Source organism: Salvelinus sp. IW2-2015, linkage group LG17 (genome assembly GCF_002910315.2).
Source record: "Salvelinus sp. IW2-2015 linkage group LG17, ASM291031v2, whole genome shotgun sequence".
Taxonomy (NCBI): Eukaryota; Metazoa; Chordata; class Actinopteri; order Salmoniformes; family Salmonidae; genus Salvelinus; species Salvelinus sp. IW2-2015.
This window is the reverse complement of record NC_036857.1, coordinates 19,682,760-19,826,938: the sequence shown is the minus strand read 5'-3', so window position 1 is coordinate 19,826,938 and position 144,179 is coordinate 19,682,760. Positions and strand designations below refer to the sequence as shown.

Below are 144,179 nucleotides of genomic sequence, written 5' to 3'. Positions count from 1 at the left end.
TCGAAAACATAATGTTAACTTTCACTGCTATGCGGATGACACACAGCTGTACATTTCAATGAAACATGGTGAAGCCCCAAAATTGCCCTCGCTAGAAGCCTGTGTTTCAGACATAAGGAAGTGGATGGCTGCAAACTTTCTACTTTTAAACTCGGACAAAACAGAGATGCTTGTTTCTAGGTCCCAGAAAACAAAGAGATCTTCTGTTAAATCTGACAATTAATCTTGATGGTTGTAAAGTCGTCTCAAATAAAACTGTGAAGGACCTCGGCGTTACTCTTGACCCTGATCTCTCTTTTGACGAACATATCAAGACTGTTTCAAGGACAGCTTTTTTCCATCTACGTAACATTGCAAAAATCTGAAATTTTCTGTCCAAAAATGATGCAGAAAAATAATCCATGCATTTGTTACTTCTAGGTTTGACTACTGCAATGCTCTACTTTCGGCTACCCGGATAAAGCACTAAATAAACTTCAGTTAGTGCTAAATACGGCTGCTAGAATCCTGACTAGAACCAAGAAATTTGATCATATTACTCCAGTGCTAGCTTCCCTACACTGGCTTCCTGTTAAGGCAAGGGCTGATTTCAAGGTTTTACTGTTAACCTATAAAGCGTTACATGGGCTTGCTCCTACCTATCTTTCCGAGTTGGTCCTGCCGTACATACCTATACGTACGCTACGGTCACAAGACGCAGGCCTCCTAATTGTCCCTAGAATTTCTAAGCAAACAGCGGGAGGCAGGGCTTTCTCCTATAGATCTCAATTTTTATGGAACGGTCTGCCTACCCATGTGAGAGAGCGCAGACTCGGTTCTCAACCTTTAAGTCTTTACTGAAGACTTATCTCTTCAGTAGGTCATATGATTGAGTGTAGTCTGGCCCAGGGTGTGAAGGTGAACGGAAAGGCTCTGGAGCAACGAACCGCCCTTGCTGTCTCTGCCTGGCCGGTTCCCCTCTCTCCACTGGGATTCTCTGCCTCTAACCCTATTACAGGGGCTGAGTCACTGGCTTACTGGTGCTTCTTTCATGCCGTCCCTGGGAGGGGTGCGTCACTTGAGTGGGTTGAGTTACTGACGTGATCTTCCTGTCTGGGTTGGCGCCCCCCTTGGTTTGTGCTGTGGTGGAGATCTTTTGGGCTATACTCGGCTTGTCTCAGGATTGTAAGTTGGTGGTTGAAGATATCCCTCTAGTGGTGTGGGGCTGTGCTTGTGGCAAAGTGGGTGGGGTTATATCCTTCCTGTTTGGCCCTGTCGGGGTTCTTCTGATGGGGCCACAGTGTCTCCTGACCCCTCCTGTCTCAGCCTCCAGTATTTATGCTGCAGTAGTTTATGTGTCGGGGGCCTAGGGTCAGTTGGTTATACCTGGAGTACTTCTCCTATCTTATCCAGTGTCCTGTGTGAATTTAAGTATGCTCTCTCTAATTCTCTCGTTCTCTCTTTCTTTCTCTCTCTCGGAGAACCTGAGCCCTAGGACCATACGTCACGGCAAACTGGGCATGATGACTCCTTGCTGTCCCCAGTCCGCCTGGCCTTGCTGCTATTCCAGTTTCAGCTGTTCTGCCTGCGGTTATGGAACCCCTACCTGTCCCAGACCTGCTGTTTTCAACTCTTAATGATCGGCTATGAAAAGCTAACTGATATTTATTCCTGATTATTATTTGACCATGCTTGTCATTTATGAACATTTTGAAAATCTTGGCTCTCTCTAATTCTTCTCTTCTTTCTCTCTCTCGGAGGACCTGAGCCCTAGGACCATACGTCACGGCAAACCGGGCATGATGACTCCTTGCGGTCCCCAGTCCACCTGGCCTTGCTGCTATTCCAGTTTCAACTGTTCTGCCTGCGGTTATGGAACCGCCACCTGTCCCAGACCTGCTATTTCAACTCTTAATGATCGGCTATGAAAAGCCAACTGAAAATTATTCATGATTATTATTTGACCATGCTTGTCACTTATGAATATTTTGAACATCTTGGCATAGTTCTGTTATAATCTCCACCGGCACAGCCTGGTTCCTCTCTAGGTTTCTTCCTAGGTTTTGGCCTTTCTAGGGAGTTTTTCCTAGCCACCGTGTTCTACACCTGCATTGCTTGCTGTTTGGGGTTTTAGGCTGGGTTTCTGTACAGCACTTCGAGATATTAGCTGATATACGAAGGGCTATATAAAATAAACTTGATTTGATTTGATTTGAAGAACCACTGCTCCAAAACCGCCATAAAAAGCCAGACTACGGTTTGCAACTGCACATGGGGACAAAGATCGTACTTTTTGGAGAAATGTCCTCTGGTCTGATGAAACAACCATAATGACCATCGTTATGTTTGGAGGAAAAAGGGGAGGCTTGCAAGAACACCATCCCAACCGTGAAGCACGGGGGTGCAGCATCATGTTGTGGGGGTGCTTTGCTGCAGGAGGGACTGGTGCACTTCACAAAATAGATGGCATCATGAGGAAGGAAAATGATGTGGATATATTAAGCAACATCTCAAGACATCAGTCAGGGAAGTTAAAGCTTGGTCGCAAATGGGTCTTCCAAATGGACAATGACCCCAAGCATACTTCCAAAGTTGTGGCAAAATGGCTTAAGGACAACAAAGTCAGGGTTTTGGAGTGGCCATCACAAAGCCCTGACCTCAATTCTATAGGAAATTTGTGGGCAGAACTGTGGTCTCGGCTGATTTCTTTTGATTTTCCCATGATGTCAAGCAAAGAGGCATTGAGTTTGAAAGTAGGCCTTGAAATACATCCACAGGTAGACCTCCAATTGACTCAAATGATGTCAATTAGCCTATCAGAAGCTTCTAAAGCCATGACATCATTTTCTGGAATTTTCTAAGCTGTTTAAAGGCACAGTCAACTTAGTGTATGTAAACTTCTGACCCATTGGAGTTGTGATACAGTGAATAATAAGTGAAATAATCTGTCTGTAAACAATTGTTGGAAACATTATTTGAGTCATGCACAAAGTAGATGTCCTAACCGACTTTCAAAATGATAGTTTGTTAACAAGACATTTGTGGAGTGGTTGAAAAACAAGTTTTAATGACTCCAACCTAAGTGTGTAAACTTCCAACTTCAACTGTATATATATATATGTGTATATACAGTACCAGTCAAAAGTTTGAGCACACCTACTCATTCAAGGGTTTTTCTTAATTTTTTACTATTTTCTACAATGTAGAATAATAGGGAAGACATCAAAATGATTAAATAACACTTGTTATTAACCAAAATGTAGTAACCAAAAAAGTGTTAAACATATATTTTATATTTGAGCGCACTTCTCTTCAAAGTAGCCGCCTTTTCCCTTGATGACGTGGTCCCGTGTGGCTCAGTTGGTAGAGCATGGCGCTTGCAACGCCAGGGTTGTGGGTTCATTCCCCACGGGGGGACCAGGATGAATATGTATGAACTTTCCAATTTGTAAGTCGCTCTGGATAAGAGCGTCTGCTAAATGACTAAAATGTAATGATGATAGCTTTCTACACTCTTGGCATTCTCTCAACCAGCTTCATGAGGTAGTCACCTGGAATGCATTTAAAATTAACAGTTGTGCCTTGTTAAAAGTTCATTTGTGGAATTTCTTTCCTTCTTAATGTGTTTGAGCCAATCAGTTGTGTTGTGACGGGTGGTATACAGAAGATAGCCCTATTTGGTAAAAGACCAAGTCCATATTATGGCAAGAACAGCTGAAATAAGGAAAGAGAAACGACAGTCCATCATTACTTTAAGACATGAAGGTCAGTCAGTACAGAACATTTCAAGAACTTTGAAAGTTTCTTCAAATGCTGTCGCCAAAACCATCAAGCGCTATAATGACACTGGCTCTCATGAGGACCGCCACAGGAAAGGAAGATTGAGATGCATCCAGGGTACCGGTACCGAGTCAATGTTTGGGGGTACAGGTAAGTCGAGTTATTTCGTACTTGTAGGTAGGGGGAAAGTGACTATGCATAGATAATAAACAGCGAGTAGCAGCAGTGTAAAAACAAAGGGGTGGGGGGGCGTGTAAATAGTCCGGGTGGCCATTTAATTAATTGTTCAGCAGTCTTATGGCTTGGGGGTAGAAGCTGTTAAGGAGCCTTTTAGTCCTAGACTTGGCGCTCCTGTTCCGCTTGCCGTTCGGTAGCAGAGAGAACAGTCTATGACTTGAGTGACTGGAGTCTTTGACAATTAGTCTGACAAACACGCTCTAGCTCTGCCACCTTTCACAGCAGATGATGAAGTGAGACATCGGCAGATGAGCCATTTTTACTAATCTGCTGGAGAACCAGTTCGGATTTAAGTATAACTTCTGTATGACTGAAGCTTTTAGGTGAGAGGTTCAATGCTAACCCCCTAGAGTCGACTGACGCACCGGTGCGTCAATCTAAGTAACATCATAAAGGTACCCCCTGTATATAGCCTCGTTATAGTTCCATGAGAGTTCCTCTGTCCAGTGTCTGTGTTCTTTTGCCCATCTTAGTCTTTTCTTTTTATTTGCCAGTCTGAGATATTGCTTTTTCTTTGCAACTCTGCCTAGAAGGCCAGCATCCCGGAGTCGCCTCTTCACTGTTGACGTTGAGACTGGTGTTTTGCGGGTACTATTTAATGAAGCTGCCAGTTGAGGACTTGTGAGGCATCTGTTTCTCAAACTAGACACTCTAACGTTCTTGTCCTCTTGCTCAGTTGTGCACRGGGGRCTCCCACTCRTCTTTCTATTCTGGTTAGAGCCAGTTTGRGCTGTTCTGTGAAGGGAGTAGTACACAGCGTTGTACAAGATCTTCAGTTTCTTGGCAATTTCTCGCATGGAATAGCCTTCATTTCTCAGAACAAGAATAGACTGACGAGTTTCAGAAGAAAGTTATTTTTTTCTGGCCATTTTGAGCCTGTAATCGAACCCACAAGTGCTGATGCTCCACATACTCAACTAGTCTAAAGAAGGCCAGTTTTATTGCTTCTTTAATCAGAACAACAGTTTTCAGCTGTGCTAACATAATTGCAAAGGGATTTTTATAATGATCAATTAGCCTTTTAAACTTGGATTAGCTAACACAACGTGCCATTGGAACACAGGAGTGATGGTTGCTGATAATGGGCCTCTGTACGTGTATGTAGATATTCCATAAGAAATCTGCTGTTTCTAACTACAATAGTCATTTACAAATTTGTCTACTTTGTATTTCTGATCAATTTGATGTTATTTTAATGGACAATAAATTAGCTTTTCTTTCAAAAACAAGGACATTTCCAAGTGACCCCAAACTTTTAATTAGTGCATTTGAAAAGTATTCAGACCGCTTGACGTTTTCCACATTTTGTTATGTTACAGCCTTATTCTAAAATTGATGAAATAAAAAAATGTAATCGTCAATCTACACACAATAACCCATAATGACAAAGCGAAAACAGTTTAGACCCTTTGCTATGAAACTCAAAATTGGGTTCAGGTGCATCCTTTTTCCATTGACCATCCTTGAGATGTTTCTTCAACTTGATTGGAGTCCACCTGTGGTAAATTCAATTGATTGGACATGATTTGGATAGGCATACGCCTGTCTATATAAGGTCCCACAGTTGTCAGAGCCAAAACCAAGCCATGAGGTCGAAAGAATTGTCCGTAGAGCGCCGAGACAGGATTGTGTCGAGTAACAGATCTGGGGAAGGGTAGCAAAACATTTCTGCAGCGTTGAAGGTCCCCAAGAACACAGTGGCCTCCATCATTCTTAAATTGAAGAAGTTTGGGACCACCAAGACTCTTCCTAGAGCTGGCCGCCCGGCCAAACTGAGCAATCGGGGGAGAAGAGCCTTGGTCAGGGAAGTGACCAAGAATCCGATGATCACTCTGACAGAGCTCCAGAGTTCCTCTGTGGAGATGGGAGAACCTTCCAGAAAGACAACCATCTCTGCAACACTCCACAAATCAGGCCTTTATGGTAGACTGGCCAAACGGAAGCCACTCAATAGTAAAAGGCACATGACAGCCCGCTTGGAGTTAGCCAAAAGGCACCTAAGGACTCAGACCATGAAAAACAAGATTCTCTGATCTGATGAAACCAAGATTGAACTCTTTGACCTGATGGACAAGAGTCACGTCTGGTGTATACCGATCACCACCCCTACGGTGAAACATGGTGGTGGCATCATCATGCTTTGGGGACTGGGAGACTAGTCAGGATCAAGGCAAAGATGAACGGAGCAAAGTACAGAGAGACCCTTATTGAAAATCTGCTACAGAGCACTCAGGATCTGACTGGGGAGGAGGTTCACCTTCCAACAGAACAACGACCCTAAGCACATAGCCAAGACAACACAGGAGTGGCTTTTGGACACATCTCAGAATGTCCTTGAGAGAGCCTGGACTTGAACCCGATCGAACATCTCTGGAGAGACCTGAAAATAACTGTGCTGCGACCCTCCCCATCCAATCTGACAGAGCTTGAGAGGATCTGCAGAGAAGAATAGGAGAAACTCCCAAARACAGGTGTGCCACGCTTGTAGCACCATACCCAAGAAGAACTGAGTAAAGGGTCTGAATACTTATGTAATGCGATATTTCCGTTTATTTTTTATTTTTTTTGCAAAAATGGTTTAAAAAAGTGTTTTTTTCTTAATCATTATGAGGTATTGTGTGTAGATTGATGAGTGGAAAAAAACTATTTAATCCATTTTAGAGTAAGGCTGTAACGTAACTAAATGTGGAAAAAGTAAAGGGGTAAATACTTTCCAAATGCACTGTATAATATGGGGAATTGGAAATGACGCATAAAATTACATTGATAGAACCCACAATCTTTCTGTAACATTAAATCTACCCCCTAAAAAAATACAAATAAAGTTTTCCTCTTGGATTTTGCCTGTGCTTAGCTCTTTTCTGTTTTTTTTTAATCCCCCCCCCCCAAAAAAACCTCCCTAGTCCATGCCAATGACAAGTATACCCATAACATGATGCAGCCACCACCATGTTTGAAAATATGAGGAGTGGTACTCAGTTATGTGTTGTGTTGGATTTCCCCCAAATGTAACATTTTGTATTCAGGGTCTAAAGTTAATTTCTTTGCATGTTTTGGAAAATGTTTCTTCTGTACAGGCCTCCTTCTTTTCACTCTGTCATTTATGTTAGCATTGTAGCATAACTACAATGTTGTTAATCCATCCTCAGTTATCTCCTATCACAGCCATTAACATTAAACTCTGTTACTTTTTTTAAATCACCATGGCCTCATGGTGAAATCCCTGAGCGGTTTCCAGTTTCACTGAGCGGTTTCCCTTTAATTGAGTAAGGAAGGGAGCCTGTATCTTTGTAGTGACTGGGTGTATTGATACACCATCCAAAGTGTAATTAATAACTGCACCATGCTAAAAGGAATATTCAATGTCTCCTTCCCCCCCTTCTTTTCAAACCATTGGAAAACCTCCCTGGTCTTTGTTGTTGAATCTGTGCTTGAAATTCACTACTTGACTGAGTGATAATTGTATGAGGTAGTCATTTAAAAATGATGTTGAACAATATTATCCATGCAACATATTATGTGACTTTTTATTAAGCAGTTTTACTCCTACAATTGTTTAGGCACTGGTATACTTTAAATCAGTMACATAAAATCTAAATTTAAACCATTTTAAAATCAGACTGTAACACAACAAAATGTGAAAATCAGGAGGTGTGAATTATTTCTGAAGGCACTGTACACATCATTGGGTAAAACTAGAGATCTACCAGACCGACCACGACTGCGTTTACAGTTTCATACTCTCATTCTCAAAGATTGAAACGTGAATACCGATATGTGTAGGCTACGTTTGACTACTCTATCTACCGTGGTGCGTAGTTTACGCAGTTTATAATGGCGTCTGTGCAAGAGAAAAATGAAAAATGAAGCGGAGAAGAAGTCTGTTGTAGAAATTGATAGCCTTTCACACGGGTTCCCACAGTGGGCTGTGACCGTCTTTCTGAGTTTCTGGTTCACTTTTTTTTTACCCCAACATGATGAAGATCAAATCGAATCAAACGCGGATATATGACGGGGATGGCTACAAGAAACGCGCCGCCTGTCTGTGCTTCAGGAACGAGAGTGAGAAGGAGGTAAATCCGAGGCTAGGAGTGTGGAGGTTGAACGGGCCTTTTGGAGTACAGGTTGCCAGCCGGTAGTCTGTAGTCTGGTGGGGTAGCTATTTCGAATGTAGAGAATAGGCTACTTGTCAGCTAAAGCATATGCTTGTTTGGTGGCAACATCGCCTGCGGTTAACATGTTATTGGATTTGTTTTTAAGTACAATTTTACAACTTACATTAACCTTAACTGTAGATGCCTAAGCTGAATATATTAAAGTTGAATAACTTTATTTTCCCAGAGTTGCCAAATTAGTTTATTATGCAATGCAGGGTCTGTTAGCTCTGGGCCATTGCAGTACTTTCAAAAGTATTCATACCCCTTGACTTTTTCCACATTTTGTTACATTACAGCGTTAATCTAAAATGGGTTAAATTGTCGTCGTCGTCCCCCCCCCCCCTCATCGATCTACACACAATACCCCATAATGACAAAGCAAAAACAAATGTATTAGAAATAAAAAACAAATATCACAATTACATAAGTATTCAGTCCTTTTTGGAAGCACCTTTGGAAGTGATTACAGCTTCAAGTCTTCTTGGGTATGACGCAACAAGCGTGGCACRCCAGTCTGAGGTCCTGAGTGCTCTGAAGCAGGTTTCTATCAAGGATCTCTCTCTACTTTGCTCTGTTCATATTTCCCTCGATCCTGACTAGTCTCCCAGTCCCTGCCGCTGAAAAACATCCCCACAGCATGATGCTGCCACCACCATGCTTCACCGTAGGGATGGTGCAAGTTTTCCTCCAGGCGTGACACTTGGCATTCAGGCCAAAGACCTCGATCTTGGTTTCATCAGACCAGAGAATCTTGTTTCTCATGGTCTGAGAGTCCTTTAGGTGCCTTTTGGCAAACTCCAAGCGGGCAGTCATGTGCCTTTTACTGAGGAGTGGCTTCTGTCTGGCCACTTAACCATGAAGGCCTGAGTGGTGGAGTGCTGCAGAGATGGTTGTCCTTCTGGAAGGTTCTCCCATCTCCACAGAGAAACTCTGGAGCTCTGTCAGAATGACCATTGGGTTCTTGGTCACCTCCCTGACCAAGGCCCTTCTCCCCTGATTGCCAGCTCTGGGAAAAGTTTTGGTGGTTCCAAACTTCTTCCATTTAAGAATTATGAAGGCCACTGTGTTCTTGGGGAKCTTCAACGCTGCAGAATTTTTTGGGGACCCTTCCCCAGATCTGTGCCTTGACACCATCTTATCTCGGAGCTCTACGGACTATTCCTTTGACCTCACGGCTTTGGTTTTTGCTTTGACATGCACTGTCAACTGTGGGACCTTATATAGACAGTTGTGTGCCTTTCCAAATCATGTCCAATTAACTAAATTTACCACAGGTGGACTCCAATCAAGTGCTGTGCTCAAATTTTGAGTGTCATATCAAAGGGTCTGAATACTTATGTAAATAAGTTGATGTTTTTAAAAAGAATTATACATTTACTAAATGTTTTCGCTTTGTCATGATGGGGTATTGTGTGTAGATTGATGAGGAAAATGTTTTATTTCATCAATTTTAGACTGAGGCTGTAACGTAACAAAATGTGGAAAAAGTCAAGGTGTCTGAAAACTTTCTGAATGGACTATATATATATATATATATATATATATATATATATATCCAGTACCAGTCTAAAGTTTTGACACACCGACTGATTCCACGGTTTTCATTGATGATTTTTTTACTATTTTTTACATTGTAGAATAATAGACATCAAAACTATTAAATAAAACATATATTTTAGATTCTTCAAAGTAGCCACCCTTTGCCTTGATGACAACTTTGCACACTCTTGGCATTCTCTCAACCAGCTTCACCTGGAATGTTTTTCCAACAGTCTTGAAGGGCTTCCCTTGTTGGCTGCTTGTTGGCTGCTTTTCCTTCACTCTGCGGTCCAACTCATCCCAAACCATCTCAATTGGGTTGAGGTCGGGTGATTGTGAAGGCCAGGTCATCTGATGCAGCACTCCATCACTCTCCTTTTTGCTCAAATAGACCTTACACAGCCTGGAGGTGTGTTTTGGGTCATTGTTCTGTTGGAAATCAAATGATAGTCCCACTAAGCCCAAACCAGATGGGATGGCGTATTGCTGCAGAATGCTGCGGTAGCCATGATGGTTAAGTGTGCCTTGAATTCTAAATAAATCACTGACAGTATCACCAGCAAAGCACCCCACACATCACACCTCCTCCTCCATGCTTCACGGTGGGAACCACACATGCGGAGATCAACCGTTCACCTACTCTGCGTCTCACAAAGACACAACGGTTGGAACCAAAAATCTAAAATTTGGACTCATCAGACTAAAGGACAGATTTCCATTGCTTGTGTTTCTTGGCCCAAGCAAGTCTCTTCTTATTATTGGTGTCCTTTAGTAGTGGTTTCTTTGCAGCAATTTGACCATGAAGGCCTGATTCACACAGTCTCCTCTGAATAGTTGATGTTGAGATGTGTCTGTTACTTGAACTCTGTGAAGAATTTATTTGGGCTGCAATTTCTGATCCTGGTAACTATAATGAACTTATCCTCTGCAGCAGAGGTAACTTTGGGTCTTCCTTTCCTGTGGCGGTCCTGTTGAGAACCAGTGTCATCATAGCGCTTGATGGTGCACTTGAAGAAACTTTCAAAGTTCTTGAAATGTTCTGTACTGACTAACCTTCATTTCTTAAAGTAATGATGGACTGTCATTTCTCTTTGCTTATTTGAGCTGTTCTTGCCATAATATGGACTTGGACTTTTACCAAATAGGGCTATCTTCTGTATACCACCCGTACCTTGTCACAACACAACTGATTGGCTCAAACGCATTAAGAAGGAAAGAAATTCCACAAATGAACTTTTAACAAGGCACAACTGTTAATTTTAAATGCATTCCAGGTGACTACCTCATGAAGCTGGTTGAGAGAATGCCAAGAGCGTGCAAAGCTGTCATCAAGGCAAAAGGTGGTTACTTTGAAGAATCTAAAATGTAAAATATATATGATTGATATGTTTAACACTTTTTTGGTTACTACATGATTCCATATGTGTTATTTCATAGTTTTATTCTACAATATAGAAAATAGTAAAAACAAAGAAAAAACCCTTGAATGAGTAGGTGTGTTCAAACTTTTGACTGGTACTGTATATATATATATATATATATTTCCTCCTAATATTGTACAGTCTGTGTGTCGCTTCATTGGCCTGGGCTATTGCTTGTTTGAATTCAAGACCAGATTGATCTCAGTTTGTCAGTGTCGGAGTAGCCACTCATTTCGGTCATTTGTGTGGGATTAAAAAAAGATTGAGCTAATGTCTTCTATCATGTAAAATACGTAGAATTGCATGAAATGCATTTTTAAAAGGTAATTTTTTTCTATTAAAAAAGCATAGCCCTAGGGCTTATGATTTCTTAATCTGGCACTGCCTGCAGGTGTTGTTGGTTAGTAGTAGCCGGACTCAAGACAAGTGGATTGTCCCTGGTGGAGGAATGGAGCCGGAGGAAGAGCCCAACGTGGCTGCTGTTCGAGAGGTGTGTGAAGAGGTAGGCTGAATTTCTTGTCAGCTTCATTTGTGCATTCAGTTTTTATTATGCAAGGAGCTCATTGAAAGTATCATTTCACTTCTGCACAGTTGCCCTTTGAAATGGTTTGTAAAGGGTAAAGGCCTGTAATTACGTGTTTATTAATTAATAATCGGATTTCCCGAAAAATACTCGATGTCCCTGAGCATAATTTTGTTAATAGAAAGGTTACTCTCATGCTAAATTGTTGCCTAAAGTTCTTTAGAGGGTATATACGGTATTTGAACTGAAGCTAACCTTTTCTGTTGAACAAATGGGATAATGCCATCTTTAAACATTTACATTTTAGTAATTTAGACACTGTTAGAGACTCTTATACAGAGCAAATTACAGCTAGTACATTCATCTTAAGATAGCTAGGTGGGACAACCAAATATCTCAGTAAATACATTTTCCAGAAATAAACTAGCTATCAGCAAAGGCAGTGCTAGTGGGGTGGGGGAAGTCAAGTGTGAGTGTTAGTTCACGAAAGGCAATTATTTTATTATTTAGTTTTTTGGGGGGCGAGGGGGGTTGCTGTGGGATTATTTAAGATACTCTTTAAAGAGGTAGGGTTCAGGTAGGGTTTCAGATCTTCTAGTCTTTTAAGTCTATTGGTTTTCCATTAACTGTATTCAGCCTCATTTGTGAGTTCCTTGTGATCAATGTTGAGCTCATTTGTTAGTGAAACACAATCTGATGTATTGTTGTCTTGGCCAAATGTTCTTGCAGGGTTTTGTTGATGTACTGATTTTACACTAGTTGACTTAGCAGCCCTTATTTCAGCTCTGAAAAATCTAAATGTTCCTCTATGTAAGCTATTCACTGAATGGGTTGAGGAGCCTCTTGATTGAGAGTTCATGTTTATAAATAGAGTAAAACTGTAACCTGAAGAAGAAAGTACTGCAATGACACCATGTTAATAGGAGCTGATCCCTCCCTCCCTCTCCTCCATGACGTTACCTCCGCTCTGGGACTGAAAATGGCAGCAATTCTCAGAACCCCCAGGTCTCATCGGGTGAAAACATTGTAGTGTCCTGCTTTTACTAAGAATCGCTATTCAAGGTTTAATCTGCTGTTTCACTTCTACTGAACATGTTGTCTTTCCAGGCTGGTGTCAAGGGGACATTGGGGCGACTACTAGGAATTTTCGAGGTGAGCTGAAACAGTTTGTGTTTTTCCATGTCTTTGTGTTGCTTGTCTTTAAACTTGTGGTGGGAGGGACTGCTAGTTTATTTCCACTGTTTGCCTCCTAACCTTGAGCACTAACAATTTTTCTTGATTTCCTCTTTCTCAGAACACAGACAGGAAGCACAGAACATATGTCTATGTCCTAATGGTTACAGAGATGTTAGAAGACTGGGAGGACTCTGTGAATATTGGTACATTTTTACACGTTTTTTGTGGTGTTTGTGAAAGCTGTGATGACTGGAAATCTATTTTGTTATGTGTGATCAAATTGATTAATCGGCAACAGATTGACCAGCTGATTATAATAGATGCTACAACTGCTGCTACTACTACTACTACTACTACTACTACTACTACTACTACTACTACTACTACTACTACTACTACTACTATTGTAGATCCTTCATAGGCATTTCATTCCTGAGTTAATCTAGACTTAACCTGTTTTTGTAGCCCCCTTTCTAACTCCGCTCGTTGTCCCTCTGTTGACAGGTAGAAAAAGGGAATGGTTTAAGACAGATGATGCCAGCAGAGTGCTGCAGTGCCACAAGCCTGTGCAGGCCTCGTACTTTGAGGCCCTACAACAGGGCTGCCTGAGCAGCAACATGCCGCCCCTGGTGGCCACAATAGGGGGAGGAGACCACTCCCCTACCTACAACATCAACCATAACTCTAGATCGAGTATAAGATAGCTAAAACACAGAAACTCCTGGAGAATTCTCCACAACTTTTACCCGCTTCCTTTTCTTACTTAATCGTGCTCCTCCTCCTACTACTACTTATTTTTTCAACTTCAAAACATCAACAGAAATGTTTGCCTTGACAGCCTTTTTTGTGGTGCCAGAGTGGAGGTACAGACTTGAAGTGTTGGGTGAAGAAGATATAATACTTTGTAATTTGAATGTTTTTTTTCTTGATTTTTATTAATAATTGCATGAGGTATTCCCAAACTCTTCCTCCTTTTCCTCTGTCCCTCATTCCTCTCTGTCATAAATGTGAGGTTTGTTGAATGCAACTCTCTGCTGTGGTGATGTAAAGTATTGGTATGCTATGTGTTTACCATTTAGTTGCCACACCCCTTTATATGGCAGTCATAAGAATGACATAACCTCTCACCATGTACCGTGACAGATTGTTAGTCTAAGAGTTATACAGTATGACAGGCTTTTTCAGTATGACATTTTCTGTAGTTTGTTTTCTTTTCATATCTTTTCTAATCATCTAAAAATGCATTTATTTGGTTAATGGTTAGATGGGCTTGTTGGAAAGTTTCCTGTTTTGTATGTGTGGTAAAGGTACATGGGTGTGTCTTGTGTGATGTAATCTGTAGGAATGGAATTATCTGGTACAAAACGGGCTCCATTGTGATGATAGCACAAGCTTTGGTGATTGGAGAGAGAAGTTTTGATAAGGGGGCTGACATAAAAAAACACTCCCATAGTAGCTTTGGCTTTTGTTATCACACTAGGGCACATCTAACCCAAACATTGAAATGTAAATAATCTGCACGTCTTGTTGTCTGTCTAGACTATAAAGATAATATATTGATTGGTTTTATAATTAAATGACCAGAAAAACAGAATTATGCATGTTATCTGATCCTCAGGGGAAAGGAACAAGAACCCAAACTAGTTTTTGGTGCAGGAGACGTGCTCTTGCAGAGTTTTTGAATCATGTTGTGCATCAGGAGGTGGGTAGTAATGTAATTAGGTGTTGTTTATTGTGCTTGAATAGTAAGGCTAATTTAAAATGGCACTTGGAAGATTATGCCACTGCTGGATAACGTGTGTGTCATACTCTGGACCCCACTAAAATTGATGTCTTCATGGTTTTCACTTGATAATTCTATATCCATTTACTTTGTTGTTAATATTAATATTTATTTTCTAATGGTATGATGGTGATTGATTGCATATGACGGACGTTTTTCAGTCTGTACTAATCTCTCGGTGTGTGTATTGATGTAAGGTGAGGGCTGTTGATTGATTGGTGTGTGTGTGTGATGCAGGAAGAGATGTTGCACAACAGGAGATGCAATACCAAGGTAAATCACCTGCACGTTTTGGTGAGGGCAAATTTACGCTCATGTGAATCCATCAATTCTAAATTGTATTCTAACAAATGTTTACACTGATATAATTCTGCAGTTTCCCTTAAATGAACACTGGACTTTTGTTTTTATGTTAGCTATATTTGTTTTGTTAGGTTTTTGTTGTTTCTTGAAAGGCACTTTTAAATAGGTCTTAATTAATTATTTGTCTACTTTAGGTATGTTCATCATTGGTTGTTCAAATTGATCATTTAAATCAATCAAATGCCATTGATCTGATGAATGGATGGATGCTGATAAGTCTCAGAACCATAGTGATTCTGGCCCAGTCAAGACTAGTGAACAAGAATAACTGGGATTGGTAGATAGGCTATAGAACATTAACATYTGTCAATGCAGAGACCAACTCTCCACTACTGGCCCTGGAGTTTGGTACTGTTGTTTGCTTGTCTCCCTGGCCCACGGAAATTGATGTGTAGATTCTACTTCACGCTGTACTTTGCCCTGATGGGCTAGTAGGTATGTGCCAATTTCGATAATGATGTTTTATAAAATCTTTTTTCAGGACCCCAACCCTCCCAAGAAGAAACTATGTAAGTGGTCATGTAACTGACTGGCTCTGGCAGAAGATTTCTCAACTGAGCATAATTTAGGGCACAAAGAATGAGAATATTCTATTCTTGCTGAGCTGGATCGTGCCAAACGTACCCATTGACCCAACTGATCTGGCACAAAGAGCTGTTAAATTAGTTCTCAGCCTTAATCATCTCCTCTGGCAATGTTTTTAAGTTTTACACAACAGCCTAGTCCTAACCTTGAAATGGCCCTAGACCCATGGTATATTGGGCCCTCAGTTGGCTAGCTTTGCTTAGTTAGATGGATGCATTGCATTTCCTTTTTAGCTGTTTATGCAACATTTATGTACTAGTAACTGCCTGGTGAGGTTTTTAGATTTTCCTTTCCTCTTTTTTTACATGGATCCTGAACATAGGGAATATGTGGTGTTTTTTTACTTGTAAAAATAGAAAAGGTCAGGCCTACTCATGGTAGACCTAAGATAGTCATACGATATTGCACCAGGACGTAATGACTATAGACACTCGCAGTTGAATGCATTCAGTTGTACAACTGACTAGGTATCCCCCTTACTTTCTTATAAGTACATGCATGGCTTTATTTCTCACTATATGGCCAGTAGGGATTGGCAATTTCAGTATGCCCCATGTTGTTTGTCTGTGAATCCTGGGGTGTGTTCAGTTCGCTTTAACGTTTGCACTGAATGACGTTTCCCCCAAAACGTTGTGCACAGTTCAACAGCCTTTGAGGTGCGTTTGGTGGGTGTGACCATCTGAAATCGTAAAGCTCGTGATGCACACCATATGATAATGTCCCGCTGGGCCACCATAAGTGTTTTTCAACTGGTCATTCAGTACAGAAGTTTCCATTGAATTCAATATTGCGCAAAGTTCTATCATACTGAACCCAACCGTGTCATGAGCTTTTGTGATGGCGCCATCTAGTGGTTATGGGTCATCTAACTAGGTGATGGCAGTTCTGGGTAAAATGTTCCTGTTCTTGATGACTTCAGTTTACTGGTAAGTTTAATGGTCTTAACAGCATATAAAGCAAATCCAATGATGAAATATGTATCTTTCGTGATGACTGATGTAAACTGAAAAATGGTCAAATCCAAATCATTACATGCAATGGTCCATTCGGGGGCAACTCAAATACACATATCACTGATTTCTTCTTCAATGGGGAATTACAGAACAAAATGTGAAGACTGAAGATTGTAAAACAATTCTGCCAATTAATAAAACACCCAGTGTTCCCTTTTCTTTGGGTTTCTTTGTATTTTCTTGTTGACTCCAGTTGGAGAAATGTGTTCCAACTCCTCTAGATTAAAAATAAAAGTTGTCTCATTACCACCTACAATTTCAAGTGTATCACAGGAGGCCACTAAGGGGAGGACGACTCATAACAATGGCTGGAACAGAACGAATGGAATGGCATCAAACRCCTGGATACCATTCCATTACCACAAGCCCATCTTCCCCAATTAAGGTGCCACCAACCTCCTGTGAAGTGTATATATCTTATGATCACCATCCAATGCAATTCGAAATTCATGACACACTGAGATTACAGCAATCCCCTTTTATTATACTGTACAAGAACAGAGTCAGTGCTTTACTCCTGTGGTGGTTGCTGTCCTCTGCCACGTCCAAATCCGCCTCTCTGCAACACACAATACCAGTTGGTAAGTTTTCAATCCTTGAAGATCTCAATTGACAATTGGGCATTAGGCTACAATAAGGCATGGCACCCACTATTGATTTTAAATACTTTACTTACGAATTGGAACTCAGTAGCTGCACCAGCGCCTGCTTCAGCCTTCTTGTCTGCGCCAGCTAAAAGGACAGAAAGTATGATCATCAGACAAGTAGAGATTCAGGTAATTTACATAAAGTTTACCATTTGCTGCAATGCCCTATCAGCCACAATGGCAAAGCAAATATTAGCATCGGCTCAGTGTTTCCATATTGGTGCATCATTATCGAACGTAATAAACAGGTGACTTGAGTACTCACGTGGTGCAGCAGAACGTCTGTAGTTGTCTCGGTCTCCTCCTTCACGGTTAAACCTAGCTGGCCGCTCAACTCTCTCACCCTCCATACCTGAAACAGAAGGATATGTTTTACACCACTCCTCTGATCTGCACACTACTATAACACCTGCAACATTCACCACTATTCATCCATGAAGGGTATATTTCTATCTGAACTTTGAACCCTCCTGAACAGGCCCCAGGTGACACAGACATGGTCAAGATATACCTTTAGGCCTGGGCCGGGCGGTCTCCGGGCGCATCTGACGACGCAGAGTGGCGGGAACAATCTCTGGGGGCAGATGCAGGAAGTCCCTCAGGTACTGGATGCCCTCATTGGTCAGGTACCAGTAGAAGTGGCGCCAGGCAAACTGCTCCTTCACGTACCCAGTTGACTTCAGAGACTGCAGAGGGAGGGTCACAGTCAAGTTGAGGACAAGGGCAACAGTTGAGGACATATTCTGCTAGGGTAAAGGGGGATACCTAGTAGAGGTCGACCGATTATGATTTTTCAACGCCGATAACGATTATTGGAGGACCCAAAAAAGCCAATACCGATTAATCGGACGATTTTTTAAATGTATTTGTAATAATGACAATTTCAACAATACTGAATGAACACTCATTTTAACTTAATATAATACATCAATAAAATCTATTTAGCCTCAAATAAATTATGAAACATGTTCAATTTGGTTTAAATAATGCAAAAACAAAGTGTTGGAGAAGAAAGTAAAAGTGCAATATGTGCCATGTAAGAAAGCTAACGTTTAAGTTCCTTGCTCAGAACATGAGAACATATGAAAGCTGGTGGTTCCTTTTAACACGAGTCTTCAATATTCCCAGGTAAGACGTTTTAGGTTGTAGTTATTATAGGAATTATAGGACTATTTCTCTCTATACCATTTGTATTTCATATACCTTTGACTATTGGATGTTCTTATAGGCACTTTAGTATTGCCAGTGTAACAGTATAGCTTCCATCCCTCTCCTCGCCGCTACCTGGGCTCGAACCAGGAACACATCGACAACAGCCACCCTCGAAGCAGCGTTACCCATGCAGAGCAAGGGGAACAACTACTACAAGTCTCAGAGCGAGTGACGTTTGAAACGCTATTAGCGCGCACCCCGCTAACTAGCTAGCCATTTCACATCGGTTACACCAGCCTAATCTCGGGAGTTGATAGGCTTGAATTCATAAACAGCAGAGCTGCTGGCAAAACGCACAAAAGTGCTGTTTGAATGAATGCTTACGAGCCTGCTGGTGCCCACCATCGCTCAGTCAGACTGCTCTATCAAATCATAGACTTAATCATAACATAATAACACACAGAAATACGAGCCTTAGGTCATTAATATGATTGAATCCGGAAACTATCATCTCGAAAACAAAACATTTATTCTTTCAGTGAAATACGGAACCGTTCCGTATTTTATCTAACGGGTGGCATCCACCAGTCTAAATATTCCTGTTACATTGCACAACCTTCAATGTTATGTCATAATTACGTAAAATTCTGGCAAATTAGTTCGCAATGAGCTAGGCGGGCCAAACTGTTGCATATACCCTGACTCTGCGTGCAATGAACGCAAGAGAAGTGACACAATTTCACCTGGTTAATATTGCCTGCTAACCTGGATTTCTTTTAGCTAAATATGCAGGTTTAAAAATATATACTTCTGTGTATTGATTTTAAGAAAGGCATTGATGTTTATGGTTAGGTACACGTTGGAGCAACAACAGTCCTTTTTCGCAAATGCGCACTACATCGATTATATGCAACGCAGGACACGCTAGATAAACTAGTAATATCATCAACCATGTGTAGTTATAACTAGTGATTATGATTGATTGATTGATTGTTTTTTATAAGATAAGTTTAATGCTAGCTAGCAACTTACCATGGCTTCTTACTGCATTCGCGTAACAGGCGGGCTCCTCGTGAGGCAGGTGGTTAGAGCGTTGGACTAGTTAACCGTAAGGTTGCAAGATTGAATCCCTGAGCTGACAAGGTAAAAATCTGTCATTCTGCCCCTGAACAAGGCAGTTAACCCACCGTTCCTAGGCCGTCATTGAAAATAAGAATGTGTTCTTAACTGACTTGCCTAGTTAATCGGCGTCCAAAATTACCGATTTCCAATTGTTATGAAAACTTGAAATCGGCCCTAATTAATCGGCCATTCCGATTAATCGGTCGACCTCTAATACCTAGTCAGTTGTACAACTCAATACGTTCAAATGAAATGTGCCTAACGCATTTAACCGGACCCCTCTGAATCAGAGAGGTGCGGGGGGCTGCCTTAGTCGACATCTACGTCTTCGGTCCCCGGGGAACAGTGGGTTAATTGCCTTGCTCAGGGGCAGAGACGACAGATTTTTACCTTGTCAGCTCGGTTACTGGCCAAACGCTCTAACCACTAGGCTACCTGCCGCCCCAGTTTATTGCGTGTCAAAGACAAATTTCCCCTTGGGGACAATAAAGTGTATCCCATCTTAGTCTCTATTTTCATTCTCCATCATGTAACACTATATGAGGCACCAGAAGAAAGTACAAAATCTAACCTGCATTGCCTTCATTACGTGAAGGTTGGGCACATTCCTATCGGCCAGCTCCGGGTGCTTAGCCAGATGCACATCCTTTTTGGCCACCATCACCCCCTCCTTGAAGAGTAGCTCGTAGATGGCTATACGATTCTTCTTGGGCATCAGCATCTGGAGGGGCGGAGAAGAACATGTCTGTCACCTGTTGAACATGCTAAGCTCATGTCAACATGTATCAGCTGTGCCGTTGAGACCTCCATGAAGTGTAATAAGATAATGGTCATACGGCAGCGAATGCTGCGGTCACGTGCTAGTCGAAACTCTGTAATTACCCCATTGGTTCCTGCATGAACATTCCCCCAAAAAAGGAGTCCTCCTTGCTAGCTATCAAATCACATTTTATTCGTCACATACACCTATTTAGTAAATGTTATTGCGGTCTAGTGAAATGTTTGTGTTCCTAGCTCTAAAAGTGCAGTAGTATCTAACAATTCACAACAATACACACAAATATGCAAGTAAAAGAATGGAATTAAGAAATATAGAAATATTAGGAAGAGCAATGTCGGAGTAGCATTGACTAGAATACAGAATATACATATGAAATGAATAAAACAGTATGTAGACATTATTAAAGTGACCAGTGTTCAATTATTAAAGTGACCTGTGATTCCATTTCTATTTACATAGGGCAGCAGCCTCTAAGGTGCAGGGTTGAGTAACCGCTCTTTATGGTGCATCTGTAAAAGTTTGTGAGGGTCTTAGGGGCCAAGCCAAACTTCTTCAGCCTCTTGAGGTTGAAGAGGTGCTGTTGTGCCTCCACTGTCTGTGTGGGTGGACCATTTCAGTTTGTCAGTGATGTGTAGGCCAAGGAACTTGAAGCTTTTCACCTTCTCCACTGCGGTCCCGTCGATGTGGATGGGGGCGTGCTCCCTCTGCTGTCTCTTGAAGTCCACAATCAGCTCCTTAGTTTTGTTGACGTTGAGGGAAAGATTATTTTCCTGGCACCACTCTGCCAGGGCCCTCACCTCCTCCCTGTAGGCTCATCATTGTTGGTAATCAGGCCCACTACTCGTCTGCAAACTTGATGATTGAGTTGGAGACGTACGTGGCCATGCAGTCATGGGTGAACAGAGAGTATAGGATGGGGCTGAACTCGCACCCTTGTGGGGCACCTGTGTTGAGGATCAGCGCAGTGGAGGTGATGTTTCCTACCTTCACCACCTGGGGGCGGCCCGTCAGGAAGTCCAAGACTCAGTTGCACAGGACAGGGTTCAGACCCAGGGCCCTGAGTTTAGTGATGAGCTTGGAGGGTACTATAGTGTTGAAGGCTGAGCTGTAGTCAATGAACAGCATTCTCACATAGGTATTCCTCTTGTCCAGATGGGATAGGGAAGTGTGCAGTGCGATTGCATCGTCTGTGGATCTATTGGGGCAGTATGCAAATTAAAGTGGGTCTAGGGTGACAGGTAAGGTGGAGGTGATATGATCCTTAACTTGCCTCTCAAAGCACTTCATGATGACAGAAGTGACTGCTATGGGGTGATAGTAATTTAGTTCAGTTACCTTTGCTTTATTGAGTACAGGAACAATGGTGGACATCTTGAAGCTGGTGAGAACAGCAGACTGGGACAGGGAGCAATTGAATGTGTCCGTAAACACTCCAGCCAGCTTGTCTGCACATGTTCTGAGGACGCGGCTAGGGATGCCGTCTGGGCCGGCAGTCCTGTGAGGGTTAACATGCTTAAAATGTCTTACTCACGTCGGCCACAGACAACGAGAGCCCACAGTCCTCGGGAGCAGGCCGTGTCGGTGGCACTGTGTTATCCTCAAAGCAGGAGAAGGTGTTTAGCTTGTCCGGGAGCAAGATGTCAGTGTCTGTGACGTGACTGATTTTCCCTTTGTAATCCGTGATTGTCTGGAGTCCCTGCCACATACGTCTCGTGTCTGAGCCGTTGAATTGCAACTCCACTTCGTCTCTGTACTGACGTTTTGCCTGTTTGATCGACTTACGGAGGGCATAACTGCAGTTTGTATTCAACCATATTACCAGTCAACTTGCCGTGGTTAAATGCAGTGGTTCGCGCTTTCAGTTTTGATCGGGAGAAACACCAGTAGACAGTGTTCTTCTCTCCCACCTGCCCTCACCGTCATTAACAGAACTGAGGAAAACAGTGCCCGACAAGCGGGGGCGAAAGACACTGTCTACCTGTCACCCCCAGGGCGACACTCTGTGCTAGCTTGCTAGTTAGCACACGGTGTTGCCCTCGCCTCCCGCCTGCTGTGTACCGGAGAAAACCTGTGCTCGACAGGTGGGGGCAAAGCACACTGTCTACCGGTCATCCACGCCTCCCGCTAGCAAAGAAGACGGAAGGCTAGGGCGATACCACAGATAAAACAATGAGCCAGATATTTCACCAGATGTATAAATGTGAAGCATTTCCACTCACTTCCAAATATGGTGATGAGAGGAAGCCCAGGGGCTGGCATTGGGAGAAGATTGAGCGAGATGGATTTTGGATAACATTCTGAAAATATTCTTATAAATGAAACATTTGATCTCCAAACAATTACAATTTTCCAAAACTTGAATCTGTAACAAACAGAGTGGACTGCATTTTGTAGACTTTACCCTTTGCATTGTTTAGAATAACACAGAACCCAAACCGGCTGTGCGCGTGCGCCATCGTGCATAAAATTATTTTTGTCCCCCCACACCAAACGCGATCACGACATGCAGGTTAAAATATCAAAACAAACTCTGAACCAATTACATAAATTTGGGGACAGGTCAAAAAGCATTTAACATTTATGGCAATTTAGCTAGCTAGCTTGCACTTGCTAGCGAAGTTGTCCTATTTAGCTAGCTTGCTGTTGCTAGCTAATTTGTCCTGGTATATAAACATTGAGTTGTTACTTTACTTGAAATGCACAAGGTCCTCTACTCCGACAATTAATCCACACATAAAACGGTCAACCGAATCGTTTCTAGTCATCTCTCCTCCTAGGCTTTTTCTTCTCAACTTTATATTGAGATTGGCAACTTTCATAAATTAGGTGCATTAGGTGATCTTGTTCGTCTTTCAGTCACCCACGTGGGTATAACCAATGAGGAGATGGCACGTGGGTACCTGCTTCTATAAACCAATGAGGAGATGGGAGAGGCAGGACTTGCAGCGCGATCTGCTTCACAAATAGAACTTACTTCTATTTTAGCGCTTGGCAACGCAGACGATCTCAACTCCTTGCTTGTTCTTCCCACTATGATTAATTTGCTCCCATTGGAAACAACAGGCTCGGTTAGTTATTCAAATCTTTGGGCGACACCGTGTGCTACCTAGCATGCTAGTTATCTACCACAGTGTCACACCCTCCTCCAGCGTACCAGAGTCCTCCCTAGGTCTAGCTGGCTAAGCTAGCACAGTGTCCTTCACTCCCGCCTGCCCTCGCAGTCCTTAACAGAACTGTGTGAAAACAGTGCCCGACAGGCGGGAGCAAATTACCTTGTCTACCGGTGTACGGCTAGCTAACTACCTTTGTCACCCCTTCTTCTATGGGGTTTATCTGTGGCTGTCAAACAACCGTTATTGTGCATTGTCACCTACTGGAGCACATCAAGCTGAATATTGAATATAACTGTGATTTCTGTAGAATGGAGGAGACCATTTTGCATTTGTTTTTTGCCTGTATTTATAGTAGAATGTTTTGGATTGACATACATAATTTTGTTACAAAAAAATAGGACCGGTTGTACTATTTAATGGTTATGATATGATTTATTTCAGAAATTCTGACATAGATAAAGATGTAGTATATTTAATTCAACTGCTAATAATACTAGGTAAATTTCAAATTCACAAATGCAAATGGTCTAATTCAAAACCTAACTTTTTTCACTTTATAAATGAGTTTCAACAATATGGCACCACTTTAACTCAAATGAAAAACAAAAAGGCAATTAAAACTTGTTGTATTATTAATGAATATGATTTGTTTGTTTAGGATTCCTGGCAATGTAAATCTTTTGTTGTATGCTTGTTTGCATGTGACTATTCCTCTTTTGTTTGTTGATATATATATATTTTTTATGTATTAAAGTGAGCAAAAACAAAACAAACAAAAAACTACTGGAGCACCCCTGCCTCCCCCCTGTCCTAAGATAAAAACTGACCAACAGAAGTATAAAGAGGGGTTCCTGCAAACTGGTCGCATTTATACACCTGCTGCGTTCAACTAGTTAACAAGTCGAACATTTCCAAGTTTCCTAGTTCCGACCAGCACCTGAATGCGGCATACTGCAGCTGACCTGACCCACTGCCTGCATCAAAATAATATAACATGTCTGATTCTGGGTGTGTATCCGGAAATTCAAGACGTGTAACTAACTTGACTTCGTGAGCTAGCGCTAACTAGTTGGCAGCAAACATTTCTAGCTTGGGACAACTAGCTAGCATCCAATAGACCACACAGAAGATACGAACCATATGGTAGAAAGGTTGAGGACTTGTCAGTGCGTCATGGCAATTTGGCATAGTTAGCTAGCTAATTAGTGGCTACAGCTAGCTGCTTGTTACTCGCTTTGCTAACGTTCTCAACTGGTTAGTTAGCAAATGTTAACCCATTAGTTACTTCCTGGGTCCCTCGATAAATGTTTAAAGGAATAAACCGGGATATACTAGAACGCTATAATTAGCTAGTTATAAAGCCACCACAGTAATGCTAAATCGTGTTATTGTATCAGTGGAAAACACAGGGCAAGCTAGCTGCCGCCACATAGTTATTAGTCGTGTAGCTAACATTAGCTACAAACAGACGTTTAGGGCCAAAAAACAACATTCAAGCATAAATAGACGTTAGACTATTTAAAGAAGCACAATTCAAACACGACTTTAATTTATGACAACGCAATTTCGTACGATGTTTGAGATAATACAGAATAATCAAAGTAGGCCGCTTTTCTACCTTGATTCTCGTTTTGAGACCGGAGCCGGAGAGACCGACGCATGCGTATTGATGTGGTATCCAGCGCAGCGGTGAGAAATTAAAACGTCCCTGATTATTCAACATGAATATGTTTTTGTGCGGGTGTGCGTATACCATTTGGTTTGAGTGTTATGATTTTCTATATTTTTACATGTATTTTTCAGGGTACATGGTTTCCTATATTTTTGGTGACGTCACATCATCAGCATCATCAGCAGCAGTCATGATGATTAGTCTACAGTTCATAGGTTAATTATGTAATGTACTTTAAGATATTTGCGAAAAGTAGTAATGTTCTGAGTGGATGTAAATACCTGCCTGTTTCAGCTTTTGTCAAGGCTATGGTTGGATTTATCGAATCTGTATGCATCAAACTGTATGCACAGCGCCTCAAGCTTTATTGCGCAAAACGGTATGCAGCATCATCTGGATATTTATGCAACATTCACCTTCTGCTACCATTTCTGTCAAGCCATCTACACACAGTTTGACACATACCTTTTGATAAATCCAACACATGCACCACCCAGAACGCACTGCAACTGCCTCTGCAACGCAATGATGCAAGGCAAAACAGCTTTCAATTGGAAATTAATGTACTTCTGGTGTACCAAAATGCAAATTCACTTGGTGTGATCGAGGCATGGGTGGCTTGACAGAAATGATAGCAGAAGGTGATTGTTGAAATTTTGTGCACACAGAACCACATGATGGAACAGCACACTCTGGTAAGACGAGGGGGGACGGTCTTGTGTATATTTGTAAACAACAGCTGGTGCACGAAATCTAAGGAAGTTTCTAGATTTTGCTCGCCTGAAGTAGAGTATCTCATGATAAGCTGTAGACCACACTATTTGCCAAGAGAGTTTACATTGTGGCTGTTTATTTACCACCACAGACGGCTGCTGGCACTAAACCCGAACTCAGCTGTATAAGGAAATAATCAAACAGGAAAACGCCCACCCAGAGGCAGCACTCCTAGTGGCCGGGGACTTTAATGCAGGAATACTCAAATCAGTCTTACCTACTTTCTATCAGCATGTTAAATGTGCAACCAGGGGGGGAAAAACTAGACCACCTTTACACCACACACAGAGACACATACAAAGCTCTCTCTCGCCCCCCATTTGGCAAATCTGACCATAATTCCTGCRTACCAGCTAAAACTAAAGCAGGAAGAACCAGTGATTCAGTCTGGAAGACTGGAATATGTTCCTGGATTCTTCCAATGGCATTGAGGAGTACACCACATCAGTCACTGGCTTCATCAATAAGTGCAAAGACAACGTCATCCCCACTGACTGTACGTACATATCCCAACCAGAAACCATGGATTACAGGCAACATCCGCACTGAGCTAATGGGTAGAGCTGCTGCATTCAAAGAGCGGGACTCTAACCCGGACACTTATAAGAAATCCCGCTACCCCCTCAGACAAACCATCAATCAGGCAAAGCGCCAGTACAGGACTAAGATTGAATCGTACTACACGGCTCTGGCGCTCATCAGATGAGGCAGGGCCTGCAAACTATTACAGACTACAAAGGGAAGCACAGCTGCGAGCTTCCCAGTGACACGAGCCTACCAGACGAGTTAAATCCCTTCTATGCTCGCTTCGAGGCAAGCAACACTGAGGCATGCATGAGAGCATCAGCTGTTCTGGACAACTGTGTGATCACGCTCTCCGTAGCCGACACGAGTAAGACCTTTAAACAGGTCAACATTCACAAGGCCGCTGGGCCAGACGGATTACCAGGACGGCTCCGGGCATGTGCCGACCAACTGGCAGGTGACTTCACTGACATTTTCAACATGTCCCTGATTGAGTTTGTAATACCAACATGTTTCAAGCAGACCACCATAGTGTTCTTGGGCACAGGGACTAAGGTAACCTGGCTAAATGACTACAGACCCGTAGCACTCAAGTCCGTAGCCATGATCTGCTTTGAAAGGCTGGTCATGGCTCACATTAACACCATTATCCCAGAAACCCTAGACCCACTCCAATTTGCATACCGCTCAAACAGATCCACAGATGATGCAATCTCTATTGTACTCCACACTGCCCTTTCCCACATGGACAAAAGGAACACCTACGTTAGAATGCTATTCATTGACTACAGCTCAGTGTTCAACACCATAGTGTCCTCAAAGCTCATCACTAAGCTAAGGATCCTGGGACTAAACACCTCCCTCTGCAACTGGATCCTGGACTTCCTGACGGGCCTCCCCCAGGTGGTAAGGGTAGGTAGCAACACATCTGCCACGCTGATCCTCAACACTGGAGCCCCTCAGGGGTGCGTGCTCAGTCCCCTCCTGTACTCCCTGTTCACCCACGACTGCATGGCCAGGCACAACTCCAACACCATCATTAAGTTTGCAGATGACACAACAGTAGTAGGCCTGATCACTGACAATGACGAGACAGCCTATAGGGAGGATGTCAGAGACCTGGCCAGGTGGTGCCAGAATAACAACCTATCCCTGAACGTAATCAAGACAAAGGAGATGATTGTGGACTACAGGAAAAAGAGGACCGAGCACACCCCCATTCTCATCGACGGTGCTGTAGTGGAGCAGGTTGAGAGCTTCAAATTCCTTAGTGTCCACATCACTAACAAACCAGAATGGTCCAAGCACAGCAAGACAGTCGTGAAGAGGGCACAGCAAAGCCTATTCGCCCCTCAGGAAACTAAAAAGCTTTGGCATGGGTCCTCAGATCCTCAAAAGGTTCTACAGCTGCAACATCAAGAGCGTCCTGACTGGTTGTATCACTGCCTGGTATGGCAATTGCTCGGCCCCTGACCGCAAGGCACTACAGAGGGTAGACTCCAGCCACCCCTGTCATAGACTATTATTTCTACTACCGTATGGCAAGCGGTACCGGAGTGCCAAGTCTAGAAGCAAAAGGCTTCTCAGCAGCATTTACCCCCAACCCATAAGACTCCTGAACAGCTAATCCAATGGCTACCTGGACTATGCATTGTGTGTCCTCACGCCCCCCAACCCAACCCCTCTATTACGCTGCTGCTACTCTCTGTTTATCATCTATGCATAGTCACTTTAACTAATCCTACATGTACATATTTCCTCAAATAGCCCGACTAACCGGTGCACCACTCTGTACAGGTACCACCTGTATATAGCCTCCCTACTGTTTTTTACTGTTTTTTTTTTGTATTTCTTGACTTATCTATTGTTTACCTAATACCTATTTTTTACTTAAAAACTGCACTTTTGGTTAAGAGGTTGTAAGTAAGCATTTCACTGTAAGGTCTACTACACCTGTTGTATTCGGCGCACGTGACAAATAAACTTTGATTTGATGCTGCATACTATTTTGCGCAAAAACACTATCGGTGTAATTGAGGCGTTAGTCAATTCTTTGAGAGAAAAACAGTCATTTTGAGTGTCATTTAATTTCAAAGCTAAAGTGGATGTTTACACTTAAAACTAGCACAATTGCATCTAGTTGTGCTATGTCCATTGAGACATTTAAGTCATATTCAAGGCGTATTCAAAACATTTGCAATTACCAATATGTAGACAATCTTGACTGCACCCATGGGCAATATGCCTAGCAGCACTCTCTATTCATAACACACCATAGCCTACAATGTGTCTATATCGAAGTAAATGTAGAACGACCAAACTGTTTCCAATCCGTCCTATTATTTTCATGACAGTACTCTGATGGTGGACAATATTGAAGTATTTAAGGAGGCAAACGACTTTGTTGGACCATCCCCCAATGTGCAAGGGTGCTTTGCAGATCCCCCTTGCTGCGTGCATCGTGATCTCGCAGATGCAGAGCCTCTTGCAAAAGGAGGGTCGCCTTCTGTCATTGCAAAAAGAGAACTGATAAAAATTCGGAAATATTTGGATAACACGCGAACACCCTGGTAAGTCAACCGTACAAGTTTGTCCGTTGTGGATGTTACATAGTGTCGATGATTAGATAACGCTGTGTAGCCTACGGATGAAGGAATCTTTTTCGCATGGTTCCCATCGTTTACCTGACCAACGTCAGATTGCAATCCAGCGTTTAAATTTATAAAAAAAATTATCTCTTAACGACATATTCTTCATTATTATGAAACGCATATACGAATGAATTGTTATTAAATGGTCAAGACCTTGATCTAGCCTAGTATGTTGTTGTTTTGTATGTTGTAGAGGGTATAATACTGCTGTTTTATGTTTTCACTTGTCATCTGGAAAATGTGGTTTGCTTTATGTCGTATTTGGCAATTGTCTTATTGCTTTAGGCTACGTGAATTATATATTTTTATTCCACCATGCAGATGTTTTCCTCTTTGATCACATAATGATAATAAATTAGCCGTTTACAGGCTATATGCTCCTGTTTTCCTTGTCAAATTGAAGCATTATGGCTAAGCCTTTTCTTATGGGTAATTGTAACAATGAAATTTAACCTGTGTATGAATATATCGAATAAAATTAATTTAGCCTGCAGTACTTTCTTCTATTGGCCGCAGATGCTACCATCACACGTCCTTTTTGGTGGTCAAGGTTGTGAGATTTCCATTTATGCTCCCTCCTAGCACTAACAGTGAGATAAACAAGACCATGGAGGTAGCCTGGACGAATAAACAAGTTCGCAATGATGCTTCTGAATACTATTTCATAAAGCAGTCGACCAACGACGAATAGTAGTCTATGTTTATTGTTTAGTAGGCTATCAGGTCTCCCATGTGCAACATTTGTACAATGTAATGCGAGAAAATCACGAGGCAGATTAGGGTATGGAATACTAATGAGGGCATTCCGGTCTGACGTTATGTAATAGCCTGTCATATCACAGTGAGGAGCCATCGCTACTGTATTTGAAAGCCTTATTGTTTTACTTGGTGGAATCTCTGCCGCTCCTTTCTCACGAATCAACAATATTATTGGCATTAATGGAATTTTATTTCCTATCAAGTGTCTATGTATACAAAAGTATGTGGACACCCCTTCAAATGAGTGGATTCAGCTATTTCAGCCACACCCGTTGCTGACAGGTGTATAAAATCGAGCACACAGCCATGCAATATCCATAGACAAGCATTGGCAGTAGAATGGCCTTACTGAAGAGCTCAGTGACTTCCAACAAGTCAGTTCATCAAATTTCTGCCCTGGTAGAGCTGCCCAGGTCACCTGTAAATGCTGTTATTCTGAAGTGGAAATGTCAAGGAGCAATAACGGCTCAGCCACGAAGTGGTAGGCCACACAAGCTAACAGAACTGGACCGCTGAGTGCTGAAGCGAGTAACGTGTAAAAATTGTCTGTCCTCGGTTGCAACACTCACTACTGAGTTCCAAACTGCTGCTGGAACCAACATCAGCACAAGAACTGTTTGTCGGGAGCTTCATGAAATGGGTTTCCATGGCCGAGCAGCCGCACACAAGCCTAAGATTACCATGCGTAATACCAAGCGTCAGCTGGAATGATGTAAAGCTCGCTGCCATTGGACGCTGGAGCAGTGGTGAATCACGCTTCACCATCTGGCAGTCCAACGGACGAATCTGGGTTTGGGGGATGCCAGGAGAACGCTACCTGCCACTATACATAGTGCCAACTGTAAAGTTTGGTGGAGGAGGATTAATGGTCTGCGGCTGTTTTTCATGGTTCGGTCTAGGCGCCTTAGTTCCAGTGAAGGGAAATCTTAACGCTACCGCATACAATGACATTCTAGACGATTCTGTGCTTCCAACTTTGTGGCAACAGTTTGGGGAAGGCCCTTTCCTATTTCAGCATGACAATGCCCCATGCACAAAGCGAGGTCCATACAGAAATGGTTTATCGAGATTGGTGTGGAAGAACTTGACTGCCCTGCACAGAGCCCTGACCTCAACCTCATCGAACACCTTTGGGATGAATCGGAAACGCCGACTGCGAACCAGGCCTAAACGCCCAACATCAGTGCCCATCCTCACTAATGCTCTTGTGGCTGAATGGAAGCAAGTCCCCGCAGCAATGTTCTAACATCTAGTGGAAAGCCTTCCCAGAAGAGTGTAGGCTGTTATAGCAGCAAAGCGGGGACCAAKTCTATATTAATGCTATAAGAATATTTTGAAGATAAATACACAACTCAGAGGACGAGAGGACTAGGATTAATGATCAGTAGGAGTTGGTTTTCAGTTAGGATCTGTGGGATGTCAGTCATGAACTCAGAGCTACATGTGTTACGTGGGCCACGTTTTCATTGGTCTGTACATTGAGTCTGGAGTGGGATACTTGTTTTTTGGCCATTGGCCAAGTTGTCCTGCAAGGACTTCTGATTGGTCAACCCCAGACTAGGGTGGGGGGTTACAAGTGGCATCCTGTCCTTTGTTCTGTGGAGGAAAACTGAAGGACAGGGAAGACTGAATGTCTACTTTTCAGCATAGCACCTATGATTTGTCCTGCTCAAATAAATCMATTTCCTCCCCCTGATTTGCTTTGCGGTCTGTGTTATTGAAGAATAACCTCAGTTGCTAACAATGCCCATGATTGATGTTCAACGAGCAGGTGTCCACATACAGGTGTCCACATACTTTTGGTCATGTAGTGTCTGTCTAAGTGCAGTCAAAACACAAGATAGACCGGTAGAATGCACATGTATAAACATTTATGCAGTTTGGGGATGTTTATATCATTAGTGATTCTTCTGCACCATTACTTATGTCTGATGAAACAACCGTGGGATGTGATGTTAAATCCTTTTTCACAGTGCAAGGTCTTGTAGGAGGTAGCCTACAACTGAGAACMGGGCAATGAATAAGGGGATGTCAGGCCCTTCAGGGTGTCAACAAGGTCTACGAGGGGATCAACTGCCTCAGCATAGTTTATTGAACCAGAGGAAGGGAAGGTAGACCATACGGCCGTTTGTTCTGTCCGCCTTCACTTGGGTGGAGCTGTCCATGGTGCTATGTTGAGCTCTGCCGTCAGTGGGTTGAACCACACCCTCTGCACGTCTGTCAGCAAAGGTGCCACTGAGTGATTTGGCTGCAGAGGAGGGAGAGGATGGAGACGATGTAGTAAGGGGCATAATCCAATTGTAGTGCGGCGTAAGGAGCTGTAAGGGTTTGCTTTTTATTAGCGGACTCCGTGCACTTTCCTACCTTGGAGTTGAGTCTTTCAACAGGAACCGTTCAATATCAGATGACTAAAAATAATCTTTCTTGTTGACTCAAACTGAGTTTATACTTGGATTACTCTTCTCTTTATTAAGGTAGTCTAGCGGTTAGAGTGATGGGCCAAATCAAATGTATTTGTCACATACACATGGTTAGCAGGTGTTAATGCAAGTGTAGTGAAATGCTTGTGCTTCTAGTTCCGACCATGCAGTAATCTCTAACAGGTAATAGAACCGAACAATTTCACAACAACTACCTTATACACACAAGTGTAAAGGAATGAATATGTACATAAAAATATATAAATGAGTGATGGCCGAACGGCATAGGCAAGATGCAGTAGATGGTATAGAGTACAGTATACACATATGAGATGAGTAATGTAGGGTATGAAAACATTATATGAAGTGGCATTGTTTAAAGTGGCTAGTGATGCATTACATCAAGATGGCAAGCTGCAGTAGATGGTATAGCGTACAGTATATATATATATGAGACGAGTAATTTAGGGTATGAGAACATTATATAAGTGGCATTGTTTAAAGTGGCTAGTGATACATTTAATTACATCAAGATGCAGTAGATGGTATAGCGTACAGTATATACATATGAGATGAGTAAGTTAAGTAAACATATAATATAAAGTGGCTAGTGATAAATTGATTACATCAATTTTTCCATTATTAAAGTGCCTGCAGTTGAGTCAGTATGTTTATCAGCAGCCACTCAATGTTAGTGATGGCTGTTTAGCAGTCTGATGGCCTTGAGATAGAAGCTGTTTTTCAGTCTCTTGGTCCCCGCTTTGATGCACCTGTACTGACCTCGCCTTCTGGATGATAGCGGGGTGAACAGGCAGTGGCTCGGGTGGTTGTTGTCCTTGATGATCTTTTTGGCCTTCCTGTGACATCGGGTGGTGTAGGTGTCCTGGAGGGCAGGTAGTTTGCAACCGGTGATGCGTTGTGCAGACCTCACTACCCTCTGGAGAGCCTTCCGGTTATGGGCYGATCAGTTGCCGTACCAGGCGGCGATACAGCCCGACAGGATGCTCTCGATTGTGCATCTGTAAAAGTTTTTGGTGACAAGCCAAATTTCTTCAGCCTCCTGAGGTTGAAGAGGCGCTGCTGCGCCTTCTTCACCACACTATCTGTGTGGGTGGACCATTTCAGTTTGTCCGTGATGTGTACGCCGAGGAACTTAAAACTGCTGGTTCGAATACCCAAGATAACAAGGTGAAAAATCTCTCTGTGCTCTTGAGCATGGCACTTCACCTTCATTTGCTCCAGGGGCGCTGTATTACTATGGCTGAACCTGTAAAACAACACATTTCACTGCACCTATCTGGTGTATGTGAAGAAAAAATAAATAGATCTTTACTGACTCTTTTTCTACTCTGGCTTTTTATTTAATTTATTTAACTAGGCAAGTCAGTTAAGAACAAATTCTTATTTTCAATGACAGCCTACCACGGCCAAACCCGGAAGACTGCCAATTGTGCGCCGCCCTATGGGACTCCCAATCATGGCCGGTTGTGATACAGACTGGAATCAAACCAGGGTCTGTAGTGACACCTCTAGCACTGAGATGCAGTGCCTTAGACCGCTGCGCCACTCGGGAGCCCAAAGGAGGAGGCCCTTGCCGTGCTAAAACACGCACTTACAAGTGCCCACATAATCTCTTCGAGGAAAAGCTATTCTAAAGCTGGTGCCAACATTCAAAGAGGGCGTGCTGTGCATCCACGTCTCTTAACACAAACTGTTTCCTGTCTTCACCCATTTGTTTGTTCTCCCGCACAATGTCATTCTGTCACTGATCTTGGATTAGTTCTCAGTGTCATGTCCATGGGTCAGGATCTGCTCAAACTCCACACTCCAACCCAAGCACTCCGTTCTGACACCATCTTTCTCTCCTGGCCCTCCCACCCCTGTCCTCTACTAGGACAGTAGAGCTCCTGCCCATCTTCCGAAAACCTCTGAAACCCTACCTCTTTAAAGAGTATCTTAAATATTCCCACAGCACTTTGTTTCCGAGAACCTGTTGCAATGGATTTGTTTTGCTGCAATGACATAACTGAGATCAGAGAAGTGTGTGGTGGGCAATTAGTTAGAATTATAATATCTGCATATAATATAGGCCCTACTAACCTTTGCCTGTTTTCCCTAGCTCACATTGTTATCCACAGTAGCCTGTGTATGTGTGGGTTTTAATCACAAACACATTTGTGTTTTTTTTTGTAGGTCTAATAACATGCTTCACTTGTCTTTGCTCCTGAGAGGTTGTGGAAGCTGCTGCTGCTGCTTACAGCCTAAGAGTTAGTAATTAGCATTGCATTATGATTTGCGGTCATGCAACCAACGGCTCTGTCACATCACTGTGGTTATCATACAGAGAGTAATGGAATGCACTCTAATTCTGCCGCCAGTGAATGGTCTGTCAGAGGGAAGGCAGTGGGAGGAGATGGCAAGCTTGATCACAACAGAGGAAGCTAACCACAATGGAATAGGGCACTCGAGGTCGTTTTTAATCCTCCTCCTCTTCAGTGTTCATCTGTTTTTTAATACATGCTGAAACATAACTGAGGATTAACAGATGGAGCTATGCGAAACATGAAAGAAGACGTGTCATTTGGAATTTGATATCAGATTTACAAAATTGCTGTAGAAGACAACCACTAACTATGGTCAGTGCTACATTTTGGCAACTGTATTATCAAACACCCAGCAACACCTAAGGATCATGAAATGTTGTGTTGGGTCGGTTAACCCATAAAATAAAAATACAGTTTTTGGAGGGGGGTATTTTTAAAATATCCAACTACAGGAGCCTGCTTTCAATGTTCAAAATACACCAGAAAGAATAATGTCGCCACAAGCAAATACAGGTAACTGCCAAAATAAAGGAAACACCAACATAGTGTCTTAAAAGGGTGTTTGGTCACCACAAGCTGCCAGAATCGCTTCAATGCGCCTTGGCACAGATTCTACAAGTGGAGCTAAACCATGCCAGGAAAATGCACCCCATAACATCTTATTTGTATCCCTCATTTACTCAAGTGTTTCCTTTATTTTGGTAGTTACCGGTTGCCTACAGTCGGGAAGGCCGCAATTTGAGAAGGGTGCAATTGCGGTTCGCAATTCGGGGCGTTCCTGCATGTGGGGATTCCTGCATCTGCAGGAACCCCTCATTATACTTCTATTGGTAAATGTTTAAGTTAGGACACTGTGCCGCAAACTATCTACCTAGCTAGTACACAGTGTCGCCCTAGCCTCCCGTCTACTGTGCTAGTGGGAGGCGGGGACAACCGGTAGACGGTGTCCTTCGACCCTGCCTGTTGGGCACGGTTGTCTTTGGTACACATCAGGCGGGAGGCTGGGGCGACACCGTGTGCTAGCTGGCTAACTCGCGAGCTAGCAGACAGTGATGCTAACTAGCTAGTTAGCAAGCACACGGTGTCGACCTAGCCTCCCATCTGCTGCGCTAGAGGCAGGCGGGCACTAGGCTTGGGCGGTATACTGTATATACCGTATACCAGGGTATTTGGAAATAGCCACAGGATGGTTTTTCAATACAATTGAAACTATTTATTTGAAGTTTTTCAATACATTTTAATATTTTTAACTACTTTTTAAGTAAATACCTGCAGTGAACTTGTGCAATAAGTTAGGAGATAAAGCAGACCGCATTCTTCATTTCACCTGCTACATTATGAAACTTACCGTAGTTCCCCAGAATAGTTGAGCCAGTCGTGTTTGTTTGTAAATAGCACAACGGGAAAGCGAGTCCAGCTGTGTATTGACAGGGATGGTGTTTTATATTGAAAGTCAAAAGTGTTTTTTTTGTTTCAAAAGAGTGATCAGGGAAGTGCAACCATAGTTTTCCTTCACAGAAAATACATTCGTGCAACACATTCGTCAGAAAATAGCTTAATTTTCATCAGATGACAACAGACGTGCAATGCTATTTGGCTGGCAGCCTCACAAGTAAATGAGCTTACAATGAAAAAGAAAGGTATTTTTTTGCAAAAATTATGCATGGCCATCATATTTCTAATGTTTATCATAGAAAGAATGTAGCCAGCTACATTTTCTAATGTTTTAAAGTTAATCTAGCGTTTTGCCAGAGAAAAGTTGGCTAGCTACACCCGAGAAAGTACTGGAGAAAAGTAGCTACACATCAGTCAGAGCACCGAATGCCCATTCATTAATTCTCATCTGAGTGGGGAAGTGCAAATGAAGCATGAATATGTCTGATGCCTAGCAGAAATTACATTAAGAAGCATTTTACATCTGCGTTTACACTTTTTCCTGTGTGAAAAATGCAGAATTCTGCATTAACACAACCCCTACATTTAATTTGCTAGTTAATCTAAGTAAGCGGCTGAATTAATAAAGTGAAGGGACATCATATTCTGTTAGCTTTCTGTCGTGTTTGAGAAGTCAAAGCCATTTGGATGAGTTATTTGTACAGCTGCCACTATCTTGATTTCCTTGCATTTTTTCCCCCCTCTTCTGTCTTGGCCCGTCTTCTCCTCTTCTCCACCGGTCCAATGTCCGTTGCTCATGTTTTTTGCCCCAAGCAAGTCTCTTCTTCTTATTGGTGTCCTTTAGTAGTGGTTTCTTTGCAGCAATTTGACCATGAAGGAAGGCCTGATTCACGCAGTCTCCTCTGAACAGTTGATGTTGAGATGTGTCTGTTACTTGAACTCTGTGGCATTTATTTAGGCTGCAATCTGAAGTGCAGTTAACTCTAATGAATTTATCCTCTGCAGCAGAGGTAACTCTGGGTCTTCCTTTCCTGTGGCGGTCCTCATGAGAGCCAGTTTCATCATAGCGCTTGATGGTTTTTGCGACTGCACTTGGAGAAACGTTCAAAGTTCTTGAAATTTTCCGGATCGACTGACCTTCATGACCTCTTTGCTTATTTGAGCTGTTCTTGCCGTAATATGGACTTGGTCTTTTACTAATTAGGGCTATCTTCCTTATACCACCCCTACCTTGTCACAACACAACTGATTGGCTCAAACACATTAAGAAGGAAATAAATGATGTAATTTCACTTTTAATAAGGCATAGGTGACTACCTCATGAAGCTGGTTGAGAGAATGCCAAGCTGTCATCGAGGCAAAGGGTGTGTCGTGTCGTGACATGACTACCATTAATGTGATGACTGTTATTTTATAAAATCAATTAACTATGATTAAATTAATCATGTAACAATTAACTCATTAGTAACTTGGGGCACCACGGGAAAAGTTTGTTTAATGAGTTACCTTTTCCCGAATGAACTCAAGAATATATCGTTATCATATCAGCCATCAATGAAAAATTCTCTCATATCAGTCTCATTCTGAACGTCGTTGACCTCGTAAATCTGCACGAACCCTAGCCTAAAAGTGGTGATTCAGCAATACACAAATTGTCTTGATCATTTATTTACTAACTAACTAAACAATCACACAGAAATACATAAACACACAGACGTTATAGGTTATTGATTACTAACATAATGCAATGAAAAGTCCCTAGTGGACTAACCCGATATGACGGCTTGTTACACAATGAAAGGGTTGGGAAAAGAAAGAGCGGGAGAGACAGAGAGTGGGCTTATTGTACATACATGTGGAAAATACGCTCATCGTAAAAATGATATTTAGCACCCTAACAACCGCTCATTCGCATTTAGAAATGCAACACATATTTACGCTTGCATGTCTTTGTCGTCTCCTTGTTGAAATCACCCGGTGGTGATCCAAACAATAATCATGTCATGTAATTTGTTGTTTTGTGATGTCATTAACTTCTCTAGGGTAGGGGGCAGCATTGGGAATTTTGGAAGAAAAGCGTGCCCAAATTAAACTGTCTGCTACTCAGCCATAAAAGCTAGAATATGCATATAATTAGACTGTCTTAGACTGTCTAATCACCCGGTCTATGAGGAGTAGTTCGACAGAAGTCTCTGGTTTGTCCACCAGAGGTCACAATGTCCTTTGTAGTTGTAGTAGGCTTCTTTGTCTCTGCGTGTTTGTTAGACTGGATCCTTCAGGTYTTCCACACGCGTTGGCCTTTGGGGAAATGTTATTCTTTTCTCGTCTTCGGTCGAGTTTCCTAGACTATTTTACATATACAGCTGCAGACTGTGAATGTGTCTTTATCTTCTTCACTCGTCGAGTTTCAGAGGGTCTTACCATTTTCTGGTGTTGTAGTTTTAAACCATTTGTCCGCCATGTAGCCACCGCTCCACGCTGTCTGGTCTGTAGAGATTGCAACCATTTCAACGTGTGGATTGTCCTCACTTTCTCTGGTCTAATGTACATTTTGTTACGAGTCCTTTTTAAGCACTCTGGTCAAAGAGGGTATTCCATCACACCAGAATAATGTCTGTGCTCACGTAGGCGTGGTTACTGACTAGATAAAACTTTATTTGAAATACAATTTCTCATTTAGAAGGCTAAAATCACATTGCTATCTTTTCACAAATAGTTTTATATTTAATCATATAAGTTTTACAACATTTAGATGTAAATCCGATAACTAGGACGTGCACATTTGCAGAGTTACAGTTATCTTGTTATACCATCCTTAACCTCAACTAGCGTCCCACCTCATCAACAGCCAGTGAAACTGCAGGGCGCCAAATTCAAAACAACAGAAATCCCATAATTAAAATTCTTAAAACATAAAAGTATTTTACACCATTTTAAAGATACACGTGTTTTAAATCCAGCCACAGTGTCCGATTTCAAAGGCTTTACGACGAAAGCACACCAAACGATTATGTTAGGTCAGAGCCAAGTCACAGAAAAACACAGCCATTTTTCCAGCCAAAGAGAGGAGTCACAAAAAGCAGAAATAGAGATAAAATGAATCACTAACCTTTGATGTTCTTCATCAGATGACACTCATAGGACTTCATGTTACACAATACATGTATGTTTTGTTCGGTAAAGTTCATATTTATATCCAAAACCTGAGTTTACATTGGCGCGTTATGTTCAGTAGTTCCAAAACATCCTGTGATTTTGCAGAGAGCCACATCAATTTACAGAAATACTCATAACAAACATTGCTAAAAGATACAACTGTTATGCATGGAATTTTAGATCCACTTCTCCTTAATGCAACCGCTATGTCAGATTTTCAAAAAAACTTTACGGAAAAAGCACACCATGCAATAATCTGAGTACAGTGCTCAGAGACCAAAACAACCCAAACAGATATCCGCCATGTTGTGTAGTCAACAGAAGTCAGAAATAGCATTATAAATATTCACTTACCTTTGATGATCTTCATCAGAATGCACTCCCCAAAATGTTTGTTTTGTTCGATAATGTCCATAATTTATGTCCAAATACCTCCTTTTTGTTCGCACGTTTAGCCCAGTAATCAAAATTCATGAGGCGCGATCACTAGGTGCAGACAAAGTCAAAAAGTTCCGTTACAGTCCGTAGAAACATGTCAAACGATGTATAGAATCAATCTTTAGGATGTTTTTAATATAAATCTTCAATAATGTTCCAACCGGAGAATTCCTTTGTCTGTAGAATTGCAATGGAACGCAAGCTAACTATCACGTGAACGCGCGTGGTCAGCTCATGCCTCTCTGGCAGACCTCTGACTCAATCCCCTCTCATTCGCCCCACTTCACAGTTGAAGCCTCAAACAAGGTTCTAAAGACTGTTGACATTTAGTGGAAGCCTTAGGAAGTGCAATATGACCCCATAGACACTGTGTATTCAATAGGCAATGAGTTGAAAAACTACAAACCTCAGATTTCCCACTTCCCGGTTGGATTTCTTTTCTCTGGTTTTTGCCTGCCATATGAGTTCTGTTYTACTCACAGACCTCATTCAAACAGTTTTAGAAACTTCAGAGTGTTTTCTATCCAAATCTACTAATTATATGCATATTCTYGCTTTTATGGCTGAGTAGCAGACAGTTTAATTTGGGCACGCTTTTCATCCAAAATTCCCAATGCTGCCCCCTACCCTAGAGAAGTTAATGACATCACAAAACAACAAATTACATTACATGATATGATTATTGTTTGGATCCCCACCAACCATTCCAGATGTTTGGATTCCAAAACAAATGTTCCAATGTCCAATCTTTTGATGTTAAAGTCTCTCTACACACAAAGGATTTTTAACTCAATACTGCAGAGCAGAAGGGAGAGTTTCTACCAGGTATTTACGATCCGGTTGTTAAGTGATAAATCTCTTGTGGGAGAGAGGAGGAGAGGGGGAGTCTGGCTATCTGTCAGCCCTGTACCGAGCTGATCTGGCACCTATGATTCTCAATCAAGAAAGAGAGACATGGCAGGTGGTTACTTTGAAGAATCTCAAATAAACAAATCTAAATATATTTCCTAACACCTTTTTATGTCTTCACTATTATTCTACAATGTAGAAAATTGTAAAATAAAGAACAACACTTCAATGAGTAGGTGTGTTCAAACTTTTGACTGGTACTGTATATACAGCCCTGGAAAAAATGTAAGAGACCACTGCAAAATTATCAGTTTCTCTGGTTTTACTATTTATAGGTAAGTGTTTGGGTAAAATTAACATTTTTGTTTTATTCTATAAACTACTGACAACATTTCTCCCAAATTCTAAGTAAAAATATTGTCATTTAGAGCATTTATTTGCAGAAAATGACAACTGGTCAAAATAACAAGAAAGATGCAGTGTTGTCAGACCTCGAATAATGTTACAAAAAAAATAAGACACTGTGGCTTGTAGGCCTCTCCAGGTCCTGCACCCACTGTGAAATTTGGTGTAGGATTGGTGATGATCTGGGGGTGATTATGCAAGGCTGGAATTGGGATGATTTGTCTTTGTGAAGGACGCATGAATCAAGCCACTTACAAAGTTGTACAGGAAAATAACTTGCTTCCTTCTACTCTGACAATGTTCCCCAAGGATTGGTTTGTCCAGCAGGACAATGCTCCATGCCACACAGCCAGGTCAATTGTTGGGGTAGGTTCCTTGTTCCTTGTCAATCATTGGTTTATTGATGAAATCAGCTATCAGAAAATATCTTCAAGTAATCAATCAAACKTTTATTAATATATTTGCAGACAGAAGTTGACAACGGAAACATAGCACGCATGTTTCAGAGTAAGTTCTGCAAAATAAAAAAGGTTAAAGTTGCTTTAATATGTGTGCAGTCAACCCCTAGTGATGTATCTGCCTACGTCAACACCTTCTACTCATGAGACCAAGCCCATGCATATACAGTTATACAAACTTGCAGGAGTGAACAGTGGTCCAGTGTTTTCTAAGGTCTGAGAGAGTAATTTTCCATTCCCGTGTGGTTTACAGTATTATGTCTGACTTGTCTCTTATCTCTTTACTCCCCTGCAAGGTTCTGTGTCTATGTATCTCTTTTAGCCTTGAGGCGCTTTCTCACAGACACCCTGTTTTGACTGCAATAGCTCACACATCTCTCAGACCGTTTCTTATAAGAGGCAGAGACTAGAAAAGAACCGTGGAACAGTATTAAACCTTATAATGCATATATTGCTAATCTGTGGTCTAGGACTCTATAAATGTAGTGGGGGCGGGGAGGGTCTTATAGCCCTCCCCCTTCTATTAATACAGCATAATCAATTATTAAAATACATCAATCATTTGGTGCAGCCCCTATCCTGACCCCAAGGTGAACCCCATCACAATCAAGGTGTTGATGGAGGACCACCAGATGAAGACCCTGTCATGGCCAGCCCAATCTCCAGACCTGAACCCCATTGAAAACCTCTGGAATGTGATCAAGAGGAAGATGGATGGTCACAGCCATCAAACAAAGCCGAGCTGCTTGAATTTTTGTGCCAGGAATAGCATAAAGTCACCCAACATCAATGTGAAAGACTGGTGGAGAGCATGTCAAGACGCATGAAAGCTGTGATTGAAAATCAGGGTTATTCCACCAAATAGATTTCTGAACTCTTCCTAAGTTAAAACATTAGTATTGTGTTGTTTAAACATTTTTTTGCATTATCCGAGGTCTGACAGCACTGCATCTTTTTTGTTATTTTGACCAGTTGTCATTTTCTACAAATAAATGCTCTAAATGACAATATCTTTATTTGGAATTTGGGACAAATGTTGTCAGTAGTTTACAGAATAAAACGAAAAGGTTAATTTTACCCAAACGTATACCTATAAATAGTAAAACCAGAGAAACCGATCATTTTGCACTGGTCTCTTCATTTTTACCAGAGCTGTATATGTGAATAACTACTTTACTAAGATTTACACATGTGGGAGTAAATATTAATAAATGGTGAGCAAACTGTTTATAAAGGCCTTATAAATGTTTTATGTACCCTTAAAAATAGTGTTACCACCCATCCTTTGTGCTGTGTCTGGTGGTCTGCTTTTTTGTCAAGGTGCCACACTGCCATTTTATCTTCCCTCATGTTGAATTATCGTCAGGTCAGGTTTATTCAAATAAGACTGCAGAAAATAGAGGGCGTCTGCAACCCGTCTCCCTGAACCTGTCTCTCTGTGTAGGTGACCTCCTGTAGAGGACAGCAGCACTCTCCAGGGTTTATGGAAACCTGATTTCCCATCCAGTGGAGAAGGTGAGTCTTCAACCTTGTCCTCTTTGTCTCTTAGCCTTTTGTATGATTTAGTATATGTAGTATATATTTAGTATGATTGTCTGTATACTTGGGGTTGCAATAGACCTGCAGTGGTCATCAGGCTTCTCAAAGGAACCACATGTTTGTTGGCTGTAGTTTGGTCTCTGAAGCATTGTTCTAATGGCCGTCTCGGTCATAAATCTTTAACTAGGTAAACGCTCCCGCTGGACTAATTAAAAGCAGCACATCAATAATATTTCATGAGGTGGTCATTCCGTTACAGGCCCGGGCTCACTGGGGGGTTTCTGTAAGATGGCACTACACTCAGATTAACAGGCCATTCTATTTCCTGTCCATTCTGTTCCATCCAATGTAACCTGTGACATACAGTAAATACTTACCTATGTCCACATACCCTAGACCTCCTCTGACCAGGCCTTGGTGTCCTCTCGTCTTTAACCTTTGAACTATACATTTGGTTTCACCTGGGTGTCTTGTTTGAGTGGAGCGTCTATGGATTGCAGTTGAAGAATTATGAATTTACAAGCTCTTTCATCATCTCCCCTAAAATGGCACAAACACTGTCAAACAATAATTCAGGAATAATTACTATGTTCCTTGTTTGATCACCTCCTCTGTGTGGTCTGTAAGACAACAACTTCCTTAGGCTGTGTTTGGTTAGCCCAGTTCTGTGGGTCTGCTCTAGTCCAGGTACCCACAGCTGTCTGGGCTGGGGAAGAGAGGGAGGGATGGAGCTGCTTAGAAGGAGAGTTCGAGCAACCACATTCCAAGACATTCATGTGTACTGATCTGTGTTGGTGGAAAATAGGGAGTGTGTGTGTGTGTATTGCGATTCAGCACACGTGCAAATGTGCAATCCAACAGTGTAAAAAAATGCAAGAAGGAAAATAGTAGTCAAATTGTCCATTAGAGTCAAAATGCACACACTGCATAGTCTGATGAACCTTCTTCAATCAAGACCTTTATAGTGACGACTGATCTGCCTGTGGCCATAAGACCTGTTTACATATAGAAGCATAAGATGCTTATGGACTGGACAGTGCTCCTGTCATTGTATCTCAACTGTCAGGCATGGTCAGTCATTTCATGTTAGTGCTGCTAATATACTGCCTTGATTTACTTGAGGTTATGATTGGAGTATGTTTTGTTATACAACCAAACCCGTAGTAGACCCAGGCATGGTACAATTTGCTCTGTACCTATGCATCTGCTAAACTCTCTCTGAGACAACATAAACATTGTAGTAAGCCAGTTATGAAGTTGTTGTGTAAGTGTTACATGGACTAAGCTGTAAATGAATGTCAGTAGGTAGACATGGTGTTAGATAGCATGTAGATTAATGTCAATCATCATTAGTGCTGCTGCCATTTTATTTTTACCTTGTCTATGATAGAATAACATACATTCTGTATATAGGATTATTGTGAGAGTATCAAGGCATCTAATGTCTCTACTTGGTTGTCACAACATCAATTTGCACCTCATAGCAGCGAACCATCCATCATGTGAGCTCTTCCACAAACACTTCTACATTCTGTCTCTATCCTCTTTTTACAGCATTCAGGTTATTAAGATGGATTTAGGCCAGGGGATCTCACACACACACACACACACACGCTCTGGCAGTATTTACCGTGCCTTTGAAGAATCAGTGTTCTGGGGAGCGTCAGGCAGCTAAATGGAGGGAAGGAAGAGAAAGGCTGGTGTTTGAAGAGCTCCGCTCCCAGATTCAGTATCGCCTTCCTTCTTCCCCTGCTCCTTCCATCTCTGTGCCTCGGCTCTGGAAAAACTGGACCAGGGTGGAGTGACATGAGAGCCCTGTCTACATTCACCATCTCTCTCCATCAGATGGAAGTGGTGGAGCGGACAGCCATTGCTGCTGCCTGTACAGTGCATGCTCTTCCCTTCCCCTTTAACACCCTTTACAATATGTCAGTCTTCCTCCTCCCCCTATCTCTTTCTCCTCCTCTGCTCTCCATCATTCTCTCCCCTCCTCCCATGGTTTTCTCTCTTTACCACACTCACTGTCACCAGGAGGCTTGTGGCAGAAGGCTTGTGGGTTACATAACCACTGCAGCAGCACTCTGGACACTGTTAAATCAGGACTAGGAGTTGCGTGTTCTGAGTGGGGGTTGTGTGTGTGAGGGATGTGTGAGAGAGAGAGAGTTGTTTGATGTACTGTATTTGGGGAATGCATGTCATTGTTATAGGTTAGCTACGTAAACATATCAGGCATTCAGCGGTTCTTCAAAGGCACAATAAATACTGCCAGAGAGTGTGTACGTGAGTGTGTGTGTACTGCTACTGTATGTGTGTCCCCTGCAATTAGTGCCTTTTATTTCTTGAATAAAGCAAACATCTTTGCCTACTGTGATATTTCAGCCGTGTAAAGCCTGGGGATCTACACAATATCCCTCTCTCTCTCTCTCTCTCTCTCTCTCTCTGAATTGAGAAAGGGGCTTTATTGGCAAACGTATGTAAACGTATGTTTACAGCAACATGATGAAAACCATGCTGTACCATTTAACTCTGCTTCAAATTTTCATCAACGTTTTTTCTCTCCTTGAAGCTCTGTAATCAAAATGATTGCTAATGCAGTGTGTGCAGTGAGGAATTTCAAGACCGAGATAAATGTGTAATATGCAGTGTGTGCGCAGGCAATTCATAAATACAAATGCTGAGGCACTTGATAAAACTACTGCTATTCAAACCTTGCATTAAGCTCTATCAATATCTCTATTTATTTATTTTATGTTATTTAAACTTTATTTAACTTGGCAAGTCAGCTAAGAACACATTCTTATTTACAATGACGGCCTACCAAAAGGAAAAAGGCCTCCTGCGGGGACGGGGCCTGGGATTAAAAATATAGGACAAAACACACATCACGACAAGAGAGACAACACTACATAAAGACAGACCTAAAACAACAACATGTCATGTGTTGCTGCCATGCTAACACAGCATGGTAGCAGCATAACATGGCTGCAGCACAACATGGTGGCAGCACAAAACAGGGTACAAACAGCACAAAGGGCAAGAAGGTAGACYACAATACATCACGCAAAGCAGCCACAACTTGTCAGTAAGAGTGTCCATAATTGAGTCTTTGAATGAAGAAATTAAGATTAAACTGTCCAGTTTGAGTGTTTGTTGCAGCTCATTCCAGTCTCTAGCTGCAGCGAACTGAAAAGACGAGCGACCCAGCAATGTGTGTGCTTTGGGGACCTTTAACAGAATGTGACAATTAATTAAACTATGTTCAATGTAACCTTGACTTTGAGCTCTTCATGTTGTAAATATGACATTGATCTGTGTTACAGCTCCAATATATATACTTACTGTGAGCTATTTTAAGTTAAAGTATCTGCATCTCAAAATCAAATTGTATTAGTCACATGCGCTGAATACAACAGTGAAATGCTTACTTACAAGCCCCTAACCAACAATGCAGTTTAAAAAACCCCGGATAAGAATAAGAAATAAAGTAACAAGTAGTTAAAGAGCAGCAGTAAAATAACAATAGCGAGACTATATACAGGAGGGTACTGGTACAGAGTCAATGTGCGGGGGCACCGGTAAGTTGAGGTAATATGTACATGTAGGTAGCGTTATTAAAGTGACTATGCATACATGATAACAACAGAGAGTAGCAGCGGTGTAAAGGGGGTCAATGAAAATAGTCTGGGTAGCCATTTGGTTAGGTGTTCAGGAGTCTTATGGCTTGGGGGTAGAAGCTGTTTAGAAGCCTCTTGGACCTAGACTTGGCGCTCTGGTACCACTTGCCGTGCGGTAGCAGAGAGAACAGTCTGACTAGGGTGGCTGGAGTCTTTGACAATTTTTAGGGCCTTCCTCTGACACTGCCTGGTATAGAGGTACTGGATGGCAGGAAGCTTGGCCGCAGTGATGTGCTGGGCCGTACGCACTACCCTCTGTAGTGCCTTGCGGTCGGAGGCCGAGCAGTTGCCATACCAGGCAGTGATGCAACCAGTCAGGATGCTCTCGATGGTGGAGCTGTAGAATCTTTTAAGGATCTGAGGACCCATGCCAAATCTTTTCAGTCTCCTGAGGGGGAATAGGTTTTGTCGTGCCCTCTTCACAAGTTAGTTTGTTGGTGATGTGGACACCAAGGAACTTGAAGCTTTCAACCTGCTCCACTGCAGCCCCGTCGATAAGAATGGGGGCGTGCTTGGTCCTCTTTTTCCTGTAGTCCACAATCATCTCCTTTGTCTCAAAGCTGCTTATTTCGATACATAACCTTATAGGGAGGTTTTGGCTTTGCTGTATGGCTAGTCTACTTGGCATGACTTGTAGCATGTAGACCTTTCCTGTGGCTATTGTACTCTTGCTATAGCTGTGTTTGTTCTCAGTACCATGCTCAGGGTTGTGTTCARCCTTTGTTGATAATGTGTATTGACTGTTGATGATTTGACAGGAGTAATGAAGTGTGTGGTGTGAAGGTGGGGAATGTATCATGTCCCACTGAGAAAATAGATTGATTATGCTTTATCCACGAGAGAGAGAGTTATTTTGGTAGAGGGACAAATCTGTCTGTGTCCCTGGAGTCTTAACAAGATCACAGAGGCCAGTACTGACCTAGCTCAACATGGCTAAGCCTGTCCCATGTAACCGGTCAGTGTCTCTGGCCTGCTAGAGCAATGACATCAGCTGTTCCTGCTGAACTCTAATGCAATGTTGGGTTGTATTCATTATGGCACACACTGTAGCAAAATGCTTTAAAGCACTTGTTCAACTTAAAATGAGAACAAGCGGTACGTATTGTCCAGTTATTCCCCCGGGGAAATCCTAGCACCCTTTGTTACGTTTTCTTTTGTTTGGTGCCTAATGAATACAATCCTGGGCTGGACTGGGAGGAAGGCATGGGAGGGAGCTGGATGTTGTGTCCCTCCACCCAGAAGCCCTGGCCCTGTAGCAAGCCCTAGGGCTATGCTAACTATCGTAGGCCACCTCTGAATCAGAGGCCTGAGTCACTGAAATGGAATCCGTACAAATGGTGATTCATTTGTCTTCCTGTGTGAGTGTATGTGCCTCTCGTGATGACAGAGAGCAGTTGAATAAGCAGGATGTATTACGCCTGTGTGCCTGAAGGCCAGGTCTGAGCAGACATTCAGTGGAATGTGAATGCAGTCGTGCTACTGTATTTGTACTGAATCTCTCTGGCTGAGCTCAGTATTATCATCCTGATGGTGTATAGCGCTGTCCCTCCCACATCCATTTGTTCATCATACTGGTTTCCCTCCTGCTCACACGAGGAGGAATGCCTCCCACGCACACATGCTGCAGTGTATTCAGATACTGCTCAATTCTCCTCAGATTCTGCCTTCGTGTAGATTTGCTTCCAGTCAATGATCCAGTCCTCATTTGAAAGAGCTTCCAAAGAGCAGCCTGTAGACCTTATCTCTCACTGCTACGGTGCCTTCATTCCCTCTCTCTCTCTCTGAAAGGACATTTGATATAGTGCAGCAGTATTTCAGTCTCTTTCATCACAATATGCAGCGGGTGTGTAGTGGGGGTGGGGCAGGATGCATTGTCATCCTCATGTGACCTTTGACTCCCCTCACATTGCTCCAAGGGAAACACTAGCCAATGACTATAACTGTACATGATTGAGACACAGATGCCCAATTTCTGTCCGGTTTCATCCAGAATCATTTCAAGGAACATCTTCTGTTGTCTGGGTATAGCAGCACAGGTTTTGGGGAGAGAAAGTTTATAGGAACATCATCTGTTGTCTGGGTATAGCAGCACAGGTTTTGGGGAGAGAAAGTTTATAGGAACATCATCTGTTGTCTGGGTATAGCAGTACAGTTTTTGGGGAGAGAAGGTTATAGGAACATCGTCTGGGTATAGCAGTACAGGTTTGGGGGAGAGAAAGGTTATAGGAACATCATCTGTTGTCTGGGTATAGCAGTACAGGTTTGGGGGAGAGAAAGGTTATAGGAACCTTTTTACTTTGCTGCAGACTCCCTATCTGGGTGGTCACGTCAGCTCTGATCATTCCACGGCCCAGCAAACAGAACAGAACAGAGCAGAGCACAGGGTCCATGGCAGGACACGTTATGCTGATAAATACAACAAGCCCCCTCTATCTCGCTCACTCTCTTTATCACATTCACACTCTGCCTCTTCAAACACCTGTTTTTCTCTCTCACTCACTCACTCACTCACTCACTCACTCACTCACTCACTCACTCACTCACTCACTCATCACTCACTCACTCACTCACTCACTTGCACTGCTAAAAGCCTGATGTGTTTACGGAGCTAGCCTGTTCATTTTCACCAGAGTGCAGGTGCTCTGCGGTTATGGACATGAGGAGGCCCTATAGGAGTTGATTGCGGAGTGGCCTGATGACACTCATCCACCTAACCACCCCTCATGTTCTCGCCTGATTAATCTGTGTAATGGCCAGCTTCCCACCCTCATCTCATCTCCACTGACTCCTCCAACCTTCTGTCACGTGACAGGCTTATTGATGGTCTTGGCTGTCATGGTGTCCCGTGATGATGCAAGCACCGTGCACACAGCTCTGTAGCGCTGTCTTTCTCCTGGCAACATTCAACAGCCTGTTTATTCCACCCTACTGCTGTCACGGCATCGCCCGCCCTGGAGATGAATCACATCTCTCTCATGATCTATTTAGCTACCACTCTGACCCATTGGCGCTCTCTATTCCGCTCACCAACTGTCTTGCTCACAACAGCTTCCTGCACTCTCTGCACCTGCTCCATCCACCCTGTCACTTGGGACAGGCTTAGCCATATTGAGCCTAGTCAGTATTGGGCTCTATGATCTTGTTAAGACTCCAGGGACACAGGAAAATTTGTCCCTGTTAAAAGACCTCGGTTTCTCTCTCTCAGAAGCCTTTCTCTCTCTCTCTCCCTTTCCCTCTGTCTCAGAAGCCTCTCTACCCCTCCCTCTCTCTCTCTCTCTCTCTCTCTCTCTCTCTCTCTCTCTCTCTCTCAGAAGCCTCACCCTTTCTCTCTCTCTCTCTCGCTCTCAGAAGCCTCACTCTCCCCCTCCCTATCTTTATTTCTCTAATTTCTTCTCTCTCCCCTTGAGAAGCCTTTGTCTCTCTTTCCTTCCCTCTCCTTGTGTCTTCCCTCCCAGCATCTCAATATAAGGTCCTCTCAGAGTGTTTTTTTTGTATAGCAGCCGCCATGACAGGTAGAGTGTATCAAGAACCCAACATGTTCTAGAAAGTACATGGGAGATAGTTGCTATTGGATGCCAGACAACCACGATTATGGAATTCATATTGTTTGGATAAGAGTGAGTTATAGATGAYCTCAGGCGTATTTGAGTAAGCTACCTACCTGGTTTGGTAATCAGCTTCCTTTCTAATCAGTGGCAGAAAGGGGGATGGTAGGGTGTAAGAGAATAAAGTTAGACCCTGACTCTGAAATCTGATTACTGTAATAGGTTTACATGCGTGTTGTGGTTGTCACTCAAGGCTTTAGAAGAGCCACGAACAGCCCTATTACGATGGTGTATCCTTTATATATTACCCCAAAAATATAAACGATATTTCATGCTGAAACCCTCAAATGAAACAAGTTGATGGTATATATTTAGGATAATGTTTTACAGCTTTGTCATTCCATTTTTTAAATTAGAAATTATTATTTAATTATTTAATTATTTAATATATTTTACATGTGATAATGCCACACAGAGGGCCAGAGATAATTACAAACACCAGTCAAAATCTGAAGTAACAAATAAAATCTATTTTATTGGTCACAGACACATATTTAGCAGATATTATTGTGGGTGTAGGGAAATGCTACTTGATTTCTTATGATAAATTACATAAAATCCTTGAAAGATACCAAAATGCTGGTAGTTTACTGGTAAACTTATAAAGTTTCCAGTAATATACCCTCCCGTTGCAACCCTAGACTTGTGTGTGGCTTTTTTGCATGTACACACCATCCCACACACAGAACACCCTACCTCTCTCACACACAAATGTATGATGCCTGGCACGTTTATCTAGCTAGTCTATCAATACATAATAACACCCTGCTTGGCAGTGTAATCTCAGACTTCTTCTCTCTTTCTATCTTTGCAATGCATGTATATTCTATTGCTCCTCCTATCTTCTCCTGTTCTCTTCTTTACCCTCCCCTTCTAAGCCATTCAACTGGAACGTTGCAGGATTATCTTTCCACCATTGAGAAACACTGGCTTGTTCACACTGGGTCTGGCCAAGACGGCCCAAAACAAAGAAATTCAACAGAGGCCTCTGTTCTCTCTGTTGATGTTTGCATCAACAGAAGCCAGATCTGGACTACAAAATAATACTTGAATAATACTTGAAGAGGGAGTAGCCCGCGCATGGTTCCCACAAGGGCTTGTGGATATACTTTTCTGTTTGATAGTGTCCTTCAATCTGTTTTCATGGGTGCAATTAGGGTAAGCGAAAACAATGAATATTGTTGCTAATTTGTGAGCCATAATGGCTTTGCCTTTTGCCGTAGTTTATTTCCTTGTTGCTGTACTGTTAGACAGATGGCAGAATGTTTATTGTACAGTGCAATATCCTGCAAGCTTTGTCTTCAAGAGAAGTCTTTGATTAATTTATTGCCCAAGGCTTGGATCAAAACTTGAATATAACATTTGGCTGTAAGTCTCTTATTCAAGTCATTTGAATTGCCTTCAGTTTGTTAAATGGTCTGTCCTCTTGCATTTAAGTGTAGTTACTGAGGGAGACTGTGTTCTGGTAGTTTTTTTAAATGGACACCTAGTGTACGCCTAGTGGACGTGGTTTGATATAGACTTATGGTTTGAAAGATTTGGGAGGGTTTCTCTGAGATACTGATGGTAAATTACTGACATCAGCTTACGGAATCAGTTCAGGTACAATACGTGAAATGAACCTTCTGAGTCTTGCTCTAAAAAAGAAGTAGAATGGGTATCTGTTTGGATTGGCACAATTGCCGACCTTGAAGCCACACGTAACACGAAAATGATGTGCAATATATTGAAGCCTTGATATAGATATTTTTATGTTTAGATATGACACCTGTCATACTGAACACCAATTAATGACTCAATTCATTATTCTCTCTTCCTCTCTTTTTCTCGTCTCCTTCTCACCATCAATTGTGAAGGAAGGCAACTTACTGGCGGAATTTACCCAAATAACTAAGCAGCATGTCTCCCGAACCCCCTCACACTTCCCCTCATGTGATTACTTTTTTTTGTGGCACTCTACAACCCTGAGTACCAGAGGAGGATGTYTTGTAAATTGTAAATAAGAATGTGTTCTTAACTAACTTGCATAGTTAAATAAAGGTTAAATAAAAAATATATATAATAATTCTCATTCTGTAGTGTAGCCTAGTGACCATCTGGACCTTTGTGTCCACATTATGCTTTAGTATCAACAAACATTGTGCCCAATCTATCAATGTCCCCTTGACACTATAATAGTTTGAGTGGTTACAATGCATAAAAAGACTGTGACCTTCCATGTAGCTTGTCTCACCAGAGAATTTTGAAATAGTATGAGTTCTGTTTTCCCTTGTTATTTCACATCCATGGTAGTGCTGCGGAAGGTCAGCTTTTCAATGTCACAAGTGTGTGTACATGTAAATATCGTAATGTTGACCATCTAAGATAAAAACTTGACACTAAAGCAAAGGTTTTATATAGTTCTTTCAAAGAGTATACAGTTACAGTTGAAGTGGGAAGTTTACATACACCTCAGCCAAATACATTTAAACTCAGTTTTTCACAATTCCTGACATTTAATCCTAGTAAAAATCCCCTGTTAGGATCACCACTTTATTTTAAGAATGTGAAATGTCAGAATAATAGTAGAGAGAATMATTTATTTCAGCTTTTATTTCTTTCATCACATTCCCAGTGGGTCAGAAGTTCACATACAATTAATATTTGGTAGCATTGCCTTTAAATTGTTTATCTTGGGTCAAACGTTTCGGGTAGCCTTCCACAAGCTACCCACAATAAGTTGGGTGAATTTTGGCCCATTCTTCCTGACAGAGCTGGTGTAACTGAGTCAGGTTTGTAGGCCTCCTTGCTCGCACATGCTATTTCAGTTCTGCCCACAAATTTTCTATGGGATTGAGGTCAGGGCTTTGTGATGGCCACTCCAATACCTTGACTTTGTTGTCCTTAAGCTGTTTTGTCACAATTTTGGAAGTATGGTTTCATTGTCCATTTGGAAGACCCATTTGCAACCAAGCTTTAACTTCCTGGCTGATGTCTTGAGATTTTGCTTCAATATATCCTCATAATTTTCCTGCCTCATCATGCCATCTATTTTGTGAAGTGCACCAGTCCCTCCTGCAGAAAAGCACCCCCACAACATGATGCTGCCACCCCCGTGCTTCACGGTTGGGATGGTGTTCTTCGGCTTGCAAGCATCCCCTTTTTCCTCCAAACATAACGATAGTTGTTATGGCCAAAAAGTTCAATTTTTGTTTCATCAGACCAGAGGACATTTTTCCAAAAAGTACGATCTTTGTCCCCATGTACAGTTGCAATCCGTAGTCTGACTTTTTTTAATGGCAGTTTTGGAGCAGTGGCTTCTTCCTTGCTGAGCGGCCTTTCAGATGATGTCAATATAGGACTCGTTCTACCTTGGGTATATAGATACTTTTGTAACTGTTTCCTCCAGCATCTTCACAAGGTCCTTTGCTGTTGTTCTGGGATTGATTTGCACTTTTTGCACCAAAGTACGTTCATCTCTAGGAGACAGAACGCGTCTCCTTCCTGAGCGGTATGACGGCTGCGTGGTCCCATGGTGTTTATACTTGRGTACTATTGTTTGTACAGATGAACGTGGRACCTTCAGGCATTTGGAAATTGCTCCCAWGGATGAACCAYACTTGTGGAGGTCTACAATMTTTTTTCTGAGGTCTTGGCTGATTTCTTTWGATTTTCCCATGATGTCAAGCAAAGAGGCACTATGTTTGAAGGTAGGCCTTGAAATACATCCACAGGTACACCTCTAATTGACTCAAATMATGTCAATTAGGCTATCAGAAGCTTCTAAAGCCATGACATAATTTTCTGGAATTTTCCAAGCCGTTTAAAGGCACAGTCAACTTAGTGTATGTAAACTTCTGACCCTCTGGAATTGTGATACAGTAAATTATAAGTGAAATAATCTGTCTGTAAACAATTGTTGGAAAAATTACTTGTTATGCACAAAGCAGATGTCCTAACCGACTTGCCAAAACTATAGTTTGTTATCAAGAAATTTGTGGAGTGGTTGAAAAACAAGTTTTAATGATTACAACCTAAGTATATGTAAACTTCCGACTTCAACTGTATGTTTAGTTGTGGTTTGTGTTCGTCGAATATAATTTCTTGTATGGATGCCTGTAAAATGGAGCATGTTTTACACAACATTTCACATTCACCCAAATGAATGAATGTTTAAAACATATTAGAAACTGGGTGGTTCGAGCCCTGAATGCCGTTTGGCTGACCACGGGTATTACAAAACGTTTATTTTTACTGCTATAATTCCATTGGTAACCAGTTTATAATAGCAATAAGGCACCTCGGGTGTTTGATATATGGCCAATATACCATACCATGGCTAAGGGCTGATGCGTTGCGTCGTGCGTAAAAAGACAGCCCTTAGCCGTGGTATATTGGCCATATATCACACCTCCTCAGGCCTTATTGCTTAAATCTATCTTTATTCACATTTAGAAACTGCTTCACTATAGTATAATAACCATATTATAGTGGTGTGTAGTGTAGAGCCATATGGATTTCTTCATGAGCTCAGCTTTTCAAATCTAATCACATTTTATTGGTCACATACACATGGTTAGCAGATGTTAATGCAAGTGTAGTGAAATGCTTGTGCTTCTAGTTCCGACAGTGCAGTAATATCTAACAAGTAATCTTAAGAATTTCCCAACATCTACATAATACACACAAATCTAAAGGGGATGATTGAGAATATGTACATATAAATATATGAAGGAGCGATGGTCGAGCGGCATAGGCAAGATGCAATAGATGGTATAAAATATAGTATATACATATGATATGAGTAATGTAAGATATGTAAACATTATTTAAAGTGACATTGTTTAAAGTGACTAGTGATCAATTTATTAAAGTGGCCAGTGATTGGGTCTCAATGTAGGCAGCAGCCTCTCTGAGTTAGTGATTGCTGTTTAGCAGTCTGATGGCCTTGAGATAGAAGCTGTTTTTCAGTTACCTCGGTGCCAGCTTTGATGCACCTGTWCTGACCTCGCCTTCTGGATGGTAGGGGTGTGAACAGATAGTGGCTCAGGTGGTTGTTGTCCTTGATGATCTTTTTGGCCTTCCTGTTACATCGGGTGCTGTAGGTGTCCTGGAGGGCAGGTAGTTTGCCCCCGGTGATGCGTTGTGCAGACCGCACCACCCTCTGGAGAGCCTTACGGTTGTGGGCGGAGCAGTTGCCGTACCAGGCTGTGATACAGCCCGACAGGATGCTCTCGATTGTGCATCTGTTTTGGGTTTTGGGTGACAAGTTTTGGGTGACAAGCCAAATTTCTTCAGCCTCCTGTTGCGCCTTCCTGTTGCGTCTTCTTCACCACCATGTCTGAGTGGGTGGACCATTTCAATTTGTCTGTGATGTGTACGACGAGGAACTTTAAAACTTTCCACCTTCTCCACTACTGTTCCATCGATGTGGATGGGGCGTGCTCCCTCTGCTGTTTCCTGAAGTCCACGGTCATCTCCTTTGTTTTGTTGACGTTGAGTGAGAGGTTGTTTTCCTGACACCACACTCCGAGGTTCCTCACCTCCTCCGTAGGCTGTCTCATCGTTGTTGGTAATCAAGCCCACTACTGTTGTGTCGTCTGCAAACTTGATGATTGAGTTGGAGGCGTGCATGGCCACGCAGTCGTGGGTGAACAGGGAGTACAGGAGGGGGCTGAGCACGCACCCTTGTGGGGCCCAAGTGTTGAGGATCAGCGGAGTGGAGGGGATGTTTCCTACCTTCACCACATGTGGGTGGCCCGTCAGGAAGTCCAGGACCCAATTGCACAGGGCGGGGTTGAGACCCAGGGCCTCCAGCTTGATGATGAGCTTGGTACTATGGTGTTGAATGCTGAGCTGTAGTCAATGAACAGCATTCTTACATAGGTATCCCTCTTGTCCAGATGGGATAAGGCAGTGTGCAGTGTGATGGCGATTGCATAGTATGTGGACCTGTTGGGGCGGTATGCAAACTGAAGTGGGTCTAGGGTGGCAGTTAAGGTGGAGGTGATATGATCCTTGACTAGTCCCTCAAAGCACTTCATGATGACATAAGTGAGTGCTACGGGGCGGCAGTCATTTAGTTCAGTTATCTTTGCCTTCTTGGGTACAGGAACAATGGTGGCCATCTTGAAGCATGTGGGGACAGCAGACTGGGATAGGGAGCGATTGAACATGTCTGTAAACACACCAACCAGCTGGTCTGCGCATGCTCTGAGGACGCGGCTAGGGATGCCGTCTGGGTCAGCAGCCTTGTGAGGTTTAACACGTTTAAATGTTTTTCTCACGTCGGCCACGGAGAAGGAGAGGGGGGCTTAGCCGGCTCTGGAGGATCCAGGGATCCATAGGCTAATTGGAGGGCCAGACTGACAGACCGGTAGACGGACCTATGATCTCACTGAAATGAGAATCACACCAATAATAATGGGTGGGTCATAGCTTGTGAGTGATGTTATCTAGAGAACTGGACCAACAGGTTGAAGTGTGGAATTTCATCTCTTACTTTCTCATCGGCCTATTGACATCTTGAAAAATAAGTACTGTGAGTGTTATAGTACAAACAGTGAAGTAGATTCTCACTCTCGTCTTGGCTCCGCTGGCTGAAATATTGTCTGTAGCATATCAAACAGATTTAATGCCTTTGCTGAGTCATGACATCTGATTATTATGCCTGATATAGATCTTATTGCCCAAAAGAATTACAGGGCAATGACTCTGACAGTACACAGAGAGACCCTGAGCTCTTTCTTCACCCACAGGTCTCTGTGTATACACCTGCTCTTCAGCACAGCTGTAACCTTTACTCTGGCAAGGAAATTGTCATTTCTGGAGGCGGAGGGCAAACCGTGTGTCCTCTTTCTCTCTGCATGAGGAGTTCTCTTTTCACAGAGAATATGAAAAGAGCTGGCAATATTATTTCATCGTCGAACAACAGTATTTTAAGGTATCTCTCATAGTAAATCTGTCAGTGTGATCCGCAGTGACTGTAAATATTGTGTTTGACAAACTGCACTGCATTACTGTGCGGCTGATTCAGCCATTGCTGTACTGTAACTGCAGTATAGCTGCTCTGCCTGTGCTCCTGCTAATGTCACGATTCATCACACAGGGTACAAAATGTTCCCTGGTTCAGATTGAGATGAGTAGCCCATCATCGAGGCTTCGAGGTTATATACTGCAGAAATGTGTTCAAAGTAAACACACTGTAGAAACACTGTACCTCTCTATTGCATACTTTTTCAAGTAGCAAGCACAGCCACACAAACCACACAAATTCAGTCTTAATGCCAACTGCTCATGATTATTGTGGCGTTGTGACAGATTAAGACTGAAAAGTTTTAGCTGTTATCTATCATGTGCATATAAATTGGCCTCTGAGTTCCACCAGTCCCATCTTTCAGGTGTAAAGGTCACTAATTTGTCAGGTTGGCTCAAACTGATCACAGCACTCACCTTATGCTGGGGCGGCAGGTAGCCTAGTGGTTAGAGCGTTGGTCTTGTAACCCAACACTCACCTTATGCTGGGCGGCAGGTAGCCTAGTGGTTAGAGCGTTGGTCTTGTAACCCAACACTCACCTTATGCTGGGGCGGCAGGTAGCCTAGCTGCTTAGAGCGTTGGTCTTGTAACCCAACACTCACCTTATGCTGGGGCGGCAGGTAGCCTAGTGGTTAGAGCGTTGGTCTTGTAACCCAAAGGTTACAAAATGTTCCCTGAGACCCGTGGGTGAAGAAAGAGCTCAGGGTCTCTCTGTGTACTGTCAGAGTCATTGCCCTGTTGGTTGCAAGATTGAATCCCTGAGCTGACAAGGTAAAGATCTGTTGTTCTGCCCCTGAACAAGGCAGTTAACCCACTGTTCCTAGGCCGTCATTGAAAATAAGAATTTGTTCTTAACTGACTTGCCTAGTTAAATAAAGATAACAAAATGCTGCTCCCTCTGAAGATTTACTCAACATGGTCGAGTATGGGTATGCAACATGGGTTGCACATTTTGTGGAATATTCAGAGGGGGAAACTTTCAGGGGGAATTAACTGGAATATATGAGAATTAACGGAAATATATGCACATTAATATTAATACCATTTAAATGTAGATGTTTTTTGCATTGGATATATTTACCATATCATATGGAGACAGAAACATAAACCTTATCATACCTTATCATAAGTAGACATCATTGCAAATGATTAAATCCTTCCAATAGAAAWAAAAAAAARAATTTAGTTACAAATTGAACTTTAATTAATTGAGTTGACTCTTCACATGGGATGATTTCACTGAACAACAAAAGGGAATATTGAATGATCCCCATTGCATCTCCCAAAAATGTTTTCAACATACATCTGTAAAATGATAGTCTAGAAACTAAAGCTTTGGTTCTCTTCCTCTCAGACTTCCATGTCTTTTCCCTGGACCTCCTCAATGTCCACCTCTTGAATATCAGACTCTGAGGCCTCATCTTCACTGTCACTTTCCAACCTTGTTGAGGATGGCTCGTTGTCAGGTTCAAAAAGCCTCAAATTTGCCCGGATGGCCACCAATTTTTCAACACTTGTATTGGTCAGCCTGTTGCGTGCTTTGGTGTGTGGGTTCCCAAACAAGGACCAGTTGCGCTCTGAGGCGGCTGATGTTGGTGGGATTTGGAGGATGATGGAGGCAACAGGGGAAAGAGTCTCAGATCCACAAAGTCCCTTCCACCAGGTGGCTCATGAGATATGTTGGCACGACTGCCATATTGCATCTCCATCCCAAAGCCCTTGCTTGGAAGTGTACATCGCCAGACTGCCAAGAACCTTGCCCTCATCCAGGCCAAGGTAGCAAGACATGGTAGTGATGACACCATAGGCCTTGTTGATCTCTGCACCAGACAGCATGCTCTTGCCAGCATACTTGGGGTCCAAAATGTACGCTGCAGCATGTATGGGCTTCAGGCAGAAGTCTTCACGCTTTTTGATGTATTTCAGAACTGCAGTTTCCTCTGKTTGGAYCAACAGTGAAGTGGGCAGGGCAGTACGGATTTCTTCTCTTACATCTGCAAGCAGAGTCTGAACATCAGTCAGGATGGCATTGTCTCCCTCAATCCGTGCAATGGCTACTGCTATAGGTTTCAGGAGTTTCAGGCTGCTTACCACTCTCTCACAAAATACATCATCCAGGAGGATCCTCTTGATGGGGCTGTCCATATCTGCAGACTGTGATATAGCCATTTCTTGGAGAGACGCCTTCCCTTCCAGGAGACTGTCAAACATGATGACAACACCACCCCAACGGGTGTTGCTGGGCAGCTTCAATGTGATGCTCTTATTCTTCTTACTTTGCTTGGTGAGGTGGATTGCTGCTWTAACTTGATGACCCTTCAAATACCTAACCATTTCCTTGGCTCTCTTGTAGAATGTTTCCATTGTTTTCAGTGCCATGATGTTCATGAGGAACAGATTCAATGCATGAGCAGCACAGCCAATGGGTGTGATGTGAGGGTAGGACTCCTCCACTTTAGACCAAGCAGCTTTCATGTTCGCAGCATTGTCTGTAACCAGTGCAAATACCTTCTGTGGTCCAAGGCCATTGATGACTGCCTTCGGCTCATCTGCAATGTAGAGACCGGTGTGTCTGTTGTCCCTTGTCTCTGTGCTCTTGTAGAATACTGGTTGAGGGGTGGAGATGATGTAGTTAATTATTCCTTGCCCACGAACATTCGACCACCCATCAGAGATGATTGCAATGCACTCTGCTGTCTCTATGATTTGCTTGACCTTCACTTGAACTCTGTTGAACCCTGCATCCAGCAAATTAGTAGATAAAGCATGTCTGGTTGGGGGGGGGGGGTATGCTGAATGAAGAACATTCAGAAATCTCTTTCATTACACATTGCTTGTGAGCATCAGAGGTGAACCAGTTGCGTACACAGCTTGAGTAAGACATTCATCAGCGTTTCTCTGACTACGTTCTTCCATCGAGTCAAAAAAACTTCTGATTCCGGGAGGATCATGAGCTGTTGCTATCGATAAGGTGTCTGATTCATCATTTTCACCTCGAATAGAAGTAGAGGGACTTTTGTCGGGGTTGCTTGTTGTGAGCGCTGAGGGAACTTTATGCACTTGGCCAGATGATTCCGCATTTTTGTTACATTCTTCACAATATGATTTGGCACAGTATTTGCAAATGTACATAGATTTTCCTTCTACATTAGCTGCAGTGAAATGTCTCCACACATCAGAGAGTGCACGTGACATTTTCCTGTAAAGATGAGTAAAAAATAAAAAAATACAATGCCATGTACAGGTAAATAGTTAAGCAGTTAGATTAAACAACTCCTTTGTAAGATACATGTTTTAAAATGAAACATGTATGGAAACAGGTGAATTAACAATCCTCAGTTAGCAGGCTCAAGCAAGCTAAAATCCACATGGTAGCAAAAACTAACTAGCAGAAATTGTTAACAAGATAGAAATGATTTGAAGACACTTTGAGGTAGGCTACTATTTACTTGTTAACAAAACATKATGTATGTCGTATAAAATATATTCACCCCACCCAGTATTGTAATCAAAACTTACCAGAAAGCATGTAGTCCTTGGCTCAGACAGTGTAGTAGTGTGGGCTAAATAGCATCTCATTAGTGTGCAAGATCTTGAGAATCAGCTGTACATGTGATGGAAGAATGCACTGTGCATGCGAAGGGTTGCAATTCCATTGAATTGGGGATAGTTTAACCACAATACCTAGAATTGCCTTATGTGTATCCCACAAAAAAAGGTTCACTTTTATAAGCTAACTTTTTTGATGAATTTAAGCAAAATTCCCCAAATTCCTGGCCTTAATTTCCCATGGAAAATTTTCGATTTTCYACCCTTTGCACCCCTAATGGTCAGAGTGTTAGTTAGTTCACCAGGTGATTCCAGTACCAGTCAAATGTTTGGACACACCTACTCATTCAAGAGTTTTTCTTTATTTTTAATATTTTCTACATTGTAGAATAATAGTGAACACATAAAAACGATGAAATAACACATGGAATCATGTAGTAACCAAAAAAGGATAAAACAAATCAAAAAATATTTTACATTTTAGATTCTTCAAAGTAGCCACGCTTTGCCTTGATGATTGCCTTTGACAGCTTTGCACACTCTTGGCATTCTCTCAACCAGCTTCACCTGGAATGCTTTTCCAACAGTCTTGAAGGAGTTCCCACATATGCTGAGCACTTGTTGGCTGCTTTTCCTTCACTCTGCGTACCAACTCATCCCAAACCATCTCAATTGGGTTGAGGTCAGGTGATTGTGGAGGCCAGGTCATCTGATGCAGCACTCCATCACTCTCCTTCTAGGTCAAATAGGCCTTACACAGCCTCGAGGTGTGTTGGGTCATTGTCCTTTGGAAAAACAAATGATGGTCCCACTAAGCGCAAACAAGATGGGATGGCGTATCGAATGCTGTGGTAGTCATGCTAGTTAAGTGGGCCTTGAATTCTAAATAAATCACTGACAGTGTCACCAGCAAAGCACCATCACACCATCCCCTCCGTGCTTCACTGTGGGAACCACACATGCGGAGATCATCCGTTCACCTACTCTGCATCTCACAAAGACACGGCGGTTGGATCCAAAAATCTCACAGTTGGACTCATCAGACCAAAGGACAGATTTCCACCGGTCTAATGTCCATTGCTCGTGTTTCTTGGCCCAAGCAAGTCTTTTCTTCTTATTGGTGTCCTTTAGTAGTGGTTTCTTTGCAGCAATTCGACCATGAAGGCCTGATTCACACAGTCTCCTCTGAACAGTTGATGTTGAGATGTGTCTGTTTCTTGAACTCTGTGAAGCATTTATTTGGGCTGCAATTTCTGAGGCTGGTTACTCTAATGAACTTATCCTCTGCAGCAGGGGTAACTCTGGGTCTTCCTTTCCTGTGGCTGTCCTCATGAGAGCCAGTTTCATCATAGTGCTTGATGGTTTTTGAAACTGCACTTAAAGAAACTTTCTTCAAATGTTCCGTATTGACTGACCTTCATGTCTTAAAGTAATGATTGACTGTCGTTTCTCTTAGCTTATTTGAGCTGTTCTTGTCATAATATGGACTTGGTCTTTTACTAAATATGTCTATCTTCTGTATACCAACCCTACCTTGTCACAACACAACTGATTGGCTCAAACACATTAAGAAGGAAAGAAATTCCACAAATTAACGTTTAACAAGGCACACCTGTTAATTGAAATGCATTCCAGGTGACTACCTCATTTTTATTTTATTTTAAATGTGACCTTTATTTAACACTTTTTTTGGTTACTACATGACTCCATATGTGTTATTTCATAGTTTTGATGTCTTCACTGTTATTCTACAATGTAGAAAGTAGTAAAAATAAAGAAAAACTCTTGAATGAGTAGGTGTGTCCAAACTTTTGACTGGTACTGTATGCTAGATGGAGAAGTCAGCATAAGGCCAAACAGACATAGGTTATCACCTTTACTCCTATAAATGCCTTACTAACTTAGTAGGTTCGTTCCACGAAATGAGTCACTTTTGCCTCCCTTTGATATTTTAAGTAGAGATGTGGCACCAATATCGGTCTTTAAAAGCATGTTTTATTGAATGAAGTGCCATTTAATATAGAACACATACAAAATTCAATAAAGTGCCCAAATCCAGCATTTTGACATGTCCCTCTGTGCACTCTGTATTAGAGGTCGACAGATTAATCGGAATGGCCGATTAATCGGGGCCGATTTCAAGTTTTCATAACAATCGGATATCGGTATTTTCGGGCACCGTTATGCCGAATTCTTTTTTTAAATTTTTTTTTCCACCTTTATTTAATCTTTATTTAACTAGGCAAGTCAGTTAAGAACACATTATTATTTTCAATGACGGCCTCGTTTCAGGGGCAGAAAGACAGATTTTTAACCTTGTCAGCTCGGGGGAACCAATCTTGCAACCTTACAGTTAACAAGTCTCTAACACTGATTACATTGCACTCCACGAGGAGCCTGCCTGTTAGCGAATGCATTAAGCTAAGGTAAGTTGCTAGCTAGCATTAAACTTATCTTATAAAAAACAATCAATCAATGACTGTCATTGCTCCAATGTGTACTTAACCATAAACATCAATGCCTTTCTTAAAATCAATACACAAGTATATATTTTTAAACCTGCATATTTAGCTAAAAGAAATCCAGGTTAGCAGGCAATATTAACCAGGTGAAATTGTGTCATTTGTCTTGCGTTCATTGCACGCAGAGTCAGGGTATATGCAACAGTTTGGGCCGCCTGGCTCTTTGCGAACTAATTTGCCAGAATTTTACGTAATTATGACATAACATTGAAGGTTGTGCAATGTAACAGGAATATTTAGACTCATGGATGCCACCCGTTAGATAAAATACGGAACGGAATAAACATTTTGTTTTCGAGGTGATAGTTTCCGGATTAGTCAAAGGTATATGGTTTAGAGAGAAATAGTCGACGTGTTATAATTCCTGTAATAACTTGCGGCTGAACTTGAAAGGTGTTCCTTCGTTATTTTACTGTTCATGTCTTCCATAGAGAATGTCTTGATCTACTTCAAATAAAGTCTGTTTCGTGCAGGCTTAAACCGCCTCGACGTTTTGATACCCGTGTAAATCTCACTAGGATAAGGTAACGTTTGTCAACATATTTTCATAAATCCACTCTACAAAAAAAATGATCTTCGCTTGTATTTAGCCAATATTGATCAGAGTTACCTTGTCCTATGGATATCTACACAGTTATAAAATTGGCAAGGTGGTGTAAGCCTACACGAAACACAGACCTTATTTTAAGTGAATCTAAAAATATCCTATGGAATAAATGAAGGAACCGCTTTTCAGATTTTGCTAGAAGGTGTCATGGGAATTATGACTCGCACTTTGGTCGTCAATTCTTACCATGCCCATTATTAAAATAGGATTTCCTGCATATAGAAATGACAGTTTTTGTTTTCAACATTCATCACAGGTAACTTAAACCCTATTTTTATTCAAACAGTTGAGAGTATTTGTCTCCTAAGCAGACTCTTCAGTATCATTGTCACTTCAGAGTTGTGTGTATTTATGTATTATATTAAGTTAAAATAAAAGTGTTCATTGTTCATTCAATATTGTTGCAATTGTCATTATTACAAAAATGTGTGTGTGTGTGTGTATGATATACATATATATATATAACATTTTTTTAAATATATATATATATAAATCGGCCGATTTAATCGGTATCGGCTTTTTTTGTCCTCCAATAATCGGTATCGGCGTTGAAAAATCATAATCGGTCGACCTCTACTCTGTATCCACATTTCCACCATCATTGCAAAGTCCTAGTTTTGTGTTTAATTAATGTGATTAGTGATTAATTTTAAGAAAATAAAAACACCTGTCCCTCATTTTAAGGTCAACCCTGTTACGTGAACTCTCATTTTAATATGGTGAAACTATTGCTTTGTAAATATCTAATAGCTAAATCATAGTGTAAAATCAGATGAGCTGGTTCTAATCCTTATAGCCATTGTCTGGTGTTTTGTGGTGGAAAACTGAAGTGTGTCGAGCATATCACGTCAACCCTGTTATCCACGGATAGACAGGCGAGAAATGTTTTAACAATAAACTGTTCTTTTGTGAAGCTTGCATTCAATTGCCCCTCACTTTTGCACACAACAAGATGCCATTCCCCCTGTCACAAGGGGATTTATGGCTGATTTAAGATTAAATCACCAACCCTGTTGTGGTCAACCCTGTTCGGCACTAAATAGGCACTTGCTATAGTAATTTTTTTATTTAACAGTCAGAATGGGAAAACGTGCTCGTCATAACAGAATGTTAAAACTAGGTGAAAAAAAAAAAAAAAAATCAACCAAGTTACACTACCCAAAAGGGACACATTTGTGGAATGACCTAGTAAGTGTCTTACTATTTTTTAATGTTTGAGGAAACATGTTCTGTTCTTAATCAAGTGGAGGGTCTGTTGTTGGGCTGGTACACATACTCTCGATTCTGGCTTAATTCCTTTCCTACCTTGTTTGGGAACCATTTAACAATGTTTAATGTAGTGTATCCCTCCATGTGCTTGCTGTTTTGAGCTGGGTCGTTGTTGTGGAGACTTCCAGGCCTGAAGGAGATGCCACTAATGAACAGTTCATTGAGACAGTAAAGGAGAGCAAACTGAATTAGGTTTCAATTAGAGCTCAATACAAGAATAAACGCTAACCAGTCTGTGCTATTTTATTCTTCGTTGGGAAGAATCGACCAGCCGTCAAAGGAATAGATACAAATCGCCTCAAATCTTGGAGGAAAGCCAGGAAGCACTATATGTTTTAGAGAGGAAGGGTTTACAAATGAATTGGCAGTTTAATCACATTGTTAGAAGGCACCGACAGTTATATAACCTTAGATGTTTATGTGAAATAAATTAAACCAGGACTGCAATATGTTTATTTTGGTCTCTTTTCTGATCTCTGGGCTGTGTAACTTCATGTAGACTTTTTAGAGAAAGATATAGTGTGTGGGTGTGAGTGGTGTGCGTTCCTACCAGTCTGTCTGTGTGGGTCTATGTGTGTGTGCATGTGTGTTAGTACAGTATGCAGGTGTGTCTGTGTGCAGTGAGTATGTGTGTAATGTAGCACTCTTCCAGAAGGAACAGGTCATGGGACAGGGACAGTTTATGCTGAGCTACTGTACGGTACGATACAGGGTCAGAACTCCATGATTACAGTGATGCTGTGCTCCCTGTGGTGTGCTGTGGTTTCTGGGACACGCGTGTGGAAGATGGCCTTTCTGTTCCTCGGGGCCACAGAGCAGTGTGCATGGGGATAGAAGACCTATTTTAACTTCATTATTAGAACTGTCTCAGAGCCTCCAAAGGAAGCCTTTCATCAGTYCTGCTCACTGATTGGCTATGGAAAACATATGGTTTCTGAATACCATAGAGAGCCCAAGTATTGTATTTCATAGCACATCATAAATTATGAATGTTGTAGGATGTTCTACTGTATTGTATTTTCTACATGTATATGTATTGCAATCTCACTCTCTCCTCTTTCTCTCTCTCTCTCTTTCTCTTCCAGTGTGTGAGGGACCCAGCTCTGCTGCTGACACATTTAGAGTTTAGCCTGCTTTGCCACAACCAGGAAAATGTCGGGGTCCTACGATGAATCTGCTGCTACTGCTGACGACGCTATGGACAGCTTTTGGGAGGTACTTCAGAAACACCATCCATACAGGTCATCTGGGCTATGAAGGAAAACCTATAGACCTTTATCAGCCAAGTCACACACAACGCTCCCTCTTTAGGAGACATGAGTCATAGGATCACTGGCCACCATCATCCTCTCTGGTGAAAAAGCTATTGACAACATGATAATATAGGTCATGTAATTTCATTTCCATGAGGATCAATAGGAATATGGTTGGTTAATCCAATACGTTGATGTTGTTGCACAGAAAATATCCAATTAGTGCTATGGAATTCACTATAGAGCACTATAGAGTCCCTTTTGTGTCATCGTAGGAGGAGGGTCACAGAGACCGACCGACAGAGCCTCTCAGTTAGAAGCAGCACTGAGGCAGCCATTCAGCCCACATGCACCTGCCCTAAAATCTATATACGGCCAAGAAAGCTCTGGCCACAGCATACTGAATAGCATAAGGACTCTTGTAGGGCTAGATGTTTGGTTTAAAATGAAAAACACGTCTGACAGCAAAAATACAAAACTGTATATTATCTAAATACTGTAAAGTCTTCTTAAAGGGACTTTGTTTTTGACACAGACACTGTACCCCACACCAGTCCCACCCAGCCTAGGGCCCATCCTCTCTGAGTGGACTGAGTGGTCTTTGTCTGTGGGCTGCATTCCTGTCTCTGCCTCGTCCTGTCAGTGTCCTATCTCTGATAATCTGTCTGCCTGCATTAGAGCACAGTAAAGGATTATAGCAGTCAGTACACGAGCACACACACACAGACGTGTGTGTGCGCGCACACAGAGGGGCACACACACATAAATGCGTGGGTCATTACAGTGCCTTCGGGAAAGACTTTTGACTTTTCCCACATTTTGTTAGGTTCCAGCCTTATTCTAAAATTGATTAAATTGTTTTTTTTGTCCTTTATTAATAGCTACATACAATACCCAATAATGACAAAGCAAAAACTGTTTTTATACATTTTTGCACAAAAAAAATGAAATATCACATTTACATAAGTATTCAGACCGTTTACTCAGTACTTTGTTGAAGCATCTTTGGCAGCGATTACAGCCTCGAGTCTTCTTGGGTATGACGCTACAAACTTGGCACACCTGTATTTGGGGAGTTTCTTCCATTCTTCTCTGCAGATCCTCTCAAGCTCTGTCAGGTTGGATGGGGAGAGTTTCTGTACAGTTACTTTCAGGTCTCTTCAGAGATGTTCAATCGAGTTCAAGTCCGGGCTCTGGCTGGGCCACACAAGGACATTCAGAGTCTTATCTCGAAGCCACTCCTGCATTGTCTTGGCTGTGTGCTTAGGGTTGTTGTCCTGTTGAAAGTGAACCTTTGCCCCAGTCTGAGATCCTAAGTGCTCTGTAGCAGGTTTTCAAGGATCTCTCTGTACTTTGCTCCGTTCATCTTTGCCTCGATCCTGACTAGTCTCCCAGTCCCTGCCGCTGAGTAACATCCCCACAGCATGATGCTGCCACCACCATGCTTCACTGTAGGGATGGTGCCAGGTTTCCTCCAGATTTGACACTTGGCATTCAGGCCAAAGAGTTCATTCTTGGTTTCATCAGACCAGAGAATCTTGTTTCTCATGGACTGCGAGTCCTTTAGGTGACTTTTGGCAAACTCCAAGTGGGCTGTCATGTGCCTTTTACTGAGGAGTGTCTTCCGTCTGGCCAGTCTACCATAAAGGCCTGATTGGTGGAGTGCTGCAGAGATGGTTGTCTTTCTGGAAGATTCTCCCATCTCCACAGAGGAACTCTAGAGCTCTGTCAAAGTGACCATTGGGTTCTTGGTCACCTCCCTGACCAAGGCCCTTCTCCCCTGATTGCTCAGTTTGGCCAGGCAGCCAGCTCTAGGAAGAGTCTTGGTGGTTCCAAACTTCTTCCATTTAAGAATGATGGAGGCCACTGTGTTATTGGGGACCTTCAACCCTGCAGAAATGTTTTGGTACACTTCCCCGGATCTGTGCCTCGACACAATCCTGTCTCGGAGCTCTACGGACAATTCCTTCAACGTCATGGCTTGGTTTTGCTTTGACATGCACTGTCAACTGTATGACGTTTATAAAGACAGGTGTGTGCTTTTCCTTAATCACGTCCAATCAATTGAATTTACCACAGGTGGACTCCAATCAATTTGTGGAAACATCTCAAGGATGATCAATGGAAACAGGATGCACCTGAGCTAAATATTGAGTCTCATAGCAAAGGGTCTGAATACTTGTGTAAATAAGGTACTTCTGTTTTTTATTTTTAATCCATTTGCAAACATTTKWAAAAAAKCTGTTTTTGCTTTGTCATTATGGGGTATTGTGTGTATTGAGGACATTTACAGTAGCTTGCGAAAGTATTTACCCCCTTGGCATTTTTCCTATTTTGTTGCCTTACAACCTGGAATTATAATAGATTTTTTTGGGGGGGGTTGTATCATTTGATTTACACAACATGCCTACCACTTTGAAGATGCTAAATATTTATTATTGTGAAACAAACAAGAAAAAAACWGAAAAACAGAAAACTTGAGCGTGCATAACCCCCCCAAAGTCAATACTTTGTAGAGACACCTTTTTGCAGCAATTACAGCTGCAAGTCTCTTGGGTTTGTCTCTATAAGCTTGGCACATCTAGCCACAGGGATTTTCGCCCATTCTTCGAGGCAACCTGCTCCAGCTCCTTCAAGTTGGATGGGTTCCACTGGTGTACAGCAATCTTTAAGTCATACCACATTCTCAATTGGATTGAGGTCTGGGCTTTGACTAGGCCATTCCAAGACATTTAAATGTTTCCCCTTATGTCACACCCTGGCCATAGAGAGGCTTTTATTCTCTATTTTGGTTAGGCCAGGGTGTGACTAGGGTGGGCATTCTAGTTTCTTTATTTCTATGTTTTCTATTTCTTTGTTTTTGGCCGAGTGTGGTTCCCAATCAGAGGCAGCTGTCTATCGTTGTCTCTGATTGGGAATCATACTTAGGCAGCCTTTTCCCACCTGTGTTTGTGGGTAGTTATTTTCTGTTTAGTCTCTGTTACCTGACAGAACTGTTCGCTTTTGTTTTGTTACTTTGTTCGAGTGTTTTTTGATAAATAAATAATCATTAACACTTTTCACGCTGCGCTTTGGTCCACTCCTTCTGACGACAGGCGTTACACCTTAAACCAATCGAGTGTTGCATTAGCAGTATGCTTAGGGTCATTGTCTTGCAGGAAAGGTGAACCTCTGTCCCAGTCTCAAATCTCTGGAAATCTGAAACAGGTTTTCCTCAAGAATTTCCCTGTATTTAGTGCCATCCATCATTCCTTCAATTCTGACCAATTTCTCTGTCCCTGCCGATGAAAAACATCCCCACAGCATGATGCTGCCACCACCATGCTTCACTGTGGGGATGGTYTTCTCGGGGTGATGAGAGGTGTTGGGTTTGCGCCAGAAACAGCGTTTTCCTTGATGGCCAAAAAGCTCAATTTTAGTCTCATCTGACCAGAGTACCTTCTTCCATATGTTTGGGGAGTCTCCCACATGCCTTTTGGCAAACTCCAAACATGTTTGCTTATTTTTTTTCTTTAAGAAATGGCTTTTTTTCTGGCCACTCTTCCGTATAGCTCAGCTCTGTGGAGTGTACAGCTTAAAGTGGTCCTATGGACAGATACTCCAATCTCCTCTGTGGAGCTTTGCAGCTCCTTCAGGGTTATCTTTGGTATCTTTGTTGCTTCTCTGATTAATGCCCTCCTTGCCTGGTCCGTGAGTTTTGGTGGGCGGCCCTCTCTTGGCAGATTTGTTGCGGTGCCATATTCTTTCCATTTTTTAATAATGGATTTAATGGTGCTCCGGTGGATGTTCAAAGTTTCTGATATTTTTTTATAACCCAAACCTGATCTGTACTTCTCCACAACTTTGTCCCTGACCTGTTTGGAGAGCTCCTTGCTTCATGGTGCCGCTTGCTTTGTGGTTTTGCAGACTCTGGGGCCTTTCAGAACAGTTGTGTGTGTATATATAATGAGATCATGTGACGGATCATGTGACACTTAGATTGCACACAGGTAACTGATTATGTGACTTCTGAAGGTAATTGGTTGCACCAGATCTTATTTAGGGGCTTCATAGCAAAGGGGGTGAATACATATGCACGCACCACTTTTCCATTTATTTATTTTTTATTTCACTTCACCGATTTGGACTATTTTGTGTATGTCCATTACTTGAAATCCAAATAAAAATCAATTTAAATTACAGGTTGTAATGCAACAAAATAGGAAAAACGCCAAGGGGGATGAATACTTTTGCAAGGCACTGTATTATATTTTATTCATTTTAGAATAAGCCTGTAACTTAACAAAATGTGGAAAAAGTCACAGCAATGGCCACACACACAAAGCCGCTGCCATTGCATAACTACACATGCACAGGCATGAGCCGCCCCCCCCCAACCCCCCACCTCCCTCTGTCATGCACCAGGAGCTTATGTCCCCTGCAGGCACTGCAATGCCTATGTTAAGGTGGCATCTCTTAAGGTGGTATGAGAATGATGAAAGTGAGTACAGGTGATTCTTTATTGTTACTCCAGGGTATTAGTAGATAATTTATCATTTCTGTCACTACCCCAGAGTTAAACGATTTATTTGATCAATTTTATCTCCATTTCTTATTTGACTCTCGAGAGAGAAAATTATTTTACAGTTTATGTTTTTTAGTTATTTCCACCTAAAGATAWCTTAGTGCTCTTAGAGATTTGGCATATTGAGTATTGCACTTGACTGCATCCTCATCCTCAATCATTGATATGTAGGGAAGCCTTGTTTTGCTCTTGTACCTCATTAGTCTACCCTCTGACCATTCTCAGGTAGGGAACTACAAGCGCGCCGTTAAGCGGATTGACGACGGCCACCGGCTCTGCAATGACCTCATGGGCTGCCTTCAGGAACGTGCCAAGATTGAGAAGGCCTATGGTGACCAGCTGACCGCCTGGTCCAAGAGATGGAGACAGCTGATCGAGAAAGGCCAGTATTGGGATTGTCTGTTTGGCGTCTGTTTTGAGGTCTTCATCCCATGTTAAATTCCTTTGATTTAACTCACTGCTCAGCTCCACTTGTCCCGATTTGTATTGTGAGTGTTTTCTGTAAGATGAGGAGGCTTAACTTATGCAAACTGGAATGGCTCATAAGAGCAGGAGCGTGAGACAGCTTGATGTACAAGTAGCGTGAGACTGCTTTATGTACAAGTACACCCCCTGGAAAGGACGCTAGTCTATCGCAGGGCCTTACCCCCAATCATCTCCTTAATACTAAAGGCCAAACAGAGACGCATTGGATCCCATTTCTTCAGTCTTTGGTATGACTCGGTTGGGGATCAAACTTCCAACCTTTCAACCTCAGGTCGGACACTCTGACCACAAGGCCGCTGAGTTGGTCACGTTCACATTTTCAATCATTTTTTCTGCCACCTACGGTGGGGAGAACAAGTATTTGATACACTGCCGATTTTGCAGGTTTTCCTACTTACAAAGCATGTAGAGGTCTGTAATTTCTATCATAGGTACACTTCAACTGTGAGAGACGGAATCTAAAATCCTGAAAATCACATTTGTATGATTTTTAAGTAATTCATTTGCATTTTATTGCATGACATAATTATTTGATACATCAGAAAAGCAGGACTTAATATTTGGTACAGAAACCMTTGTTTGCAATTACAGAGATCATACGTTTCCTGTAGTTCTTGACCAGGTTTGCACACACTGCAGCAGGGATTTTGGCCCACTCCTCCATACACACCTTCTCCAGATCCTTCAGGTTTCGGGGCTGTCGCTGGCAAATACGGACTTTCAGCTCCCTCCAAAGATTTTCTATTGGGTTCAGGTCTGGAGACTGGCTAGGCCACTCCAGGACTTGAGATGCTTCTTACGGAGCCACTCCTTAGTTGCCCTGGCTGTGTGTTTCGGGTCGTTGTCAGGCTGGAAGACCCAGCCACAACCCATCTTCAATGCTCTTACTGAGGGAAGGAGGTTGTTGGCCAAGATCTCGCGATACATGGCCCCATCCATCCCCCTCAATACGGTGCAGTCGTCCTGTCCCCTTTGCAGAAAAGCATCCCCAAGAATGATTTTCCACCTCCATGCTCACGGTTGGGATGGTGTTCTTGGGGTTGTACTCATCCTTCTTCTTCCTCCAAACACGGCGAGTGGAGTTTAGACCAAAAAGCTCTATTTTGTCTCATCAGACCACATGACCTTCTCCCATTCCTCCTCTGGATCATCCAGATGGTCATTGGCAAACTTCAGACGGGCCTGGACATGCGCTGGCTTGAGCAGGGGGACTTGCGTGCGCTGCAGGATTTTAATCCATGACGGCGTAGTGTGTTACTAATGGTTTTCTTTGAGACTTGTGGTCCCAGCTCTCTTCAGGTCATTGACCAGGTCCTGCCGTGTAGTTCTGGGCTGATCCCTCACCTTCCTCATGATCATTGATGCCCCACAGGTGAGATCTTGCATGGAGCCCCAGACCGAGGGTGATTGACCATCATCTTGACTTCTTCCATTTTCGAATAATGGCGCCAACAGTTGTTGCCTTCCTCACACCAAGCTGCTTGCCTATTGTCCTGTAGCCCATCCCGAGCCTTGTGCAGGTCTAAATTTTATCCCTGATGTCCTTACACAGCTCTCTGGTCTTGGCCATTGTGGAGAGGTTGGAGTCTGTTTGATTGAGTGTGTGGACAGGTGTCTTTTATACAGGTAACGAGTTCAAACAGGTGCAGTTAATACAGGTAATGAGTGGAGAACAGGAGGGCTTCTTAAAGAAAAACTAACAGTCTGTGAGAGACAGAATTCTTACTGGTTGGTAGGTGATCCAAATACTTATGTCATGCAATAAAATGCAAATTAATTACTTAAAAATCATACAATGTGATTTTCTGGATTTTTTGTTTTAGATTCCGTCTCTCCACAGTTGAAGTTTACTCTATGATAAAATAAAATTACAGACCTCTACATGCTTTGTAAAGTAGGAAAACCTGCAAAATCGGCAGTGTATCAAATACTTGGTTCTCGCCCACTGTATATGTTTTGATTGAATGTCCCCCTGTGATATTCTCTAACCCCAGGACCCCAGTATGGCACCGTGGAGAGGGCGTGGCTGGGTGTGATGACCGAGGCTGAGAAGGTGAGTGAGCTGCACCAGGAGGTGAAGAACGGCCTGCTCAACGAAGACCTGGAGAAGGTCAAGAACTGGCAGAAGGAGGCCTACCACAAGCAGATGATCGGAGGCTTCAAGGAGGCCAAAGAGGCCAAAGAGGCCGACGAGGGCTTCAAGAAGGCCCAGAAACCATGGGCCAAGAAGCTCAAAGAGGTAAGTGGACAGGAAGTTTTAGGGAAGGGGATCTGTTGTATCCTCCTTGCAACATCATGTGTTCTTACATGGCTAACATGAATATGAGTTACTTTTAGAGTGATTGGGAAAACCACTTTATTATTAAATACAAAGTGTACAATACAGTGAATGTATGAATGTGGGTAGCTATTTGACGCACTTTGGCTGTCTTCATGACTGACCTCTGTGACTACAACTGGTTGATTAGTCTATTTGGTTGTGCATCAGTCTGTCTGGCTGCAAAGGTACTGCATGGGAGTAGGATGGGTGACGCACACATTACACAGCTGTCATTGGACTGGGACTCGCTGGAGTCAAATCAAATCAAATTTTATTTGTCACATGCGCCGAATACAACAGGTGTAGACCTTACKGTGAAATGCTTACTTACAAGCCCTTAACCAACAATGCAGTTTTAAGAAAATACCATAAAAAATAAGTAAGAGATAAGAATAACATATAATTAAAGAGCAGCAGTAAATAACAATAGCGGGGCTATATACAAGGGGTACCGGTCCAGAGTCAATGTGCGGGGGAACATTGAGGTTATTGAGGTGTCGAGGTAATTGAGGTAATATGTACATGTAGGTAGAGTTATTAAAGTGACTATGCATAGATAAATAACAGTATCAGCAGCGTAGAAGGGGCATGGGGGAGGGGGTAATACAAATAGTCTGGGTAGCCATTTGGTTAGCTGTTCAGGAGTCTTATGGTTTGGGGGTAGAAGCTGTTTAGAAGCCTCTTGGACCGAGACTTGGCGCTCCGGTACCGCTTGCCGTGCGGTAGCAGAGAGAACAGTCTATGACTAGGGTGGCTGAGTCTTTGACAATTTTTAGGGCCTTCCTCTGACACCGCCTGGTATAGAGGTCCTGGATGGCTGGAAGCTTGGCCCCGGTGATGTACTGGGCCGTACGCACTACCCTCTGTAGTGCCTTGCGGTCGGAGGCTGAGCAGTTGCCATACCAGGCAGTGATGCAACCAGTCAGGATCTCTCGATGTGGAGCTGTAGAATCTTTAAGGATTCTGAGGACCCATGCCAAATCTTTTCAGTCTCCTGAAGGTGAATAGTTTTTGTCGTGCCCTCTTCACGACTGTCTTGGTGTGCTTGGACCATGTTAGTTTGTTGGTGAGTGACGCCAAGAAACTTGAAGCTTTCAACCTGCTCCACTACAGCCCCGTCGATGAGAAGGGGGGCTGCTCGTCCTCCTTTCCTGTAGTCCACAATCCATCTCCTTTGTCTTGATCACGTTAGGGAGTGGTTGTTGTCCTTGCACCACATGGCCACTCCTGACCTCCTCCCTATAGGCTGTCTCACGTGTTCGGTGATCAGGCCTACCACTGTTGTGTCATCAGCAAACTTAATGATGGTGTTGGAGTCGTGCCTGGCAGTGCAGTCATAAAGTGAACAGGGAGTACAGGGAGGTACTGAGCTCGCACCCCCTGAGGGGCCCTGTGTTGAGGATCAGCGTGGCGGATTGTGTTGCGTTACCTACCCTTACACCTGGGGCGCGGCCCGTCATGGAAGTCCAGGATCCAGTTTGAAAGGGAGGTGTTTAGTCCCAGTCCTTAGCTTAGTGATGAGCTATTGAGGGCACTATGGTGTTGAACGCTGAACTGTAGTCAATGAATAGCATTCTCACATAGGTGGTCCTTTTGTCCAGGTGTGAAAGGGAGGGGTGAGTGCAATAGAGATTGCAAATCTGTGGATCTGTTTTGCAGCGTATGCAAATTGGAGTGGTCTAGGGTTTCTGGGATAATCGGTGTTATGTGAGCCATTACCAGCCTTTCTAAGCATGGCTACAGACGTGAGTGCTATGGGTCGGTAGTCATTTTAGAAGGTTACCAAAATCAAATCAAAATCAAATGTTATTGGTCACATACACATGGTTAGCAGATGTTAATGCGAGTGTAGCGAAATGCTTGTGCTTCTAGTTCCGACAGTGCAGTCAATATCTAACAAGTAATCAAACCATTTCCACAACTACAACCTAATACACACAAATCTAAAGAGGTGAATGAGAATATGTATGAGCGATGGCCGAGTGGCATAGGCAAGGTGCAATAGATGGTACAAAAAATGTACAGTGGGGAGCAACAAGTATTTGATACACTGACGATTTTGCAGGTTTTCCTACTTACAAAGCATGTAGAGGTCTGTAATTTTTATCATAGTACACTTCAACTGTGAGAGACGGAATCTAAAACAAAATTCCAGAAAATCACATTGTATGATTTTTAAGTAATTAATTTGCATTTTATTGCATGACATAAGGATTTGATACATCAGAAAAGCAGAACTAATATTTGGTACAGAAACCTTGTGTTGCAATACAGAATCATACTTTCCTGTAGTTTCTTGACCAGGTTTGCACACCACTGCAGCAGGGATTTTGGCCCACTGCTCCATACAGAACCTTCTCCAGATCCTTCAGGTTTCGGGCTGTCGCTAGGCAATACGGACTTTCAGCTCCCTTCAAAGATTTTCTATTGGGTTCAGTCTGGAGACTGGCTAGGCCACTCCAGGACCTTGAGATGCTTCTTACGGAGCCTCCTTAGTTGCCCTGGCTTGTGTGTTTCGGTCCTTTGTCATGCTGGAAGACCCAGCCACAACCCATCTTCAATGCTCTTACTGAGGGAAGGAGGTTGTTGGACAAGATCTCGCGATACATGGCCCCATCCATCCTCCCCTCAATACGGTGCAGTCGTCCTGTCCCCTTTGCAAAAAGCATCCCAAAGAATGATGTTTCCACCTCCATGCTTCACGGTTGGGATGGTGTTCTTGGGTTGTACTCATCCTTCTTCTTTCCTCCAAACACGGCGAGTGGAGTTAGACCAAAAAGCTCTATTTTTGTCTCATCAGACCACATGACCTTCTCCCATTCCTCCCTGGATCATCCAGATGGTCATTGGCAAACTTCAGACGGGCCTGGACATGCGCTGCGTTGAGCAGGGGGACCTTGCGTGCGCTGCAGGATTTTAATCCATGACGGCGTAGTGTACTAAGGTTTTCTTTGAGACTGTGGTCCCAGCTCTCTCAGGTCATTGACCAGGTCCTGCCGTGTAGTTCTGGGCTGATCCCTCACCTTCCTCATGATCATTGATGCCCCACGAGGTGAGATCTTGCATGGACCCCAGACCGAGGGTGATTGACCGTCATCTTGAACTTCTTCCATTTTCTAATAAATGCGCCAACAGTTGTTGCCTCTCACCAAGCTGCTTGCCTATTGTCCTGTAGCCCATCCCAGCCTTGTGCAGGTCTACAATTTTATCCCTTATGTCCTTACACAGCTTTCTGGTCTTGGCCATTGTGAGAGGTTGGAGTCTGTTTGATTGAGTGTGTGGACAGGTGTCTTTTATACAGGTAACGAGTTCAAACAGGTGCAGTTAATACAGGTAATGAGTGGAGAACAGGAGAGCTTCTTAAAGAAAAACTAACTAGGTCTGTGAGAGCCGGAATTCTTACTGGTTGGTAGGTGATCAAATACTTATGTCATGCAATAAAATGCAAATTAATTACTTAAAAATCATACAATGTGATTTTCTGGAATTTTGTTTTAGATTCTGTCTCTCACAGTTGAAGTGTACCTATGATAACAATTACAGACCTCTACATGCTTTGTAAATAGGAAAACCTGCAAAATCGGCAGTGTATCAAATACTTGTTCTCCCCACTGTATATACATACATATGATATGAGTAATGTAAGATATGTAAACATTATTAAAGTGCCTTTATTTAAAGTGGCATTGTTTAAAGTGACTAGTGATCCATTTATTAAAGTGGCCAGTGATTGCGTCTCAATGTAGGCAGCAGCCTCTCTGAGTTAGTGATTGCTGTTTAGCAGTCTGATGGCCTTGAGATAGAAGCTGTTTTTCAGTGTCTCGGTCCCAGCTTTGATGCACCTGTACTGACCTCGCCTTTTGGATGGTAGCGGTGTGAACAGGCAGTGGCTTGGGTGGTTGTTGTCCATGATGATCTTTTTGGGCTTCCTGTGACATCGAGTGTTGTAGGTGTCATGGAGGGCAGGTAGTTTGTCCCCAGTGATGCGTTGTGCAGACCACACCACCCTCTGGAGAGCCTTGCGGTTGAGGGGGGTGCAGTTGCCGTACCAGCCCGACACGATGCTCTCGATTGTGCATCTGTAAAAGTTTATCAGGGATTTGGGTGAAGAGGCAAATTTCTTCAGCCTCCTGTTGCGCCTTCTTCACCACACTGTCTGTGTGGGTGGACCATTTCAGTTTGTCTGTGATGTGTACGCCGAGGGACTCAACTTTCCACCTTCACCACTGCTGTCCCTTCGATGTGGATAGAGAGATGCTCCCTCTTTCCTGAAGTCCACGATCATCTCCTTATTTTGTTGACGTTGAGTGAGAGGTTGTTTTCCTGACACCACACTCCGAGTGCCCTCACCTCCTCCCTGTGCCCAAGTGTTCTTGGGCACAGGAACTATGGTGGTCTGCTTGAAACATGTTGGTATTACAGACTTAGACAGGGAGAGGTTGAAAATGTCAGTGAAGACACTTGCCAGTTGGTCAGCGCATGCTCAGAGTACACGTCCTGGTAATCCGTCTGGCCCTGCGGCCTTGTGAATGTTGACATGTTTATAGGTCTTACTCACATCGGCTACGGAGAGCGTGATCACACAGTCGTCCGGAACAGCTGATGCTCTCATGCATGTTTCAGTGTTACTTGCCTCGAAGTGAGCATAGAAGTTATTTAGCTTGTATGGTAGGCTCGTGTCACTGGGCAGCTCTCGGCTGTGCTTCCCTTTTGTAGTCTGTTATAGTTTGCAAGCCCTGCCACATCCGACGAGTGTCGGAGCCGGTGTAGTACGATTCGATCTTAGTCCTGTATTGACGCTTTGCCTGTTTGATGGTTCGTTGGAGGGCAAAGCGGGATTTCTTATAAGCTTCCGGGTTAGCCTCCTGCTCCTTTACCCTTTAGCTCAGTGTGAATGTTGCCTGTAATCCATGGCTTCTGGTTGGGGTATGTACGTACAGTCACTGTGGGAACGACATCCTCGACGCATTTATTGATAAAGCCAGTGACTGATGTGGTGTACTCCTCAATGTCATCAGAAGATTCCCGGAACATATTCCAGTCTGTGCTAGCCTGAGTAGTGTTTAGGCCATCTTTAAAACATTTGTCATTTGAGCTACATCTGAGTCAGCACACAAGTTGCTRTGCCATATAGCTAGGTACTATAGCTACAGGTGTTTATGTGTTAGTTCTGTTTTGTGTAGTATAATGAGTCTTGCTGCGTCACTCATCCAAGCTGACCATCAGAGAAGAACATTGCCCTTTCAACAATAACTAAATTAAGTCACCTGCATGCTTAGATTTATTAGTATTTAACAATTTATCTATAGAGATACTAAGATTGTATACGTGCTTCCACAGATGGAGACTGCTAAGAAAACGTACCACATGGCGTGTAAGGAGGAGAAACTGGCTGCCACCCGAGAGGCAGATGGGAAGACACAGGCCTCCGTCACAACTGATCAACAGAAGAAACTCCACGAGAAAACAGACAAGTGCAAACATGACATGCAGAAGGTGAGACAGAGGTCCGACAAATGGAAAAAATGACATGACAACCTTTTTTGTACAAATGTATGTAAATGTAAAACTTCGAGCAAAATTTACGCCATAGAATTTGACGTTCTGCATATCAAACATGTCGTGACTTGATTTTAACATTAATCTGAAGACTGTTATTTATCTAATTAACTGACTATGTTTAATTGTTAACCAATTAAATTAATAATGTAACAATTAACTCATTAGGATCTGGGACACCACGAGAGCGGTTCTTTAAAGATTTACCATCTCCCAAATTAAACTCTAAAAGGTTTTTACCTATCATATCATCATTCTGAACAGTCYTAACCTCCTGGCATCTGCAAAAACATGAGCCTTACTTATGATTCAGTACTATATAAATTGGTTTAATTATTTATTTACTAGCTAATTAAATGGGAACACAGGATAAACACTGGTTATTGACTGGGGACTTAATACGTTGAAAACAGGTCCCTAGCYGAATGATAACAACATGGCTGCTTGTTAAAGAAGAGATGGAGAGGGTGAGAGAGAGGCACAGAGACACTTAACATTGGTACGTTCAGAAACAACTTTCACCTACAGTAACCATATACTTTGCACATGAACCGCCGCCCGCTTTGAGTAAGAAATCATGAATGTATTTACGTGAAATGCCTGGGTCCGCCGGGGTTCTCTCGGTGAACAGGACAGCCTTGGAAAGGGGGGTTGGCCTTTTCGCAACACTCTTGTAAGGCTCTGATTGTCGGAAATGGTTTGAACAAGTCTTCTACTGTTGTCCTTCTCTGTAGTTGTTCGGTATCCGGTGACTTGTCGTGTAGTGCTGAACAGAACTACAGAGTTGATTTTCCTTCCATTACCTTTTGAAGATGCTTCTTTGAAGATAGGCTAGCCGTATCGATGGTTCCCCAGTAGGGTGATGAGAGTAGAGTAATGCGATAGTTTGAGCAGAGTAACAGGATGGTCCTACTTAAATTCGCTTTCGAAGATGCTTTATTTAGGTCAGCTCATCAGCCGTACCAGTGATTGTCCGGGAGGGGAGTTTATCTTCTCCACCTCATGTTGAGATTCAAAGTTCAAACCATTTTAAACGTGCAGCTGCCGCATCACACTTTTTCTGGTCTAATGTGTTCTTAACACATCATTTATACCTTTTGCTCGAAAGGGGTAGTTCGGGTAGGCTGACACACTCTCTGACCTTACTTCGGGGCGGTGACTACTCGCAGTGCAAKGTTATGGAAAACAATTATCTCTTATAGCTCTTCACATCACTTCCCTCTCTTAACTAAAACACTTTCATCATTTTTCCTATTACATGCACAACACATAGTATGGGAACTTGGGTGGGTATACTTTCCAAGTTACAGTATTTCCTTTATAATATTTTTAATGACATCACAAAATAACAAACAAAATGACATTAGGGTTCTATAGATCGCCTCTGACCATTCCCCACATTCTACATTATAAATATTTTTCCAGTATTCGCTTTTCAACGTATTCGAGTGTCAGCGGTAAAAAGGTCTGTTGAGACAAAGCACATTCCTTTAGTGAATTTGAAGAGCGCAAGCCTGGATCTTCTCCCTTGATTTACAACAGGACGTGAGTTGTTCATCCCCATTAGTTATTTCCTTCCCCCTCTACAGGTGAAAGGGGATCTGATTGAAGTTATTCATTGCAAACCTGATGTGACCTATTTGGATTCTCGTGGACAGTCAGGACAAACATTTACATTGACATTTTAGTCATTTAGCAAACGGTCTTATCCAGAGCGACTTACAGTTGGTGCATTTACCTTAAGATAGCTAGGTGAGACAACCACAACCAAATAGATGACAATTCCATTTTGTCTAGTGTCATTACAACTGTTTTAAAATACAGTTGAAGTCAGAAGTTTACATACACTTAGGTTGGAGTCATTAAAACCCGTTTTTCAACCACTCCACAAATTTCTTGTTAACAAACTAGTTTTGGCAAGTCTGTTAGGACATCTACTTTGTGCATGGCACAAGTAAATTTTCCAACAATTGTTTACAGACAGATTATTTCACTTATAATTCACTGTATCAAAATTCCAGTGGGTCAGAAGTTTACATACACTAAGTTGACTGTGCCTTTAAACAGCTTGGAAAATTCCAGAAAATGATGTCATGGCTTTAGAAGCTTCTGATAGGCTAATTGACATCATTTGAGTCAATTGGAGGTGTACCTGTCGATGTATTTCAAGGCCTACCTTCAAACCCAGTGCCTCTTTGCTTGACATCATGGGAAAATCAAAAGAAATCAGCCAAGAACCTCCGAAAAGTAAAATTGTAGACCTCCACAAGTCGGTTCATCCTTGGGAGCAATTTTCAAATGCCTGAAGGTACCACGTTCATCTGTACAAACAATAGTATGCAAGTATAACACCATGGGACCACGCAGCCGTCATACGCTCAGGAAGGAGACGCGTTCTGTCTCCTAGAGATGAACGTACTTTGGTGCAAAAATGGCAAATCAATCCCAGAACAACAGCAAAGGACCTTGTGAAGATGCTGGAGGAAACGGACAAAAGTATCTAATTCCACAGTAAAACGAGTCCTATATCGACATAACCTGAAAGGCCGCTCAGCAAGGAAGAAGCCACTGCTCCAAACCGCCATAAAAAAGCCAGACTACGGTTTGCAACTGCACATGGGAACAAAGATCGTACTTTTTGGAGAAATGTCCTTTGGTGTGATGAAACAAAATTAGAACTGTTTGGCCATAATGACCATCGTTATGTTGGAGGAAAAAGGGGGATGCTTGCAAGCCGAAGAATACCATCCCAACCGTGAAGCACGGGGGTGGCAGCATCATGTTGTGGGCTGCTTTGCTGCAGGAGGGACTGGTGCACTTCACAAAATAGATGGCATCATGAGGGAGGACAATTATGTGGATATATTGAAGCAACATCTCAAGACATCAGTCAGAAGTTAAAGCTTGGTCGCAAATGGATCTTCCAAATGGACAATGACGCCAAGCATACTTCCAAAGTTGTGGCAAAATGGCTTAAGAACAACAAAGTCAAGGTATTGGAGTGGCCATCACAAAGCCCTGACCTCAATCCTATAGAACATTTGTGGCAGAACTGAAAAAGCGTGTGCGAGCAAGGAGACCTACAACCTGACGTAGTTACCCAGCTCTGTCAGGAGGAATGGGCCAAAATTCACCCAACTTATTGTGGGAAGCTTGTGGAAGGCTACCCGAAACGTTTGACCTAAGTTAAACAATTCCAAGGCAATGCTACCAAATACTAATTGAGTGTATGTAAACTTCTGGCCCACTGGGAATGTGATAAAAGCTGAAATAAATCATTCTCTCAACTATTATTCTGACATTTCACATTCTTAAAATAAAGTGGTGATCCTAACTGACCTAAAACAGGGAATTTTTACTTTTTAAATGTCAGGAATTGTGAAAAACTGAGTTTAAATGTATTTGGCAAAGGTGTATGTAACCTTCCGACTTCAACTGTATATATATAGTGGTATTAACACTGTGGTGAGTGCGTGTGCTATTGCAGTATACTAAGTACATCATATCTCAAACAGACTGATCATTGTTATTAGTTTATGTTTCTGTTAGTGGCTCAAGTGAAATAAAGCTGTGAAAAACAGAATCAATGCAGGACTATTTAAGACGACTCGGTGAGATTACAGTGGTGATCACACAGGACGTAATCCAGCAGGGTGGATCTCCGACTCTATTCACGGAGCCCTGGTGATGACAAGAGCAGATTACTCTGGGACAGGGAGAGTAAGATGCTTACAGTATACACACACACACAGTGTATGGATGCAGGTTGCTTGGTATTCAACCCAGAGTGCAAAATGTCTAGTTGTAATGACGTCATAATGACATCATTATCTGTCAGAGCTGATTCTGTCCTTATCATCCCCTAGGCTAAGGAGAAGTTTGAGAAGTCTCTGTCGGAGTTGAGTGCGGTCACTCCCCCATACCAGGAGAGCATGGAGCAAGTGTTTGACCAGTGCCAGCAGCATGAGGTCAAGAGACTCACCTTCCTTAAAGAGATCCTGCTGGACATTAAACGCCACCTCAATCTCACTGAGAACCAAAGGTCAGTGACTGGTGTTATCCTCTATCGTCCCATACATACTGCAGCCCATCCTCTATTACATAACCTACATCAACCTATCCTCCCACATGGCCTTTGAATGAAAGGATTATTGAGGAAAACATTTCAGTTGGTACAGGATCAGACCTGTGTTTAAATACTATTTAGGGTATTGCAATACTTTTAAAGACATTTTGATGTAATTTTTTTCTTGGAAAATAAAAGTTGTTGAATATTGGAATGTATTTGGAAATACACTTGGGAAAGTATTGGCGCGTATTTGGAAATACTCAGACACAGAAAAGTGTATTTTCAAATGCAGATATTTAATTACTCAATGCATTCGAACCCAGGTCTGTTTAGTCGTAGGGGTATTTGAAATAATGTATTTGGAAATACAAGAAGTACATCTTCTTGGCTATTTATAGAAAGTTATTTGAAATTACTTTAAAATACTTCAAATAGAAGTATCTGATTTGGCCACATTATTTGAAAATACTCAAATACACAGAAAAGAAGTATTTAAATGACAAATACTTAAATACTCATGTGTTTTAACCCAGGCTTGTACAGATTTTGTACATACAGTGCATTCGGAAAGTATTCAGACCCCCTGCCTTTTTTCCACATTTTGTTACGTTACAGCCTTATTCTAAAATTGATTAAATGAATGTTTTACTCATCAATCTACGCACAATACCCCATAATGACAAAGCAAAAACAGGTTTTTGGACATTTTTGCAAAAAATACCTTATATACATTAGTATTCTGACCCTTTGCTATGAGACCCGAAATTGAGCTCAGGTGCATCCTGTTTGCATTGATCATCCTTGATATATTTCTTCAACTTGATTGGAGTCCACCTGRGGTAAATTCTACAACATTGAAGGACCACAAGAACACAGTGGCCTCCATCATTCTTAAATGGAAGGAGTTTGGAACCACCAAGACTCTTACTAGCGCTGGCCGCGCGGCCAAACTGAGCAGTCTGAAGAGAAGGGCCTTGGTCAGGGCGGTGACCAAGAACCCAATTGTCACTCTGACAGAGCTCCAGAAGGATAAACATCTCTGCAGCACTCCACCAATCAGGCCTTTATGGTAGACTGGCCAGACGGAAGCCACTCCTCAGTAGAATGCACATGATAGCCCGCTTGGAGTTTGCCAAAAGTCACCTAAAGACTCTCAGACCATGAGAAACAAGATTCTCTGGTCTGATGAAACCAAGATTGAACTCTTTGGCCTGGAGGAAACCTAGGACCATCCCTACATTGAAGCATGATGGTGGCAGCATCATGCTGTGGGGATGTTTTTCAGTGGAAGGGACTAGGAGACTAGTCAGGATCAAGGGAAAGATGAATGGAGCAAAGTACAGAGAGGTCCTTGATGAAAACCTGCTCCAGAGCGCTCAGGACTTCAGACTGGAGCGAAGGTTCACCTTCCAACAGGACAACGACCCTAAGCACACAGCCAAGACAACGCAGGAGTGGCTTCGGGACAAGTTTCTGAATGTCCAGAGCCCAGACATGAACCCGATCGAACATCTCTGGAGAGACCTGAAAATAGCTGTGCAGCGACYCTCCTCTACAACCTGACAGAGCTTGAGAGGATCTGCAGAAAAGAATGGGAGAAACTCCCCAAATACAGGTGTGCCAGGTTTGTACCGTCATACCCAAGAAGACTTGAGGCTGTAGTCGCTGCCAAAGGTGCTTCAACAAAGTATTGAAGAAAGTGTCTGAATACTTGTGTAAATGAGATATTTCAGTTTTTGCTTTGTCATTATGGGATATTGTCTATAGATGGATGAGGYAAAAAAACATTTCATCCATTTTAGAATAAGGCTGTAACGTAACAAAATGTGGAAAACGTCAAGGGTGTCTGAATACTTTCCAAATGCACTGTATAATGAAATTGGTTTCATCTACACAACAGCAAATATTCCTTGAAAAACAATTCTACATTAGTGTTGCTAATACAGTCAAAACACCTTAATTACAGCATGGATCTCTTTAAGTGCTTATCTGCATTATTTTTAGTTATTAGTTGAGTCTATGGATTATTTTAAACATCACATTCAGAGGAAATCTACTCCCAATGTGCCTGATTTATGTTGTCGCWTTCATTACAGTTAGTTTCAAATAGATAAATCTCAACACATTTCAGTCTTTCGGTCACAACTCCAATTACGCCGATGATGCAGTTAATTACATTTCAGACAAATTGCATCATGTCAGAGTGAATGGTTGTCATATTCTTGGCTGTGAATCAAATTGCATATGATACAAAGCCAGGTTCCATGGTGATTGGAATAAGGTGTTCATTCAAGCTGTTTCCTGGGTGTTTGGTCTTGGTTTATGATTAGTATGGATGATGAGTGTAGGCTTTTATAGTGTGGTATGGAGTACTAAGTGCACTGGCCTTTCGGACCACAGTATTGGTGATAACCTATAAATCAACCATAGACAGGGTTATGGTAAGCTAACAACTACAAACCCAGGCCTCAGCTTCCACTAACACACTCATGCAAATACAGACAGCTTGTCTCAGTGACAGCAGTAAAAGCAGAAACATCACTTGTAACTTGTATGTGTTTGGAAGAATTTGAATCGTCCATTATAGCATCTTACGCCTACGTTTTTTTTGCAATATCACCCATGAAATGTCAACATCTGTAGGGCTTGACTGTCAGTTATTCTGTGTTTTTGTCTCCACCTTTTGGTGCAATAATGCCATCTGTCGGGACTCCACCTCATATCTCACTACTCCAATTTGAATGCAAATGTGTTGTCTGTATTCTGTGTAGCCTCACCTCATGCTATGAATGGGCCTGAATTACCTTGTCTTTGAACCATTCCACTCTGTTGTTCTGAGTGCTGGCGCTTCATAAACAACTAGAAACCCTCCAGGAAAACAGCACCATCAGCGCTGGACAGTTTGCACTGGCAGCCCTACTGTATTATTGTCCCTTAAACAGGCCCCCTCTCTCTCTGCGTGTTACAATGTGCTCTCTGTCCTCTCCCCAGCTATGGCACAGTATACAGAGAACTGGAGCGCACCATCCTGGCTGCCAACACACAGGAGGACCTGCAGTGGTTCAGCAACCACCATGGCCCTGGCATGCATATGAACTGGCCCATGTTTGAGGTACTGTGCGGTACTCTGCATTACTTCAACATAGTTGTCTGTTCAGGAGTATTTACAACAACATGTAGGCTAACAAAGGTTCAGGTATTCATAGACATTTCACCCCAGATACAAGTATGCATTTTTAATAACACCGTTCAGTACAGTTGCTTTCAGTTGGAAGATTGTTGATTTACTGACTGATTTAAAAGGAAAAGTTAAATGCCATTGGCCAGATCTGAGTCTCTGCTTCAGTATAGACGTATTTATCATCTGCTCTGCCTTCCAGGACTATAACCCAGATGCCGCTGCTGTTGTTAAGAGGGAGAAGGTGCAGAAGCCGGCTGGGGCCCCACCGACCCCCAGCACTGACCATGTCGCACCGCCTGGAGACCGCGGCAGGTGAGAGGATCACTCCACTGGTGAAACTTCCACTGACAAAAACACACACAAAATGACATGCTAGGGTTAATCAATATCTCCCATGATGCCATACCATTTGTTTTTCTATCTTCCTTCAATTGATCAGCATCAGCGCTGATCATGTGGCACTGCCTGGTGACCGTGGCAGGTGAGAGGACCAAAACACTGATCAAACACTACACACACCATCTACTGCCACACCGGGACCTACCCTAGTCAAACCATTTAAATGTCATCAAACACGCGGGATCTAACATGCCTTTTTTTACAGTCTCCATTTAATTAACTGGATATATATTGATTATATAGATGTCTTTCATTTACTCTGTTAATTACTGTTGCTCTAGTCTACAGTAGTCATGTTTGTATTATCTATGAAATTCTCCCGACCAAACCCATTTATCTTCCTAACCCTTCTGTTGCAGTGTGAGCAGCTATGAAAAGAACCAGGCCTACTCCACTGATTGGTCGGATGATGAGGCGCCTGCAGCTCATTCAGGCGGTGAGATTAATGGGGGTGGGAATGAAAACTCCTTTGAGGAAGACTCTAGCAGCGCCGGAAAAGGGGGTGCTGGGACCGGAACTGCGTCTGGGGTCCGGGTGCGTGCTCTGTATGATTATGACGGACAGGAACAAGATGAGCTCACCTTCAAAGCTGGTAAGCAACGACAACACTTCACCATCTTTGATGTCTCTTGATTTGGCTACAGTGTATTTCCAGTTTAACCCTATTCTTGGCCCTAAGATTTGAGTGCAACAGTCCAGTTTACCTCAACTTTCAGTGCCAGATGGCTTATTATGGCCAAGCTGACTTGATAGGGGGGTGGAGATGAGGTCACGGGAAATGACCTGCTATCTCTGTGCATTCCATTCCAAAGTCACTTTATTCCCAGAGGAAGATTGTAGTGGTTAGTCAATAATGGCCACATTCTACTTCCTCCAATTACAGGCACCTGCTAGTCATTAGCAATCGTCTTCTGACTGTCCCTATATTAGAGGGTGTTAGTAGGGCCTTCCTAACAACATGATGCACATCCTGCCTGATCTTTGCTAATAGTGATGTGATAAAGGAAACAACAAAGATGTCCAAATGTACTATTGACCATAATGTTGTTCAGTCATGGAAAGAGCATAGAATGCAAGTTGATTTAAGGAGATGTTCTTCACAGGTGATGAACTGACCAAGACTGAGGATGAAGATGACCAAGGCTGGTGTCGAGGTCGCCTGGATACAGGCCGAGAGGGACTGTACCCGGCCAATTACGTCGAGGAGATTTAATGACCCCAGAGAAGGAGGATATGCCATTGGAGGCAGCTCGGACTGTCCCATCCAATGGCACTGCACAGAGCCAGAGACTTACGAACAACACATCCCTTGCCCAACAGATGCGCCAAGCAGTCTTGACTAAATATAATCTTAGTAACGTAAGAAAAGACAATATATAAATATTATATTTATCCAGTATCTGAGGTGGGGAGGACTTAAACACTAAAACAGGAGCAGCATTTATTCCAGTCTACACAWACTCAAACATAACATTGAGCCAATGCAGGGACACATTTTGCATATATGTGCTGTGTTTGATATAAAGATCATGCAGCTGATGTAAAATAAATTTGCACTACATTCTCCTATAACAGTGTGACAATAATGTAACCAATTATACCTACCTACCCGTTTAACCAGAACAAGCTACTCAGCCTGCATTGTGTGTATATGGCGCCATTTTGTGTCGCATTTTCAATGCTATGTGTTCAGTCCTCATGTTTACATTGGAAATGCTGTGTATTGTTAAAGTACCACAAAATGTATCATAGATTTTATTATTTTATTTTTTGTGATTTGGTCTAATCCCCTTTACCAGTGTGTGCATTGCTACACTATGTGTTTATCTCTGTTTCTCTGTTGGTTTCCTATAGCAGAATGTGCTATGCAACAGGCTTTCCCTAAACCTCCAAGCTATATTAAGGCTACAAGATGCAACAAATCCGCTGATATGAAAACCAATGCAGAGGATCAGAGTTCACCATTAGACACAGAAACAGCATTGGAATAGCACCACAAACTTGTGTCTGACTTCATAACTCCAATTTGTAAGTCGCTCTGGATAAGAGCATCTGCTAAATGACTTAAATGTAAATGTAAATAACTGGAAGTGGAGTTGGTGTATATACCTTTTTCTCTCTTCCCATCACCACCCTTGAATCATAACATCTCATTTCAATTCATTGCAGGGTATTATCTACAATACCTGTTAATTTCAATTAATTGCGGGGTATATCTACAATACCTGTGAGGGGAATTCTGTATTTTTGGGGTCAGTGGGCATGATATTATCACCAGCTTGCTTTTATTTGATCTGTCAGTGTTAACTAGAAAGATTTGATTGTTCAGGTGACGTAATCAGGCATATTAACTGTAAATGTAGTTGTTTTCAGGATATAAAATGAAAAAATGGACATGAATGTCGTTGTAGGGGCTTGGAAGGAGACATGCTGTTTTTAACTAGACATGTTGTATTCCACTGTCATWGAGAACCCTACAAGGCAAAAAGCACTTATGAAGCACTTATGAACCCATTCTCCTAGGGGCCCAATTCTGACTTAAGAAGTGTACGCCCTTTCCTAGCACTTCTCAGTAGTTGGTATTCAGACTTACCTTATGAAGGTGCGTAACATTCTTTGCAGGCGTGGTTCCCTTGTGCGGGCTGAATACATGTAATTAAACCGCTAATAAACCCTCCCACTTGCTGGCCAACAGATTTTCTCTGGGATTTTTCATTCAATAGGGTTTTCAGTACATTTATCTTAAACCATCCCTTTAAATACGGTGTACCTATAATTAGAACTTTGACGACAGACTAGAATACATCTAGAGAACGGGTTCCCGAATATAGGGATCAATGAAAGAAAGCCATCTGCATATTATGCATATTCATCTCCGTTTCAGCACCAGCTGGTAGATTTAAAAATTCTCTGATCTTGTAGATTATGTAGGCAAATTTTAAGGGTTAGGAAAGTATGTATGAATCATAAAAAAACATGTTTGGAAAGCCTTTACGCATTAAATATATTGATGAATAAAGAATACAGTGGTTTGAATTATCCTGAAAGTTATCATATTCAAATTCAATCCATGAATTAGTGGAAGGTGTATGATGGTTGAACAATAATCTAGTCTAATTCTCACTAGTCATGGAACTGTTGGACAATGGTCCAGTCTTTGTGAACCGTGTGCCAGGCTCCAGGTTAAACCTGCTACGTGTGGTCTGAGTTCCAGAATGATTCAAATAGGCTACATGTCCCAAATTATTGCACAACGTTAGCCTAATATGATCCACTAATGCTAGCAACCCTCAGGAACAACTACACAGAGGTGACAGAGGAAAGAAAGGTCAACAGAATGGAATGGAAGGATGCTAAATGTAAGCTACAATTAATTTACTGACACTAAAGTGACTGTTTTATAAATGTGTGTGGGTATTACTGACGGTGGCACCCGATATTGGCTAATATTTAACATGATTCAAATTGTTGTTTAAAAAAAATAAAAAAGCCTTTTTAATAATTTTAACATTCAAATGCACAAACATCATCAACTAGCCAGGTTCAGCCCTACAGAAGCCTATATCTTGGGTCTCCAAATTTCATCCACGCAAATTATGAGGGCACACAATTAAAATTCTAAATAATGGCAAAGTTATTTATGGCCTATTTCACTGTGGAAAAGAGGCCGCAATACATGTCATGTTGATATGAATTTCAGTTTGCTTCCATATGACTGGTTTCACATTTGTCTCCTGGGATCCTTAAGGAAAAATCATCTAAAACAATTGCTATGTGTATTTATAATCCCCTTCTCCAAACGGATTACTCATTTACCTAGCTCTTATCAATAGCTCTTATCAATTTAAACATTGCAGTGCATGGATAATGCTGTTATTTCTATCTAAAAAAAAATGGATGCTTTTTCCAATTGGAACTGGCAGATTCGCTACAGTGTCAAGGTAGTGGAATTATTAGGGAATTAGGTCATGGTCAGAATACGGCGTATCTGTAGTAGACACACCTCCGTCACGCCTTCGTTTCTTAGATCTCTACACCGAACGAATAGCAGGTGAATAGCATGCTATTCTCATGCTTAAATTCAAGGTCAGTACAAGCATAGAGATAAAAGTTCATAAAAAGGGAACGTGGTTCCATTTACGCGCACTTAACTCGGGTCGGAATCGGCCCCCTACTGAGCCAAAGAATGACCGAAATCTGAAATGCATAAAACTCTTTCCTCATGCAAGAACTCACATATCACATAACCCTGTCATGCAACTAACTGCTACCTGTTATCTCAGTATTTATTTGATCATTCAATAGTTGATCCACACGGGGGAAGACAAGAGCACACCACAGTGACTACAGTATATCAGAAAGAATTTCTTTGACAGAAGTAATTAACTCTACTTTAGATTGCTCCTGGTAGTATACTTCACATGCTCACACCTAACTCAGCCCCTGCTTTAAATACACATACTGTATATACAGTAAATCCTACAGTACTTGCTGACAAATCTAGCTTATCAGATGTTGTCCGATGCAAATATTTTTGCCAATGGTGGGCTATCTAAATCAGACATGCAATAATGTTGTGAGAGCAGAAAGCTTTGCACAGAACAGGGGTCATGGACATGAGGTTAAACCTCAAGTTTTATGTCATAGAACATTATTATATTGGCAAGATGTGTTTAGGTTATGGCTTCAGAGGAGATTTCACCAGGTCTTGGTATCACTGTTGAGAGAACACATCACCAGCTCACAAGTTATGTATCTTAGTGTAAACTGCTCAGCAAAAATAACTAATATCATCAAATTATCTTATAGCCTTTACACACACACACACACCTCGGGTAGATATTTTTTGGGAAACAAAAATCTTTATCATCCAGCGTGTATGAGTTGTGTAATTGTAAATAAAAAAAATGCAAGTGATCAAATACTAAGACAAAATGTAGTGTCATACATGCAAATGTGTTACAACAAAATAACAGCAATGGAAAGCATATAAAGTAATAGGTACCATATCGTATGAATTGCATCGCAATGGAACTGTCAATGTACCATATAAGAGCGTGATGTTACCCCACGCTGTCAGATTTGTATATGATGATGTAATTTAAGGATTATATTCTATTGTAACTGTACAACTGTGTTGAGTTGGAAATGAAACCTAACTACATTGAGGCAGTAAAAACGGTGTATATGTAAATGCTTTTTTATGTTGATTTTTCTCTTCCTTATGCACAGAAGGGGGACACGGCTCATGTCGTGAAACTCCTGTATTAGTGTGTATGTTTCTAGTTAGTGATGTAATTTGATCTCCTAACTGGTGTAGTGCCTGTTCATCTTAATGTAACACAAGGTTCATTTAAATATGCATAAAGATGATTATGATAATAAGGATGATATTCTGAATCAAAGTTGTTGTGATGGTGTCAATATTACGATATTGGTTTGAAAGGGGAAAACAAGTTTGTTGAGAATACAAACAAAATGTTTTGTGTCCTGTGTGTGTTTTTTGAATGGATTTTGACTGTGCATATTGGGTTATGATATGCTATGATTGTAGTCTTAGGGTGCTTGATGAAAAAGGCTGCTTTGTTTTAAACACATTCAGTATTTAAACACATTCTTACACATTGTCATTATAAATATTCAATATTATATTCCAACATTTGTATGTATCCAGTCACTAGATCTCTGACACAGGTGTTCGACTCTACATACAGTTCCTAGCACTTGAAATGTGGCAGTGGTATTGAAGTGCTTATATTACAGTAGTTCACTGTATTCACTAATTCCTATTAGACTGTATTCTTCCGCCAGGGAATGGGCACCGGAGTCAAATCATTTCAATTCAATGAGATCTGTGATATTACAAATCTACATCAGGATCATAATTGGCCCTACTGTATGGGGTAAACAGCTGTGACTGTGACCTATGAAGTGGCCTTAACATTGGACTGCTACTAGAGATCAGCAGTGAACATATTTAATCCATTCTATAGGACATTATATATTCACCATAGCTTAGTCCACTGTAGTTTCCAAAGCAAGCTTCAGAGAACTAATTATGTCAAATGTAACATTTGTAAGTGCTATGGGTTGTAAGGAGGGACATGTTGAAATGTAAATGGCACTAAAAAGAGCAACCATTACAAATTAAGAAATAAATAGTAGCTGATGCACTGGTGATTAATGTGAGTTCATAATCAGAGAAAAAGTATACAAACATATGGAATTGACATTTGTGAAAATGAAATATTGGACAATTAATATTAAAATTGTTTCAACAATATTGGAAATGTAAAACATTACATATCTAATGCAATGTGACAATAAATTCCCATATGCAATCAGGTTACACATAAGAATATTGAAATTAGGCAGGAGTGCACAATGCAGGAGGCAGTCTATACAGTGCATTGTTAATGCTGGAGCTAAAACAGCAGTTAGAGGCTTCTTTTCAGTTAGTTGTCACCAGTCATCACCACTTGTGTTCTCCTCTTCTGGCTGGCTGCTCAACAGCTTCATACAGGGTGGACAAACTGATAGACCAGTCTCTGGGACACATCAGGCTTGCGGATGATGCCCTTCTTGTAGTACTGTCGGATAGAGCGACTCAGCTTGTCGTAGTTCATAGCTGGACGGTTCTTTCTGAGGCCCCATAACCTGGCTACATGAGCCGAGTTTTCGATTTTGAAGATACCTGATGATTAAAGGAAAAATAAAATGCAAGAGATGGAACATTTCACTTTTTTCAGCAACCAATGGACAGTAAGCCCCAAATGTTGAATAACCCAAGTCAGTTCACATGGCCAAATGTTCTCACCCTTACAGTGTACATTTGAGCTTTAAAGCCCCCATCCAGTCTTTTTATTTGAGCTTTTAAATCATCACTATATTTCTAATAAATTACTGTGTGTGTCTATTTCATAAAAATAACCTTTTGCCATTGAAATGCTCAGTCTGATCCCGTGGGCGTGTTTATAGGAATTTAAATATATTTGCATACACCGCCCTGATTGGCGCATCGGACCGTCTTGAATCTAGAGCCTACCCCGCGTACCCTTTCAAAGTAGGAGGAATCATATGCAAAATAAAAGATGACTGGTCATTGGTCAGAATAATCAGATCAGATTGTGATGTCATGATCTGGGCCAAAAACTCTATCCCACCTGAACAGGCTGAAATTCCAGGCTAAAATGTACACCATACACCTGTCTGCACTCCCCCCTTTTTCCCTGCCCACTAACCTTTCTCCTTGTTGAGCCAGCGGATGCAGCGTCCATAGTTGTGTGGCTTGAGGAGCAGCTGTCTAAGGAACTGCCACAGGTGGATGGGCTGGCTTGAGCAGGATGAGTCAGCCTCTGGACACGTCTCCTCAGCACCATGTAACTTGGTATCTCCTGGTGTGCAACACTCCTTCATGCACGCAGCTGTGACAAAAACAACATTGAACAGGATTACGCATTTGTTATCTCAACATAAGACTAAGAAAATATCTGAAAACTACAGTACAATCTATTTAGTGAATGAGCCAAGTACTCCTTTGGCTTGTGGCTATAAAACATTAAATTATTTTCTATGGAATTACGCACACCATAAATAAAATATATGCCATATTATAATATAAGTGTATAAGTGTACATTAAGAACACCTGCTCTTTCCATGTCATAGACTGACCAGTTGAATCCAGGTGAAAGCTATGTCACTTGTTAAGTACACTTCAATCAGTGTAGATAAAGGGGAGGAGACAGGTTAAATAAGTATTTTAAGCCTTGATACAATTGAGACATGGATTGTGTATGTGTGCAACTCAGAGGGTGAATGGGCAAGACAAAAGATTTAAGTGTCTTTGAATGGGGTATGGTAGTAGGTGCCAGGTGCACCAGTTTGAGTGTGTCAAGAACTGCAATGCTGCTGAGTTTTTCACACTCAACAGTTTCCCATGTGTATCAGGAATGGCCCACCACCCAAAGGACATCCAGCCAACTTGACACAAGTGTGGGAAGCATTGGAGTCAACATGGGCCAGCATCCCTGTGGAATGTTTTCGACACCTTGTAGAGTCAATGCCCCAGCGAATTGAGCCTGTTCTGAGGGCAAAAGGGGGTGCAACTCAATATTAGGAAGGTGTTCCTAATGTTGTGTATGCTCAGTGTATATATACCACAGTCTGAATAACAGATCCGTTCAAGGTTGTCAGTTGCCCTACCTGATCTCCAGATGTCCAGGTGAGCAAACAGCAGGTCTCCACATTGCATTGAGCGCTGCCTGAAGTCCTCCTCTGTCATGGAGCACAGGTCCTTCCCACTGAGCTCCTGGAACACCTTTCCCACCTGGGGTAGTCTGTACAGGTGCTCTGTCCACAGCAGCCACTTCTGGACGTTCCCACAGTTCCACTCCATGGGTTCTGCAGAGGCGATGAGGTACATTGTACTGTATGCAATTTCTGAACTGATATTTGTCTTCCCTATGACAGGTAGTGAGTGAGCATGTGAAATGAGGCATGTGAAATTATGAATTGTCAACAGTTTCATTTGCACAGGGCGGAGAGGCCCCAGACACTTCTGTCATTGGGCTTAGCCCAGCGTCAGTGGTATTCAAGTTTCAAGTTTCAGAGTTTATTCAAGTTTTGAAGTTTATTCGCCACGTGCACAGAATACAATAGGTGTAAAACAGTACAGTAAAATCCTTACCTTGAGAGCTCTTTCCCAACAATGCAGTGATAATAATAATATATTATTAGCATAGAAGTCTTATTTATTAGCATAGAAGTCGCAATGTCGCATAAAAAAAGGGCACCCTACAGTAAATGGTGACCTTTACTGTTTTGTTTGCTTTCCTATAAGTAAGATCTGACAGTGGATAATGGGGTATTTCAACTGCGAGACTTTTCTCAGTGCTCTTTCATCCTTATTCTCTGTCATTCTACAGACAGTGACAGGTCACATGTTTAACTGTGGTGAACATGACAGACCCTGAGACTTATAGAGACATGAGGTCTATCCCTTTTGGAYACTATTCAGACCCCTTGACTTTTATAACATTTTGGTAAGTTACAGCCTTATTCTAAAATTGATTCAATCGTTTTTTTGATCTTTATTAATCTACCCACAATACTCAATAATGACAATGCAAAAACAGTTTTAAAAAAACACGGAAATATCACATTTACATAAGTATTCAGACCCTTTACTCAATACTTTGTTGAAGCACCTTTGGCAGCGATTACAGCCTCAAGTCTTCATGGGTATGACGCTACAAGCTTGGCACACCTGTATTTGGGGAGTTTCTCCCATTCTTCTCTGCAGATCCTCTCAATCTATGTCAGGTTGGATGGGGAGCGTTGCTGCACAGCTATTTTCAGGTTTCTCCAGAGATGTTCGATCAGGTTCAAGTCCGGGCTCTGGCTGGGCCACTCGAGGACATTCAGAGACTTGTCACAAAGCCACTACTGCGTTGTCTTGGCTGTGTGCTTAGGGTTGTTGTCCTGTTGGAAGGTGAACCTTCACACCAGTCTGAGGTCCTGAGTGCTCTGGAGTGGGTTTTATCAAGGATCTCTCTCCGTTCATCTTTGCCTCGATCCTGACTACTCTCCCAGTCCCTGCCACTGTAAAACATCCCCACAGCATGATGCTGCCACCACCATGCTTCACTGAAGCAATCGGGTTCTTGGTCACTTCTCTGACCAAGGCCCATCTCCCCCGATTGCTCAGTTTGGCGGCCAGCTCTGGGAAGAGTCTTGGTGGTTCCAAACTTCTTCCATTTTAGAATGATGGAGGCCACTGTGTTCTTGGGGACCTTCAATGCAGCATCATTTAATTGGTACAKTTCCCCAGATATGTGCCTCGATACAATCCTGTCTCAGAGCTCTACAAACAATTCCTTTGACGTCATGGTTTTTGCTCTGACATGCACTGTCAACTGTGGGACCTTATATAGACAGGTGTGTGCCTTTCCAAATCATGTCCAATCAATTGATCTCATAGCGAAGGGTCTGAATACTCATGTAAAGAAGGTATTTCTGTTTTTTATTTTTAATACATTTGCAAAAAACTGTTTTCACTTTGTCATTATGGTGGTATTGTGTGTAGATTTCTGAGGATTACATTTTTTTAAATCCATTTTAGAATAAGGCTGTAACATAACAAAATTTGTAAAAAGTCAAGAGGTCTGAATACTTTCCGAAGGCACTGTATGAAACAGTAGCATAGTTTACTGCACAGTAATAACAGTAATAATAACCGTAATACCATGGTAACAATATGTTAACAAATTACAGGCACACAATAACTTCGTAGTTAAACAGTTTTCCTACCTGGGGTAATGTTGAGCAGCTTGCAGGCGGTCTCTATGTCCTTCATTACCTCTCCCAAGACAATGCTCTGGACCTGCTCTAGACAGCGTTCTTCCACCTGTCCCTCTAGCCCAGAGGGGACCTCCAATCCCAGGCCCACCCCCATGCCCTGGCTGTCGATGACAGGGCACTGCTCCAGGTGCTTACAGGGGGGCTCAGGGGGTGCTGCCTCTTTCTTCTTCAACAGCCACAAGCTGTCTTCAGTGAGGAGCATGTCAGAGCAGGGCAGGAACACCCCTTGCAGGCTGCGTTCAGAAGCGGTGTGTTTAGGCACACTTATCAGTCCACGGGGCGGCTTGGTGTCCTCCTCCTCCCAGGCCCTCAGGGCAGACACACTGTAGGGGTAGTCATTGAAACTCATCAGGGGAAGGGGCACTGTGCTCCCCACACGGTCACAGCCTGGACTCCCCATAGCTTCAACAGTGCTGGAGATCAGAAAGGAAGACTTTAATCAGGCATGTTATATAAAGGGATTTATACTGGATACAAAAAAAAAGATCCTTTCCGAAAGGTCTCAAAACAATAGCGAACTTGATGGCAAACTGTTCACATATCGACACAGCAAATGTCAGGTGTAAGAAAATGTTTMTTTTTTTATCATGTCAGGTGAAAAAAATCAACTGTCATCCATGAGTGACACTTTCTAATTACAATTTTCTAGTCACTTTGTTTGACTGGCTTATTTTCCTTTTCAATTCACAAGGCAAGCTTTTCCCTCAGACAGTGCTGTCTTCATGCTTAATTGAAACCATATCCAAATGTCAAAATATTAAACAGTAGTAATCCTAAAGCAAACATGACATTTCATTAATGTTGTTTGTTCTGTTGGTACTTTCTTTGAAATTTTGAATTAACCAATCTATTTTCATAAAAACAACACTTCATTATGTAGAGTAGCACGTTAGAGCATGGTGTGTACTGGCCATGCAGATTTTACGGGGATATGGCCTTTGCAGAAGTCAAGGCATTCATACTTCAAGCGCTTCGCGGAGCAGAAGTGAGGGACGTTGTCAAGGAAGTGAGTTTGTGTTCTACTGTCAACTAATCATGTCAGTGRGGAGCTATAAGGAGCTCTCTGCATTGTTACAAGATGTGGGAGGCGCACAGCGATGCAGTAAGGGGCTCAATTTGGCCTCTTCGTGCCTCCAGAGGCTCCGATTACGTCACATCCTCCACATGGAGCCTGAGACCACACTTACAGATCAAGCATAAATGGGCTTTACCCTAACGCTACAAGTGACAAATGACAGTTAGTTTGATAGTTGGTTCTGTGAGATTATACAACGGGTGCGTCGATTCCTGAATGCTGATTGGTTAAAAATGCATTCCAGATGGTGTCTATTCCACAAATTACCACTGGCTAAATCTATGATGTTAAAATGCCTATTTACTCTGTTCCATCTGACTGCGCAATCCACTGTCTCATCAGCCCAGGCAGGCAATTTATAAACTTGATCTCCACTATAAAAAGCATCTAGACATTATCTCACATTTCTTTTAGACTAACATTTAGTTAACAACAGCGGATATTTGTATAAACCTTACTGTCTGTCTCTCCAACATTTGCAACATTGTTGCAATATTCAACTTCGATCTCCAGCTGTCCCATAGTAATAAAAGTGTCTGGACCAGACAGACAGGCAGACAGCTTTTCTCAGACAGTCAAAATCATGAATCTGCTGGCATAATCTTTATGGATGTATGCAAATGTCAATAGAACACAGGTCAAACTAAACGAAATGAGGCCAGTTTGCAGTCTTTCCAGCTTTAGTTTGAAGTGATTGTGTTAGCTGTGTTGTTGGCTAGGTCCTCTGAACAACAGTGTCCTGAGGAGAGAGCACATTTTCTATGCCAGACGAAATCGCGCATCATTACCTCATTGTTATGGATGTATCCAAATAAATGTCACTAGAAAACAGCTTAAACAAACGCAAATGCAGCTACTTTGCTGTTATTCTGGCTGCACCGTTTGACGTGACTGTAAATTAGCCGTAGTTGCCCAGCTAGCAATAAGAACATTGACAATAGAACGAAGGACTGGGTCACGTCCATAGATACAGAACAAAAAGATTTAAGACCTTGTCGCGTCTCTGGCAACCGAACCGATAGAACAAACGACCAGCCGCCTTGGCTAGCAACCTTAGATTTGTGTCGGTACTATATATCTATATATCGTGGAAGGATGAAATAGTATGAATAAATTCATAAAAATAATGTTTTTAATTAAAATATGTAAATTGTTATTTACATTTTAGCAGACACTCTTATCCAGGGGAATTAGGGTTAAGTGCGTTGTTCAAGGACACATCAACAGATTTTTCACCTAGTCAGCTCTGGAAATTGAACCAGCAACCTTTCGGACACTGACCCAGCGCCCTTTACCGATAGGCTACCGTTATACAATAGTGATAATGCCTCGTCTCGGGCCTAACAACACCCGTGCCAATATATCCTCCAAACACCGGCTTCTCAGACATTATCACTTAAACATAAGGTAACAGACATCGTGTAATGTCAAGACTGTGTGCTACTGCATTAAATTAAACTACATGTGAGTATACTGACATCCAGTCTATCCATTATAATCACTGGTGATAATCTAGGGTGAAGTAAGTAGCATTGTCCCATTAAAAGCTAGAATCCTTAGTTGAAACAATAACAAAGTGTCACCTGCCCTCTGTTTTGGTTAAAAAAGAAACTGAGGGATGGGCCTGGAGGAATGTAACCACTTTCAAATTCATAGACAGAGCTATGGATGCAAGGACTGACCATCCATGATATCAAAATAACAATTTTAACCATGTTTTGAGGCTATACAGCACTTGTTTACCTTTAGATTGTTTACAAACATTTGATTAAAACAAGCTGATATTTTGGGTTCTGATGGGGTAAACTCATGAGACATTTCTAAGTTATATTCTTCAAGAATCAATGGGAATACAGTGCATTCGGAAAGTATTTAGACCCCTTGACTTTTTCCACATTTTGTTGTTACAGCCTTATTCTAAAATGGATGAAATACATTTTTGTCCTCATTAGTCTACACACAATACCCCATAATGACAAAGTGAAAACAGATTTTTAGAAATGTTTACAAATTTATAAAGAATATAAAACAGAAATACCCTATTTACATAAGTATTCAAACCCTTTGCTATGAGACTTGAAATTCAGCTCAGGCGCATCCTGTTTCCATTGATCATCCTTGAGATGTTTCTACAACTTGACTGGAGTCCATCTGTGGTAAATTCAATTGATTGGACATGATTTGTAAAGTCACACACCTGTCTATATAAGGTCCCACAGTTGACAGTGCATGTCAGAGCAAAAACCAAGCCATGAGGTCAAAGGAATTGTCCTTAGAGCTCCGAGACAGGATTGTGTCAAGGCACAGATCTGGGGAAGGGTACCAAAACCTTCCAGAAGGACAACCATCTCTGCAGTACTCCACCAATCAGGCCTTTATGGTAGATTGGCCAGATGGAAGCCACTCCTCAGTAAAAGGCACATGACAGCCCACTTGGAGTTTGCCAAAAGGCACCTTAAGACTCTCAAACCATGAGAAACAAGATTCTCTGGTCTGATGAAACCAAGATTAAGTGTCACATCTGGAGGAAACCTGGAAGGTTCACCTTCCAACAGGACAACGACCCGATTGGACATCTCTGGAGAGACCTGAAAATAGCGTTGCATCGACGCTCCCCATCCAACCTGATAGAGCTAGAGAGGATCTGCAGAGATGAATGAGAGAAACTCCCCAAATACAGGTGTGCCAAGCTCGTAGCGTCATACCAAAGACTCAAGGCTGTAATTGCTGCCAATGGTGCTTCAACAAAGTACTGAGTAAATGGTCTGAATACTTATGTAAATGTGATATTTCAGTTTTTTTTATTTTATACATTTGCAAAACTTTCTAAAAAACAGTTTTTGTTTTGTCATTATGGAGTATTGTGTGTAGATTGATGAGGGGGAAAAACTATTTAATCCATTTTAGAATAAAGCTGTAACGTAACAAATGTGAAAAAAGTCAAGGGGTCTGAATACTTTCTGAAGGCACTGTATATCAGTTCTTTTCAATCACTTTGGCACATTTTTCAGATGTAAGTGGTGTATTTTCAAAACTACAAAACTCTAAACTAATTCACTTGTAATGTCCCCATTCTTATGTTCAGAACTCTTGATTAGAGTTCATAAAAATCAAATGGCATTGATAGACATGGTCGCCTGGTTCCTGGCTTCTAAGCAACTTTGCAGTATTATTTTTTGTGTGTGTGTGTTATTTCTCACACTATATTCACAAGCATTTCTCTACACTCACAATAACATCTGCTAAATATGTGTATGCAACCAATAAATATGATGATTTGATTTTCGTTTAAATACCATGAGCACATTTTGTTTAGCCATCAATACATAAAATGTACATTTACATCATTTAGCAGACACTCTTATCCAGAGTGATTTACAGTAGTGAGTGCATGCATTTTTCATACTTTTTTTTAACTGGTCGCCTGTGGGAATCAAACCCACAACACTGGTGTAGCAAGCGCTGTGCTCTACCAACTGAGCCACACAGGACAAAATAATGATAGCCTCACCATTTACTAATTTTAACTACCTTTTAATCCAATAGCAAAAAATACAAGATACACATTTCTAAAAATTCAGATGATGAGTGGAATATATAATTCCAAATGGTAGCACATAGTGCCTCTTTTCACTTTGAAATATTGAAGCACACTGGCTGATGGAGGACGATGATGTAGTATTTACAGCCACATCCATATATGATTTGGTTTTACTTTCCAACATAAATGGATTTCAATTGATACATTTATGATGTAAAAATATTGAATTGTACAGTGTTCAGCACTTATTTTTTTTGTTGGTACTTTAACCCCTTTTTCCCCCAATTTCGTGATATCCAATTACAGTCTTGTCCCATTCGTCCTCTGAAACGCAACCCTGCCAAGCCGCACTGCTTCTTGACACACTGCTCGGTTAACTCAGAAGCCAGCCGCACCAATGTGTTGGAGGAAACACCATCCAACTGGCGACCGAAGTTAGCTTGCAGGCACCCGGCCCACCACAAGGAGTCGCTAGAGCGAGATGGGACAAGGAAATCCCGGCCGGCCAAACCCTCCTCTAACCAGGACGATGCTGGGCCAATTGTACGCTGCTTCATGGGTATCCCGGTCACTACCGGCTGTACCACAGCCTGGGATCGAACCCAGGATGTAGTGACGTCTCAAGCACTGCTATGTAGTTCCTTAGACCGCTGCTCCACTCGGGAGGAAATTGATATGCGATTTTGATTCAGCAGTTAGCAGTTTTGAGCAGATTGATAAAGTGATAGTTAAATGTATTGTCAACAAATGAAAAGAAAATCATATAAACATTTTAATATTGTATTTTGAAAGCAGATATGAACAGGTATCCAAATTGAAAGAGTGATTTGGTGCACGGAGCAAGTGACTTTGAAGATTTGTTTGTCGTACTCAGTCAATTGAAAATGTGCTTAGAGTTTTGAAACATGAGCCATTTTGATGACCTGTTTAGATTTTTTTACTTAGATTTGTGAAAATTTACCACATACAGTACTTGAACCAAAATCATTGAAAAAAACTGTCATTAATATACAGTAAGTTCATTTCTATAAATGTCCACAATGTCATGCAATACTGTATCCATGATAGCTGAATCAGCACTTATAGACTGAGGCCCTGGGGTGTTTGGCTGGTTGCTCAGGTACTGGTGGACACTGACAGYGTTAAGTTTTTTAGGTCACCAAAACGTATTTGAGGTTAATTGCAAAATGAAAGTATCTGCCCTCACAGCATATTAGACAAAAGGTGGACAATAAATAACCCAGCCCATATCAATGGTGTGAGTAACAGCTGAGGTGGAGGTGGCATTGTATCCTCTGACGTGCTGGTTTAACCGCAACAGCTCATAATACTGCCCTGGCCGTATTCACATAGTATAGAATGATCCAGCAAATAGGAGGGCTCAGATGAAAAACTGGACATACATTCAATATTGAGACTGTTGAGAAGTGCTGTGTCTCTGTGCACTAGAACCAGAATGTACCAACCTATGTATGACTTGTGCTGTCTCTTGCTATTGACACTAAGGTGTATAAATGACAGTATAGTGCATTTGTGTGATAAAGTGGGAAATGCGTTTAGGTTTATATTACTATTTAGTGCTTGAGGGGTTTTGGCTGATTGCTTATCATTTCCAATACTAAGTGTAACATAATTGGTGAGTTATTACAGGGAAGTTAAAATAGCCGGAGGACCAAAAACTGTAAAATGGGGGCCTTCTATGGAAAATGAAATAGTTCAATAAAGGGAAAGTATTGTTTGAGTATAACACCATGTACAAATCATGAATATTTTAATAGTTTGAGAATTGAGATATATTAATTCTAATGAAGAAGGTAGTGTCTTACAATCACGCTCCATTTCTATGTTTTCCTGGTGGGTATGTGTGCGTGTGTGTGACTATAGTATACACGTGAAATAAATACTTCTTTAGAACAAAGCACTGGGTTCAAAAATACACCTTGATAGATAACAATGGCTAACGTGATATCAGAGGCATTCAGTCGATATGAAAGATATTTGGTCATGTATTACTCATTGCATTCCCCTACACATTAAACAAAGGGAGGGCTACTTTAAATTCACACCTATTTCTTTATCTAGATACTTTACTAGCATTAAAAAATAATTTCTCAGTGTGTGTGTGTGCGTGCATATGTGTGTGTGTCGTCTAAACCTCCAAACAGAATTCAGGCACACATTCATTAGAACAGGGTGGTTAAACTCTCATTACACCTGTTGAACTGGTTTGGTGTCCCTTGGGGCCTGCTTAATAAAACTGAAAAACATTGCAGGTGTGTGATTAACCTGTGCGTACTAAAAAGCAGTTTGGTGCACTTTCCATGGATGCAAGGAAAAACAAAGAAATGTCAATGTATCAAAAGGAAACAGATCACATGAACTTTATATCCGAGGTGCATGAAAATTCCACAAGAAAGAGAATCACCTCTGATATTGCAAAAAAATCTGAGTGAATTTGTAATTGCAAAAAACAGTAACAGAGTGAAAAAGTGAATACACTGTTTCCTTCAAACATACTTCATCAGTGTCTTGATGACACTTTGTCCAGTACAACTGTGACCCCTTCTGTAAAGAGTGGCACGGTAGATACAACACTCCAACAGTCCACTGCTACAGTGTAAATCCCTGTCTGAAAGTCTTCCTATCAAACTGATTCCATAGTATGTTATCCTCAAAAATATAACTCATAGTAATCATACTGATCATCATCTCCACCATCCCCACCTTGCATAGTTCAAGACAGTCTACCACTTCATTCTAAAAAAAATCCACCTCAATATCTGTCCCAAACCCAGGCGTGTCCGTAGACATACCTTGTCAGAGGAGCAGGCTGCTGATGGTGTTTGAGCTGGTAGACTGTCACTCTGGATATCTGTCTTCACGTCTGTCAATGGACTTCTTGTACAGGTGCTGAAGAGTTCCACAGTGAGTCACAATGCAGATGGGCAGAAGCTCAAGTCCCAAGCTCCTCTGGTGGTGGATGAGTTTAATATGTAGGCTCTCTTCTAGTGGTCTTCTCTGGTTGGCTGTTTCAGTCGTCAGGTTGTAACAGATGATTGTGGCCCTCAGGTCATGAGGCAGTGATGTGTCAGAGAGAGAGAGGGTGATTAGGCAGGATACCTGGAGCCGTGTCTCAAACACTATCAGGTGGTCGGAGTGCTTTCTTCTGCTCTGACAGTTGAGAGAGAATCCTCAGCTGGCTTGCTTGGTGGGGTGTGAGGCGAGGTTGTTGGTCATCATGGCCAGTCAGCCTTATCTGTGATAAAGTTCTCACTATACTGACAAATTCATGCCAGAGGGTGTGCGCGTAGGAATGCTTGCTTCAATGTGACTTCAGGTCATATTTATAAGGAGCTATTTTCACCTAGGTAAACAGTATGATGAATGTGGTTCTACCTAGCTACAGGTGTATGAGCAACTCCGTGACTACATCTGTAACTTCCCGCCCCTCTTAAGAAGTGTGGCAGTTAACTCTTTGCTGTCAGCAATGGCTTCTCATTGTAAAAAGGATGAGTTTCCTAAATGTGTTCCCTTCAGTATTTTCATGTAATCTATACAATGTTTGTGATTTGTGAATAAAACAACATCCCATTGGCGTGAGAGAATTTTCAAAGATTTCTTATCACCCAAAGATTTACATAATGAACCAGGCTGCATTGTGTAAGCCAGGTAACACCACATTTGCCTACCAAATGAGAAATTCCAAGCTTTCTACTTTTTGTGATTTTAAGTGAAGTTGATTTTTTTTAAAGGGAGAGAGTCGCACACTCTCTATATACAGTCGGGTCCGAAATTATTACCCTTGATAAAGATGAGCAAAAATGACTGTATAAAATACATTATTCAAATACTGAGCTATATCATCTGCTAAAAACCAAGGGAAATTATATTATTTTATACTAATGCAATTGCTCAGAGAAAGTAATTTAAAAAATCTCAAAAAGGTAGGGGTCAAAATTATTGACACCCATGTTTTCAATACCTCACCTTGGAAGGATAACGGCACTGAGCCTTTTTCTGAAATGTTGAATGAGTTGAAGAACACATTGGGAGGGATCTTAGACCATTCCTCCATACAGAACCCTTCAAGATCCTTGATATCCTTCCTCTATGCTAGTGGACTGCCCTCTTCAGTTCAAACCACATATTTTCCATGGTTTTGAAGTCCGTAGACTCAAACATTTTGATTTTGTGGCCAATTAACAATTTCTTTGTGGATTTTGTTGTGTGCTTGGGTTTATTGTCTTGCTGGAAGATCCACTAGGGGCAAAAATTTTGCCTTCTGGCATAGGCAACCAGATTTTTGGCTAAAATATCCTGGTACTGGGTTCATGATGCCGTTGACTAAGGGCCCCAGCCCCAGTGGAAGCAAAACAGCCCCATAACATTAAATATCCACCACCAGATTTTACAGTAGGTATGGGGTTCTTTTCTGCTCATGCATTTTGACTATAAACCGACCACTGGTGTGCATTGCCAAAGGGCTCTATTTTCATGTCATCAAACAAATGTACTTGGATTGGAACCGGTGCTTTGGTCAAATGACACTAAATTCTACAAATTTTGCCATGGGTCAAAGAGAACAATTTGCAGTTTTATAGCTAATCTCATGCTCTTCTACACATTTTGCAATGAGGCTGAGACAAAATGTTGCTGTTTTAGAAGTAGACTCAGCTAAATCACGTTGCAACGAGCAGCACCGCAGATATTGAGATGAGCAGATGCAAGACTTTGCTCTCACACAGTCACACACAGTATCTGCGCATGCAGACTGGTACAGGACCAAAACAGGGGAGAAGTTAAGTTGTTACTTTTTTTTTGTGGCCTGCTGGAGGTCATTTTGCAGGGCTCTGGCAGTGCTCCTCCTTGCACAAAGGCGGAGGTAGCGGTCCTGCTGCTGGGTTGTTGCCCTCCTACGGCCTCCTCCGCGTCTCCTGATGTACTGGCCTGTCTCCTGGTAGCGCCTCCATGCTCTGGACACTACGCTGACAGACACAGCAAACCTTCTTGCCACAGCTCGCATTGATGTGCCATCCTGGATGAGCTGCACTACCTGAGCCACTTGTGTGGGTTGTAGACTCCGTCTCATGCTACCACTAGAGTGAAAGCACCGCCAGCATTCAAAAGTGACCAAAACATCAGCCAGGAAGCATAGGAACTGAGAAGTGGTCTGTGGTCACCACCTGCAGAACCACTCCTTTATTGGGGGTGTCATGCTAATTGCCTATAATTTCCACCTTTTGTCTATTCCATTTGCACAACAGCATGTGAAATTTATTGTCAATCAGTGTTGCTTCCTAAGTGGACAGTTTGATTTCACAGAAGTGTGATTGACTTGGAGTTACATTGTGTTGTTTAAGTGTTCCCTTTATTTTTTTGAGCAGTGTAGTTGTTGCATAAGTATTCAGCCCATTTGTTTAGGCAAACCTACATTAGTTCAGGAGTAAAATGTGGCTTAACAAATCACATAATAAGTTACATGGACTCACTCTGTGTGAAATAATAGGGGTTTACATTATATTTTAATGAATAACCGTTCCTCTGTCCCCCATACATACAACATCTGTAAGGTCAGTCAGTCAAGCATTGAATTTCAAGCTAAGATTCAACTGCAAAGACCAGGGAGCTTTTCAAAATCTCATAAAGAAGGGCAGTAATTGGTAAATGGGTAACAATAACAAATCAGACATTGCATATCTATTTAAGCGTGGTGAAATTAATAATTAAGCTGTGGATTATATATTAAACCATCCAGACACATCAAAGATACAGTCGTCCTTTTGAACTGAGCTGCAGGACAGGAATTAAATGTTACCATGAGGTCAACAAGAAAGGTGGAGGTGTACACTACAAGTCAAAAGTTTTAGAACACCTACTCATTCAAGGGTTTTTCTTTATTTTTTTACTAATAGTGAAGACATCAAAACTATGAAATAACATATATGGAATCATGTAGTAACCAAAAAAGTGTTAAACAAATCAAAATATATTTTATATTTGAGATTCTTCAAATAGCCACCCTTTGCCTTGATGACAGCTTTGAACACTCTTGGCATTCTCTCAACCAGGTTCACCTGGAATGCTTTTCCAAGTCTTGAAGGAGTTTCCACAAATGCTGAGCACTAGTTGTCTGCTTTTCCTTCACTGTGCGGTCTGACTTATCCCAAACAATCTCAATTTGGTTGAGATCGAGTGATTGTGGAGGCCAGGTCATCTGATGTAGCACTCCATCACTCTCCTTCTTGGTAAAATAGCCCTTACACAGCCTGGAGGTGTGTTCGGTCATTGTCCTGTTGAAAAACAAATGATAGTCCCACTAAGCCCAAACCAGATGGGATGGCGTATTGCTGCAGAATGCTGTGGTAACCATGCTGGTTGTGTGCCTTGAATTCTAAATAAATCACAGGCAATGTCACCAGCAAAGCATCCCCACACCATAACACCTCCTCCTCCATGCTTTACGGTGGGAAATACACATGCGGAGATCARCTGTTCACCCACATCGCGTCTCACAAGGACATGGCGGTTGGAACCAAAAATCTCAAATTTGGACTCATCAGACCAAAGGACAAATTTCCACCAGTCTAATGTCCATTGCTCGTGTTTCTTGGCCCAAGCAAGTCTCTCCTTCATATTGGTGTCCTTTAGTAGTGGTTTCTTTGCAGAAATTCGACCATGAATGCCTGATTCACGTAGTCTCCTCTGAACAGTTGATGTTGAGATGTCTATTACTTGAACTCTGTGAAGCATTTATTTGGGCTGCAATTTCTGAGGCTGGTAACTCTAATGAACTTATCCTCTGCAGCAGAGGAAACTCTGGGTCTTCCATTCCTGTGGCTGTCCTCATGAGAGCCAGTTTCATCATAGTGCTTGATGGTTTTTGTGAGTGCACTTAAAGAAACTTTCAAAGTTCTTGACATTTTCTGAATTGACTGACCTTCATGTCTTAAAGTAATGATGGACTGTCGTTTCTCTTTGCTTATTTGAGCTGTCCTTGCCATAATATGGACTTGGTCTTTTACCAAATACGTTTATTTTCTGTATACCCCCTACCTTGTCACAACACAACTGATTGGCTCAAACACATTAAGAAGGAAAGAAATTCCACAAATTAACTTTTAAGAAGGCACACCTGTTAATTGAAATGTATTCCTGGTGACTACCTCATGAATCTGGTTGAAAGAATGCCAAGAGTGTGCAAAGCTGTCATCAAGGCAAAGGGTGGCTATTTGGGTGGCTAAGGGTGGCTAATATAAAAATATTTTGATTTGTTTAACACTTTTTTGGTTACTACATGATTCCATATGTGTTATTTCATAGTTTTGATGTGTTCACTATTATTCTACAATGTAGGAAATAGTTAAAATAAAGAAAAACCCTTGAATGAGTAGGTGTTCTAAAACTTTTGACTGGTAGTGCATGTTTCATGATTGACTACTCATGATGTGATTGCGGTAACGTATAGGAACTCAAGTCATTTAGTTCTCCCGATCTGGAATACCTCACCATAAAATGCAGACCGCATTACCTCCCGAGACAATTTTTTTTGGTCATCGTCAGGACCATGTATATTCCCACCCAAGCTGACACCGTGATGGCTCTCAAGGAACTACTGTACACTGGACTTTGTGCAAACTGGAAACCATATATCCCGATGCCGCATTTGTTGTAGCTGGGGATTTAATAAAGGAAATCTGAGGAAAACGCCACCAAAGTTCTATCAACACATCTCCTGCGTTACTTGCTCATTGAGTACTCTTTACCATTGCTACTCCCCCTTCCAGGATGGCTTCAAGGCCCTCCCCCGCCCTCCCTTTGGTAATTCAGATCACGCCTCCAATTTGCTCCTCCCCTCCTATACTTAAACAATTAGAACCTGTGTTAAGGACTGTTCAACGTTGGTCTGACAAATCTGAATCTATGCTTCAAGATTGTTTTGATCACGTGGACTGGGAAAATGTCCAGGTTGTCTCCGAGAATAGTATCGACGTATATACTGACTCTGTGACTGAGTTCATCAGGAAGTGCATAGAGGATGTTGTTCCCATTGTGAAAATTAGAACTTATCCAAACCAAAAACCGTGCATAGATGGCAGCATTCGCACGAAACTGGAAGTGCGAACCACCGCGTTTCACCACGGCAAGGTGACTGGGAACATGCTTACCGCACGAATAGATCCATAGACGATGCAATCGCACTGCACACTGCCCTATCCCATCTGGACAAGAGGAATACCTATGTAAGAATTCTGTTCATCAACTACAGCTCAGCCTTCAACACCATAGTGTCCTTCAAACTCATCACTAAGTTTGGCCCTGGGTCTGAACCCTGACCTGTGCAACTGGGTCCTGGACTTCTAGATGGGCCAACCCCAGGTGGTGAAGGTATGCAACAGCAACAGCACCTCCACCAAGCTGATCCTTAACACGTGGGCCCCACAAGGCTGCGGGGATATGTGGTACGCCAGTGCCCAGTACCAGGACATTTAAGATAAAAACCTGGTTGCCTCTGCAAGTGGATCTTATATCAAGGCAATAACCACAAACACACATCAAAATCCACAAAGACATGGTTAATCGGCCACATAATCAACATTTTGCCATGGCCATCTCAGTGTCTGGACTTGAAACCCATTGAAAACCTGTGGTTTGAACTGAAGAGAGCAATCCATAAGCGCAAACGAAGGATATCAAGGATCTGGAAGGATTTTGTATGGAGGAATGGTCTAAGATCCCTCCCAATGTTTTTTTCAACTCATAAAAGGCTCAGTGCCGTTATTCTCACAAGGTGAGGTATTGAAAGGTATTGAAAACAGAGGTGTCAATAATTTTGACCCCTACCTTTTTGCAATTTTTTGGTTTTACTTGTTAAACAACATATATTTCTCTGAGCAATTGTATTAGTATAAAAAAATAATATAATTTCCCAATTTTTTGCACACCATGTAGCTCAGTATTTGCATTTTTTATTTTACACAGTCATTTTTTTCATCTTTATCAAGGGCGTCAATTAATTCTGACCCCACTGTATACAGCACAATTCTCCGTTAAATAATTTGAACCACAATTTTTGTGGTAATGCTGAAATCAGTAGGTTGTACGTTTGGATTGAGCAGATATTCCCATATATTTTCGATAGCTTCATATGTGACATAACTCCTCCGTTTCTATTTGTAATATCATTAACAAAATGTAATTTTCAATTAGTTGAAAATTAGAAGTTGTAATCTATATAAAGGCAAAAAGTCCATTTCTGAACGAAGGATGAGCCTTTCTTAATAATCTACTGGATAACCATTTTGGGTTTAAGTATAATTTATGGATGAGTGAAGTTTTTAGTGAGAAAGCTTTAAAGCTTTAATATTTGATCATTTTAGCCCCCCAAACTCATACTCATTATATAAATAGGAACGTTTAATTTTGTATGGCTTTACATTCCAAATAAAAGGAATATTTCTTTGTTCATATGAATTAAAAAATGAGTCGTCTGGAGTAGGCAGTGCCATTAGTAAGTAAGTAAACTGTGATAGGACCAAAGAGTTAATTAATGTGATTTTTCCATAAATAGAAAAGTATTTACCTCTCCATGGTTGCAGAATCATATCTATTTTTGCTAACTTTATATTGAAATTGATTGTTTTAAGTTAATTTATATTTTTTGAGATGTGAATTCCAAGTATTTCTACTTCACCATCTGCCCATTTTATTGGTAAACTACAAGGTAGTGTAAACACTGTGTTTTTTAACGATCCAATACGTAATACGGTACACTTGTCGTAATTACATTTTAGTCCAGAAAGGCTAGAAAAGTGATCAAGATCTTCAATGAGACTGTGCAGGGATCCAGATTGTGGACTTAAGAAAATGTTTTGGTCATTGGCATACATTTCTAACCCCTTGATGTTCTTGTTGGATATCATTTTAATAGCTAGCATTTCAATGGCCATAATAAATAGATATGGAGACAACGAACAGCCTTGTTTTACTCCTCTTAAAAGCTCAATACTTTCTGAGAAGTAATCATTATTTACTATTTTACATCTGGGGTTGCTGTACATAACTTTACCCCATTGTATAAGAGATTCACCGAAATTAAAGTAATCCAGGCATTATATATAAATTCTAGTCGTACTTTATCAAACGCCATTTCAAAATCTGCTATGACGACCAGGCCTGGAATCTTTGATGTTTCATAATGTTCAATTGTTTCAAGTAATTGTCAGTATATTATCTCCAATATATCATCCATGTAAAAAACCTATCTGATCAGGATGAGCAATATCCGGTAAAACCATTTTTATTCTATGTGCTATGCATTTCGCCAGGATTTTCGCATCACAACATTGAAGTGTAAGAGGCCTCCAGTTTTTGGACTGGATCTTTATACTTACCACCTGGGTCCTGTTTAAGTAGTAATGAAAGGGTGGTTTTTGATTGTATCAACTCGCCACCCAGAGATTTTACTTGCGACATATAGTTAAAAGCACTAAAGAGGAACAATGATTATATATTGAAGATGCACATGCTCATCCTCAGAATCTTTTGTGTCTATTTTCAAAGGATAAAGCTAAGAACATTAACAACTTCATAGTTAAGAACACTTTAACAATATGGAAGAAAATGAAACATATTCTACAAGAACCAATATCACTCCCTAAAAACACAACCTTATGGAACAATCCTTTGATAGCTTTTCAGAATTCACAGATAATTTGGGCCAAATGGAAAACTAAAGGCATAGAAACTTTAAATGACTTGGTAATGGAAGATACATGTATTTCCATGACAGAGTTAAAAAGCAATTTTGGACTGACCAATGTAGATATTTTCAAAGAACCTACATGCAACTTAAAAGTTTAATATCAAGAAATGTRGATTTTAAATCTTTTGGACATCAGAGCAATCTTGAGGGAATCCTATTTGAGTCACAAAAGGATATTCATATGATAGGTAAGATATACAAAACCTTGCAGAGRCTATCCTACTGACAGTCGCTTAGGAAAAATATAAACTATTCGAACCAAGACTTAAAAATAACTGATATTGGAACAAGATTGAGGGAATGTTGGAACATAGCTAACGAAATTACAGTTATGTACGCTTAATCCAGTATAAACTAATGTAAAGAATGTATTTCACACAAGAGAAAAAAATTACAAATTCTACAGCATGTCTTAAGTGTAAAACTAACAATGACTCAATAATATTGTTTTTCGGTTATTCAATGTCAATCTTTAAAAAACGAAGCCAGACTGCAACAATTTAGTAGGACTGTGGCATGTGTCTGTCTGTATATGTTCCCTTCGCTGCGCGCGGTAAACTGGACACACGATAGCAGCAGTGCAATTGAAGTTGAATTCACCAATGCGAGTGCATCAGGCTGTAATTTCACAGTGGTGGAAAAAGTACCCAATTGTCATCCTTGAGTAAAGGTAAGAATACTTTAATAGAAAATGACTCAAGTAAAAGTGAAAATCCAGTAAAATACTAATTGTGTAAAAGTCTAAAAGTATTTTGTTTTAAATATACTTAAGCATCAAAAGTAAATGTAATTGCTAAAATATTTTAAAAAGTATAAATAATTTCAAATGTCTTATATTAAGCAAACCAGATGGCCCCATTTTCTAGTTTTTTTTTTTTTAATTTACAGATAGCCATGCGCATACTCCAACATTCAGACATCATTCATAGCATTACATGCTTCATTCAAAGGCCCTTTTCTCAAAATTGAGTTTACAAGTGTATCAACTTTCAAAGAAGAATGACTTTCCCATTGAACCTAAAAAATGCTCTGTATAATATCCCATTTTGTAGCTCTGAGTAAAAAATACATTGTTTTCTTTAGGAATGTAGCGAAGTAAAAGTAAAAGTTGTCAAAAACATAAATAGTAAAGTACAGATACCACAAAAACTACTGAAGTAGTACTTTACTTAAGTACTTTACACCACTGTAATTTCATAATTACTCAACTGTTGACTAATTTATACTTGCTAGTGTGTCCTATTGTCCTTTAGTAATAATTTATACCCGCGTGGTGTGTGAATCTTTTTTCTTGTAACTTTTTGACAACCTAGATTACTTTTCTGTAGGCTACAGCAATGACCGTTGGAACCACTAGCAGGCTCATGTGTGGGTGTGGGTGTGGGTCTGGGAGGAGAGTTGTGTGGTGGTACTGCCGTTTATCGTACAGGAAGTTGGCAGTGCTTGCTGTGACTTGTAGTGATGCGCATCGCGGGCTGTATGGAAGCGGGCCTAAATTAGTTGACAACACAAATCATTGCGCGGGCAAATAGAAACGTTCCACGGACCGGATTCTCTCCGCTGCCTTGTGTTTGACACGTGATCTAAATGTTGAAAGTGCGTGGGCGATGGAGAGAAACAAAATGGTGCAGTTTGATGCCAGGTGGTGGAGAGTGTTGCTGGCGCTGGAGAACGGGGTGTGAGCAGGCTTGTCTGGGAAGGTGCGATGTTGTGGATATCTGTGTGCCTTTGTATGTTGTCATTTGTATGTGTATGCTTTGTTTAAAAAATAAAATCTTACAAAAAAGAGAAAGTTGCTTCCAGGGTCCAGGGTCACAACAATGCGCCCTCTCCTCTATCACAGGGCCGGCGACCCGGCGTTATGCCCACCCTACCGTACCGCCATGCCCATCCAAATAAAATATTGAAATATTAATCATTTATTTGACCGAGACGCGCGCCGACAGAAAGACGCATCAATCTCAGTTAAACCATCCAAGCGAGCGAAACAGTGCCCCTCTGTCTCAGTATGTTTAGACCYTGTATCTGATGCTGTCTGGACCAAAATAGTATGGCATGTCATACTATTTCTGGCCAGACAGCTTCAGATACATGCGCTACACATAGAGGGGCTGTTTCGGTGTTTCGCTCGCTCGGATGATTTCTCCGGTGATATAGTTTCAGCAGAGAGGAAGAGGCTAAGCGAGAGGGCTCACTGCCGGCAAATTAAGTCCATAATAAACCCAATGCTTTTCTTTGGAAATAATATGCTGATCTAAATTTGTCGCCTGCATCTTGTTTTGGTACGAAGACTCCCATTGTTATGGTGGAGACATAAGCATCTCGTCATTATATACAGCTCTCTGGTGTCAGCCTCTTGCGAATTGGAAAGGAAAATTGGCAGGTGCACTGTTAGGATGCTGGATTGCCCTAAAGTAAATGGATGTTTCGCCAAACTTATATAATTACTAATTTCTAAACAAACTCATTTCAAATACTTCCCCAGGGAGCACGACTTAGCCACAGAGGATCATTAGCTTCTTTTWAAAAAATCAAATCACAAGTGTGTAGGCCTATGTTTATTTGAGAAGCCCGCAATTTGGGTAGTGCAATGTCTGATTTCTGGTTGTCTTAACTCATCACGTAGACTACATAACTAACTCGGAGGGTCCGAAATAGYCTAGTTGATACAATGTTGCAAGTTCGCTAGGCCGGGATTTTATACAATGTTGCACTTCACTAGCAATAGCTCAGGTCAAGACAGATAGAAAGGGAAGCAGACAGGCATGGTAGAGAGGTGAATGTGATTGAAATAATTAATATTTTCTACTGTTTTTATTTTGTCGGCATTATGCCTATGTGTTTTACTTAGTTGACTATATAAGTTATAGGCCTACTGCTGCATTGGCCTATAGGCTATCTCTGAGTTCTATGCTCTCATTTCTTTAGTTTGCTAATGGATGACAGTGTATTAATGTGTCCATATGGCTGGTGCTCTCACCAGAGTTGAATTTGAACTTTTAGATTATTATAATTTTACTTCAGATTTATACAATTGACATGGATGGACCTCGAATACTGACTTGTATCACGGATGAACGCACTGACAGAAGTAGGGGGAGAATGTCAATTGCTGGTTTTGAAAATAACAGACTCATTTCCATTAGAACTAAATTCTATTATATTCTATAATTCACATTTTAGCCCAAGAGTCTGCTCATCGGATAACTTCCTTTCCACTGGATGTTTACACTAGCAAGTAACAAAACAATTGGACAGTTAAACTGCAACATAATTCCAGGGAAATGTAAGCCAATCCTTTGCATAATTGTTTTGTGTGTGTTCTAGTACACTTCATCTGAACTCTGGCGGTGCCAGGTAACCTAATCTGTTTAACAAAAATATGGTGACCAGTGGTGGTGGGACACCTGCCCAACTGGATCAACTTGAGTGGAAAACCTTTTGAAACAGAGTAAAACAGGGAGGTCAGGGAGTTCCAATAAAAACACACATTTTAATTTCACATTGCGGAACATTTTAACGTTGTACCCTACTGAACAGTACCCTGGGTTTTTCACTGAGCCAGTCAATTGTAGGCCTGTCATGAAATAATCCCAACCCCCCACATGCATGCTTACAAAACACTATTAGAAAAAGGTGCTAAGTAGAGGCATACAGGGTTCTTCGGTTTGTCCACATAAGGGAACAATTTTTGGTGCTGGGTAGAACGCTTTGCAGAGGGGTCTATCTAGAACCCTCTATGTAGTGTTATTTAAAGAACCTCCTGTATATGGTTCTACCTAGAACCATCTATGAAGGGTTACACCAAGAACAATTTTATAATCTAAAGGTTCTTCCTAGAACCTTCTATGAAGGGTTATACCGAGAACCCTTTAATCTCTGGAGGGTTCTTCCTAGAATCCTCTATGAATGGATCCACCAGCCTTATTAGACTTAAAAATGTAATTGTTTATGCCAATACATTACATATATCATAAGGCCTTTCTTTGAGGGCCTAGTTATACCGTAACACAGTGGTGTTAGGAATCTCCTGGTTTACAGGCCATATCAGGCCTGCAAGTCACATTATGCAGGCCAGAGTTAGAATATTCAACAAGTGGAATTGCTAATCAACCGCAGCCTGCATTCAGAATGACTGCCAGGGTAGGGTAAATTGAACAGTGAGACTACCTCAATCATATAAACTGGAACAACCATCTCAGTAACGGGTGCAATAAATCCAATTACTAACAGATTGGATTAGTTTAGAAAACGGTATGCTATTTATCTTTGTGTAGCATACAATTAATCAACCAATCAATGTACACAGATATTACAGTAAAACAAACAATTCTGAAAATCTCCCTTCAATAGAGCATGTTACATATGGTTCTATGTAGAACCCTTCATGCCTTCCAAAGAATCATCTAAGAACCCTTTCTTCCAAAAACAGTTATTTTGATGTTAACGGTTCTAGGTAGAACCCTTTGCCTTACAAATAACCCGTCTTCCAAAAGGGGTTCTTCTTCTATCCATTTACGATCTTGTCTCATCGCTGCAACTCCCCAACGGGCTCAGGAGAGGAGAAGGTCAAGTCATGCGTCCCCCGAAACATGACCCACCAAACCGCGCTCCTTAACACCTGCCCGCTCAACCCGGAAGCCAGCAGCACCAATGTGTTGGAGGAAACACCGTTCAACTGACGACTGAAGTCAGCCTGCAGGTGCCCGGCCCACCACAAGGAGTTGCTAGAGCGAGATGAGCCAAGTAAAGCCCCTCCCGGCCAAACCCTCTCCTAACTCGGATGACGCTGGGCTAATTGTGCGCCGCCCTATGGGACTCTCGGTCACAACACAGCCTGGGATCGAAACCGGGTCTGTAGTGATGCCTCAAGCATTGCGATGTGTCTTAGACCGCTGCGCCACTCGGGAGGCCCCAAAGATGGTTCTTCTGATCAAAATGGTTCTTGGTAGAAACACTTATCTCCCTCACTAGCTTTAAGCACCAGCTGCCAGAGCAGCTCACAGATTACTGCACCTGTACATAGCCCATCTATAATTTAGCCCAAACAACTACCTCTCCCCCTACTGTATTTATGTATTTATTTTGCTCCTTTGCACCCCATTATTTATATCTTTACTTTGCACATTCTTCCACTGCAAATGTACKATTCCAGTGTTTTACTTGCTATATTGTATTTACTTCGCCACCATGGCCTTTTTTTTGCCTTTACCTCCCTTATCTCACCTCATTTGCTCACATTGTATATACTTATTTTTTCTACTGTATGTTTGTTTTACTCCATGTGTAACTCTGTGTTGTTGTATGTGTCAAACTGCTTTGCTTTATCTTGGCCAGGTCGCAATTGTAAATGAGAACTTATTCTCAACTTGCCTACCTYGTTAAATAAAGGTGAAATAAATAAAAAAGAACCCTAAACCTCCGCAAATAACAATTATTTTCTAAGAGTGTAGGATAAAATCCATTTGAATTCAATCACTTTTGACAACAACAACTTTGATTGCATACCTCACCATACCATGAGTCATCCATGTCTTATTCCCTGGAAAAGATAAACGGTTGAGATTTCTATAATTTAAAAGCTTACAAACAAGGTTGTCAAACTATTTTATAATTTCTTGAAAAATACAATTTAGAATATATACACTACCGTTCAAAAGTTTGGGGTCATTTAGAAATGTCCTTGTTTTTGAAAGAAAAGCAAATTGATAAAAAATAACGTGTAGACAWTGTTCATGTTGGAAATGACTATTGTAGCTGGAAACGGCAGATTTTTTATGGAATATCTACATAGGCGTACAGAGGCCCATTATCAGCAACCATCACTCCTGTGTTCCAATGGCACGCTGTGTTAGCTAATCCAAGTTTATCATTTTAAAAGGCTAATTGATCATTAGAAAACCCTTTTGCAAATATGTTAGCACAGCTGAAAACTGTTGTTCTGATTAAAGAAGCAATACAACTGGCCTTCTTTAGACTAGTTGAGTATCTGGAGCATCAGCATTTGTGGGTTCAATAACAGGCTACAAAATGGCCAGAAACAAATAACTTTCTTCTGAAACTGGTCAGTCTATTCTTGTTCTGAGAAATGAAGGCTATTCCATTCGAGAAATTGCCAAGAAACTGAAGATCTGGTACAACGCTGTGTACTACTCCCTTCACAGAACAGCCCAAACTGGCTCTAACTAGAATAGAAAGAGGAGTGGGAGGCCCCGGTGCACAACTGAGCAAGAGGACAAGTACATTAGAGCGTCTAGTTTGAGAAAGAGATGCCTCACAAGTCCTCAACTGGCAGCTTCATTAAATATATAAAGATAACTTTATCCCATGACTCAATCATATGAAAGCAGATCTAATTAAATGGGACAATCTTCCCATAAATCTTACAGGTATAATAAACTTCTTCAGAATGACATGGCTCCGAAGTTATRATATTTATTCTCCTTATTATAATTATTCTCGGTAATAGCAATTACCCCACCAAGCCATTCTTTAAAGACTTGGTCATAAAATACTTTATATGAGCAAATAAAACTCATACAATAAAAAGGAAAGTTTTACATCTTCCTAAGTCTGAGGGTGTTTTTATTATTTTTATTCATTTTTTAAACCATCTTCAGAGGACAAATATATTTTAGTTTTTTACATATTTTCTGCTACATATACATAAATATACAAATACATGTAACATACACATTTTGCATACACTTTTACAAATATGGTACTTTTATAGAAAGCAGTCACATAACAATAATACATTACCAAACATAAACTCTTTAATCCCAACCCTCAACCCATCCCACCAATCACTATAGACCATCCTCATTTGGTTTCCATGTGCCATATATTTGTAAATTGTGCTGTGATGTTTTACATAATTTTTTWACCTTTCTAATCGTATAGTATCCACAGATTGTGAGCTAAAGATGAAAACCTTTCCTACSAGTATTATTATTTTATTTATGACTGCCTATGGCTTTCCAAATTGACCAACACTGCTATTTGTAAGGTTAATTTTAAGTGCATGTTGTGAGTTTTTAACCATTCCTGAACCTTTGACCAGAAACAAGCTACATAGGGGCAGTAACAGAACAAATGATCTATTGATTCTGTCTCTTCACAGCAAAATCTACAGAGCTGAGATTGTTGTATATATATATAGCATTCTGTTGGTGGCAAGAATTTTATATAATAATTTAAATTGAAAAACTCTAAGTGTTGAATCGTGTGTTGTTTTTTTGTACCAGTTCATAAACCATGTGCCATGGAATCAAAAAATCTCTTCCCATTTATTTTTCAACCTGTATGGCACAGCTGTCAACATTTTTGTCCTCTAATGAAACTGGTATATTTGTCTATTTATGCCAATTCCTTTCATCCAATTTGTATCTTTAATATATGGCAGGCAAACAACCTTCTTCTACCTTCTCCCTTTTCCACTTGCCTCCTCCATTTTTGTGGTAATGCTGCAATCAGTAGGTTGTAAATTTGGATTGAGCAGATATTCCCATATATTTTCAATAGCTGCATATGTGACATAACTCCTCCGAACAGGGCTCCGGGCAGCCGAGCGGAAATGGAGGAAAACTCGCCTCCCTGCGGACCTGGCATCCTTTCACTCCCTCCTCTCTACATTTTCCTCTTCTGTCTCTGCTGCTAAAGCCACTTTCTACCACTCTAAATTCCAAGCATCTGCCTCTAACCCTAGGAAGCTCCTTTGCCACCTTCTCCTCCCTCCTGAATCCTCCTCCCCCCCCCCCCCCCTCCCTCTCTGCAGATGACTTCGTCAACCATTTTGAAAAGAAGGTCGACGACATCCGATCCTCGTTTGCTAAGTCAAACGACACCGCTGGTTCTGCTCACACTGCCCTACCCTGTGCTCTGACCTCTTTCTCCCCTCTCTCTCCAGATGAAATCTCGCGTCTTGTGACGGCCGGCCGCCCAACAACCTGCCCGCTGACCCTATCCCCTCCTCTCTTCTCCAGACCATTTCCGGAGACCTTCTCCCTTACCTCACTCGCTCATCAACTCATCCCTGACCGCTGGCTACGTCCCTTCCGTCTTCAAGAGAGCGAGAGTGCACCCCTTCTGAAAAAAACCTACACTCGATCCCTCCGATGTCAACAACTACAGACCAGTATCCCTTCTTTCTTTTCTCTCCAAAACTCCTTGAACGTGCCGTCCTTGGCCAGCTCTCCCCGCTATCTCTCTCAGAGATGACCTTCTTGATCCAAATCAGTCAGGTTTCAAGACTAGTCATTCAACTGAGATTGCTCTTCTCTGTATCACGGAGGCGCTCCGCACTGCTAAAGCTAACTCTCTCTCCTCTGCTCTCATCCTTCTAGACCTATCGGCTGCCTTCGATACTGTGAACCATCAGATCCTCCTCTCCACCCTCTCCGAGTTGGGCATCTCCGGCGCGGCCCACGCTTGGATTGCGTCCTACCTGACAGGTCGCTCCTACCAGGTGGCGTGGCGAGAATCTGTCTCCTCACCACGTGCTCTCACCACTGGTGTCCCCCAGAGGCTCTGTTCTAGGCCCTCTCCTATTCTCGCTATACACCAAGTCACTTGGCTCTGTCATAACCTCACATGGTCTCTCCTATCATTTGCTATGCAGACGACACAAATTAATCTTTCTCCTTTCCCCTTCTGATGACCAGGTGGCGAATCGCATCTCTGCATGTCTGGCAGACATATCAGTGTGGATGACGGATCACCACCTCAAGCTGAACCTCGGCAAGACGGAGCTGCTCTTCCTCCCGGGGAAGGACTGCCCGTTCCATGATCTCGCCATCACGGTTGACAACTCCATTGTGTCCTCCTCCCAGAGCGCTAAGAACCTTGGCGTGATCCTGGACAAACACCCTGTCGTTCTCAACTAACATCAAGGCGGTGGCCCGTTCCTGTAGGTTCATGCTCTACAACATCCGCAGAGTACGACCCTGCCTCACACAGGAAGCGGCGCAGGTCCTAATCCAGGCACTTGTCATCTCCCGTCTGGATTACTGCAACTCGCTGTTGGCTGGGCTCCCTGCCTTGCCATTAAACCCCTACAACTCATCCAGAACGCCGCAGCCCGTCTGGTGTTCAACCTTCCCAAGTTCTCTCACGTCACCCCGCTCCTCCGCTCTCTCCACTGGCTTCCAGTTGAAGCTCGCATCCGCTACAAGACCATGGTGCTTGCCTACGGAGCTGTGAGGAACGGCACCTCAGTACCTCCAGGCTCTGATCAGGCCCTACACCCAAACAAGGGCACTGCGTTCATCCACCTCTGGCCTGCTCGCCTCCCTACCACTGAGGAAGTACAGTCTCCGCTCAGCCCAGTCAAAACTGTTCGCTGCTCTGGCCCCCCAATGGTGGAAACAAACTCCCTCACGACGCCAGGACAGCGGAGTCAATCACCACCTTCCGGAGACACCTGAAACCCCACCTCTTTAAGGAATACCTAGGATAGGATAAAGTAATCCTTCTCCCCCCCCCCCCCCTTAAAAGATTTAGATGCACTATTGTAAAGTGGCTTCCACTGGATGTCATAAGGTGAATGCACCAATTTGTAAGCGCTCTGGATAAGAGCGTCTGCTAAATGACTTAAATGTAAAATGTAAATGTTAAATGTTTCTTTCGTAATATCATTAATAAATACTAATTTAGAAAAATTTTACTTTTTTTCCATAAAGAATGCTTTTTTATTAATCAGTATATTTGAGTTTAACCATAACATTTGTTAATATTTGTTCTATCTTTTCTGCAGGATAAAACTGAAATTGTAACCAGCTTTGTATGGCTTGTTTAAGAAAGGGCGATACTTTAAACAAAATTTAATTTTCAATAGTCAGAAATTAGAAGTTGTATAAATCTGTATAAAGGCAAAAAGTAAAATTTTGAACAAAGGATGAGCATTTCTTAATAATCTACTGGATAACCATTTTGAGGTTTAAGTATAATTTATTATGAGTGAAGTTTTTAGTGAGAGGTTAAGGCTTTAATATTTAATCATTTTAGCCCCCCAAACTTATATTCATTATATAAATAGGAACGTTTAATTTGTCTGGCTTTACATTCCAAATAAAATATTTTTGCTCATATGATTAAAAAATTAGTCATCTGGAGTAGGCAGTGCCATTAGTAAGTAAGTAAACTGTGATAGGACCAAAGAGTTAATCAATGTGATTTTTCCATAAATAGACAAGTATTTACCTCTCCATGATTGCAGAATCGTATCTATTTTTGCTAACTTTTCAAAAAAATCTAGTTTTTGCCTTGTCATTATGGGGTATTGTCTGTAGATTGATGAGGGAATTTAAAAAACGAAAAAAATCAATTTTAGAATAAGGCTGTAACGTAACAAAATGTGGAAAAAGTCAAGGGTTCTGAATACATTTCAACGGCACTATATACTTAAGTATATTTTCTTGAGATATGAAAAGTATACCTACTCTCATGAATCTTGTTCCTCAGATTAGAGGTCGACCGATTATGATTTTTCAATGCCGATACCGATACCGATTATTGGAGGACAAAAAAAGCCGATACCGATTAATCGGCCGATTTATTATTATTATTTTTTTTAAATATATAAATATCATACACACACACACATTTTTGTAATAATGACAATTGCAACAATACTGAATGAACAATGAACACTTTTATTTTAACTTAATATAATACATAAATACACACACAGCTCTGAAGTGACAATGATACTGAAGAGTCTGCTTAGGAGACAAATACTCTCAACTGTTTGAATAAAAATAGAGTTTAAGTTACCTGTGATGAATGTTGAAAACAAAAACTTTAATTTCTATATGCAGGAAATCCTATTTTAATAATGGGCATGGTAAGAATTGACAACCAAAGTGKGAGTCATAATTCCCATGACACCTAGCAAAATCTGAAAAGCGGTTCCTTCATTTATTCCATAGGGTATTTTTAGATTCACTTAAAATAAGGTCTGTGTTTCGTGTAGGCGTACATCACCGTGCCAATTTTATAACTGTGTAGATATTCATAGGACAAGGTAACTCTGATCAATATTGGCTAAATATAAGCAAAGATAAAAAAAATTGTAGAGTGGATTTATGAAAATATGTTGACAAACGTTACCTTATCCTAGTGAGATTTACACGGGTATCAAAACATCGAGGCYGTTTAAGCCTGCACGAAACACAGACCTTATTTGAAGTAGATCAAGACATTCTCTATGGAAGACATGAACGGTAAAATAACGAAGGAACCCCTTTCAAATTCAGCCGCAAGTTATTACAAACATGTCGACTATTTCTCTCTAAACCATATACCTTTGACTAATCCGGAAACTATCACCTCGAAAACAAAACGTTTATTCCGTTCCGTATTTTATCTAACGGGTGGCATCCATGAGTCTAAATTTTCCTGTTACATTGCACAACCTTCAATGTTGTCATAATTACGTAAAGTTCTGGCAAATTAGTTCGCAAAGAGCCAGGCGGCCCAAACAGTTGCATATACCCTGACTCTGCGTGCAATGAACGCAAGAGAAATGACACAATTTCACCTGGTTAATATTGCCTGCTAACCTGGATTTCTTTTAGCTAAATATGCAGGTTTAAAAATATATACTTGTGTATTGATTTTAAGAAAGGCATTGATGTTTATGGTTAAGTACACATTGGAGCAATGACAGTCATTGATTGATTGTTTTTTATAAGATAAGTTTAATGCTAGCTAGCAACTTACCCTAGCTTACTGCATTCGCTAACAGGCAGGCTCCTCGTGGAGTGCAATGTAATCAATGCAAGATTGGATCCCCCGAGCTGACAAGGTTAAAAATCTGTCGTTCTGCCTCGTTCCTAGGACGTCATTGAAAATAAGAATGTGTTCTTAACTGACTTGCCTAGTTAAATAAAGATTCAATAAAAATCGGCAAATCGGCGCCCAAAAATACCGATTTCCGATTGTTATGAAAACTTGAAATCGGCCCCGATTAATCGGTCGACCTCTACCTCAGATGTGCATGTTCCCTTTTGTGAAATAAACAYTAATTATCATTAGCTAGGTTTCCAAACAATTGGCGACAGATTTTCATGCGAATATTCTAAAATCCGCATGAATAAAATATGCAAATTTTCCAACCAGATGTGTTTCCATCAAGTTCAGTGTTTCTCAATAAGCATACTACCATACTATACACTTATGTTCCAAGTGTATTCTCCGAGGACGTTCTCTTGAGTACGTTCTTGTGAGGACGAGAGTGTGGAGAAGGCATAAAATATTTCATTTAAGATACCACTCGCACTCCCTCTACCCTATAATTACAAATTTAAAAAACAGGAGTATTAAGTGTAAGTATTCAGACCCTTTAGTCAGTAATTTGTTGAAGCACCTTTGGCAGTGATTACAGCCTCGAGTCTTCTTGGGTATGACGTTACAAGCTTGGCACACCTGTACTTGGGGAGTTTCTCCCGTTCTTTGCAGATCCTCTCAAGCTCTGTCAGGTTGGATGGGGAGCGTTGCTGCACAGCTATTTTCAGGTCTCTCCAGAGATGTTAGATCAGGTTCAAGTCCAGGCTCTGGCTGGCCCACTCAATGACATTCAGAGAATTGTCCCGAAGCCACTCCTGCGTTGTCTTGGCTGTGTGCTTAGGGTCGTTGTCCTGTTGGAAGGTGAACCTTCGCCCCAGTCTGAGGTCCTGAGCGCTTTGGAGCAGGTTTTCATCAATCTCTCTGTACTTTGCTCCATTCATCTTTGCCTCGACCCTGACTACTCTCCCAGTCCCTGCCACTGAAAAACATCCCCACAGCATAATGCTGCCACCACCATGCTTCACTGAACCAATCAGGTTCTTGGTCACTTCCCCCGACCAAGGCCCATCTCCAACGATTGCTCAGTTTGGCTGGGCAGCCAGCTCTAGGAAGAGTCTTGGTGGTTCCAAACTTTTTCCATTTTAGAATGATGGAGGCCACTGTGTTCTTGGGAACCTTCAATGCTGCATAATATTTTTGGTACCCTTCCCCAGATATGTGCCTCGACACAATCCTGTCTCTGAGCTCGATGGACAATTCCTTCGACCTCATGGCTTGGTTTTTGCTCTGACACGTACTGTCAACTGTGGGACCTCATACAGACAGGTGTGTGCCTTTCCAAATCATGTCCAATCAATTGAATTTACCACAGGTGGACTCCAATCAAGTTGAAGAAACATCTCAAGGATGGTCAATGGAAAAAGGATGCACCTGAACCCAATTTTGAGTTTCAAAGCAAAGGGTCTGAATACTTATGCAAAAACGGTATTTCTGTTTTTTATTTTTTATACATTTGCAAAAATTTCAAAAAATCAGTTTTGCTTCGTCATTATGAGGTATTGTGTGTAGATTGCTGAGAATTTTTATTTATTTAATCCATTTTAGAATAAGGCTGTAATGTAACAAAATGTGGAGAAAGTCAAGTGGTCTGAAAACTTTCCGAAGGCACTGCACTTAAAAAAAGGATATTTTACTTATATTCACTAAATATATTTAAGTATACTTAAAAAAAAAGAAGATTTATAATATGCTGTTCCTCATTTAGCTTTTTCAATTGTTTTGATGTTCATTTTCCAACTGAATAATCGTGTACTTTTAACTAAACCATGTTTTACGTTAATTTATCACCGTAATGTGAACAACTAAAGTGCTAAATGCGACTGGTGCACAGTTGTAAATTTTTTTWAATTTAAAATTGCCACTTCAGCCACAACTGTTTTGTAAATAGCCTGTTGTAACATTGGCTGAGAGGATGTCTTCATCAATCATTGTAACCTTTACGTGGCTAATTACAATAGCCAATGTGGTATTACTGAGTAGATGTATATTTGTAAAAGTATACCTGTAACACATTATAAGTACACCGTATTCATAAGGAATATACAGGAATTCTAATTAAAATACCATTTAATTGATCATGCTAGTATACTAATAATATAATGACGTCGATGGGTCAACTACATCAAACTTACATTTATACAAAACATCAATTTAAGTATAATTCTAATTTATGAGAAATATACATAAAAAGTACCTAAAGTGTATTCAGCGGTGAAGGATAGCTGAAGCTGCTGGTAGATGGATTCAATTTTAGACTGAAAAAAATAAAAAGTAAGAGAAACATATTGCAGAGCTCAAGAGAGCCAGTGAGGAGGGCGGGGAAAAACAGAAGCAATTTGCTGCCAGAAACAACTCAACAGATACAGATCAGGGAATTTTCCGAATGTGAAACCCACTTCCTTGAAACACATTAACTGAAACTGTCTTTGTTGCATCCAAGATGATTAATTGCATGCCTTTTCCATTGTCTGTTATGGCTACTGGCCAAACTGTGTTTGCTCATGACAACAGTTTGCAGTGAACTGTTTTAAATCCCCCCATTTCATGTTAAAGAGCTATCTCACCAGGATCAAATGGCACTAGGCAATGCAGCCTTCCACAGGGAAGTATACATGCAAATTCATCGCTTTCCCCATCTGTAAGTCTTCCTGCAACTTCTAGTAATCTTCCATCTACCCGTACCATGCCAGTCAAATCTAATTACATAGTTGTCAAGAGTTAAACTGTCTAAGTATCAGGATATGATTTTATTTGGAAAGAGGGTCAACTTTGGGTGTAATCATTTTGAAGGGGTTAGAGAGATGATGAGAAGTCTCGGCACAGCTATCGAACAGTCTGGTGAGGAACTAACTAACTAACCAATCAGGGTTAGGGGTAAGTTACAGTCAGTGTTCTTGATTATCATGCATGCCCAAAGCCAGGGGACAAAGGTACAATACAAGAGACTAAAGCTTGGCCCATGGAATCACAATTACCAATTCATCGGAACTATGGATGTGTGAGGACCTGACTGAAATAAAAATTTATGAGATGTTGAAGGATCTATCACTGAAAAGGTGATATGCCTTATTTAAACGCTCACAGAACTTGTGTAACATCAACATAGTAAGAGAACGAGTGTAAATGTTTGCTTAAACAAAAGAGCAATGTTTGTGCAGTTCTATTGACATATTCTAAAGAGCTACCATGTACCAACACAGTCAGATGAATCATCTTGACAGACACATCTAACATTTGAGTGTTGGTTTGACACCAATTACAGATTTCCCCTTGGGGAAATAATGAAAATATTTTTAAAAACTAAACCTGTCATGGAATTTGTTGATGCATATTCAATGGGCCCCACCTTACAACATCATACACTTTCTTTTTGTAATATATTTTAATTGAAGAGTTGAAAGTGCAGAAGAGTAACAACGCTGTTACACTTCTATTTTATATCCCAGATTGAACATCTCTTTCACAGACACAGACCCACCCACTCAAACCTTGATTCACCTACTATTACAGAATATCATAGTCACTCATCTTGTCTTCAAACTAAGGGCCTCTTCACACTACCGTACTTTGACAACTCAAACTAGGTCCAGCAGTGACACTTGTGTAGTGTAAAGAGACAGATCTAAATTCAAATATCTCTTTAAAAGGTGTCTCCCATGCTAACTCCTGAGGTAGTGTTTGAGACATCTACACCACATGCCCCCTCTGAGTGCTACAGTGTAAAGACAATGGCTCTCCTACACCACATGTCCCTGCAATTATTGCCTTAATTACCTTAGTAGTAGTAGACAGCATTTTTGCTCTGTTAGCCAAATTGAAAATTAAAGGCTTTTATGAATAATTACATGAATCAAGTGTGCAACACTATGTCAAATCAAATCAAATGTTATTTGTCACATGCGCCGAATACAACAGGTACAAATACGAATACAACTTTACCGTGAAATGCAGTTCAAGAAATAGAGTTAAGAAAATATTTACTAAATAAACTAAAGTATAAAATGTAATTTAAAGTAACACAATAAAATAACAATACAGAGGCTATATACAGGGGGTACCGGTACCGAGTCAATGTACAGGGGTACAGGTTAATCAAAGTTATTTGTACATGTAGGTAGGGGTAATGTGACTAGGCATAGATAATAAACAGCGAGTAGCAGCAGTGTAAAACAAAGGGGGGGGGGGGTCATTTGTAGTTCAGGTGGCCATTTGATTAATTGTTTTATGGCTTGGGGGTAGAAGCTGTTAAGGAGCTTTTTGGACCTAGACTTGGTGCTCCGGTACCACTTGACATGCAGTAGCAGAGAGAACAGTCTATGGCTTGGGTGACTGGAGTCTTTGCCAATTTTTTGGGCCTTCCTCTGACACCACCTAGTATATAGGTCCTGGATGGCAGGAAGCTTTGCCCCCTCTGTAGCGCCTTACGATCGGATGCCGAGCAGTTGCCATACCAGGCGGTGATGCAACCAGTCAGGATGCTCTCGATGGTGCAGCTGTAGAACTTTTTGAGGATCTGGGGACCCACATGCCAAATCTTTTCAGTCTCCTGAGGGAGAAAAGTTGTTGTTGTGCCCTCTTCACGACTGTCTTGGTGTGTTTGAACTATGATAGTTTGTTGGTGATATGGACACCAAGGAACTTGAAACTTTCAACCCGCTCCACTACAGACCCATTAATGTGAATTATGTACAAAATGGTTTAGACGATAAGCTCCTGTATAGTTGGAATTGCTATTCGTTATCGTTTGCAAGCCCTGCCACATACGACAAGCATCGTAGCCGGTGTAATAGAATTCCACCTTCCTCCTATATTGTCATTTTTCATGTTTCATGTTTCGTCGGAGGTCTTAGCGGGATTTCTTGTATGCGTCCATGTCTGTGTTCCATTCATTGTAAGCGGTAGCTCTAACTTRTAGCCCCGTGCGGATGTTGCCTGTCATCCATGGTTTTTGGTTTGGATACATTCTTATGGTCACTGTGGGGTCAACATCATTTATGAGTGTGCTGCTGTTTGTTGCCCTCACTATTGTAAAGTGGCTGTTCCACTGGATGTCATAAGGTGAATGCACCAATTTGTAAGTCGCTCTGGATAAGAGCGTCTGCTAAATGACTTAAATGTAATGTAATGTAAATGCACTTATTTATGAAGCCTGGGACTGTAAACTCCTCAATGTTATCGGATGAATCCCGGAACATATCCCAGTCTGTACTAGCAAAACAGTCTTGTAGCTTCGCGTCTGCTTTGTCCGACCACTTCCGTATTGGTACTTCCTGTTTGAGCTTTTGTTTGCAAACAGGAAGCAGGAGAATGGAGTAATGTTACGATTTGCCGAAGAGAGGACTTTGTATGTGTTTCTGTGGGTAAATAAAAATGGTCTAGAGTTTTAGCGCCCCTAGTGGCGCAGGAGACGTGTCGGTAGATGTGAGGTAGGATGGTTTTAAGTCTCCCTGTGTTAAAGACTCCGCCCACCAGAAACGCCACCTCTGGGTAAGCAGTTTCTTATTTGTTTATGGCCCCATACAGTTTGCTGAGTGCCAGGTAGTGTTGGCCTGTGGAGGAATGTAGACAGCTGTGATAATTACGGATGAGAACTCTCTTGGTAGATAAAAAGGTCTGCATCTTACCGGGTGTTAATCCACTTCACTTACTGTAGTTCAATAACCAAAATAWTTTTTTTTCAAACTCAAGGTGTCATGTCATAGCTGACATCCCATTCTTACTGCAGAAATCTTTGAAATAGATAAGACTTTTTTGAAAATGTGGTCACATAAAAAACTTTTTTACCGGCATCCAAACTTTTTGGTAACAGGACAATCTGCATTGTTCTTCGAGTAAATGTGTTTTTGTTACATTTTCAGTGGAAATTGTTAAAAGTAGTCCTTGTGCATAGAGTTGGATGGTTTGTTTAACTTTACAAGGTTTTTGTTTGGCATACTTTTAAAGTAAACAAATTCTGTTACTGTAGAATTGCCCACTGGCCAAGTACTTACTTTCTGCCCTGGGAGTTTAACACTTATTCAGACTGAAGAGTGATGAAGCAAAAACCTTGCTCTGCTATTAAGATTTTTACTGTAGGAGTGTTGGGCTCAAAGAGACAATTCTGTTTAAATTGTCCTGCTTGGAGGGGGGCAACTCTCGGGCAAGGGTCGCGTGCTACCTCCGGAGGTAGCGTTCGAGACGTGAGAAATTTCTAGCTTTACATTACAGTAATAAAACTAATCTCAGAATTTGTTTAATACCTCTCGAGAATCTCCTTAAATCTCCTGAAATGTTTTAGTCTACTGTATGTGGAGGCTATCCCCCTCTTCTTCAGTCAGAGCTTTTCACTATCCCATACCTTAGACATAGGCCCATGCAGCTTTACCTTCTAATAATTACGTTTATATCCTTGTCTAACTGGATATTTATTGTCTTTTCATAAGATTTTTAGTATTTTAATTTAATCATGCCAAAAATGTTGATCAATGCCACATGAGATTAATTCCAGCCATCAGTCTGGGTGATTGTATGAATGAACCACTGTTAAATTTGGTGCAAAGTAATCAGTTATATAGTGTAGTGGAAACCTGAACAAAAACTAGTGACATTAGTCATCATGACCTTTTGATTTGGAGAGCTTATTGACATTAGTAGAGGAAAAGTTACAGTTAATGAAAGCAAGTTATTCATTCTTAAGTTGCTTGCTTAGTAAATGTTACAGGCATCCATTTCCACTACCTGTACATAATAAATACATGTTTTTTGTGTCTTTAGTGCATGATTAAATCTGATCAGTTGAAAAAAATTAAATCTGGAGAGAAATGTATTACTGCAAAACTAGTGAACGCAAGATAAAGTATGTAAAAAATAAAGACCATGGAGAAACGGCCAGCATTTGGTTTTCAGTGATAATTTAATTATACAAATGTTCATTCAAACATACAGAAAGAGGGCTTTCATTTCTTTGCTCTGACTTTGTCTCATAAATGTGCTGCTGTAGACTCTAGCACCAAGTCATCCATTCACCACTCTGACCCCTGAAAACTTCAAAGAAAGAAAAATCTACCATACCAAAAAAGAAGCAAATGTATCACTCAGTACATACATGACATCCAATTGTAAATGAAAAAGATAAAAATGGGGATGTGTCCCAAATGGTATGGTACCCTATTCCCTATATAGTAAGGGAACTATAAAAGGGAATTGGGGGCGATTTGAGACGCAACCAGGGAGATTAGAGGGCAGTGTATTTGTTTTTAAGACGAGGAGAAACGTTTGTCATTACCATGCTTCATAGGTTTCAAGAGCACATGCAATTGATCCAAGATATTTCCAAATGCCGTCAGGGCATACTGTTACCTAGGCAGATCAACCATGACAAGAGGTGTGGTTCTGGACAATGATACTGCTGTGACATTTTCATAGTACACAGTCATCCCTGGGGGTAAATGAGTGTGCTGCTGTTTGTTGCCCTACTCCCCCCTATGTAAAGTGAATATTTGAAAAAGGTAATCTCGCTAGCCAGGTTGTCAAAGTCTTCACTAGTTGCAGATGGAAAGATAACAAATACAAGATAAAAAGGCATGTAGCCTTCCAGGCATGAAACTGAAGTGTAAAGACAACTGACCATAGTAAAAGAAGCGATAGTTAACTACTCAGTGCATAGAGATTAGCCAGTTAGTGCAAGTAACTTAAAAGGTCTTGAACAGTCAAAATCATGTTTTTCATGAAATTGAATGATATTTGGATGAAACCAGATCAAAGTATGATGAACAAAGTATGAAAAATGACTGTTGCTTCTACAATGATAAAGTTTGATCATAAAGTTCGTGGTCCGCTCCCCATGTCAAACACTTGGATTCATTATTAAGGGGARATCACTTTAACTCTAATTTTAATACACTAGTGGTAACATGATACTGTCTTACCTAATTTAAATAAGTACCACCTTCTAACCAACATCGGCAAAGGTGTGTTTGGAGGGGCTTGGTTTATATAGCTAGATAGCTACTCTACTGGTGCCAACATTTTACTGTAGGGTGTCAGCAAATATAATGAAAAGTCTACCCTATTCATCTGTGGAAAAGACACATATGTTTCCCCATTCATCTGTGTCTGGTSTTACTGGCTAGCTAGGTCTTCACCCAGCATGGAGCAAAAGAGGGAGAAGGCTCGTTTAAAACGCCAACGCAGTTGTCAAGCCAACACATCCATCAGTGCTGCTGTGAACCGCATCACAAGAGACATGCCAAAACAAATATCATTGATGCAAATTCAATGTTGTTTGAGTTGCTTTATGTATTACCAAATTAGCTTGAGATAATTGTATTGCAACGCCGCTCACCGCATCCAAGTTGCTTGACATAGGCATTTCAAAGAGCTGTCAGTCAAGGCGAGTTGTCGGTCATGAATAGAAACACCCTGCCCACTTCAAACATCCTGGTAGTTAGCCATGAGAGAAAAAGTACTTTTCAGAATAACTGTTCAGAACCTTTCACACATTCTTTACATAGACTCTTGAGGGACTAATGAATTGACTGCCGGTACAAACAAATATTTGAAAGAACGAGTTGTTTAACATTTTAATGTCTGAGCAAGAGGACACTAATTGTGATTTCAGAAATTTCCCTCAACAGTTTATTCCAAAGCCCAGGATCATTAGCAAAATGGCTAGAAAATCAGAAAACATTAATCAAGCTGTGCCTTTTTCAAAGCAAATGTATAAGATCTTTGGGCAAAATAAGCAAAGATGCTTCAAAACAACATAGCTCTACATTCTGCAAATACATTCAACTCAAGACAATAAAAGCCAGAAACGTCATGGCTTTGCAACATGTGGACTTTTGCAATCTTACAGAACAAATGAAAACAAATTGAACCTACAGGGTGCTGATACAAATCTACTTCCCATGTATTGACCCTGATATAGTGGATCCTTTGAGTAAATGTTAGTTAATGTTTCTTTTTCTTTTTACAGGACTGGGCAACTGCAATTTTGATAAAGACCTCCCTCTAGTGGATGGATATACTGTAGCTCAACTTCAGAGTAACAGAATCAAAGTGAAGCTACAGCAAATAGTGAACAGGAAATGCATGTGAATGAGCTGTTCTTCATTTGATGTTACCAGAAAACATCAACAACAATACATGCATATCAGGCTGCTGAATTTGTGGAATTACTCTCCTGTCCCTGAAAAGTATACACTGTGAAATTAGGATAAAAAAGTAAGAAGAGAACAGATTACATTTTTTTTAAGTCAGTTTAGGAACTAGAGGATCAGTACGCAAAATAAATGGCTTTTCCTCCCTAGTCTGTCTCTTTCAGGTTGCACAACACACGCAAACACACACAACCACGCAAACAGACACACACTACTCCTTTCATCACTGTAGTCTCAACTGCATTCAGACACGAGAACTAAAAAACAAAAAATAAAGATCAGAAAAAAAACTTGTCTCATCGCTTTTAAAAAGATTTGTAGCACTCTCATTTTTAACTTAGCATTCACACATGCATACACTGGATGTGGGATGTTGTTGGTTGAGTCGTATGCTGGGACAGAACAGAGCAGCTATGTCTTCTGGTTTCTGTTTGTTTTGCAGTAAAGTGGAGGTGGGACTTTGCATAAGTGTTTATATGAATCTCAGGATACTCCACCAGCCACAGGTAATCCTCCCTCATTAGTTGATGTGAATCCAGGAACACAGTGCTGCCTGGTTGTGACGATGTTTCCCATGTCTTAAGACTGCCCAAAAGGATAGGGTCCGTGAATACCCTGTGGGGAAAATAAAGAAACATCTTGTGGATATAGAAAAATATTAATAAATACAAAGTTTTGGTTATACGTGTATCCCTAAGAAGTTTATTGTTGCTCCATATAGGTCTTACCTGGCTGTAAGTCACTACTGATAAGTTGCTTTGGAGACCGTTTGTTGCTATATTCACAGAGTTTTGTGACAGTCCATTTTGCTCTTGCTGCATTTCGTCCGGGCCACCCTCCCAGGTGTCCGCGGGGTCCTTGAGACCACTGTCGTCACGGTGACTGTTGTCGTTGCTACCGGCGTGTTTCTGTGGAGAGGCGAAGGGGTTGTAGTCTCCCTCCACGTTGCGGGCAGGCTGGGTGTTAAACTCGGCCTGGAAGGAAGACAGCTGCTGCGTCACACCCAAGAGGCCTCCCACCTCCACGCTGAGGATCACCCAGATCATATCTACAGTGGGGAGAGAATAATGTTAACACTCCACCGGGGGAAAGGTTTTTAGAAAACTACACCTAGTATAAGCATTAGACCTTCAATATATTCAAGTGATGAAAGCATTGGTGGATTCAACATTTGACTGCGGTAACACGTTACATCAGAGTATACTTTCTAACGGATGTGGAAAGGTTTAAACAAATACATTTATAATTTGTTAAAATCGGTGCTAAACAGTTATAACAGTTGACTGCTAAATAAAGTTTCTCACCCCCATAGAAGAGTCCTGTGGCTGTGCACATCCTCCACTGGCCCTGGTACATGCCAGGAGCCGCTGGGCTACGCATCTGCACACTGACATCAGCCATCTCCTGGGGGTCTAATGAGCGCACCATCACCATGTTCACATGACCAAATTGGTCCCCTCCAACATACTTCAGACATACCCCAGGGGGCCATGACTCGGCTCCTGCGAGAGACAAACAAATTACACATGATGAAATTGATAAACCATTACCTCAATTGCCAGCCGCAGTAACGATCAGTAGCTTGTTAGGCTGTGACTGTATGCTGCTCCTAAAGGGTCTTTTCACTTCAACCAACCTGTGTTCTGTATCCTCCACGTCTTAGTGAATGGTGTGTCAGGGGGAACAGACTCCCCCTCACCGATCGTCACATCCCCAACAAAAGACATGCATGGTGCATTGATGTTGGGGCTTTCAAAGTCATAGTAGGCTCCGATGGCTGCTTGTAAGTTCCTATGAGAGAGGTAAAAATGGGGGAAAGAAATGGATATCAGTTAGTAGAATACAACTATCCCCGTTTTGATGCAAAGGGTGGAGGTTGAAAAGAGGGGGAAATCAAGCAAAAATACCATATTTATACTAAAGGAAGACTTGTTTGAAGAAAACTTAACCCGTTACAAACACACCGCTATACGGGTTGAAACTGGCAGATTTGGGTACATAAGTGCCTGAATTCAGCCTGGTCTCAGAGACTAGACTAAAAGTACTAAAAGTATACTGAACAAAGATATAAAACGCAACAATTTCAAGGATTTTACTGAGTTACAGTTCATATAAGGAAATCAGTCAATTGAAACAAATTCATTAGGCCCTGATCTATGGATTTCACATGACTGGGAATACAGATATGCATCTGTTGGTCACAGATAAAAAAAATAAAGAGAGGGGCGTGGATCAGAAAACCAGTCTGTATTTGGTGTGACCACCATTTGCCTCATGCAGCGAGACACATTTCCTTCAGATAGAGTTGATAAGGCTGTTGATTGTGGCCTGTGGAAGGTTGTCCCACTCCTCTTCAATGGCTAGAAGGCCAACATCCCGGAGTCGCCTCTTCACTTTTGACGTCGAGACTGGTGTTTTGCAGGTACTATATAATGAAGCTACCAGTTGAGGACTTTTGAGGCGTTTGTTTCGCAAACTAGACTCTCTAATGTACTTGTCCTCTTGCTCAGTAGTGCACCTGGGCCTCCCACTCCTCTTTCTATTCTGGTTAGAGCCAGTTTGCGCTGTTCTGTGGAGGGAGTAGTACACAGCGTTGTACGAGATCTTCAGTTTCTTGGCAATTTCTCGCATGGAATAGCCTTCATTTCTCAGAACATGAATAGACTGCCGAGTTTCAGAAGAAAGGTCTTTGTTTCTGGCCATTTTAAGCCTGTAATCGAACCGACAAATGTCGATGCTCCAGATACTCAACTAGTCAAAAGAAGGCCAGTTTTATTGCTTCTTTAATCGGAACAACAGTTTTCAGCTGTGCTAATTGCAAAAGGGTTTTCTAATGACCAATTAGCCTTTTAAAATTATAAACTTGGATTAGTTAACAACGTGCCATTGCAACACAGGAGTGATGGTTGCTGATAGGCGTACAGAGGCCCACTATCTAGATATTTCCTAAAAACATATATTTTTAAATAATTCAGCCGTTTCCAGCTACAATAGTTGTCTACACTGTATTTCTGATCATTTTGATGTTGTTTTTGTCCATTAGAATAAGTGCTTTTCTTTCAAAAACAAGGACATTTCTAACTGACCCCAAACTTTTGAACGGTAGTGTACGTTGTGCAAATTCGTAACATATCTAAAACAAATTAATACAAACCATAGGGAACATCTATATATATATTTTTTTAAATATAATTTATTCGCTTCAGGCCCCCTCATACTCGGCTCAAGGCAAAAAACACCTGTCTGTTTAAGCAAGAGATATTAGTTTTGGCAAGTCGGTTAGGACATCTACTTTGTGCATGACACAAGTCATTTTTCCAACTATTGTTTACAGAAAGATTATTTCACTTATAATTCACTGTATCACAATTCCAGTTAGTCAGAAGTTTACATACACTAAGTTGACTGTGCCTTTAAACAGCTTGGAAAATTCCAGAAAATTATGTCACGGCTTTAGAAGCTTCTGATAAATGATGTCAATTAGCCTGAGTCAATTGGAGTTGTACCTGTGGATGTATTTCAAGGCCTACCTTCAAACGCAGTGCCTCTTCGCTTGACATCATGGGAAAATCAAAAGAAATCAGCCAAGACCTCAGATTTTTTTTTTTGTAGACCTCCACAAGTCTGGTTCATCCTTGGGAGCAATTTCCAAATGCCTGAATGTATCACGTTCATCTGTACAAACAATAGTACGCAAGTATAAACACCATGGGACCACGCAGCCATCATACCGCTCAGGAAGGAGACGTGTTCTGTCTCCTAGAGATGAACGTACTTTGGTGCGAAAAGTGCAAATCAATCCCAGAACAACAGCAAAGGACCATGTGAAGATGCTGGAGGAAACAGGTACAAAAGTATCTATATCCACAGTAAAACGAGTCCTATATCGACATAACCTGAAAGGCCGCTCAGCAAGGAAGAAATCACTGCTCTAAAACCGCCATAAAAAAGCCAGACAACGGTTTGCAACTGCACATGGGGACAAAGATTGTACTTTTTGGAGAAATGTCCTCTGGTCTGATGAAACAGAAATATAACTGTTTGGCCATAATGACCATCGTTATGTTTGGAGGAAAAAGGGGGAGGCTTGCAAAATAAACTAGAATAAACTAAATAGACTTCACAAAATAAATGGCATCATGAGGAAGGAAATTGATGTGGATATATTGAAGCAACATCAAGACATCAGTCAGGAAGTTAAAGCTTGGTCTCAAATGGGTCTTCCAAATGGACAATGACCCCAAGCATACTTCCAAAGTTGTGGCAAATGGCTTAAGGACATCAAAGTCAAGGTATTGGAGTGGCCATCACAAAGCCCTGATCTCAATCCCATAGAACATTTTTGTCCAGAACTGAAAAAGTGTGCATGAGCAAGGAGGCCTACAAACCTGACTCAGTTATACCAGCTCTGTCAGGAGGAATGGGCCAAAATTCACCCAACTTATTGTGGGAAGCTTGTGGAAGGCTACCCGAAACATTTGACCCAAGTTAAACAATTTAAAAGGAAATGAGTATGTAAACTTCTGACCCACTGGGAATGTGATGAAAGAACTAAAAGCTGAAATAAATCAGCCTCTCTACTAATATTCTGACATTTCACCTTCTTAAAATAAAGTGGTGATCCTAACTGACCTAAGACAGGGAATTTAACTAGGATTAAATGTCAGGAATTGTGAAAAACTGAGATTAAATGTATTTGGCTAAGGTGTATGTAAACTTCTGAATTCAACCGTGTGTGTGTGTGTGTGTGTGTGTGTGTGTGTGTATGTATATATATATATATATATATATATATATATAAAAAATACATTATATTCACAAAAGTATTCAGAACCGTTACTCAGTACTTTGTTGAAGCACCTTTGGCAGCGATTACAGCCGAGTCTTCTTGGGTATGACGCTACAAGCTTGGCGCACCTGTATTTGGAGAGGTTCTCCCATTCTTCTCTGCAGATCCTCTCAAGCTCTGTTAGGTTGGATGGTCAGCGTCGCTGCACAGCTATTTTCAGGTCTGTCCAGAGATGTTCGATCGGGTTCAAGTCCGGCCTCTGGCTGGGCCACTCAAGGACATTCAGAGACTTGTCCTGAAGTCACTCTTGCGTTGTCTTGGCTGTGTGCTTAGGGTCGATGTCCTGTTGGAAGGTGAACCTTCGCCCCAGTTTGAGGTCCTGAGCGCTCTGGAGCAGGTTTTCCCGAAGGATCTCTCTGATCTCTTTGCTTTCCCTCGATCCTGACTACTCTCCCAGTCCCTACCGCTGAAAAACATCCCCACAACATGATGCAGCCACCACCATGCACCATAGGGATGGTGCCACGTTTTCTCCAGACGTGACACTTGGCTTTCAGGCCAAATAGTTCAATCTTGTTTCCCATGGTCAGAGTCCTTTAGGTACCTTTTGGCAAACTCCAAGCGGGCTGTCATGTTCGTTTTACTGAGGAGTGGCTTCAGTCTGGACACATACCATAAAGGCCRGATTGGTGGAGTGGCTTTGGAAAGTATTCCTACCCATTGACTTTTTCAAAATTTTGTTACAGCCTTATTCTAAAATTGACTAAATATATTTGTTTCTGAAATCTACACACAATACCCCATAATTACAAAGTGAAACCAGGTTTTGAAATGTTTGCTTTTGTATTAAAAATTAAAACCAGAAATACCTTATTTACATAAAGTATTCAAACCTTTTGCTATGAGACTCGAAATTGAGCTCAGGTGCATCCTGTTTCCATTGATCATCCTGGATGTTTCTACAACGTGATTGGAGTCCACCTGTGGTAAATTCAACTGATTCGACATGATTTGTAAAGGCACACACCTGTCTATATAAGGTCCCGTAGTTGACAATGCATGTCAGAGCAAAAACCAAGCCATGAGGTCGAAGGAATTGTCCGTAGAGCTGCGAGACAGGATTGTGTTGAGGCACAAGCTTATGTTTGTTTTAATGAATTTTTATAATATTTTTACTTTGTGGCTCTGGCTAATTTGAATGTCTCTTGCTCAGTTGGGTTTCCACTAGTTACCACAAATACAAAGTCAAAATTGGCTATATCTTGGGGGGGGAAAACAAATGCTTTTTGGTCTTAATTTAAGGTTATGGTTAAAAATAAGGTTAGAAGTGTGGTTAAGTTAAAAATCAGATTTTAAGAAGATACATTTTATAAATAGGCGGGGTTCATGACTTTGCGGTAGCTAGTGATGACCGGTTAGTGGCAGCAAGAAATTGTGATATAAAAGGCGAATGCCAATAAGAATGTGGTAAAAATGTGGCTGTTTGAAAGGGGACCATATAAATATTGCCCAATTATTTTTCAGGCAACATATCACAAATCCTAAGTGAATTAATTATTAGATAGTCATGTTGGCAATAGAACAAGCTTTCAAATGATGCCCACCTGACCCAGATTGCAATTTATAAATGGGTTGTTTTCAGATTGGATAAACAGCAACATAAATGTTGTTATGGCGGGGATGCAGGATTGTGTTCCAAATAAAACAACTATAAGTGTACTTGTTTTAGTTCTTAAAACGGCACAGCTAAGATAGCTGAAAAAAGAAAAGAACCTCATAGTTGAATACTCTGATTCAAAAGTGCATTGAAATTACTCAGGAACTGTGCACACTTTGGAGAGGTGTGTGGCCATTTGGACACACCAGTTAGTCCTCTCACTCAAACCTTTGTATTTTTTTTGTCTTACGTTGCACAGTTTTGTTTTTGCGTCTTTTACATTCGGTTTTGTACACCAGCTTCAAACAGCTGAAAATACAACATTATTGGTTATTGAAAATATATATTTCACAGCGGTTAAGATGGTACAATGATTCCCTACACTAGACATTGCTTGTTTTGTCATATAAACTTAAATTAGTCAAACTATTCAGATTTTTGCAACCATGAAATGGCAGAACGATTTCTGCATATTGCAACTTTAATCTACAGACTAAACCCTGTCTTGAATTAAGACACCTTGAAGTACATAAAAAAATATTTGATGAAAAACTTCACATTTGGCCTACTGCTATTAGCCCATACAAACACATTGAATAGTAGATTCACAACATTTAACAGATAGCCCCCCCCCCCCAAAAAAAGGAAGTTTATCTGAGAGATATAAGATCAGCTTTGAATTTATTTAAAAAATGTTTTTATATGTATTTAATGTTGGCACTAAAAACACTCTTCATATATACACTTTCATTCATTTTTTTCAACTGGTACCGGGGGGCCTTCAGACGACTTTTCAGACGTCAAAATATGTACCGTACCAGTCAAAAATTTGGACACATCTATTCCACACCATTCCAGGGTTTCTCTTTATTTTTACTATTTTCTACATTGTAGAATAACAGTGCAGACATCAAAACTATTAAATAACACATATGGAACCATGTAGTGACCAAAAAGTAAGTGTTAAACATCAAAATATATTTAATATTTGAGATTCTTCAAAGTAGCCACTCTTTGCCTTGACAGCTTTGTACACTCTTGGCATTCTCGCAATCAGCTTCACCTGGAATGCTTTTCCAACAGTCTTGAAGGAGTTCCCACATATGCTGAGCACTTGTTGGCTGCTTTTCTTTTTCCATGCTTCAGGGTGGGAACCACACATGCGGTGATCATCCGTTCACCTACTCTGCGTCTCACAAAGACACGGCAGTTGGAACCAAAAATCTCACATTTGGAATCATCAAACCAAAAGGACAGATTTCCACCGGTCCAATGTTCATTGCTCGTGTTTCTTGGCACAAGGAAGTCTCTTCTTCTTATTGGTGTCCTTTAGTAGTGGTTTCTTCGCAGCAATTTGACCATGAAGGAAGGCCTGATTCACGCAGTCTCCTCTGAACAGTTGATTTTGAGATGTGTCTGTTACTTGAACTCTATGAAGCATTTATTTGGGCTGCAATCTGAGGTGCAATTAACTCTAATGAACTTATCCTCTGCAGCAGAGGTAACTCTGGGTCTTTCTTTTCTTTGGCGGTCCTCACTAGAGCCAGTTTCATCATAGCGCTTGATGGTTTTTGCGACTGCACTTGGAGAAACTTTCAAAGTTCTTGACATTTTCCGGATTGACTGACCATGTCTAAAAGTAATGATGGACTGTCGTTTCTCTTTGCTTATTTGAGCTTGTTTTTGCCATAATATGGACTTGGTCTTTTACCAAATAGGGCTATCTTCTGTATACCACCCGTACCTTGTCACAACACAACTGATTGGCTCAAACGCATTAAGAAATTCCACAAATTAACTTTTAACAAGGCACACCTGTTAATTGAAATGCATTCCAGGTGACTACCTCATGAAGCTGTTTCAGAGAATGCCAGCAAAGCTGTCATCAAAGCAAAAAGGTGGCTACTTTGAAGAATCTAAGATATATTTTGATTTGTTTAACACTTTCTTTGGTTACTACATGATTCCATGTGTTATTTAATAGTTTTGATTGTAGAATAAAAGTGAAGACATCAATGTAGAAAATATAAAAATAAAGAAAAACCTTTGAATGAGTAGGTGTCCAAACTTTTGACTGGTACTGTACGTGTTCATGAGAGTCTCGCCTTTGCACAGAGGTGTATTAGTGTGTAGCCCAAACTGTTCGGACGCTACAGACAGAAGTTCGCAGATCGGCTGTACCAACTTCAGACGAGTCCCAAGATGCTTGGGACTCTACAATGGAGCCAAGCCCACTGTAGAGCAAAACTGAGAACACCATTGTGTTGGTGAGAGTCAAATCAAATGTATTTATATAGCCCTTCTTACATCAGCTGATATATCAAAGTGCTGTACAGAAACCCAGCCTAAAACCCCAAACAGCAAGCAATGCAAGTGCAGAAGCACAGTGGCTAGGAAAAACTCCCAAGAAAGGCCAAAACCTAGGAAGAAACGTAGAGAGGATCCAGACTATGAGGGGTGGCCAGTCCTCTTCTGGCTGTGCCGGGTGGAGATTATAACAGAACATGGCCAAGATGTTTATAAATGACCAGCATGGTCAAATAATAATAATCACAGTAGTTGTCGAGGGTGCAACAAGTCAGCACCTCATGAGTAAATGTAATTTGGCTTTTCATAGCCGATCATTGAGAGTATCTCTACTGCTCCTGCTGTCTCTAGAGAGTTGAAAACAGCAGGTCTGGGACAAGTAGCACGTCCGGTGAACAGGTCAGGGTTCCATAGCCGCAGGCAGAACAGTTGAAACAGTCAAAGAGTCATCTTTCTATAGAGAGGTTTTTCTAGGCCAAACCGTTCGGACGCTACAGACGATTTTGTGAGAAGACTGATTTCCGGGATGTCTCATGGTCTGACAAACACCACTCTAGCTGTCACCTTTCACTGCAGATGCGGAAGTGCGACATTGGCAGATGCGGTGGATTGAGACACATCCAATGCAAAAACTGATATATCTAGCTTAAACTGATGGATTTTTAAAATGGTGATTGTTTTATTATGCGGGGGCATGGACATCGACTATAGGGGGTTTTAAAGGACCAATCTTAAGGAACTGCCCAAAAACAGAGTGCGTGGAGATGATTTATGGATGACCTATGCTCCTCATGGAATAAAATGGTTTAAGTCAAGTCAGTAAGTCAAATGGTGCAATCTTGTGCCTTTAGTTTAACATTTCCACTGCTGTGGTAACTTGTATTGCTCCTTGAATCCCTCCCCCTGACACACTCTGATAAGGACAGGGAGCCAAGCCCACTTTAGCCAAGCCCACTGAAGCCAAGCCCACTGATCCACCACCCCTAAAGGCTTTTACTAACTAACAAGCTGGTCAACAGGAATTACATTCTCTGAGAAGGTTTTTTTAGTCCCTTTCAAATGTTCCTTGCTCATACAATTTGGCCAGATGTATTTTAGTGGACATTGACCTTTAGAATTATGCATGTTCCTCAGAGCAACACTACAGAAATGCTGCAAGCTGAATGTATAGCAACATACCTACTGTCATACGTGAGTGCAGCAGTTCCACATTTGAGACAGCGCAAATACATACTCTCACGTGATTACAAATCAAGGCCTTCGAATGCCCATTTGCCACGATGCAGTAGTATGTTGTTAGTTAACTAGCCATAGTCAATAGCGAAGCAAAACTGTACAAATGTAATAGTCAATGAATGGGGTTATAACGTTCACAACCATGGAAGATAAACTGTCCAGTAACATTACTAAGGATGAACGACGGCGAGATATGATGTGTATTGTGTACATAGTTGCATTAATAAACAAATTGTGAAACGTTTCCACAGCAGAACACTGCTGTGTGGGGGCAAACCTTCCACCTGCAACATTGCTGCATGTGAAACTTGAACTGCACCACATGCTGACTGCAGCACGTGCCCATGATCTAAAGGAGGGTCTTGGAACCATAGAGATCCTACTCAAGTACTATGTTATAACCCCTCAAAGTTCCAGAATGGTATGAAAATTGAAGCCATTGTGGTGTTCAGAGAGAAATCCAAACCAGTCTAATTGGAATGAATGGCAGTAGAGGCATTGGAGATGCATTTCCTGCTTTACTTACGCAGGAAAATAAAGGCATGCAATATAAGAGTGTGCAATATAATTATTGTCAACCTAAAATTATTGTATAAACAATTTATAGTTCTAACTTTGACATCTAAAATATATGTAGACAGACCATAAATGTCTTAG

The 144,179-nt window shown here is 41.5% G+C and overlaps 5 protein-coding genes across 9 annotated transcripts in view; 2 read left to right on the top strand and 3 right to left on the bottom strand.

Moving 5' to 3' along the window:
- Nucleotides 1-7,790: 7,790 nt before the first annotated feature.
- On the top strand, nt 7,791-16,715 carry LOC111977084 (diphosphoinositol polyphosphate phosphohydrolase 1). Of its 2 annotated transcripts, none has more exons than XM_070447942.1 (5): nt 7,791-8,069; nt 11,505-11,603; nt 12,744-12,788; nt 12,931-13,015; nt 13,317-16,715. In XM_070447942.1, the coding sequence occupies exons 1-5, from the start codon at nt 7,971-7,973 to the stop codon at nt 13,514-13,516; spliced, it is 528 nt and encodes a 175-aa protein (XP_070304043.1). In that variant the 5' UTR covers nt 7,791-7,970; the 3' UTR covers nt 13,517-16,715. The 2 variants fall into 2 exon arrangements, with proteins under 2 accessions (XP_070304043.1, XP_023862152.1); XM_024006384.3 differs by having other exon boundaries at nt 7,792-8,069; nt 11,505-11,615.
- A 304-nt stretch (nt 16,716-17,019) lies between these two features.
- LOC111977082 (small ribosomal subunit protein eS10) lies at nt 17,020-25,142 on the bottom strand. Its single transcript, XM_024006382.2, has 6 exons — nt 24,990-25,142; nt 20,049-20,198; nt 17,715-17,889; nt 17,469-17,555; nt 17,233-17,288; nt 17,020-17,115 (listed from the first exon to the last, which is right to left on the bottom strand). The coding sequence occupies exons 1-6, from the start codon at nt 25,125-25,127 to the stop codon at nt 17,068-17,070; spliced, it is 654 nt and encodes a 217-aa protein (XP_023862150.2). The 5' UTR covers nt 25,128-25,142; the 3' UTR covers nt 17,020-17,067.
- A 3,650-nt stretch (nt 25,143-28,792) lies between these two features.
- LOC111977078 (protein kinase C and casein kinase substrate in neurons protein 1-like) lies at nt 28,793-89,504 on the top strand. Of its 4 annotated transcripts, XM_024006376.1 has the most exons (12): nt 28,793-28,912; nt 42,642-42,712; nt 66,063-66,192; nt 71,020-71,176; nt 73,275-73,519; nt 78,941-79,096; nt 83,026-83,201; nt 86,220-86,340; nt 86,609-86,721; nt 86,849-86,890; nt 87,168-87,400; nt 87,912-89,504. In XM_024006376.1, the coding sequence occupies exons 3-12, from the start codon at nt 66,130-66,132 to the stop codon at nt 88,019-88,021; spliced, it is 1,416 nt and encodes a 471-aa protein (XP_023862144.1). In that variant the 5' UTR covers nt 28,793-28,912; nt 42,642-42,712; nt 66,063-66,129; the 3' UTR covers nt 88,022-89,504. The 4 variants fall into 4 exon arrangements, with proteins under 4 accessions (XP_023862144.1, XP_023862146.1, XP_023862147.1 ...); XM_024006378.1 differs by lacking the exon at nt 42,642-42,712; XM_024006379.1 differs by lacking the exon at nt 86,849-86,890.
- A 3,478-nt stretch (nt 89,505-92,982) lies between these two features.
- Nucleotides 92,983-105,122, bottom strand: LOC111977080 (SAM pointed domain-containing Ets transcription factor-like). The gene is made up of 5 exons (XM_024006380.2): nt 104,598-105,122; nt 97,118-97,581; nt 95,012-95,209; nt 94,050-94,232; nt 92,983-93,502 (listed from the first exon to the last, which is right to left on the bottom strand). Exons 2-5 carry the CDS (start codon nt 97,566-97,568, stop codon nt 93,324-93,326), a joined length of 1,011 nt encoding a protein of 336 aa, XP_023862148.1. The 5' UTR covers nt 97,569-97,581; nt 104,598-105,122; the 3' UTR covers nt 92,983-93,323.
- Nucleotides 105,123-131,266: 26,144 nt separating this feature from the next.
- The window catches only part of ilrun (inflammation and lipid regulator with UBA-like and NBR1-like domains), a 16,552-nt gene continuing 3,639 nt past the window's right edge, over nt 131,267-144,179 (bottom strand). The window contains exons 2-5 of the mRNA XM_024006381.3: nt 135,170-135,324; nt 134,838-135,035; nt 134,262-134,581; nt 131,267-134,148 (exon numbers count right to left, since the gene is read on the bottom strand). Coding sequence (XP_023862149.1) covers nt 134,113-134,148; nt 134,262-134,581; nt 134,838-135,035; nt 135,170-135,324 — 709 coding nt within the window. The 3' untranslated portion in view covers nt 131,267-134,112. The remainder of the gene's footprint in view (nt 134,149-134,261; nt 134,582-134,837; nt 135,036-135,169; nt 135,325-144,179) is intronic.

Coding starts and splice junctions, on each gene's coding strand:
- LOC111977084 (XM_024006384.3), top strand. CDS start 7,971: ATGATGAAGATCAAATCGAATCAAACGCGGATATATGACGGGGATGGC. Junction 11,616..12,743: donor TTCGAGAGGTGTGTGAAGAG/GTAGGCTGAATT, acceptor TTGTCTTTCCAG/GCTGGTGTCAAGGGGACATT. Junction 12,789..12,930: donor GACTACTAGGAATTTTCGAG/GTGAGCTGAAAC, acceptor CCTCTTTCTCAG/AACACAGACAGGAAGCACAG.
- LOC111977080 (XM_024006380.2), bottom strand. CDS start 97,568: ATGGGGAGTCCAGGCTGTGACCGTGTGGGGAGCACAGTGCCCCTTCCC. Junction 95,210..97,117: donor GCTGCTCAACATTACCCCAG/GTAGGAAAACTG, acceptor TCGCCTCTGCAG/AACCCATGGAGTGGAACTGT. Junction 93,503..94,049: donor CTGGCTCAACAAGGAGAAAG/GTTAGTGGGCAG, acceptor TTTAATCATCAG/GTATCTTCAAAATCGAAAAC.
- LOC111977082 (XM_024006382.2), bottom strand. CDS start 25,127: ATGGTATACGCACACCCGCACAAAAACATATTCATGTTGAATAATCAG. Junction 20,199..24,989: donor GTCTCAAAACGAGAATCAAG/GTAGAAAAGCGG, acceptor CCGCCCCTCCAG/ATGCTGATGCCCAAGAAGAA. Junction 17,556..17,714: donor CGCCCGGCCCAGGCCTAAAG/GTATATCTTGAC, acceptor CTTCTGTTTCAG/GTATGGAGGGTGAGAGAGTT.
- LOC111977078 (XM_024006378.1), top strand. CDS start 66,130: ATGTCGGGGTCCTACGATGAATCTGCTGCTACTGCTGACGACGCTATG. Junction 86,341..86,608: donor TGAACTGGCCCATGTTTGAG/GTACTGTGCGGT, acceptor TCTGCCTTCCAG/GACTATAACCCAGATGCCGC. Junction 86,891..87,167: donor CTGCCTGGTGACCGTGGCAG/GTGAGAGGACCA, acceptor CTTCTGTTGCAG/TGTGAGCAGCTATGAAAAGA.